Source organism: Triturus cristatus, chromosome 4_1 (genome assembly GCF_964204655.1).
Source record: "Triturus cristatus chromosome 4_1, aTriCri1.1, whole genome shotgun sequence".
NCBI lineage: Eukaryota > Metazoa > Chordata > Amphibia > Caudata > Salamandridae > Triturus > Triturus cristatus.
This window is the reverse complement of record NC_140585.1, coordinates 1,189,547,812-1,189,661,330: the sequence shown is the minus strand read 5'-3', so window position 1 is coordinate 1,189,661,330 and position 113,519 is coordinate 1,189,547,812. Positions and strand designations below refer to the sequence as shown.

The 113,519-nt window shown below is 45.8% G+C and overlaps 1 long non-coding RNA gene across 1 annotated transcript; it reads left to right on the top strand.

Annotated features, from left to right (window-relative positions):
* Positions 1-19,346: 19,346 nt before the first annotated feature.
* Positions 19,347-92,375, top strand: LOC146856336 (uncharacterized). The gene is made up of 3 exons (XR_014981467.1): positions 19,347-19,445; positions 90,121-91,127; positions 91,729-92,375. It is a non-coding gene; the product is annotated as an uncharacterized LOC146856336 (long non-coding RNA).
* Positions 92,376-113,519: the final 21,144 nt, after the last annotated feature.

Genomic DNA, 113,519 nt, shown 5'->3' with positions numbered 1-113,519 from the left:
AAATATGACGCATCCATCATGTTGCAAGGAGGGCGCGCTAAGAAGTGACGCATCCCTGTTTTCACACAGCGATGCATCACTTCTCATAAATAAGGCCCTAAATGTGTTTACATCTAATACTCAGGGATAGTTATGTGTGTTTTCAATATTGTTACACAGCAGCAGCTCACCAATATTACTGCAAATAATCTCTGTGACGCCCTCCCATTTCTTATATGTTAGGCCTTGTTTTGATCTTAATGAAAATTCTTTTATGTATATTGCATGAAACATAAACACAACATTTCTCTGCAAAATGGCTGTACTAGACTCTCACACATAAGGTACACAAAATAAATTAAAGGGAAACAGTATTTAAAACAATCTGTTTGAGAAATACTCAAGGTCATTAGGGCAAAACTCTGGAGAACAGAGCTGACTCTGTCAGGGGGCCCCCTGAAAGGGTGGGGCCCTGGGCCAGAGCCCACTTTGCCCATGCATTAAAACGTCTCTGTCTCTGCCCCTCACTGCTCCTCTCTGCCCCCTATACCATCATATCTGCTCTTCTGTACCGCTCTCTGCCCTCTCTGCTCCTCTCCTGAGCTGCTTCACCTTTCATCTCCTTTGGACCCTGCACCGGTCTGTCCTCCTCACACCCTGAACAGCTCTCGAGTCGACTCCACTCCAGACCCCAGTTCACACACTGAATGTGGCAGTGAATTAGCCTTTGTATAGTGATGAGATATTTACTAGGCTTCACTAACGGATAATTCTGGCATTGAATGGGCAGCATCACTGGTGCTGCATTATAAGAACAACAAAAGCATCCATTACTATACCCATGTGCTGCTGTTATAAGCTGGCAATATCAAAAAGCCTAAACTATTGGCATCACAATGCGAATTAATATAGTACTTATGAGGCTAGCCAGTTTCTAGCACTCCGAGCTTTGTTAGATTTCAGATCAGAGATGCAGTGACACAGCCGACCAGGGCAGGAAACAGAGTTTGATAAAGTTGGATCAAGAGCTAGCATTAGTTCCCAGGTTCATAGATTTCAAAGTTGCGACTCGGTTAAAACAAACCCATCATAATACAATACAATAATAACAAATATTTAGAGGTGAGTCACACACTGGCACTACGTTTTCTTTTACATAGAAAATCACATTTATCAATCCTAGAAGCATGAAAGGTTGTGCTACCACAACGAGATTCAAACATGCAACCTTTCAGCTGTCCTCAGCAAGCAGTACAATGTGGTACATAAATGCATCTGTAGAAAACTAACTCACAGGGTTAAAGTGCCCATTGCAGCAACTGGTTTGTATGAAGTAGGTCTCTGCTCTTCTGTGAAGATAGCTAGGGTGGCTAATGCCCTTGCTGCAGATGCCTATGTGAAACCTGCCGATCACAGGTTTACATCACCATAAAAGAGCCCTGGTGTGTTCACATGCCTGCTGCTGAACAGTGTGAAAAAAAACGCAATGCGCCATCATCCAAGTATCATAGCGTAGCAGGTTCATGTGCTTGCTGCTGTGATTCATGCATAGCTTTCATACCACACAAGACATACAGTTTAATCTTTGAGGTGCTACTTCAAGTTTTCTTTGATTTCAATGTGAGTACTAGTGAGTTGGAAACCAAACACCACCAAAAGTGTAAACAATAGTGTGGCCTGAACATCTACTTCTCCACATGCAGAAATGTCTTCTACAACCACCCTACTGACCGCGACTGATAATTAACGTAAAAAAAGACAGAGAGCCCATGTTATATGAAGTTTTTCGTAAGAATCCCGCCAGGCCTTTGCAGAATGTTAAAACATGAAGAGATGATCAGTACATTTCTCTGGGAAGGTTGGCAACGCTAAGCAGAGTCAAGAAACATGAAATTTAAAATATGAGGCCAGCAAGACGGAGTTGTCGCTTCTTCGATTTACCTGATTTAAAAGCAGAAAGGGGAGCACAGGCTCTTGCAGCACCTCGGAGTGCAGTGCGGATGGAAACAGCCTCTGAAGGTCAAGTCATGTGCCTTACTAGCACAGCATAGCTCTTTAGTTGGAGTGGAGACTGGTACACAGAGCTGTATGTGAAAATAAGTTGTAGCTTCAGTTGATCCACAGACTAGGGAGGCCAGGCCACATCCACTCCTGAAAGGAAAAGCCCGGGCCTCCTGCCTCACGAAATAGACACATTTTGGCTCCTGAAATAACAACCCAAGCAGGGTCCAGCGAATTGTTTTCATAATCATTTTGAAATACACAATCCAGGCTGAGAGGGTCTAGGTGACCATCCCGCTTATACTGTTCTTGGAAATCTCCTCACCGTAGCCGGTTCCTTAATAATTTCCTTGCCGATAGAGGCATTAGGATCAAGCGGCCTGGCACATCTTTTACTGCCATCGGGCCCAGAAGTGAAGCATCCCCTCACAGCTCGATGCAATTATCTCACTCATGGCTATTCTTTGACTAAGGTATTCTCATATATTACCACCCCCCACACCCGCACTGCGGGGCCTTATTTTACACCTCTGCATCCCAAAAAATGCTGACAAACCGGACCAATGTTTTCTTCTCTCCCTCAGTGAGCTCGGCCCGAATATGCACAGTACCCGGCCGAGCAGCAGAACTTCTCTTTCCCTCTCAATCTCACTGCAAGAAACCAATCAGCTTCTGCTTCCGTTCCGAGGCGGAGACAATACAGTGGAATGCAAGAGATTGAAAACGGACAATGAAAACATTTAGGTGCCGATCACGATCCGGTAAAAAATGTCCCCGTACGACTCGTATCGGGTCTTTTTACCGTACGAATCGTACAAGTGCCGTACGAACTGGCAATCACGATTCGCATGGTAAAAAGTCCATACGAACCGCACTGGGAATATTTCCCCACACGTCCTCGGGTCGGAAAATGTGTCCGACACGTCCTCGTACGATTCACCGTACAAACGTGAAAGGTGAACTCCGACCGGGGAATCACGATCCATCCCGGGCGTCCGAATGTACAACCGTATGGTGAAAAGACCGTCCGCACCGAACTCCCATAACAACCATGGAGACGTCCAAACAGGTGCCCGGTACGCGCCGACCCCCCCCCCAGCCCCCGTAGGTACGCGCCGACCCCCCCCCCAGCCCCCGTAGGTACGCGCCGACCCCCCCCAGCCCCCGTAGGTACGCGCCGACCCCCCCTGTGTGTACACCCGTGTACGGTGCGTACCCCCCCGTGTACGCTCGAGTCGAACCCCCCCGTGTACGCTCGAGTCGAACCCCCCCGTGTACGCTCGAGTCGAACCCCCCCGTGTACGCTCGAGTCGGACCCCCCCGTGTACGTTCGAGTCATACCCCCACCCGTGTATGTACGGTGCGTACCCCCCCGTGTACGCTCGAGTCGAACCCCCCCGTGTACGCTCGAGTCGAACCCCCCCGTGTACGCTCGAGTCGAACCCCCCCGTGTACGCTCGAGTCGGACCCCCCGTGTACGTTCGAGTCATACCCCCACCCGTGTATGTACGGTGCGTACCCCCAGCGCTACGCGAGGGGGGTCCGACGCGAGCGTACACGGGGGGGTACGCACCGTACATACATGGGTGGGGGTTCGACTCGAGCGTACACGGGGGGGTACGCACCGTACATACACGGGTGGGGGTATGACTCGAACGTACACGGGGGGGTCCGACTCGAGCGTACACGGGGGGGTTCGACTCGAGCGTACACGGGGGGGTTCGACTCGAGCGTACACGGGGGGTACGCACCGTACATACACGGGTGGGGGTTCGACTCGAGCGTACACGGGGGGGTACGCACCGTACACGGGTGTACACACAGGGGGGGTCGGCGCGTACCTACGGGGGCTGGGGGGGGGGGTCGGCGCGTACCTACGGGGGCTGGGGGGGGGGTCGGCGCGTACCGGGCCACCTACTCTGGTCGATTCACGCCGTACTTCGCTTTTGCGGCACTTTTTGGGTGCCGTGAAAATATTGCCGTCCGGACTGCTGTCGGTTCGAATCGTAATTCCTGGTTCGTGAAACGCTGCCTGAAAGCGTCCCGACGTCACGTCGCAGCATTCCCGGATCACATTCGTATGTATATTTTCGTCGGTCGGTGTTTTTTACGATTCGTACGGAAATGGTGTTTCCGTGCGAATCGTAATTCCATGTTTGTAAAGTTTTACAACCGGGTACGAGTCGGACGGGGAATTCGCTCCGACCGACGGTTCGTACGCGGTTTTTAACGGATCGTAATCGGCACCCAAGTGTACCTTAGCGGCCATCAAGCATTGGCAGTCACAACATGTCCTGAGATTCAATAGACCTGGCCCTGTGAAATAGGTGCTGGTGCTGAGCACTGGAAAGCACCGACAGAAATTAAGCACTGCTCTCTCTGCAAAAAAGTAACCCTGTTCCAAAATATCAGCCCAGCGACTTGACCACACTCTGTGATCTTTTACAAATCGCGCTGGTTCCCTGTTCTGTCAAAGACCAGAGGAGCTTAGAAATGGGCTTTAAAGCACTACATAAATGACACTGCATCCTTTAAAGAAACAGTCTACCTTTTCTTCCGGTGCGTTTCTGGCAAATAAGGCACATATGGAATGTGCATTGTATTTAAAAGTCTCGGCGCGGCGTATATTTTGTGTTTCTTTGTGTCCTTGCCCTGGTCGCTGTCAGTCATGCTCTGTTGTGCGTTTAGATGGCATCGTCGCTTTGGTTGATCTATTGTTAAGTTATCACTCAGTCTACAGTAGTCGTTGTCAAACTGCAGGGTTGTTCATTTATGGAAAATTAATTTTTTCTAAGTGCTCCCATTGTTTCCATATCTTGATACTAGGCCACAGAGAACTGGCCCAGGGTCACAAACTTGTCAACGTGAGCATCGAGGACACAATCAAGACCATGGGCACAATCCACTCCGGATCCCCGTCCGACCCTCTCCCACACCACATCTTCAATAAAGCCAGCAATTCCATCGCACCCCACCTGCACAAAATCATCAACCTCTCCTTCGAGACCGCCACCTTCCCTGAGAACTGGAAGCACGCAGAGATCAACGCCCTACTGGAGAAACCCAAGGCGGATCCGAGCGACCTCAAGAACTTCCGACCCATCTCCCTGCTTCCGTTCCCAGCAAAGGTCATCGAGAAGATAGTTAACACCCAGCTCACCCGTCATCTCGAAGACAACAACTTCCTGGACCCCTCCCAATCAGGATTCCGCAGCAACCACAGCACCGAGACCGCCCTCATCCCCGCCACAGACGACATCAGGATCCTTCTAGACAACGGCGAAACGGCGGCCCTCATCCTCCTGGATCTCTCCGCCGCCTTCGACACCGTCTGCCACCGCACACTACGCACGCGACTCCAAGACGCAGGGATCCGGGAGAAGGCCTTGGACTGGACCACCTCCTTCCTCTCCGGTAGAACTCAGAGAGTCCACCTCCCCCATTCTGGTCCGAGGCATTCGAGATCCTCTGCGGCGTCCCACAAGGATCTTCCCTCAGCCCGACGCTGTTCAACGTCTACATGGCACCACTAGCACGCATCGCCCAACAGCACGACCTCAACATAATCTCCTACGCCAACGACATGCAGCTGATCATCTCCCTCACCAAGGACCCTCTCACCGCCGAATCCAACCTCCACCAGGGAATGAAGGCAGTCGCCGACTGGATAAAGGAAAGCCGACTTAAGCTGAACTCGGACAAGATGGAGATCCTCATCCTCGGGTCCAACTCCTCAGCATGGGACGACTCATGGTGGCCCTCATCACTGGGGACCCCCCCCGGCCCCCTCCGACCACGCACGCAACCTGGGAGTCATCCTCGACTCAAAACTCACCATGACCAAACAAGTCAACGCAGTCTCCTCCACCTGCTTCAACACCCTCCGCATGCTCCGCAAGATCTACAGATGGAACCCGACAAACACGAGGAAAACAGTCACCCAGGCCCTAGTCAGCAGCAGACTCGAATACGGAAACGGCCTCTATGCCGGAGCCTCATCCAAGCTCATCAACAGACTGCAGAGAATCCAGAACGCCTCTGCACGCCTGATCCTCGACGTCCTGTGCCGCGACCACATCACCCCCCACCTGAGGAACCTGCACTGGCTCCCCGTCGACAGGAGAATCTCCTTCAAGCTCCTGATTGTACTGCTCGATTTCTCCGGCCTTATTGTGTTGTAGAGCGATTGATGTGACTTTAGTCTCTTTCCATTCAAGTCTAGGGGTTAGAGTAGTGTATAGAGCCTATTTATTAGGCACTTCGACATGATCCTGTGTTATGTATAATAGACTGAAGTCAAGGGTGAAATGTACTGCTATTGATGTGACTTCAGTCTCTTTCCATTCAAGTCTAGGGGTTAGAGTAGTGTATAGAGCCTAGTTATTAGGCACTTCGACATGATCCTGTGTTCTTCCCCATAGATCAGGGTTTGCATACATATCTTAGGGGATAGATTCGTTAGCATTAGGGGTAATCTGTTCTGTAGTGAGGGTATTTCATGGAGCCGTGCTGAATTCAGGCCTGGTAGGCCTTAAACGGGAGAGATATTATTCTTCCACCGATGTTAGTTCTATTTAATGAATGTATAATAGACTGAAGTCAAGGGTGAAATGTATTGCTCGATTTCCCCGGCCTTTCTGTGTTAAAAGGGGCCTAATGTGACTTCAGTCTCTTTCCATTCAAGTCTAAGGGTTAGAGTAGTGTATAGAGCCTATGTATTAGGCACTTCGACATGATCCTGTGTTCTTCCCCATAGATCAGGGTTTGCATACATATCCTAGGGGATAGATTCGTTAGCATTAGGGGTAATCTGTTCTGTAGTGAGGGTATTTCATGGAGCCGTGCTGAATTCAGGCCTGGTAGGCCTTAAACGGGAGAGACTCCATCTTTCCTCCTGCTCTGGCAGCTTGGGAAGCTTCTAGGTCATAGGCAGTGTTTTAGTTAGGAGGTGTTATTCGCTTGGAGAGAACCGGTTCAGGCCGGCCCTTATCGAAGGATTGTATTCTTCTTCATGCCGAAGACACTACATCAGGCCGGCCGGCTGGGAACGTGTCCTTGGCACGGGGAGGTACAGGAATTTGGTGGGCGGCAGGTTACGTGCTGGAATTTTCCATGAGAAAATGCACATCTATATTAGTGAAAGTCTGAGGCAGACACTGGCACTTGCTTTTAGTCCGTAGGCGGCACCTGGCCGTTAGCAGTAAAGCTACCATTTATTCCAGGGAAGACAGAGTACAAACTTGAAGGTGGAGGAAAACCGAGAGACAGATATTCTTCTAACACAGCAGCCAAAGAGAAGAGAGTAGCCAATGAGGAAGAGGTCCCAGTGACTCGGAGAAAAGAGAAGGGAGTAGATCTGTGACTGCAGAGGTGTGACTTCCAGGCGAAGCCGAGGCGCAGACGGGAAGGAAACCTAGATGACCATTGAGTGCAGGCTACATACGACCAAGGTGATGTCAACCCCTTTTTTATTAGAGTGTACAACTTAATCTTTCACTTTCCTTTGTAGGTGGTATATGATATGTATTCTGTGAGCGTGTATGTAGTGACTAAATAAAGTATTCAGTTTGTAGTCAACATGTGCTGCGTGTTCTTGTATAAGAGGGTAGCCTATTCTTCTAGTCAGATGTTACTTGACATGAACAGATGTTAATCCTGATCAGGTAAGTGGTAATTGAGTGAGGGAGAAAGGAGCCCCTCGAACTGGAGAACAGGTTGTGCTCAACTAGCAGTCTTTGTGTGATCTGATGTTATAGTGAACCAACATGTGCTCTTGCATGAGAGGGTAGCCTATTCTTCTAGTCAGATGTTACTTAACATGAACAGATGTTAATCCTGATCAGGTAAGTGGTAACTGAATAAGGGAGAAAGGAGCCCCTCGAACCAGAGAACAGGTTGTGCTCAAACTGGCAGTTCTTGTGTGATCTGATACACTGATTCCCTTGATGCATAGTAATACTGATTCATAGGATGAACTCGTGCTGAGGCTGCCGTCTGGGCAGGAAGTTCTGGGTCCGTCTGGGACCGCGAGACTGTGGCTGCCGTTTGGGCAGGAAGTTCTGGGTCCGTTTGGGACCGCGAGACTGTGGCTGCCGTCTGGGCAGGAAGTTCTGGGTCCGTTTGGGACCGCGAGACTGTGGCTGCCGTCTGGGCAGGAAGTTCTGGGTCCGTTTGGGACCGCGAGACTGTGGCTGCCGTCTGGGCAGGAAGTTCTGGGTCCGTTTGGGACCGCGAGACTGTGGCTGCCGTCTGGGTAGGAAGTTCTGGGTCCGTTTGGGACCGCGAGACTGTGGCTGCCGTCTGGGCAGGAAGTTCTGGGTCCGTTTGGGACCGCGAGACTGAGGCTGCCGTCTGGGCAGGAAGTTCTGGGTCCGTTTGGGACCGCGAGACTGTGGCTGCCGTCTGGGTAGGAAGTTCTGGGTCCGTTTGGGACCGCGAGACTGTGGCTGTCGTCTGGGCAGGAAGTTCTGGGTCCGTTTGGGACCGCGAGACTGCTATATATATATATATATATATATATATATCCATATAATAGGAATTCCCTGTCCTTAGGTGGTACATGTATATATGTGTGTTCTTGTAAATAGGCCCTAGGGAGGGGGGTAACGTTCTGATTTGGGTTAGAGAGGCTCTGTTGAGCGGGTTCTATCTGATCCGACAACCCAAGCAGAACACTGATCCACGCACACAAGGCACTCCACAAGACCGGACCAGCCTATCTCAACAGTCGACTCTCCTTCTATGTACCCTACAGGAAACTCCGCTCTGCGGACCACGCCCTGGCCACGGTCCCGCGCATCCGTAAAACCCCTTCCGGAGGCAGGTCCTCTCCTACCGCGCCACCAAGACCTGGAACACCCTCCCCCTCTACCTACGACAGACCAAAGACCTGCTGACTTTCAGGAGACAACTCAAGACCTGGCTCTTCGACCAGTAGCAGCAGTCTCCCCCCCCCCCCCCCCCCCCAGCGCCTTGAAACCCTTACGGGTAAGTAGTGCGCTTTACAAATTAAATGATTGATTGATTGATTGATTGATTGATTGGACTGCATCTCTTTCACATGCAAAAGTGCCCCCCAACATGCATCTGTGCAACATACCCAGTTTCTCCTTTGCCCTGTGCTCATGAACATGCCAGTGTAATTGCAACCAACACTGTCCTCAATTTGCTTTCCCATCTGTTGACCTCATCCATTTGTGTATTGTCAATGTGGCCTATCTTCCCTAATGGCAATGTGGTCCTCCTCCTCACTGAAGCACTCCTCTCATCCACATGTCCCATGACATGTTATTCCCAATGGACTCTGTATGGACATTCACTGGCCTAAAACATCTTTTGGGGTTGTTGTCATATGAACTGTACCAGTGAATTTCCTACGTTTTTGGACATGTAAATACATGCACTTAGTACAACATGTGCTTTGTATTTCTGTTGGAGTCTGGACTAGGTAGAGCATGGTGCATTTTGTGAGGCAAAGACAGCAACTACTTGCCAAAGGGACACGTGTTGATTGGAGCCAGGACAAAGCTACACAGCCAGAGTGAAGTATATTTGGTGCACACAGTCATAGAAACACTACCTGCTTTAGCATACCATGTTCATTGTGGTGCCAACGGAGAACTATTTGGTAAAGGTTGTTGCCATGCACACTATTTTGTTAAGTCCTGTTTGTTACACATAGCTACATACATTTTTGTGTGCCAATTACTAGCAGGTGTGATGTGTATTTCGATGTTGATAGTGACTATGAAGTAAAATTGCTGTCACACTGGTCATATATTTATTTTCATAGATTACACAGTTTTCCTTTTGTAATAATTGTTGTTATTCCTCAAATTCAATCATACATTGTCAAAGAAATTCTGTACAAGGTGGTCTCTCCGCTGCGCCGCTGTGAGTGACTGCACATTTGGCTGTTGGCCCTCATCTTACTCATCCTTCAGCACTTGACGATCCTCATTGCCATCGTCCCATGGGACATTGGCAGCACGCAGATATTGTGCAAAATGCAGCACACTAGTATTATTTTGCAGACAATTGGTGGTGAGTAAAGCATTCGGTCCCCAGACATGTCCAGACTCAAAGCAGGACTTCAGGAAACTGAAATCTGCTCAACAATGATCTGGCCCTGCTTAGGGCCTGGTTGTAGCTCTGCTGGGGGTGTTTATATGGAGTCATCACCCATGGCAGCAGACAATATCTTTGGTCATCTGCAAAGACAGGAGGGGTAAAAACAGTCAATGGCCATGGCACGTGATGTGCACACATTCATATACATTCTGTTGTGTGCCCTGAATGATTCATACACTTTGCCACCAGTATGAGACGTGGTCTAACATTGTTTGGCATACACACGATTTCATGTTTGATATGACTGACACTCTACTACAGATACAAGTGTACTGCCTCTGTCATACACTTACTATTTGGAATCAACAAGAAAAAGTCTGCTGTACCTATATAATTTGACAAGACGCAATTAAGTCAATTTCTAAAGGAAACCACTCTTGCTGGACCATGCATATAAATTGTAACACGAAACAGGTTACCACATTTTTTTTTTTTTTTTTTTTTAATATTTTCAAGTTAATTAGAAACAAATCATAAATGTGTGAATCATGTGTTAACAAAAACTCAACTGGCGAAGGACATTGAGATCCTATAGGCCATAATTCCCATGGACCATCTGAGACACAAATCATTCAGACATTCTCACTCTCACTAAAACCATACAAACCATGAAAACACACTAAACATACATCCTAAAATCTGGAAAGTAGTGATTCAGAGGCCTAAAGCAGCTGGCATATTTAGTTTTTATCCCTGTCAGGGATGAGAATTGATATCCTATTGATAATAATTGGTAGCCAAAGAATTCAAAAAAGGAAGGACAAAAAATTATCCTTTGATTATATATATATAAATAAAGCACAAAATTTCAATAAATCTATAAAGTTAACATCAATGTGATCTGAAACTAAAGAACAAATCAATTCAAAACGCCGACGCGCGTTTCGGTGTGACACCCCCTTTCCTGGGGTAACACCTTCTTCAGGGCGTGAACTTATCTGTGTCTGATGTCCAGGGGACCGTTGGGATAAGGACTTTTAAATAGCCGTGTTAGCAGATTGAGACAGTCTTTAAACGGCGAGCAGGGCGATGCAATAACATCAACTGTAGCTGTAATTCATTCACACATATTTGGTGGTGACAGTAGTAGTCACTGTTTTTCATTAGCTACTGTCATGGGGAGATATGGTGATATACATGGCAGTTCACTGTGTCCACTCTGTTGACAGTACACAAGGGATTGGAGATATGTGGGTGCCTTGCTCTGTATATTGCAACTGGTAAACTAACCAAACTATATTCCCACACTGATTGAGGACAGTGTAGGGCATCTTTTTCCACGTGATTCAGTATCCAGAGTTTGATGCCTGCACTGCCAGACAATGTGCAGCATTACTCCAAGACAGACACAATATGTAAAAGATTACAGTGTGGCTTCCTGTCCTGTGAGATGTCCTTTGTGCATCAGGGTGTACCTTGCTGCACAGTCGAAACCCTTGGAGGACTGATGGAGCAGGTTTGCGTGGCACGACATGGTGGACACATAACAAAACACGTGTATTTGTAAAGCGCATGTATCACCCAAGGGTATCAATGCGATGAATAACAGATGAAAGGTGTGTATATGATGACTAATGTAGTTTTGCATGGTACACATGACCTTGTAAGGTAAAACTAGGACAATATTTCCCAGTTTCACAGGTTTTGGATACATCACATGCCTCATGACCATGGGAGGGACCTGTGGACACACAGACAACAGAAAGGAAGTCCCTTTCTTCAGCATTTTACATAGTGTAGCTTTAACGAGGATCTTCATAACAAATTTTTGGATACACACACAGGGCCTCATTTACCAGTTGTTGCCACAGGGCAGTTAGGATGTCAGTTGGCTGCGCTACCCTGCGTCTGAATGGAAGGACAGGAATGTGCCATATTAGTAACATACGGCACACCAGTGGTCCCTCCGCAAGCTCACCATCACATATTGGTGACTGACATCTACACACACACCCTTGCACCATGGTGCACATGTCGGTGTTGTGGGCTTAATTAGTTTTATGCTGTAATAGACACCTTCCTGCACAAACAAAATACCAATGGATGCGTTTTCCTCCTTCAGTGTGCTGCAGATTGAAGCTCATATTGAAAGAGGAAATGATGAGGAGAAATTTCGTTATTTCTCCTTGTTACCCCTCCCCTTGGGAGGCACTGAGGAGCATAATTACAGGGCCCGGTGGCGCACAATGCTGAGCCATATTTACAAGGCCACTCAAAGCCACCCTGCATGGCTTTTCATGGCCTTGTAAATATGGCCCCTTTCATTGATTTTTCTGGGTGAAAGGGGCATTCCATTAGTTTTTCTGTGGGTGTTCCCCACGTAACACCCGTGGATTCTGACGCATTCACAGACTTACAAGGTTTTGTAAACCCGGGAATGCGTCAGATTCTGATGTCTCCCCAGGAGAGGCGTTAAAGTGACGCAGTGAGGAGAAGCACCTTTATTTCTCCTAGTTTTTTCCTCTTTCTATGTGCTGCAGAATGCAGCACACATACAAGGAGGAAAACACAATAAATTATTGGTTTTGTGCAGGAAGGTCTCCCTAAAAAAATGTTGGATCTGTGACATCTATTATGTCAATCTCCATGATGTTGGGACGTGTTTCAAACTGACTGTTCTACTTTCGAAACTCAAGACTCCGTCACCTGCCATTACAATGAATCCTTGGTTGGCATCCTTAGTAATTTTCCCTTATTAAATGAAAGATGATTCGAGTTTAAGAATTCATCCCATTGGTAACCCGAAGAACTCAACGCTGAGAGAAAATCCATAGGGACAATTTGGCACCTTCATCCATTCCTAATCCGAGGGCCTGATTTAGTTTGGTGGATGGATACACCATGACAAATGCAGCGGATAGTCCATCATCCTTATTACAAGTACTATCGGTGGTACTGCATTTGTAGTAAGGTGGGCAGGATATCTGTCATGTTTGTGACGTATAACCCATTCTCCAAACTCTAAATCAGGCAATGAGTGGTTTAAACATAACCAAACAAATGTATAAAAAGCACACTTAAGTGCCAAAGCCTCCTTGTTAAAAATCCAACCAGATGCTGCCAAAAGCAGAGCTAAAAGACTATTTAATATTCTCAAAGTTGGACACTCCTCTATCCACATCAGTGGTCCCAACAACAAGCCCCTCGTTAGGAATTGGCCTGTAATTTGGAAGGGACTGGTAGTGGGGATCAGAATTAGAAGATCTGCAATATCTCTGAAGATCTGCAGTATTCCACCTTGGGTCTTTGCCTTCTGAAACTAGGGATATAAGGAATTACTCAAAGAATCGGGTATCAAATCTAAGAAGCTGGTATTGAATTACCGATTTTCCAGTAATTTCTCATTTCTGAGGTTACCCTCAGTGTATACCTCTTATTTCCCCATTATTCCACGAGCAGTGTTGGGAACTCCGAGGGGAATGCCGAGATATATATTGAGGAAATAGGGGGCATATTATCAAGCCAGGCGATAAAATTGTCGCCGCTTTAGCGGCAGAAAACTGCCGCTAAAACAGCGATATTGGGCTTGATAATATGCTCTATGGAATTCCAATTGAAACCTATGTTAGATGTCCTTCACATCTAACATGGGCTTCAATTGGAATTCCATAGAGCATATTTCAAGCCCATTATCGCCGTTTTAGCGGCAGTTTTCTGCTGCTAAAGCGTCGATAATTGTATCGCTTGGCTTGATAATATGCCCCATAGTGATGAACTCATTAGTGTGGCAAGTTTGCTCTTGAATGCCAAAACCAGCAGTATTGAACACCGTTTTAGCCAACTCTCAAACTACCAGACAACCCCGCTCTCTGCAGAGAATCCACCGATACTTGACCCACCTCCAAAGAGATCTCTTGGCTGATGCTCTTAAAATCCACCATCGACACCAGAGCACAGCATAGCCCAGCTGTCTCAACTGGTAAAATGGAATTAGCACTGGGGCAGCGTTTCTCAAACTGCGAGTCGCGACCCAATGGTGGGTTATGTAACTTAGAACCATGGCAGGGTTACACCCTCGCGCATATACAAAATCCTGTCAATTGTATGATACTAAATTAGAGAAGTGCTCTAGGGAAACATCAGGAGGGACAGCCACCTATGCCCCAATATTTCTCCGTCACACAGGTGAAGGGGAAAAACAAGAAAAACAAAATAGACGTTCCCTAGCAAGAACAAGGCAGTTAAGCCACTTAAGCAGTAATTCTCAATGAGAGTGACAAGAATAATTCAAAGTCCAGTGAATCAAAGATAAGTGTTATCTTCTTTATTTTCCTTAGTCTTCTTTGTTCGCATTAACAGCACCAAGATAAGAACAGTAGCCAAAACGTGTTTCGTCTCGGGTAAGTTGCCCGGCGACTTCCTCAGGGCATAGAAATAATCACATTAAAAAAATATGTTCGTTAATCCACCACATCTATAATGTGTTTTAAAGTGGGTCCATGCAGTTTTGATCGTCTGTGTACAGTGAATATATATCTTTAAACACTTTCTCAATCCCGATCACAAAATCAGATGAAAGGGGTAGGTCAATGTATCCAAGGACCGAAAAGAAGGGGAAGGGAGAGTGCTCCGATCGCCACCAATATTCAAAGTAAGTATCGTGTTATTAGCTGATTTCTGGTGGGTCGTAAAATAGCAATAAATAAAGATGACCTTACATTTTGTATTTATCTTGTCACATTTTCTGTTCTTCAAAGAAAGAGATCAAATGCCAAACTTTGGATTTTGTAAAATTGTTGCTTATTCTTTTAACATGGGGATTGATATTCACTTTTCTTTCTCAGCATCGTAGAGACGTTTTTAAAATAAACTATGTGACAATCTTGCTGGTGTAAGGAAAGGCTGTAGAATGTCATGTATTTGTACACTACCACAAAAGTTAAATACCTGTAAATGTACTGTACACATATTTCAGAAAATATTAATATATCAGCAGTTAGTAAAACAAAAATGAAGCACATTTTATTTGTAATTCTGAAGTGTGATGGAAACAAATCGTTAAAAGTATTCCCAAGTCAGACTCCTGGTGGATCTTACAGTATTTTTTGCTGCTTTTTTTTTACTTCACAAAGCCTTTTCAACAGAGAATATGCTCACTATACGTGATCATACACAATCATCCCTCTTGTGTATGACTTCCACACATAAATTAGGAAATATGGATGTGGCCTAACAGCCAAAGTTGCTGACATTGGAGCCAGGGAACCAAGTTCAAGTCCCAACGTTGGCTCTGGGCAAATCATTTAATCTCTCGTGGTACATAAAATTAATCTGATCCTAATGTAAACTACTGCATATGTAAAGCGCTCAAATGCCAGTAACCTGGGTTTGTGCTATATAAAATTGCAAAATATATATTCCAAAATGGGTCTCTTTTCAAGAACATAAATGTACATGAGGCCTTAGCCCATGCTCTGTTTCAGAAGGCCTCTTTCAGTTTTGCTAAAATCACTGATCTCAACACTTCAGGACCCATGCAAATGTCACAGCTTTGCCAAATCATGCAAGGGACTTTTACCCACCGGCAGTATACGATTTGTGTTTTGTTTTTGTGTTACTTTGCTTCACTTGCTGCTGTAATGGACTCAACCAGAAAACAGAAACAGAAATGCATGTGATTTTCTCTCAAAGTCCTTAAAATGGTTTGCTTTAATGAAGCCCTGTGAACAACACACTGGAGTTCTGATCAATTCTTGTTTGTGCTTTTTTTCACTCAAGGCATCTTGTCTCAACAGGACTAATCCTCCCTAGTCCTTACATAATGAAGCTGACAGATTTCCCTGTGAGCTGTAATGCTTTGCCTTCCATCCCCTTCCCAATATTTACCTTTTTGAGATTTTAAGGTAACGTTGGCATCTACCATGCCCGTGCGTCATGTGCCAAAGACTTGCATCTTTTGTCTTGGAAAACCCCTTTCTGGGCATGTACCTTGAGCCAGCAGTAAAGTAAATGATGTTCAGCATCCATCAGCCAGTGAACCTTACATTACCTCCCACAGAGGTCACGTTCCATTACATGCTGTTCTTTCATTGTGTCCAGAGGTGGAAACAGATTTCCACTTCAACTGAAATGTTTTGTTTTTCACACACATCGTTTATTCTGTTTGATAAAACTGCACTACCTGGTTGTTTAAGGGGATCAGGTTATATCTTAAAATGACAAAGGAAAACTTACTCTATTCAAGTCAACACCTGAGGTAAGGTTAGTCTCCTGCATCTCAGCCAGCTGATAGGTTTGTGGGATTACATTTATGTGCAACTAGAGCAAGTGAAGCCTTAGCCATCATTTGCAGGGAACTCACACCCACCACAAGCCCCCCCAATGGTATGAGGAATTTTGAAAAACAAAAACTGGGAGACACCAAAGATATAAGGGTTGGATTGGAAAAGGGGCAGCTGGGCTCTGGGTGATGGTCAGAGCCCAAGTGCTAGCAGGTTCAATATATACATTATACAGACAACAAACCCAGCTATATCGATGTACAAATAGCCGGATATCGTTCCAAATCCTCATTGCATAGATGAAGAAGTCCTTTTGCCTTGCAGTGCGCTGGTGCTCACTTCATGAGGTCAGGACTCTGGTGGTGCCAGGCTGGCTTAGACCAGTCAGTGACAACACTACAGGTTGGTATGTTTCAAGAGGCCCTTCTAAGGGATCCTCTGTGTCCAGTTATTAATAAATCTGACACTGGAATCATTGCAGGTTTATTGCGACGAGATGTTTGGTACCCAACATTCCATAGTACAGTGAAGTCATCATGGAGTTGGGGAACTCGTAATAATGAGTGTCCACCTTTTTACTCTTCATGGTTTTCCTGTTCACTTACAATATCCAAGAATCGACATGGATATTGCAGTGACATATCTGCTCATGCAGATATATCCTCACAGGCAATATAGCGCACCCTGCCTTAGGGCTATAAGGCATGCAAGAGTGGAATCTTACCTATATCCCATACAGTGTTGTTGGCCATGGCACACAGGTATGTGCCATGTCGACTCTTCGGTCTTCTCTGGACCAAAGCACGCAGTCTGAATTGGCAGTGTGCACGGGCTTGGTGAGGGCACCCTAGGATGGCCCACTTTCTGCTGCTACCCTTGGCATCCCTCTTCAGTGCCAATGCTCTAGGCACCAGGGGTTCCATCTACTATGGGCTTACAAGCTGTTGGAGTCTTGGCATTCAACTTGGCTGGCACTGCAATGCGTTTCTGAAACTCTGCCTGTTTTGTGGCTTATTGCGGCGACGGTTGCCCTGGGGCCCTGTTGTTCATTCTAGAAGAGGCAGTGGAAGCTTGCTGCTCCTGGGCGTGGACCAGAGCACCTGGTGGCATCGGGCGGTGACAGAGGTGCTGATTGAGGTGAGACCTGGCTGCGGAGGTGATGGGGTTTACACTTTACATTAACGACTTGGACAAGTCTCTAGTGGAGGCGTCCCCGGATATTCCGCGTGTAGGAGACTGTCCTATTCCGGTTCTCCTATACGCGGACGACGCTGTTCTTTTAGCACGTACTGCGGTAGGCCTCCAGCGGCTTCTAGACGCTTATGGGGCCTATATGCAGTCTCTGGATTTGGTAGTAAATAATGGAAAGTCCCACATTATGCTAGCTAAAATAGGGCGGCCTGAATTATTTGAAGCTCTCAAAATGATCCGTAAGGAGGATGTGCCGTGGGTAAAAATTAATTTTAGGAATCTATTGATGCTGGAACGGGAAGAACAGGAGTTGCGTAAACCCTTAGTTAGGGCCCATTTTTTAATAAAAACTAATATTCTTACTGAACTTTATCTGGTATTAGTGAATAAGCCTTTCCATCGCTGGCTGCTAACTAGGTTCCATTTCAACTTGATCCCTTTTTTATTAGGTGATTTCCAGGGGTGGTGTAAACCTAAGGACGCAGAACCATGTCAATGTGACAATTATTCACCCCAGGACACTTTACATTTTATGATGTTTTGTCACTTTTATACTGATATTCGTATGAAGTATTTAATTCCTATCCTGAGATGAAGGTTTTTTTTGCAGATCCGACCAGCGTTACTTTATCTGCAGATGCTGAGCAATCCCTGGGACACTTTTAATATTGCGTGTTTCCTTGTTGCTGCTGTGAGGTTCAAGAAAAACAGAAGATTGGTGATGAATACTGTCGAAGTCCTATTGTTATCATATATGTAAATCAAAAGGCTTGAGAATCTTGGATATAATGAATTTCACAAGAGTGATTGTTTTATGTACTTTGTTTAAATGCTTTTATCATTGTTCGTGTATGTTTTGTATTGTACTTTTATGATTTTAATTAATCGAATAAAGTGGATTGACTTGACTTGACTTGACAACAGTGCCAATGCCCTAGGCACCAGGGGTTCCATCTACTATGGGCTTACAAGCTGTTGGAGTCTCGGCGTTCAGCTTGGCTGGCGCTGCAACGTGTTTCTGAAACTCTGCCTCTTTTGTGGCTTATTGCGGCGACGGTTGCCCTGGGGCCCTGTTGTTCATTCCAGAAGAGGCGGTGGAAGCTTGCTGCTCCTGGGCGTGGACCAGAGCACCTGGTGGCATCGGGCGGTGACCGAGGTGCCGGTTGAGGTGAGAACTGGCCGCAGGTGGCTGGAGCTGTTGCCTGTTGCTCTCTTTTCGCACACAGCCCCCCCCCCCTCCCCGCGGGCAGTGCGCAACTGGAGCACCGGAGCCGCGAATGAGAGGGCTGCAGAGGCCAGGAGGCCGAAGGTGGAGTGATCATTCTGCTGTGTCCTCGTTGGAGGCAGCAGGTGTGCCTGCCATAAGCAGATAGCTGACAGGCGCCCCCAGAGGTGTGGGACTGCACCTGTAGCGGCTGCAGGCAGCATCCAGGTGACTGGTAACAGGCTGCAGTTATTATAGCGGTGGAGGGGGCTTATTCTCTAGGACCTAGGTTTGGAGAGGCGGCGAGAGGCCAGCGGATATGAAATAGCTGACTCCCTGAGTCCGCTTGACACAAGTTATAAGCTGTGGGGCTTTTGAATACTGATAGTCATGTAGGAGAGGCCTGAGCATAGTGTCACCCATGGGCCCAGTGGCTGTTCACTCTATTGGCGCGGTACATGAATGCAGAAGACCCTGTACAGCAATACTGGTGGAGAGCTGAGGAGAAGCCGTGCAGGCTAGAAGCACCGCTGGGGAAAACCACAATTCCCGACTCCCTCTGCACAGCGTGTCACCTGACGCATGACGTGCTCTTAAACGTGATGCACTCCCGCCCGTAGGAGGCTGGGCTGGTCCCCCCTCTAACTTCCACGATACGAAGAGCGTTAGACTGAACCAGCTGAGCTAGGGGGAAACGGAAAAGGCAGTTGCTGAGCAAGGTGAGGATTCCATTAATACCCTGGACTCATTTCTGTCCAAAGCAGCAAATGCATTAGCGAAGGAGATGGAAAATGCAGAGCGCAGACTTTTGTTTGGAGAGGTAGGAAAAGTTGCCTGTGGGAAAGCAAAAACTACGACCAATTTACACCCAAATATTACTCCAAATGTATTATCTGACTGTGACTTCCTATGCACTAGAATGGAACAATCATTCAGGCAAAACGTGGAGCCTCTTATCGAGAGACTAAGCATAATTGAAGAAAAATAGCTTCAATCTTGGCCATATTATCACTACAAGGGGGCATAATTCGAAGGACAGAGTTAATAGTACAGGCACCTACTTTGCATACGATAACTGAACCCTCCCCACACTCGGGCCCTGCTTTACAGAATCCGTCAGAAATAAAGATCGCGCAAGAACCACTCTCCACGCTGTTACTTGAAGCGTAAAAGGCCATTTTATTAGGACATGGTTGCAATCATTTAGACTTTATTCGACAGTACATAAATGCAATAAATATCCTTTCCCCAACCCATACCGACTCATTCTCCTTTCATCCACTCTCAAAACCATCTCACCTGTTAGACTCTTCCCCCATTCACTCGGTGACCTCCTTCCTCTCCCCATCACTTGCCCTCCAAGCATCCTCAGTGTAATTTCCTTCATTGGTCATTGCTTCCCGCGCCCGCTATCAGTCACCTGTGTACCGTTCTCCCCTCCCGAGGGTTGGATCCGCCCGTATGTGACTACCCACCCCTCCAAAGTACCGCCAACCAGGGAAACCCCCGGAGGGCGGTTCCCTGCCCCACCCCCAGCTCTAGTGCGCCTTTCGCCTCCATCCCGTCTACCGTGCGGCACCCCGTGGATGACCCCCAATCCCCTAAAACCTACATCCTGTCCAACATTCTCTCTCGCCAGGACACCCCAGACTGCGAAAGGCGCACCTAGTTGAAGTAGGACCCCCGGTCCCCCCAGGTTGCCCAACTTAACGCTCCAGACAGCAGGTGGATGCCCATCCATCCCTGAAACTATGTCCTGCGGCCTCCAGCAGCCTTTCCACACGAAACCCCGCCCGTGCAACTCGTACCATCGCAAACAACCACCTCGCTGTTTTCCCTCCGGCTCCCTAACCGTGGACCGTCCCCCTATAATCCTGGTCCAACGCCCCCTAACTCCCTTCTTGGCAAGGCCCCGTCGGTGGATGACCATCCACCCGTACAGCCAATATCCGTTGTAATCCAGTAACCTTCCTGCCAAGCCCCCCAACCCTGAAGAGCGTCCCAGCCCCCAACAAGACCGCCTGTGCCTCGTCCAATAGTCCCATTACCTGCGGGCCGTACCCCCGTAAGCAATTTCGACAGCCCTCAAAATCCGTCCTCTGCCAGGCACCCTCGGTGGCCTACCATGCACCCATACAGCCAGCGCAACTTTCTGACAAGGTACATTTCCATGGCAATCCAGCCCTAACAAATGCTCCATCCCAAAACCAACCGTCCCCTCAAACAGTCCCCCTGACCAGTGGGCTAGTAGCCGTAAAGCATGTTTAAACCGCCCCCACAAAAGTTGCTCCTCTGCAATGCACCATCGGTGGATGCCCATCCACCCTTACTCCAGTGTCCCTCGTAAACCCCAGAAACATGTCCAGGAGCCTCCCCATCCATGAAAGGGGCCCCCCCCCCTCCCCACCAGGCCACCAGCGTCCCCCAGACAGCCTCATCCATTGCAGCCTGACTCCTTGGAATCATGCTCGACGTCCCTTCATTGCACTGCGCCGTGCTGCTTCCTAACCCGCTTCCCAAGTTCCTTGTCATCTAACCATTTCCCATGCCAAGTCTCTTGGATTAAATCAGACCTGCCCTGTTCCGCAGAACCGTCTCCCCAATGTGTTTCGCTTGTAGTGGAGTCACTCCCCATATCGTATGGCACAGTCACCCACTGGCCGCCACGCTCACCCCGAGTCAATCCCCCCGTTCCCCCACAATCAACATACATCCCAAATGACTACATGTCCCCTGCCAGATGACATCCGTACACCCGCCATGTCGCCTCTGTTGCTGCCCAACGTTCGGGAGAGTGTCCGCCTGTCCATGCGACCACACTGGCTCCCCGGCCACTCCCCCCACCTGCAGTAGAAAAAGAATAATTAGTCCCGCAGTATCCTGTTCCTGTCCTTTCCATCCCAAACTCTCCAAAATCCTCGCCCAAACCCTTCTATTCCCTACCCCGGCACCACACACCCTCCTAGGCCGCCATCTCCCCAATCTCCGACTTCGCCCCCGGCCCCCCCCCCCGAACAGCCCTCCTGCTGACACCTCCGTGCCCGCCCAACAGGCGTAGGATTCGTGCCACTCCGCAAAGGAGCCACTTCCCCTCGGCCCCAGGCCCCGTACTGTGAAAATATCAGGTACAAATCCTGACGAAGTCCATCTGAATTGACATTGGAACTTCTACATGTAATTGATAACAAATTTTTCAATTGTCTTTATTCACCTGAGGTCCTGAAGAAAGCTCCCTGACCCTCCTCTGGGCTTTACAAGAGCTGAAACATGTCGACCGATCACTACGTTTAATATCGCAGAGGATTCATTACACATCCTGTCTGCAATTTGACCTTTTTAACGCTTCCCCAGCACCTATCAGAATAAAAACTTTTTTATAGGTAGCCTGAGGAACACTTCTTTGTAATCACTCACCTGAGCACTCCTCACTTTTCTATTTTATCATTTTCTTCCCTGATCACTACTGGAGAATTCAGTGGTGCCCTCCGGGTTGGAGGATGCATGGAATAAACCCAATGATGATGCCATCCCGTATTTACAGGCGGAGAACCAAGATATACCGCCCATACATATCTTGACGTGATTGAGGGTTTTCTACCTATATCAGATACAAACACCTGAACCCTGGTGCCAGCAACAAGTGATCCATTCTCCCTTGATTATTTATGACTAGCTGGAAGCCGTTTGGATCACAGCTTCTTTTTCCCTACTTTGATTGTATCATCACCACAACTACCTCCACCAGTCCCCTTGCAAGTCCCCATCAGCAGAACACTGCCCTCGTCACGCCTCGTGACCCTCGCGCGCCAGATACTGAGGCCCCTGTCTAACCCCGCATGTATCACCTCCGAACTCCCCTGCCGCCTCCGCTGCGCGTCAGTCGGGCCCCGAGTTCACCAGGCCCCCAGCATCGTCCCCACCTTACTGAAGGACCACCCTACGCAGACCCTGAGGAATGAGCACCCGGTGCCAACCAGGGCGTGAAACCTAAGCTTCCCAGTGCAACTCCAAGACCTTCAACCACCCAATTCATTTACCTGAGCATCCGTCCAGGACCTCCTTCGCCAAAACGGAGATGCCGTTGGACCTCCTTGCCCCCCGCTCCGACTGCGGCCGCACTCTCCTGAACCAAACAACAAAATGGACTGGTTACCTGCCCACACCCCCTCCCCCCCTTTCAGGGCAATCCCCCACTCCACGGTCCATTGGCGACATACCAACCCTTGCATGGATCACCCCCGACCATCCCTGCGGACCAGCTATGAGTCACGTGGGCCCTGGGTTCCCCAGGCCTCCAGCATTGTCCATACCTCATTGTAGGAAATACCATTGCATAACCTGAAAAATGGAGCCCCCCGGTGCCAACCAGGGCGTGGACACGGTATCGGCCAAGTACGACACCAAGGCTGAAAAAACCCCCCCCAGTCATTTACCTGAGCGTCCGTCCAGGACCTCCACCTCCAGCCCGGGGCTCCTTGCCCCCGCCCCCTCCGAGGCCGCATTCGCCTGAAACAAACAACAGAATGGACTGGTTACCTGCACATCCCCCCCCCCCCTCCAGGGCAATCCCCCGCTCCCAGGCCCCCTTGGCGCCGTACCAATCCTTGTATGCATCACCCCCGAACTCCCCCGCTGACCAGCTGTGCGTCACGTGGGCCCTGGGTTCCCCAGGCCTCCAGCATTGTCCTTACCTCATTGTAGGAAATACCATTGCATAAGCTGAGAAAGGGAGCACCCGGAGCCAACCAGGGCGTAGACACGGTATCGGCCAAGTACGACACCAAGGCTGAAAACCCCCCCCAGTCATTTACCTGAGCGTCCATCCAGGACCTCCCCTCCCAGACCGGAGCTCCTTGCCCCTGCGCCGTCGAAAGGCCACACTCGCTTGAAACAAATAAATGGACTGGTTACCTTGCTCCCCCCTCCCTCCAGAGCAATTCCCCACTCCAAGGCCCCATTGGCGACGTACCAATCCTTGCAGGTATCACCACCGCTTGCATAACTCAGAAATTGAGCACCCGGTGACAACCAGGGCATGGACCGGTATCGGCAAAGTACGACACCAAGATCTAAAAACCCCCCCCACAGTCATGTACCTGAGCGTCCGTCCAGGACCTCCTCTTCCAGACCGGATCTCCTTGTCCCTGCGCCGTCTGAGGCCGCAAGCGCCTGAAACAAATAACACAATGGACCGGTTACCTGCACTCCCCCCCCCGCCCCCCCCGCCCCTGGCAATCCCCCTCTCCAAAGCCCCATTGGAGACGCCAGTCGCTCCTTGCACCGACCTAAACATTAGCACCCGGTGCCCACCAGGGCGTGAACACTTAAACCTCACAATATAACGCCACGCCAGCGTACATCCTGCCCATCGCACTGCATCCGGCACACCAAAACCTCTACCGTCGCACACCGTCACAGGCTTCCATCCGCACCCCCAACCCCAGTCATACCACCCATCACACCGCACATAATCGGAACTCGGTAGTATTCACAAAATTGCGATGCTCAATGCGCGAATCCCTCGAAGGAGGGCAGGCCGCCGCGGACCCCCCTACTGCTTCTGGCCAGCGTCTCAGAGCCGTCGTGCGCCCCGCTGGCAACACCCCTCATCTGCCGGCCTTCTCCGCCGGTCCTGGATCCCCCACCCCACTCGGTTGCTAAACTGAGTGGGTCCCCAGCACCACCGGGTCTCATGCCGTCCTGGCAGTCCCTCATCTGGACTCCGATGACCCCCGCCCCCACTGCCTGCTGCTCCCTGACTCCCCGTGCACCGCCTACCCCCGCTGCAGCACCTACGCAACACCCTGCCTCACTGCGCCTCCACTGCCCCTGCCCCCCCCTCCCCCCCCCGGAACCTGTGCCGAACCCTGCCTGGCTGTGGGTGTGAATTGCAGCGCCCCACTCAGGCAATGTAATTAACAGAATACTCTTCCAATGGCCAGCAAGTAGCAGCGCCGCAACCGCCCACGAGGAGGAAAAGAATTGGAGCAAGTAAAGGAGCCACTTGAAATGACCGGTTTTTCGCGCCGCTCACATTTAAAAGCGGCGGCGCGAACGGCCTCAAGGCGCTTTGTGTGGGATGTGCGCGCTAAAATTGGGCCCCCGCTTGCATGTGGGGACATTGGGGCCCGCGCGCCGTATTGGGAACAGTGCCTGGGACGCGTAATCCAGGACCCGCTCCCGACAGAGTACCGGGGGCAGTGACGGCAACGTCCTGATGAGCTTCAATCGATGCATTACATGCCCTATGCTGACCCCGGTTATGGATAGACAGCTTCAGCCTAATGGGACCTACGTCAAAGCGCTCTATGTGAAGTCGGCAAGTGCTAACCAGGGGGGGGGGGGGGCGCGACCGCGGGGGTCGAACCCAGGGAGACTGCACGCGGGTCGACACACGCAAACCCCGCCGTCCCGCGCCTCAGTCCCGCCATGCGCCGCCTGACCAGGTCGCGCTGCCGAGCGAGCCGTCCCAGCCCCCAAACCCCCTCCCGCATGGACCGCAAAGCACGCACGCGCAGATGACAAGCGCGCCCGCAAGCAGGGCCCTCCCCCGCCACCTCGCATCCCGGACACCGCAATCGGGCAGCCCCCCCCTCCCCCCCTACCTGTAGCGAACGGTCACCTCCGCCAGCCACGCCGCCCCAGGACGTATAGTATCCGCCCGGCCGGCCCAGCCAAGCCTCCATGCCGCTCCAACGTCCGCCGCACCGAAATCACCATGCCGTCAAGACAGTCGTGGAAAACTTCACGGTCCCCCCAGTGTCAGCCCCCCCGCCGATCGACAAAGTGGCAGATGGCCTAACCCTATAATAATCTCCACAAACTTTTCCCTCCCCGGTGGTGCTCAGGTGTCAGGAAGAGGCCGGATACTCCTCTCCTGACACCTATATACCCTCCCAACTCCCGCCCCTCTCCTTCCTATGATCCCACCCCCACCATGTCCTTCCGGTCGTTGCACGAATTCCCCGGGGGAAGACTGGTCTGCGACCTTCACTTCCCCCGGGGCCCGCCTTCAGACATAGGGTGGGGAAGACCGAGGACCAGGTATAGACATTACAGGAGGTAACAATCCTAATTCTCAATTACAACTAGGTACCCGACTATACCGAGGGTCCCAATTACAACAAACAAGCCCCCCATGCTCGTCAATTCAATATCCTCTCCCGTACCATGATACTCCTCCTACGCATACTAGTACAGCTGCTTTACGGGGATCCATATTGAATTTAGAATGGCGGCCCAGTAATAAAGCAAGAGCAGGAGCAACTTCGAAGTACAGAGGTAACTCTTCACAAGAAGGGTGGGAGAGAGACAATCTGGCCAAGCCTTTTTTGAGATTAGCTTTACCTCCAGCAGCATGCCCCTATGTGGTGATTCTGGCTAATGTCCCTGAGCTACCCAAGTAGAATCTATTGAACAATTAATGATCAAAATCCTCCATTGGCTGCATATTAGCATGGGGAGAAGAGTGGGGTAGGTAGGTAATTCTAAGAAAACTATAGGGGGGATTTATAGTGGTCAATTATTATTTTTTTTTTTAAACCGTTTATTACAAAACTCAAAAAATATACAAAGATGGGCCTACAACCTTCCGGCCGGCCGCTAGTAAACAAAAGGAGCATATGATACACATTGTAGAGCGCGCATTGCGGCTAAGGAAGATGCACAGGAGTTAGCAGCGTTGATAGCCACACCATCCGGACCCCACTGTACGGTTTCATTTTAAACTGAAATAACAACCAGAAAAAACAAAAACCACAAGGCAATCTACAATCAGAAATAGCAGCATGTGCTCCCCTGAGAGGGGGACCCTACCAATCCATAGGAGTATCAAGAAGGGGAAGAGATCAGGATTAGGGCTGGGTAAAACTCAATGCCCGGAACAGGGAAGATGGGTCGGCTACGGGGATGGGGCAGGCGACGGATCGGGCAATAACGGTGGAGTACAGATTCCCCCGCGGTAGGCGTTCCAGGGGCCCCAGACTTTCACCCATGTCCCAGGCTTACCTCTCGCAACATACACCACCTTTTCCCGAAACATGCACCAATCCATATGTTCCTTCCAGGCCGAGACAGTCGGGGACCTCTGAGATCCCCACAGTTGAGCAATATCACGCTTGGCCACCATATATCCCAGAGTCACCCACCACGTCTGTGGCGCCGAGTAGTCGGTAGGTTCCCACACATTCAACAGGCATCTCCTCGCTTCGGGTAGCAGCACCACATGCGTAACCACACGCAGGACCTCATGCACACCACGCCAGAATCGCTCCACCTTCGGGCATTCCCACAATATATGCAGAAAGGTCCCCAAAGCGCCACACCCACGCTTACACAACCCGTCCACAGCATAGCCCATACGCAGAAGCCTCGGCCCCGTCATGTAGACTCTGTGGAGTATCTTGAGCTGGACGAAGCGAAGGCGGGCCGGTATGGCCACCTCTTTCGGGGAGGCCACCGCAAGGGTCCAGTCCTCGTCGTCCAGCTCCAGTCCATCGGCAACCCAAGCCTCACGAAGGGCAATCAGCAATCCCGTGCGGTCATTGATCAGTTTTTTGTAGATCAGTGAGATCGTGCTGTCCGGAACGTGTCCATCCAGCACTCTATCCTCAAGGGGGGAACACTCCGGGATGGATGCAACGTCCGGGAAGACGGAGCCCAGTGCATGACGGATCTGCAAATACCGAAAGTACTCCCTGCCATGCAAGTGGAACTCCGTCTGCAGCATCTCGAACGTTTTAAACCCTCCCCTCCTCCAGAGATCCCCCACCTTGCTAATGCCTATCATGTCCCACTTCTCGAAGCCCTTCGAGGTCCACAGGGAGCCCAACTGCTCGGACGCGTATAGTGGTGACGCCCGGGTCAGACGATCCTTCCACCCCATCGCCACATTAGCCGCGTGCCACACTCGCACCATGACACGCGTGGGTCCGGTCAGCCGAGCGTCGGGCGTGCTGGAGTAGAGCGCTCGATTATAGTCCCCACCCGGGAGTAGCATCTTATCCATTTCGAATGCCGGGTTTAAAGCGGGCCCATACAGGCCGTGATTAATCGCAGCCAGCTGGGAGGCCCAATAGTATCGTTTGATATCCGGGAGGGCAATCCCGCCGTCATACCATGGGAGCGTCAGCTTCGCCAGGGCAATACGCGGCCTCCCGTCCCAGAACAGGCGGCGCTGCAAACTCTCTACCTCACGGAAGTAGCGCGCTGGGACGGGGTCCATAGTATTCTGCAAAGCGTAGAGGAAGCGCGGCAGAGACATCATCTTAAACAATGCCGCCCGGCCGAGCGGCGAGAGCGGCAAGCGCCGCCAGCGCGTGACATCTTCCTTCAGGCGCTGGAGGGGGGGAAGCAAGTTCAGATCATACCGGGCCTCCGGGTCCAGAGTAATGAAGACACCCAGGTACCGAAATCCCTGCGGGGCGATCTGGATCGGACAGCCCCGCGGGAGAATGGGCGCCTCCCCAGAGAGAACATACACGCACGATTTAGCCCAGTTGATGACAAGGCCGGAGTTACGACCAAATGAATGCAAAACATCAACCAGTACTATAAGTGAGTTACGTGGGGAAGCTAGGTACAAGAGGATGTCATCAGCGTATAGGGATACGCGGTCCTCATGCTCGGGGGTCCAACGGAGACCACGGATGGAGGGCTCCCACCGCAGCCACTCTCCCAGGGACTCCAAGGCAAGTGCAAAAAGGAGCGGCGATAAGGGGCAGCCCTGCCGCGTGCCCCGGCCCAGCTCGAACGGAGCCGATACTCTACCGTTCACCACCACCTGCGCCAATGGGCCCGAATACAGCAATTTGACCCAACTGATGAACCCTGCGACAAAGCCAAACTTCGCAAGCATCGCCCAGATGTATGGCCATTCAAGCGTATCAAACGCCATGGTGGCGTCCAGGGATGCCAAAATGGCCGGCTCCCGTATGTACTGAACACGTGCAAGCACCCCATGCAAACGCCGCAAGTTAAGAGCTGTGTTACGATGGGGAATAAAGCCGGACTGATCCTGGTGAACCAGTTCGCCCACCACGCCGACCAGCCGGTTGGCCAGGACCTTGGCGAGAATTTTAGGCTCCGCGTTCAGTAGCGAAATGGGCCGATAGGATGTAACCCGGTCCCGAGGTCTCCTCTCCTTGTGGATAACCACGATTGTAGCCAGACGCTGGTCCAGCGGGAGGGAGCCCACCGAATGGGCCTCCAGGAACATCGATCGGAGATGTGGTGCCAGCGTATCCGGTCTCAATTTGTACAACTCGATGGGGAGACCATTAGGACCCATGGCCTTGCCGGAAGCGACCGAACGTATGGCGAGTGCGATTTCGTCGGAGGTTGGAGCGGCGTCCAACGACACTCTGTCCTCCTCCGAAAGGGAAGGCAGCGCGATATCCCTGAGCAGGGTACGGGAATCCTCTTCAGAGCAGGAAGACACCGGGGAATACACCCCACGGAAATAGTCCGCGAAGCAGGAGACAATTTCTTCCGGCTCAGTAACGCACACACCGTCTGTTTTCTCAATCAGCGGGACTACACGACTCGCTCTCTCCTTTTTGTCCAGCCACGCAATCAATTTACCAGCCTTATCACCCACATCATACAATCTCCCCTGTTGCTCTCTACTGAGGCCCCTGGCTGCCTCCGTGACGAGGGCCTTATAGGCCGCTTGCTTGAGTTGGAGGACATGCAATACGGCATCCATCACCCCACTTTCTAGATTACCCTCCAACTCGGCTATCTCAGCTTCCACCCGGGTCACCTCCTCCCGCTCGCGCCTCCGGGTGTGGGAAATGAGGGACAGGGCCTCTCCTCGTAGTACTGTCTCGAATGCCTCCCACAGTGAGACAGCCGAAGGCACGGACCCCACATTCTCGTCAAAGTAGCGCTGGAGGGATTTAATCAATTCAGCGCGAATAGTGGGGTCGCGCAAGTACCAGGGATTGATCGGGACCACCCTACCCTCACCCCTCAGAAAAAGGTCCAGGTGTAACAGGAGCGGGGAATGGTCCGAGATACCCCGTGCCAAATGGCGCACCTCTCCCACCCTCCCAACATAGGCCGCCGGGACCAGGACATAATCTAGTCGTGAGAGGCTACCATGGGCCCCCGAATGGAAGGTATACTGTAACTGCGTGGGATGTTTTAAACGCCAGCAATCCACCAATCCCAAAGTGTCCAATAGACCAGAGAGCCACGCTTGGGCCCGGGGGAGGTCCCTAGGGGGGTGACGATCCACAGTCCCGGAAACCACCGCATTGAAATCCCCCCCCACCACCAGAATCCCCCCCGGAAGGCCAAGGAGGAGGCGCCCCAGGTCCGCAAAGGTAGTCGACTGCAGCCCCGGTGGGACGTATACTGACACAAAAACCACCACTTTGCCCTCCATCCTTCCCACCAAGACCGCGTAACGTCCCCTGTCGTCATGGAGCACCTCATCAATCTCCAGCGGAAGCGAGTTCTTAACCATGATGCCCACACCCCTTGAGCCAGACGTAAAGCCCGAATGGGCCACTAGGCGATAGCCACGCCGATTCATGGCGCAGAAGGAGTTGCCAATGAGGTGTGTCTCCTGCAGAAAAACTACATCGGGCGAGATTCGCTTCAAGAACTGCAGGACCACCCCACGTTTAATCCTGTCCCCCAGTCCATTCACGTTCCAGGACAAAAGAGTTAGTTCCCTACCCCCCATCATAGACAAGAGCCACCATTCGTCCCCCCGAGAGCACTATAGAGCTAGCACAATGATACTTTTGCCTTGTGGTGAAAACGAACAACACCCCCCCATCCCTACCCACCCACCCCAACAAAACTCCCCCCTCCCTGCACCCCTGCATGAGCCCGAACAGCCCCCCCAACGTGCAGTGTGCCTGTCGCCCCATATATATAATAAAAACTAGCTAAGCCCCCTAGATGAGGAGGGAGAACCCCCAAGAGACCCCACACAACCTCCATAGGAGGGGAAATTATACAGACAGATGCTTAATCGAGAGTGGCAACATTTTTGTCCAGAGTGAAGCCCAACATCACCCCCTCAGTCTCGATCCAGTGTGCCGTCTACCCCCGCCGCCCCCCCCCCGCCCCCCAGATCACGATCCCCAGACAGAGTGTCCAGCCAGTCTCCGGCCGCTTCGGGCGATCAAAAAAGTGCGTGCGACCCTCTACCTCCACTCGCAGCTTGGCTGGGAAGAGCATTGCGTATTTAAGGTTCAAGTCCCGAAGACGGCGCTTGACGCCTTGGAAGCTCAGTCTCTGCTTCTGGACCGCTGGGGTGAAATCCGGATAAAAGTTCACCTCCATGTTGTCAAGCTTAACCGGCCCCAACAGTCTGGAGGCTTGCAGGATAGCGTCTCTGTCCCGAAAGTTGAAAATCCGGGCAATGAGGGGCCGCGGAGGGGCTCCGACCTTCGGCCTTCCCCCGGGAACCCTGTGGGCCCGCTCCACCGCGAAGAATTTACTCAGCCCCCGTGGCTGGAGATGGGTAGCGATCAGGTCCTCCACAAATAGGTCCGCCGCCGCTTCTTCCCGTCCCTCGGGTACTCCGATGATGCGGATGTTGTTTCTCCGGGCCCGACTCTCGGAGTCCTCCAGGCGCCGATCCATAAGCGCGCTCGCCTGACTAAGCCGGCGCACCTCTGTTTGTAGCGCCGCCACATCAGTAGTAAGGCCCGATGCGGTGTGGGCCAAAGAATCAACTCGGTCGTTGGTCTTGGAAAGATCGGCCCTCACCAGGCCAACATCCACGAGGACCGAGTCGATCTTCTGTGCCAGTGTGTCGAACCGCTGGCCTACCGAGGCCTTCATCTCGGCAATGGCGCCCATGACATCCCGCAGAGTCAGATCCGTGGGCAGGTCCTTGGCATCAGGAGGGTCCTCAGGGGATTTGTGCGGTCCGCCGGGAGATCCCTTCTGGAGGGTATAGCGGTCCATACTGTTGGCCTGATGGGTGGTGCCATGCCGGGTCGGCTTGGTCTTTGCCCGGTCTCCATCTTGTTTGGTGGCCATGGCCACTAGTCTCCCGGTCGCACCAGTCACGTCGTGAAGGGCAGGCAATCAGGGCCAGAAGCTCCGGGGGGGGCCACCCCTGATCGGCGGGGTGGGTCACAGCCGGCGGGCAGGCCAAGTCTCCCAGCGAGACCACACCAACACAAAGAGCCCCGCGACCCAACCCTGCAGTGATTGCAAGGGGGTGCGAAAGCGAAAGCGCGGGGTGCGCGACTTGCCAGGCCCGGCCCGCCGCTGTTGTTCACTTTGTCACTGGGTCACCCCTCAGCGCAAATTCAGGGTCTGGCGAGGAGAAGGCCGCAGACTTCAATCGGTGCTTACTCCGGTGTCCGAGGTCCGATTTGACAACGGGAAACGGGTGCCACCTCAGCTCAGGCTCACCAACACATTCCCCTCATCCGAGACAGGATAAATTCAGGATAGTCGTGGGAGGTTGCGGAGGTCCTCGGGAGCCTCGCACCTACGCGGCCATCTTGGTTGCGCGCTAGGCTCCTCCCCCTATAGTGGTCAATTTTAATAGTCACCTCTTGGTACAGAGATTATTGGAGCTATTACCTACCTGTCCAGCTCTGAATTCACAGATTGATGCTTTACCCCTAGGTTGTTTTCTATAGACCTATAAGCAGAAATGTAAACCAACGTTAAATCAGGAATAAACTAACTTTCTCCTGGGTTCCACCATGTCATTCTTATGAACCACAGATAAACCCCCTGATACAGGCCGTGGTTACTCCTTTCCTGAAGAAGGCTACTATTGATCCAGCCCGCCCAGAAAATTATCGACCAATCTCCCTCCTACCCTACCCTGTGAAGATCCTTGAACGCTGGGCCAGCAGATCCCTGTCTGTGTTCTTAGAAAATAACAAGTTAGCTGATGTTCAATTTGGTTTCCGTTCAGAACACAGTACAGAATCTGCTATGGTGACCGTGATGGATGATCTTCACTTGTTGGCAGACAAGGGACAGTCGGCAATATTAATATTGCTCGACTTGTCTGCCGCTTTCGACACGGTCAACCACAGTATTTTGCTGACCCGCCTTGAGGAGTTTGGAGTGGTAGGTACTGCTTTGGCCTGGTTCCGCTCTTATCTCTCTGGTAGTTGTCAGGCGGTGGCTCGTCTGCCGTTTCAATCTGCCTTTATTAATATTGGCCATGGTGTCCCTCAAGGGTCTGCCATCAGCCCGATTATGTTTAACATCTATCTTAGTCCTTTGATTAATATAATCCAGGCTCACAATGTGAAGCTGATAAACTATCCTGATGACACTCAGATTATTCTATCCTTGGATGGCATCCAACCTTCGGCGTTGGAGGATTTTCATGCCTGCATGCGTGACACAGCGCACTGGCTACGGCTGAATGTTTTACAATTTAATTCAGAGAAAACTGAAATCATGTACTGCACATTAGGGAAGGTTCCCTTACCTCTCCATCATAATTTCTGGCCATTAGGTACTTCTTCCCCCTTGGTTCCGGCCAAAACGGTCCGTAATCTAGGAGTCCAGTTTAGTGCTGATTTGTCCTTGGAGGCACAGGTGAACAAAATGGTGGGGTGCTGTTTTTGACTTATTAGAGCCTTGAGAAAGATCCTCCCATTGCTGCCTGCTTTTGCCAGAGCATTAGTAGTGCAGGGCGCTATTTTAAGTCGCCTTGACTATTGTAATGCTCTGTTGCTGGATTCCCCTAAATATCTGATCCAGCAGTTGCAACGTGTTCAAAATATGGCGTCAAGATTAGCTCTGGCTAAACCTCGAGACTCCTCTGCCTCAAAATGTTTGGCCGAACTACACTGGCTTCCAGTGTTGCAAAGAGTACATTTTAAGTCCTTGTGTATAGTGTTTAGGGCCTTGCATGGTTTTGGTCCAAAACCACTGCAAGAAAAATTACTCTGGTACATCCCCACCCGATATCTCTGCTCTTCTTCGGCGTGTTTGGCGAAAGTTCCTAGGTTTAACAGGGTCAGAATGGGTGGACGAGTGTTCAGCGTTGCTGCCGCAAGGCTGTGGAATGAATTGCCACTCGATATTAGACAATGTAATTCCCTGCTGCTGTTTAGGAAAAGGATTAAGACATGGCTGTTTCCTAGAATTTGATTTTGCCCTCTGAGCATTGTCTAATCCTTCTGTTGCCTTATTGGGTAACATTGGTTCTCTAACCACGTAATGCAGCGCCAGGGTACCCGTGGGGTGTTTGTTGCGCCTAATAAATACTATATACAATACAATACAATACAGGTCCTGGGGGGCTTGCAGGGGTCACTGGCAGTGCCCAAACATATTGTTCCCTTACAGGTGGGACACAATAGAGTAGCGAGTATACACAAGGACACCTACTGTAGCTGCGGACCATGGGGTGATTCTTGCGCCCTTCCTTGTTTTCTTCCTCCCCACTCCTTCTGGCCGGACACTCGTACTCCTGCGAGTGTACGTCATTTTTCCTTTCAGGGTACACGCCCTCTCCCTGTCCAGGGACATCTTAAGGATTTTGGGGGCCCTGGGCCAAACATATTTTGGGGGCCCCTGTTCAGAACAACTTTGAATTTATGTTCCAATTTGGGCCCCTGTTTCCCACACAGTTTCCGCTTCCTCAGCTGTGTTAGTGATCCAGTTTTCATCATAGGCATTAGCCTACATATTCCCGATGCAAACAGATGCGCGCAGCTGACAGTGATAGGATTTAGTGTTTCCTGCCATGCTACTATGTTTTTAATACTTTTAAAATTGTATATGTGTGTCTTAATTACTCTGTGCTTTTTAACAATTTCTCCTACCTACGCGCACTTGCACTTTACTTGATTCTGCTTGCTTACACCTCCTTGTCTGCTTCAATTCGCATCTCGCTTTTCCTCCAGTCCTGGTCCGCCACGGCTGATACACCGATTGTGCGGAGGGCTGGTGCTACTATCGGGCTCCACACTACTGCCCACTCAGTTTCCACTTCCTCAGCTGTGTTAGCGATCCAGTTTGCATCATTGGTATTAGCCTATATATTCCCGATGCAAAAGGACGCGCGCAGCGGGCGCGCCGATGGCGCACCAAAGGCAAGCCCGTCTGCGCCTGGAGGCGTTCCGGATGCGTCCAGCTCCGGCCATGCTGCCCAGTTCCCCTCCAGTGAGTTTCTTCCACTATGTTACAATAGGGAAAAACTGCTTAGCCTTAGGCGGCTACCATTATGTCAGTGTACAGCGGCTGATCTGAGCTTGGAGGTAGACTTTTGATGCAATAAGTGCAACTTGTCTCTCCTCCAGCCCAGGAAACTCATACCCAAGATCCTCCCACGCAACAATAAGTATAAAAACAATAAGAAAACAGAGGACTTAAAGGCCATCCTTTAAAATTGTCGCTCTATGCAAAAGCATGAACCACACATTTATGGCCTACTTTTAGACGAACAGCCTGATCTTTTATTTCTCACTGAGACCTGGCTGTCTGAAGCCTCCAACCCTACTATCACCTCGGCCATCCCTACGGGTTATAAAATCCTTAGGAGGGACCGGCCGAGTGGGAAGGGGGTGGTGTCACCAAAATTTACAATAAACAACTAGACTGCTCTCCCATCCTGATGGAAAACATCGAGGGTGCAGAGACCTTAGGCTTCTGCTGTACCTTATCCCCCCCATCATAGCTTAGCTGGTTTTCTGATTTACAGACCTCCTAGTGCCATTGGAAATTGTATTAGTACGCTTAATACAGCCACCACCTCCCTAGCCTTAAAATACAACAACTACCTTATTCTGGGAGGTTTCAATATACATATGGACAATGGAAAAGACCCTCAAAAATGTCCTTGTTGGAGACTCTGCAGGCCTGCAACATGTTTCCATCTATTTCTTCGGCCACCCATGAGAAGTGTCATACCCTAGATCAAATCTTTCACAACTTTGACATATCAGTAAGCCTACCTCTTCCCATTATCTGTTCTGACCACCTCCTCTTAAAATTTGTCATTCCCAACTCTGCCACAGCCACTCGGGCTAACGCAGGGCAGAGGGTCCCTAATTACAGGACGTTCCATAAAGTATCCATCCCGATGTTCGCAGACGCCCTCAGTCATTCCTCACCGGAGCTATCTGGCTGCCCTGACTCGGACTCCCTCTCAATGGATTCATGGCTCCGAACCAACATTGATGCAGCGGTACTGGTTGTTTCGCGCTCCTCAAAGAGTTTGGCCCCACCAGCTCCATGATTTAACGATTCCCTCAGATCTAGCAAAAGAAATTGTAGAAAAATGGAACGGAAATGGCGTAAATCCTATCTACCTGAGGACATGAAAGTGTATAAAGACAACTTAAAAGCTAATTACATTCTCGTGAAGGCAGCCAAGAAAAACTTCTTTTAAACCAAGATAAAAAATGCCCAAAATAAGAGTAAGGAAATCTTTAGCATAGTCAAATCCTTTACCTCCCCGAAAGTCGGCACAAAGGAAGGGCCATGCAAGGAAGAATGGTCTAAGCAAATAGCTCAAATCTTCCACAAAAAGATGTCCGTGATCCAACAAGCCTTCACTAACATCTCAGAGGAAGAACTGACCTTCTACCTTAGTTCTAATAGCAAATTTCACCTCTTGGATCCTTCATCTCTACTAGTTTTCCCTGAGTTTCAGCTTGAAGAGTCACTGACCCTTCTCCAAAGCATTAAGTCTGGCTCTCCTACCGTCCCATGTCCAGCGAATATCCTGAACCTATTAGCTCCCACCATAAACCCCATGGTAAACCATCTCTTTAATGCTCCCCTCTCCTCAGACAACATGCTGAAATTATGGAAGAATGCTAAGATTCTTCCACTGATAAAAAAGGCTAACGCCAACCCGAAGGACCCTGCCAACTACAGGCCAATCTCCCTGCTTACGGCCCTCTCCAAAGTATTAGAGAAGCGTGTAAACAAGGTTCTCCAAAAACGCATTGAAAATGGGAAGCTCCTTCATGAGTCCCAATCCGGTTTTAGGGCTAACTACAGTACGGAATCTTCTCTGTTGGAAGTGACTGAATTTCTCAAGGGTAAGCTGGACCAGGGAGGCAAGGACGTATTGATACTGCTCAATCCGTCGGCTGCCTTCGATACGGTCCCACATGAGAGGCTCCTGGAGAGACTTGCGAACATCGGCCTGGGGGGACTGCCTGAACATAGATGTCCTGAGATCTATTTGCCAAGAAGGAATACATCTGGCTCCCCCCTTTCTCATCCCCAGTTCCAGCCATGAATGTAGGTGTCCCTCAGGGCTCCATTCTCAGTCCTACGCTTTTTATTATACATCTATCCCCCGTGCATTTCTGGTACAGGAAGAGGGCGCCAAAATTATTTCCTATGCTGATGACACTCAGCTGATTTTTACGTGTGAAAAAGGAACCGACTTTGACGGGGCAATGATTAGGTCTTGCCTCACAAAGGTTTTAACTGGCTTAAGAAGTTGTTTTCTTTAGTAAACCAGAAACACCTGACAGGAGCACTTGGTGGCCAAAACATCTGCCGTCCCCGCCCGCGGAAAAGGAGAAAGTCAAAAACTTAGGAATTGTCATAGACAAGACACTCTCCATGCGCTTTCAAATCCAAAATCTAACTGGCGCTTGCTTTGGCATACTCTGGATGCTAAAAAAATTCCTGCCACTGTTACCGCTTGAGGGCAGAAATATTGCGGTGCAGGCTCTGATGACATCAAAGCTTGACTATGTCAACAGCTTGTACTTCGGTCTTCCCAAATCCCTTATTCAGCGCCTAAAACGCGGCAGCCAGAGCCATCCTGAGACCTAAACCCAGATCTAGTACGACACCTATTCTTAAGTCTCTACACTGGCTCCGCATAAAAGAACGGATCGACTTCAAAGCGATGACCATCTTCTTTAAAGCTTTCCACGGCTTAGAAGCCAGCTACCTAAATAAGCGAGTTAATCTCTACACAACATCTAGACCCCTAAGATCTTCCAATGCCAACCTGGCCATCGTGCCTAAAATATGCCCTGCCCGCACTTGAGGCAGATCCCTCTGCTTTCTAGGCGCAAAATTGTGGAATAGCCTCCCTGAGTCTCTGAGACTAACCACAGACCTACACTCTTTCAGGAAGGACCTTTGCACACGCTTTCCTCCCGCTGTCACGTGCCAGGACACTCTAGTCTGAGTAGCTGCGCTCTTTGATAAATACACTATTTTATTTCATTAGGTCCCTGACAGTGCAAAGGAACACTCGTTCAAATTATAAGGGCCTTTTATGCCGCTGGTGCGTCATGTTTTGTTACGCACTGGCAGCGTAAAAAAATGTGCCATGTTGCGCCCTATTTACAAAGTGACGCATCTAGGCAGATGCGTCACTTTGTAAACCCCTGCACCACATTATACCTGCACCAGGTATAATGTATGCAGGGTGGGTGTTGCCCCGCAAAAAGCCTCGTAGAAGTAGCGCATTGAAACCTATGAGAACTCAGTGCGCCACTTCTAGGACGCCATTGTGTCAATATCTTACACCTGCCTCACAGCAGGTGTAAGACTGATGCAGGGCCTTTCACATGGGGCTTGCCCCATGTGAAAGGACACATTACTGGAGCTGCGTCTATTTTCAGACACACCCCAGCAATGCATCACTTGTGCGCCTACAAATACGTCAGATATACTGCTGTATCTGTAACTCCTTGCAACATGATGCGTCATACAGTAAATATGACGCATCCATCATGTTGCAAGGAGGGCGCGCTAAGAAGTGACGCATCCCTGTTTTCACACAGCGATGCATCACTTCTCATAAATAAGGCCCTAAATGTGTTTACATCTAATACTCAGGGATAGTTATGTGTGTTTTCAATATTGTTACACAGCAGCAGCTCACCAATATTACTGCAAATAATCTCTGTGACGCCCTCCCATTTCTTATATGTTAGGCCTTGTTTTGATCTTAATGAAAATTCTTTTATGTATATTGCATGAAACATAAACACAACATTTCTCTGCAAAATGGCTGTACTAGACTCTCACACATAAGGTACATAAAATAAATTAAAGGGAAACAGTATTTAAAACAATCTGTTTGAGAAATACTCAAGGTCATTAGGGCAAAACTCTGGAGAACAGAGCTGACTCTGTCAGGGGGCCCCCTGAAAGGGTGGGGCCCTGGGCCAGAGCCCACTTTGCCCATGCATTAAAACGTCTCTGTCCCTGTCACGTGGGAGAGGTGCACTTATAATAACGCGCATCTCCCATCACCTCACCAGCCGCTTGGCTTACTTGATTTTCCTTCCCGGTCTTGGAGAGAGACCCAAACAGTTTCCAGTCTTCAGGGGTGACCTGAAATCCACCGTGTGCACCCTGCTTCTTGCCAAAAAAACACTGGAGTGGTTTTCTTTGGATTGAACTGCAGTGTCTTATTTTGCTTGTGCCATATTCTCATGAGAGGACAGCAAGTGCGGTGCCTCTTGGATTCACAGCAGGTGAGCCGGTAATCTGCCATGCTCACCGTCCTGCCTCACAGGTATCACAGGAGCGGTTACTTGTGGCTCTTCTTGTGCTTGTGGCGTTCCGCGGGGCACACTGGGTTTGCTTTTAGGTGAGGACCGCAGGAACGGCGCCTCAGGGAAAACTCCTATCGAGAGCACAGCAGTTCCGCTGAGCTCGCTTCTGGACATTGAGGAGAATAGAAGGAGTGGTTCCCTCGTGGATTTCTGTTTCTTCCTCTTCAGGAACTACTGGTGTAGTTCTAACCGGATACCTTCTGTTAGCTGGACGCCCATCGGCTCACCACCCTTCGCGGAGCCTGATTGGATGCCCTAACAAGTTTGTTTCCATGCACTAGTATTGGAGATCTATTTATTTTGTTCCTTCATGACACTCAATGGTCTTTCACAAAGCAGTAGTAGCCTTTATTTATTTATAGGTTTATTTGGTGTCAGTGCACTGTCCTTAGGACTTTTAGAGCTACGTATTATTTTTTCTTGTGAGAGCTACCCAAGACCAGCCACAGGAGCATTGTTGGTCATTCTCTAGACCTCTCGCTGCATCTACTTCTTGCCTGCTTTAGACACCTGCCCCCCTATGACGAGCAATAGGGGAAGTTCCCTACTTACCCCCTTTAACTTTCCTGGATGATTTTCAGGTGAGTAGTCGCTCTTACCAAAACAAAGAGAAGGGCCGGAACAGAGGGGGTATAATAAGAAACTATACTGTTTTCTTTCTTCTAAGTGTTTTAGTTTTTCCTTGTTACTCACCTGTGTTCAGGTGTATTGTGTTTTCTAGGAAAAAGTGACACCCTTAGTCTCAAAGAAGTTAGACCAACCCCCATCCGTGTCCTTTTCTGTGTGTGTGCCTGTAGCCCTCCAGAGTTGACAACTTCTCCCAAGTTTGTGGCATCTCTCCCGCTTCCTTTTCCCCTCGGGACCAACCGGTCATGTGAAGTAATTAGCGTGGAGGGTTGGTCTGGAGGTGAGAGGGGGGACTATCTGTGTTTCCACGGTCCCTTGGCTTGCAGGTTAATGGAACCAGGGCAGTGTGACAGTGAGTGAAGACAGACGATACTGTGTCTAAATTTAAGTATTTGAGTACTCTTCGTGCCATATGTTGGTGTTTTCTATGTTGGTGAGCACTGTCAACTCAGTCAGTCAGTACCCCTTGTTGGATACAAAATTGTACTTATATGTTCTTTGTTATCATCTTGTTATGATAGAAGGCCCGAGACATGAGCTAGGGTGATGAGAATTAGGAACCCATCATCCTGGGTATTCCTCAAACGCAGAAGTGGTACTACAATTTTACCACAATTTAATTACAATTCTCCATCCCTAGAGTGGGGCATAATTACTAAGGAATTACTTAATAAACTGCTTTAAACAACATTGAAACCTCTGGTGGTAGAGACCGGCTAGGGAGTACCTATCTAGAATACATGAAAACAAGCTTACCGCTCTGAAAAGTGGCACCTGTGCCAAATGTAATGACTGTTCTAGGGCAGATGCTGAAAACCCATGACTGTCATGTCAAATCCAGAATGTCTGGTCGCCTTATGAAGAAATCTGGTAGGTGAAAAATAATTAGTGTAAAATCTCACTATTTTCTTCTAATACGGTAATTATCTCTCTGCTTTAGTAATAATTTAGAAAAAAATTAAACACCACTCAAATGCTTCAACAATAATTTCTTTCACATGTTTGCTATTTTAGGTTTAAATTTAAAAAAGAAAAAAATACAGGGTTTCCCTGCTTTTACCAGGTTTTTTTTGTTTTTGCTTGAGTAAGCATACAAATAAAGACAAATGCAAAAAGAACTATTGATGGACAGAATGCAGAACAATGTCATACATTCACCCCAGTACAGAGATATGGGCCTAAATCCATCGTTTTTTTGCTCACCATGCCATTCCAGTTTGGACCCAGCCATATGCAAATCAGTCTTGACCCTGTGCCCAATGGAAACAGTCCAGCCCGAACTGCCAGGCCAGGTCCTCCCTGGACTGGAAACAAGCATCCTAGGACCGGTTTCGGGGTTTCACCCCTCTTCAGCCAGGATAGCTTGATTCCAGTGGCATGGAGAGCACGTGACTCACGTCTGAGCATACCTGTCCCACTCGGGGTGACAAATGCAAAAAGAACTATTGATGGACAGAATGCAGGACAAGGTCATACATTCACCCCAGTACAGAGATCTGGGCCTAAATACATCGTTTTTTTGCTCACCATGCCATTCCAGTTTGGACCCAGCCATATGCAAATCAGTCTTGACCCTGTGCCCAATGGAAACAGTCCAGCCCGAACTGCCAGGCCAGGTCCTCCCTGGACTGGAAACAACAATACTAGGACCGGTTTCGGGGTGTCACCCCTCTTCAGCCAGGATAGCTTAATTTCAGTGGCATGGAGAGCACAGGACTCACGTCTGAGCATACCCGTCCCACTCAGGGTGACAAATGCAAAAAGAACTATTGATAGACAGAATTCAGGACAAGGTCATACATTCACCCCAGTACAGAGATCTGGGCCTAAATCCATCGGTTTTTTGCTCACCGTGCCATTCCAGTTTGGACCCAGCCATATGCAAATCAGTCTTGACCCTGTGTCCAATGGAAACAGTCCAGCCTGAACTGCCAGGCCAGGTCCTCCCTGGACTGGAAACAAGCATCCTAGGACTGGTTTCGGGGTTTCACCCCTCTTCAGCCAGGATAGCTTGATTCCAGTGGCATGGAGAGCACGGGACTCACATCTGAGCATCCCCGTCCCACTCGGGGTGACAAATGCAAACAGAACTATTGATGGACAGAATGCAGAACAATGTCATACATTCACCCCAGTACAGAGATCTAGGCCTAAATCCATCGTTTTTTTGCTCACCATGCCATTCCAGTTTGGACCTAGCCATATGCAAATCAGTCTTGACCCTGTGCCCAATGGAAACAGTCCAGCCCGAACTGCCAGGCCAGGTCCTCCCTGGACGGGAAACAAGCATCCTAGGACCGGTTTCGGGGTATCACAAATAAAGAGCCAGAGAGTTGCCTTAATTTTGTAAAGAATATTTGAGTACATTGCAAAACTTTAGTCTTTAAATTGTGTTCTTATTTTTAAGCGACTGCCTCCTTAGTCTGTAATTGAGAACTTGTTTTGTGGTTGTTTGTCGTTTTCCCTTCCCTTCGCTCCCCAGCAGAAAGAGACATTCAAACTTACATCCCTAAATCCATATGGTCATACCAACTCAACTTTACAATGCAGAACGCGACTACCGTTACGATGCATAACCTTTACCACGCAGGATTTTACAACACATATGCCTTTACCACGCATGCCTTTACTACAAAAAGGCAAAGTTGGGAAAGGCATATGCATCGTAAAAGTACATTTAAGTACTTAAGGTAAGTATTAAGTGTTTTATCTATATCTATATATCTATATATATATATCTATATATATTATCTACTGGTGGTCGCCAGTAGATAGTGATAGTTAGAACCTAGTTTCCATAGGAAAAGCATTTTTTGATGTGCTTATAACTTTGGCGTCGTTTGACAAATCTTTACGAAATTTTCCAAAACATTCCTCTTTTCAGATCAGCTCCTATCTTGGAAGTTTGGGGGTGATTCGTCAAGGGGGGGCTGAGAAAAAAGGGGGGTCTAAAAACGTGTTTTCTCCATGCAATTTCCATAGGAAGCTTTAGACAAGGCTACAGGTCAAACTGCTGAACGGAATGACACCAAATTTGGCAGAGAGAAAGATCCTGGTCCAGAAAGCACGCTTTTGTTGAAATGGTGTAAATCCGTTCAGTAGTTTTTGAGATATTACAGGAAAAAGATATATATATATATATATATATCTGGGCGGAGCCTAACTCCCGAGCACAAGCTTGCCTCTGATTGGCTGCTAACACTTCAAACCAGGAAGTGTTAGCAGCCATCTTGTGCCTCGCATTGAGTGAAATTAAAACAAAGGTCCCGGGGGCAATTTAATATACCGGAGCTCTGTCTGTGCGAGATACCCCTTTCACGCTCCCTCTCACCACATCACCAGCTCGCAGCTATGCCTTTAGAAGCCAGTCCGTCGGCTCGCAGCTCTCTACCTCTGCGACCCAGTACGCTGCTGCGTCGGCTCGCAACTCTCTTCCTCTGCGAGCCTGTACGCTGCTGTGCCTTTGCGGGCGGACGGCCCGTAGCTCTCTCTCTACGAGCCAGCCAGATTTAAAAATTGGAAATAGTATTGAATGTGTTATTTGTGTTGATTTCATATAGTGGTTGCAAGAATTAGTCATTTGTTTTTTTTAACAATCTAGTTGATTGTTTTCTTTCCCCAGCTGTTTATGATGATGCTGTGATGATACTACATTGACATCACTGTGAATAGTGAAGTTAGTAGGCCCGTTGGCCCGTTGCTCTCTCTCTGCGAGTTAGACCACAGCTTTCTGAAGCATAGCCCCCAACAACCTTCTCGGGCCCGCATCTATCCCTCTGTGAACCACCGGTCGGCTCACAGCTCTTCGTGTGCGAGTCCTCAGGCCCACAGTTGTACCCTTGCAAGCCAAGACTGGAAATATATCACAGCTCTCTCTCTGCGAGATACCCCCTTCACGCTCTCTTTCCCCACTTCACCGTCCCGCAGCTATCCCTTTGCAAGCGGACGGCTCGCACCTTTCCCTATACCAGTCGGCCCACAGCTGTTCCTCTGTGAGCCGGCCCACAGCTCTCCCTCTGCGAGGCAACGGGCCACAGCTTTCTCTCTGCGAGCCAGCCAGATTTCAAAATTGGAAATAGTATTGAATGTGTTATTTGTGTTGATTTCGTATTGTGGTTGCAAGAATTAGTCATTTGTTTTTTTTTAACAATCTAGTTGATTGTTTTTTTTCCCCAGCTGTTTATGATGATACTACACTGACTGTGAATAGTGAAGTTCAGTAGAATCTGAAAGCAGCAGAAAAAGGGAGAAAAATATGTATTTAAAATGTTAAATTATGTTATATTATTTGATAAGTAACACTGAAATATATTACATTACACAACAGTTTTACAGTTTATTTTCTTTTCTTTACTGGAAAAGTTAGAAAAAACAGTACTAATGACAAATAGCAGAATAGTTAGAAATTAGCATTTAAAAAATCTTTGAAATTCACTGAAAAAACCATAGGTTTCAGGGACGTTATAGTTAAAAATTAGCATTTAAAAACCTTTGAAATTCACTGAAAAAAACATAGGTTTTACAGACGTTATAGTTATAAATTAGCATTTCAAAAACCATTGAAATTCACTGAAAAAAACATAGGTTTCAGGGACGTTATAGTTAGTTGGACATTTCACTCATACAAAACCAGAGAAATTCCACCGTTATAGTTAGTTCAGCGAACTATAACTCACGCCCCCGCAATGCACTGCTGATGACATCACATATTACATCATTCATGACATGGTCATTGACATCACTGATGACATCACTGATGACATCTCAAATACAGCAGGAAATAAAAAGTGCATCGATCCACGAAGGAATAAGAGGACTTCCTCTCCCATAAGGCATCTCATGTGGATGCAAGCATATTTATGAGGGAGTGTCTACAATTGCACGCTATCCATGCCCAAGCCTTTGATGAAGAGACATTCGAAATGCGTAAGGCGAAGTGCTGGAACTGCTTTTATTCACTTGAATGCCGAACTTGCCTGTACTAAAGATTAAAGGTTATGAGGTAAACCTACTTGCTGTTCGAGTGCTTTTCTGCTGTGTGGGAACCTCGGGAGCGTAGATATCTATCTATCTATCTATCTATCTATCTATCTATCTATCTATCTATCTATCTATCTATCTATCTATCTATCTATCTATCTATCTATCTATCTATCTATCTATCTATCTATCTATCTATCTATCTATCTATCTATCTATCTATCTATCTATCTATCTATCTATCTATCTATCTATCTATCCTGGCGGTCACCAGTAGGTAGTTATAGTTAGAACCTAGTTTCCATAGGAAAAGATTTTTTGATTTGCTAATCACTTTGTCGTCGTTTGATGAATCTTCGCGAAATTCTCCCCAAAAAAAGTCTATCCAGGTCAGCTCCTATCCTGAAAGTTTGGTGGTGATTCATCAAGCGGGGGCTGAGAAAAAGGTGGGGTCCCACGTTTTCCCCATGTTAATTTCCATAGGAAATTTTGAGACGGGCTACAGCCCGAACTGCTGAACGGAATTATCCCAAATTTGGCAATAAGGTAGAGTTTGGTTCAGAAAGTGACCTTTTTTTTAAATGGTGTAAATCCGTTCAGTAGTTTTTGAGAAATTCAAAAAATAAGAGAAAAAAATAAATTTCCCATAGGAAACTTTGGGCAAGGCTACAGCCGAAATTGCTGAACGGAATTGCACCAACTTTACCAAAAAGGTAGTGTTTGGATCAGAAAGCAACCTTTTTTTAAATGGTGTAAATCCGTTCAGTAGTTGCTGAGAAAATCAAAAAATAAAAATATCGATGTCTAGAGGCGCGGTGGATCCGCGCACCCTCCCGACCACGAGCTTTATTCTAATTGGCTGTCAACACTCCAAGCCAGGAAGTGTTTGGCAGCCATCTTGTGACTCAGTAGAAACACCCTGACCCCCTAGGCCTGATCAGGGGGTCCCACAAGGACCCCCAGGGCCCAAAAAAGCATAAAAAAAAAATCGGGCAAATTCGCATTGGGTGCACGAATCCGGCCAATAAAATAAAAAAAAAATGAAGCATGGCCTCCCGCGCTACGTTGTATTGAAGCCCCCGGGTAGGCCAGGTCCTAGGGCAATAAAAAATGTGTGGGGGGCCCCAATCCCCCCCACACTGCCCCGGGGACCGCCACCTCCCCGGGGCTTGATTTAAGAGTTGCGGGGGGGGCCACGCAGCCCCCCCGCAACCCCGGGGACCGCCACACCCGGGGCTAATTTTTAAATGTGTGGGGGGCCTTCAAGGCCCCCCAGGCCCCAGGGACCGCCACAACAGGGCTTTTATTAATTATTTGCGGGGAGCACACGGCCTCCCCGCTGCCCCAGGGACGGCCACCCCGGGGCTTTTTTAATAAATAATTAAACCTGTGGGGGGCTCAAGCCCCCCACACACCCCGGGGACTACCTATGGACCCCTGAGCCCCGGGGACCACCACCCCTCGGGGCTTTGCAAACGTTAGGAGGGAGGCCGCGCGGCCCCCCCTCCTGGAGCCCTCCATCGCCAAATGTACCCCTCCCCCCAAAACATCAAAAAGAATGGCCAGGCCCCGGGGGATGGGGTCCCCGCGGTCGGAATTGGCCACGGGAGGGGGGCCCACACAGCCCCCATCCTGTTTACATTTTTTTTTTTAAAAAGGGGGCCAGGCCCTGGGGGATGGGGTCCCCAGGGCCCAAAAAAAGGCAAGAGAAGGGGGGCCACACAGCCCCCTTCTTAAAAATCTTTTTAAAAAGCCCGCATCGCGGCTAGGCCCGCCCCCTCCCTGCAGCACTCAGCAAACGCACCCCCTGGAGCGTTGTAAGTTGGGGAATTAATTCCCCTTGAATACTGAAGGTCCCTGGGCTCCAACTAGCCCGCCAGGAACCTCCAGTATGTGCCAGGGAGCTGCGTTGCAGAGAGGTGTTCAGAAGCCACGCCTCTTTTTAATTAATCCCCAAGGTTACAACGTGCCGGGGGTGCGTTTGCATAGTGGTGCAGGGAGGGGGCGGGGCCAGACATAGCAAGTGTGCAAACGCACTCCCTGGCACATTGTAAATTGGAGGATTGAGTCCCCTTCAATCCTGAGGGTCCCTGGGTAGCCCACCAGGTACCTCCAGTATGCGCCAGGGAGCTGCATTGCAGAGAGGTGTTCAAACGCCATGCCCCTCTTTACACCTCTCTGCAACACAAGCTCTGTGGCGCTTACAGGAGGTACCTGGTTGGCTAATTGGCCCCCAGGGATCCTCAGGACTGTTCCTTTGGGAGCGGACGGCTCATAGTTCTGCCTCTGTGAGTCGAGCAGACGGGCCGCAGTTGTCCCTCTACGAGCCTGGGTACAAACTGTTCATAAGTCACACTATATGAGCATTGAAAAGACATTTTATGATTCAGTCCGTCAGCTGGCATCTGTCCGAGGCATTACTGAAAACATATTGGAGCTCTTTCTACTAGAGATACCCCTTTCACGCTGCATCTCCCCACATTAGCAGGTAACACACCCCTTCCCACATCACCAGCATACCCCAACAACCTTCTTGGGCCCGGAAGTGTCCCTCTACGAACTATTAATAAAAAGATGCTTGTGAGGTTGGAGAAATAAGAATCTTAGTCATGTATAGATTTACATATAAAACATTTTATTAAAACAAAACAACAACAAATAAAACTTTGTACAGCCGTGGCGTGTCATCGCTGGTCCATTTGTGTTTCACAGCCTGCAAGACAAAAAGAAAGATAAGATGGTGCGTTGTGCGTCCAGCAAAGGAAATAGAGAGAGAGAGAGAAAGAGTGAGAGAGAGGAAGAGAGAAAGAGTGAGAGAGAGAGGAAGACAGAGAAAGAGAGAAAGTGAGAGAGAAAGACAGAGAAAGAGATAGAGTAAGAGAGAGAAAAAGAGAAAGAGTAAGGTACAAGGAAGAGAGAAAGAGAAACTGTGAGAGAGAGGAAGACAGAGAGAGAAAGAGTGAGAGAGAGGAAGAGAGGAAGAGAGAGAGAGAAATAGTGAGGGAGAGGAAGAGAGAAAGAGTGAGCTACAAGGAAGAGAGAAACAGTGTGAGAGAGAGGAAGACAGAGAAAGAGAGAAAGAGTGAGATACGAGGAAGAGAGAAAGAGAGAATCAGTGTGAGAGAGAGGAAGAGAGAGAGAAAGAGTGAGAGAGAGGAAGAGAGAGAGAGAAAGAGTGAGAGAGAGGAAGCCGGACAAAGAGAGAAAGAGTGAGACATAGAGGAAGACAATGAGAGAAACAGTGTGAGAGAGAGGAAGAGAGAGACATAAAGAGAGAAACAGTGTGAGAGAGAGGAAGAGAGAGAGATAAAGAGAGAGAGAGGAAGAGAGAGAGAGAGAGAGAGAGAGAGGAAGAGAGAGAGAGAGAGAGAGAGAGAGAGAGGGGGAGAGAGAGAGAGAGTGAGAGAGGGAGAGAGAGAAAGAGAGAGGAAGAGAGAAAGAAAGAATGAGAGAGAGAAGAAGAGACTGAGAAAGAGAAAGTGTGAGAGAGAGAAAGGAAGAGATGGAGAGGGAGTGTTGACACTGGAGAAAGTCTTCGTAGCTCACCTTTGTGTCACCGGTGTGTCTCCAACCACGTGCCGGGACATAGTGCACCCTCAAGTTTAGTGATCTGAAAGATAGTATAGATTTATTTATTGCAGAGTACATACAACTGCACAGGCGTAATTCTATGTTTCAAGGAAGAGAGAAAGAGAGAAACAGTGTGAGAGAGAGGAAGAGAGAGAGAGAGAAAGTGAGAGAGGAGGAGAAAGAGTGAGAGAAAAAGAGAGAAAGTAAGATACAAGGAAGATAGAAAGAGAGAAACTGTGAGAGAGAGGAAGAGAGAAATAAAGAGTGAGAGAGAGGAAGAGAGAAAGAAAGAATGGGAGAAGCCACTCCCACCGCCCAGAGGTGACTGCCCGCTGCTTCGGAAAGAAGTCTCTGCTCACCTTCCACCACCGGCGTGTGTCTAAGAGGGTCCACCATGTGCCGAAGCAACTTGGTCTTGTGTTCAGGATGGCCACGCATCATCGCAGATTTTTCATGCGTTCAGCTTTGGTGGTGTTGGGGAGAGGTGGTGAACATTGATTCGTGATTTACAGCCTGTTAGATAAAAAGCAAGATAATATTGTGTGTCATGCGTCCATCAAAGGAGAGAGGAAGAGAGAGAAAAAGAAAGAAAGTGAGAAAAAGACAGAGAGAAGGAGTGAGAAAGACGAAGAGAGAGAGAGAAACAGTGAGAGAGAGGAAGAGAGAGAGAGAGAAAGAGACAAACAGAGTAAGAGGAAGAGGGATATAGAAAGAGTGTGAGGGAGAGATAGGAAGAGATGAGGAGGGACGCTGAGTGCCCACACTGTGTACAAAACCATCCAGTGGCGGCTGGTATTAAGGGGCATAGGGGGCGTTGCCCTACCTACCAGCATCAGGGAAAACTAAAGGGGGGAAGAGAATGAACACCGATGTGGCACTGGAGCAGTTTTAAAAGAAATGCTCACTTGGTGCTCCTCCGTGAACTGAAACGATGTAAAATGACAAATGAAATCCTTTTTTGCGCTCGTCTGGAAGTGTCTTCCTGGCCCTGCCCATGTGCAAATCTGGGCGAGGATTTTTCCTCGCCCTCGAGGCACAAGCGAGGAGGCGGGTGACATCCTTGTGGGAGCGGCTGCATAAAGCGGCAGAGCATGGTTTTAAAATGGGCGCTAAGGAATTGGCCCAGGGCGCGGACAGTGGAGCGCCATTCAGGATAATGGGAAGGGGCAGGGCTGGTGCACAGTACAGGCGACCTTAGGGGAGTGGCTATACCTTAGATTAGCTGTTTGGCAGCTCCTCCTATTCCAGGGACACAATCCGTTGCTGGAAAGAGAAAGGCGCCTGAACTGCAGCCGTGGTTTCAAACGAGCGCGCAGCAGCAGGTTGGTTTACTTTTAAATATCAAGTTAAGTTACCGCGAGCTGAATGGGGGCTTGGGGGGGGGGGGCTGCCATTCATTTTTATAACAAATCAGTTTAGTACGAGTGTTCCTGCTTCTTGATTATTTGAGATGATCATCATCTTTAGCACAGCCGATGTTTATCACAAGTCGGGCTAGTTTGCAAGACCCGAGAAGCTGAAGGAATACAAAAAAAAGGTTGTTTGGTATGCGTGTCACTCTGGGTGCCGGTGGCAGAGGGCGGGGCCTGCTCTCTGCCAGGGGACAGTCCTGCGACAAAAGGCGCGCTGTGGTGGCATCAACAGGGGGCCGGCGAATGCCCTGCAGGGGGGGGGAGGGGGGGTGTCTACGTAACAGAGTTCGTTAAGGCATCACTCACGCAGAGCGAAGGTGAGCGAAAGTTTAAATCCTCGCACAATCCCTCCCGGACTATTGACACCTTTCCTCAAAGACCCATGTGCCCACTGCCAACGCAGAAGAAAAGGCCAGTTATAATTTCTTTTGTATAGCATCAGGGCCCATCGGGGAGAATAATTATCATATGCAATTCACAAATGACGCTACAAACAGTGACGTGATTCCATGCCCTTATAATAATCTGTACTTAAAAGGTATGGGGCCTATTTTACAGAAACAACAATATAACATAATCACAAAGAAATATGAAAACACATATTTGGTTTTACTTCAATGATCAGAATAATGCGTGACTCGCTAATGTGATGGAGGATCAGGGGTGCTGTGCAGTGCCCCAACGTCACTCATCCAGAGAGGTCATAAGGTCATCCAAGCCTCTGTGACGCAGACAAACCATCGGGCATCTTTCTTGGGCTGGTCTGCGAGGGCACGGGTCACACCTCGTCTTCAGGATATCCACGGAGGGTACATGATATAGAATTCATCTATAGATGGTTGACTGTTTGGAACAGATGGTGGTTATCGACAAAAACTGTCATTGCTGAAGTCCTCACGGAACAACGCTGGACAACCATGACTCTGAGAGCTGGGCCTGGGAGCTGGGCTTCCCCTTCCCACTCCCATACATAAGCATGACTCGGCCACGAAGGCATCCGCTCTAACCAGGCCAGGTTCACTTTCTCTCAGGGAGGAACATTGTGGGAGGGGAGCAGTGTGATTTCCGAATGATTGTTACTTCATACATAGAAAGTAAACCTCCCGACTGCCACGCAGAATGTTATTGTTTTAGGAGTACAGTTTCATAGGCGAGAGTGATCAGGTCACCTTTATGTGAAGTGTCCTGCAATACAGACAGTCTGAGCTCAGAGAGCACTCAGAGCAGTAAAGGGCACAGGGCAGAGGCCCCATTCACCCTAACTTCTTGTGATTTCACTTCTTAATTACGTATTTTTGTTTGTTTCATGCTTTATTACAAACTGTACATGGAAACGAAAGGGACCTTTATAAAGCCTAAAGTGATTAGTTTCCTGTTGGTTTATGTGACGAATCACAGTTTACATGTGCCTTTTTTTCAATCCATAAATAAGAACAGATTAGAGAAATAACCCTCAGATGTTTGCTGTGCTTTTGCAACTGATAGCGGCGTTTGGGGGCACAAAAGCTGAACATCAAAGCCAAAATAGAGCTAAGTGAATAAACAAACACTCAACCTACCAGGTTCCTAAATTTCTCCTTTGCTTTCTTTCTACGCCGTACATTTTGACCAGGATTATTAATTACTGCTCACCGTGGTAGTGGTGGAGTCTGGAAAAGTAAAGGCCAAGTGACTCACAGAGACTGGTGAAGTATGTATAATAGAACTAAATAAAAAGAGTCTAAAAAAGAACTGGCTAATTGTGTGTTACATATTTGATCAATAGGACCTCTGGACACGTTTTAATAGTGTCTCAGGGAAATGGTTACTAGAAACTGCTGCTTAGTGATTCTGAAGGAACTGTTTAATAGTGGGCTAGGGAACTAGCTAATAGCGCTCCATGTAGTTGGTAAATAGTGCCTCAAGAAATTGGTTAATAGATACTAATCGATCTGGTGGTTAAAAGTATCTCAAGAAACTGGGTGATAGTGTCTGAGAAAACTTGCTAAAGTGTCTCGTGGAATATGCAAAACATGTGCTGCAGAACTGGTTATACGAGTATCATGCAATTAGTTAATAGTCTCCCAGGGAATAGTTTAGTAGTGTGTAATGGTGACATTACACTTATACCCAACTTTTACGCCCCACTACTTTCAAATGTCACCAGCCGCCACTGAAACCATCACAGCTTACCTTTACGCCACCGCTCTGTCTCCAACCATGCGCCGCAACCTAGTGGAACTCTCAAGCTCCCACATCTGAAAGATAGTACAGAATTAGTAATGGCAGAGCAGCGTTGGATTAGGATTCAAAATCGGCCCGGGCACTCTAAAAAAATAAGAGTCCCACATTTGCATATTACCTTTCCTCAAAACACTGCTTCGGCGAAATTTTATTTAAAAAAGGGGGGGTGGGGGAGATACAAAAAAATGCGCTGGTTCGTTTACACTGGTGACTTAAAAACAAGTGAGGCCACTTCTGCTCAGGCCCCCTGCCCTGCTAGGTATGCATACATTAATGCGCGGCCCTGCGAGAGAAAGAAAGTGACACCTCTGCCTGTTGCTAAATGTGAGGTAATGATGTCCATCTGCCTCCAGAAAGGCCATTCAGAAACCCACTGGGCCGCTGGCTGTATCCAAACAACAGCGACACCGCCCAAATCTGCCCCTAAATTGCTCCAAAAAGCAGCCCACAGTTGGAACTCGGCACCGGCTCCTTGGACATTGCACCAGTGCCCGCGTTACCAATCTGACGCTGTGGCAGAGTATATACGAGTGCGTACACCTAAATCGCTCTGCATTCAGGCTGCTGTACCCCATCCACTCCCGCCGCCCAGAGGTATCTGCCCGACGCTGCGCACCAAGGCCTCACTGCTCACCTTCTCGCGGTCATGGCACCTTCCACATCATGCAGCTCCATTGTGCAAGATAATAGGTCTCACATTTGGAATTGAGTCTTGATATCGCCATGGCAGAGGACATACTAGTGCACCTATCATCATCGCAGGTTGTACACCCGCTCAGTGCTGGCGGTGCTACTAACTCAGTGAGAAGTGAGACCACGCACGTGGTGGTGGGCCTTCACTGTTGGGCTCAGGCCTACACTGCGGTGCAGCAGAGCACATAAAACATCAACTGTCCGGACCACCGGTACGGGCCATCACCGTGGCAGTGTGACTGTACCGGCCGCAGTGCATGCATTGCAAGCAACTCTAAAATGGCGTAGAGCACGTGTGGCCAGTCTTTTTTATTAGTAGGGTCACGTGTCCTGTGACACCTGTGCTGGATGGGTGTGGTGTGGGTGTATACCAGCCATGAGGGAGTGACTGTGGCAATGCGGGTGTCCATGTTGGAGTGCTACCGTCACCCGGGTTGCAAAACCCAAAGTGTCACTCTGTGAGCCAAGTTCAACAATATGGCCAACATGGAAGGTACAGGGAATTACTGACCCTATAGTCAACTATAGTTATGAATGCTGATTGCACATTCAGTTGAGTGTTGCAGCTGTAGCAATACAGGGCCATGGAAAGGTGAAGTTTCAGTTTTTGGCACATGGAGGGCAGCCAATTAGAGAGAAGCTCATTGTCAGAGTTAGGCTGCGCCAACATATGTACTTATACAATCACTGCGATTATCCTCACGCACTTATAAATTCACTATACACTCTGCTTGCTGTACTCTAATGATGCAGTCTCTACGTACGTACTTGTACAATGACCAAGACACAGTGACATAACTAAAGTTTTCCCCCACTGTCAAAGGTAAGATGGTTGCATACGCTGTCGAGGTCACTATGTAATGTGGCAGCATGTTGCATATATAATGAACACACGCACACAGATAGATAGTGGAACTGGGTACGGGTACGTGCGCTCAACTCCATTTTATTACCAGGGTGACATGTCCAGTGACGTCTGTGGGGGATGCGTGTGGGGTGATTGGAATGGTTGGTGCTGGCAACAAGTACAACAGTAATCATTGGATCAGACACAAAGATTCAATCATAAAGGGTCAATGATTTGTGCTGCAGTAAGGTACGGTTACCAGATATGAAATCATACAGAAAGGATTCTACCGTAAAGGGTTCATGACTTGTGATACACTGAGGTAGGACAGCAGATGTGAAATGATACACAAAATGTTGTATCAGAAAGGGTGCATGAGTTGTGCTGCAGTGAGATATGGGCATCAGAAGCATTTAGCGTCTGCGCAGCCAGCAATGATACGTGGTCCGGGCGGGCCGCACTGGGAGCAATGTCTCTTGCCTACTGGACTGCGTTATCTGCAATTGCGACTCGATGTGAATTGTGAGCCCTGCTATCCGCAATGTAGATGGAAGGCAGTAGTCAGCACAGACATCGAGGAATATTTTTTGTCACTTCCTCTTGACAAAATCCAAGGACATAGAGTACAATTCTGTCTGCAATTAAGAAATCATGTCTCAATGTAAATTGTGAGCTCTGCTGCCCACAGTGTAGGTAACAAAAGATGAAATATGTATGGAATAGATTGTCAAAATGTGTAGATTTCGGGGACGTTATAGTTAGTTGCCTTCTGGACTCGGAAATTCATGAATCAAGACTGAATTTGAACTGTGAGCTCTGCTGAATACAGTGTAGACTGCCATTCAGTGTTCCTTTGGACTTGCAAGATGAATTTCTAATTGTACTAAAGCTATAATTAATATCAAAAAAGTTCTTGAAGCAAGGATGCTAAAAGGATATTATTTAGGTTTCGAAGACGTTGTAGTTAGTTGCCTACTGGACTCTGTAATAAATGAATAAACAGTCAATTTTAATTGTGAGCCGTGCTGACCGCAGTGTAGGCCAGAGGCAGTGGTCAGCAAGGGCCCACAGCCACGTGGCATTCAGTAGAGCTGCACAGTTATTGGCAATTCAGAGTGTGTGCAGCCAGCAATGATAAGTGGTGCACTGGGTTAGTGGCACCTGAAGCAACCAGCGTGTGCACACCCTGCGATGATGCGTTGTCCGAGCGAGCTACACTGGGAGACATGTCTTTTGCCTACTGAATTCTGCCTTAATAAGTCCACGTGGTGATGACTTGTGGTGCAGTGAGTTAGTGGCACCTGAAGCACTCAGCGTGTGTGCACCCTGCGATGATGCGTGGTCCGGGCGGGCCACACTTGTAGTAATGTCTTTACATGCATTGAAAGAATCTTCATAGCAGTCAAAATCTCCAAGTAATTCCATTTCAGTCGGCCAAGGTTTGAAGAGTTGCAGAAGAGCTAAATAGAAAAACTCTCTCTCATCTGGAGTATCACAACTTAATTTCCTGTGATTAATCAAAATTCCTTTGGCATGCTTTACCAAACATCCATCAGATCCAATTACAGCATATTTTCCTTCATTTATTTTTTCTGTAAAACATTTTTAAAACTATAATGTTGCAGTATTTCATATAGACATATGTTTTCAAGGTATGGACTTCTATTTGCATAGTATGCGAGGAACAGCAATTGAGTTATCTGCAACATATTGTATGTCCATATTTGTATTCCACATCTTCAAAATCACCAGTTTGTAATCATTAATGTACTTTGATTCTTCTGTTCTTTTTATATTATAAGTATTTTTGGGTGATTTTCGAGTGATAGTAGGCCTCACTGCTGACATAAAACTGTTCACGCTTCCTTGCAATGACTTATGGTGCACTGAGTTAGTAGTACCTTTGGCGCTCAGCGTGTACGTACCCTGCGATGATGCGTGGTCCGGGAGGGCCGCACTCGGACCAATGTCTTTTGTCTATTGAATTCTGCCTCAATCAAGCCACGTGGCAATGACTTATGGTGCACTGAGTTAGCAGTACCTGTGGCGCTCAGCCTATATGTACCCTGCGATGAAGCGTGGTCCGGGAGGGCCGCACTCGGACCAATGTCTTTTGTCTAACGAATTCTGCCTCAATAAGGCCACGTGGCGATGACTTACAGTGCACTGAGTTAGTAGTACCTTTGGCGCTCAGTGTGTACGTACCCTGCGATGATGCGTGGTCTGGGGGGGGGGCGCTCTCAGAGCAATGTCTTTTGTCTATTGAATTCTGCCTCAATAAGGCCACGTGGCAATGACTTGTGGTGCACTGAGTTAGTTGTACCTTTGGCGCTCAGCGTGTACGTACCCTGCGATGATGCGTGGTCTGGGGGGCCGCACTCAGAGCAATGTATCTTGCGTACTGGACTGCGTCATCTGCAATCGCTACTCCATCTGAATTGTGATGCCTGCTGTCCACAGTGTAGATCGAAGGCGGTAGTCTGTACAGACATAAGTCTGAGGTGCTGTGCCGCTGGGTTCACAGGGGGCCTGTGTCATGGAGACCCGCTGTCATGGCGGCAGCCTCGTGGCAGGGTGAGGCACGCCACTCTGGCACACTCGTTGGTCTTCACAGTTCACAAGTGAACCACGCCCAAAGCCCCGGCTTATTTACTCATACTCCTATGCTGGAGTGGCGAACGTTGGACCAGCCCACTGCACTTCCGCTTACAGGGGACGATGACACAGGTACATGACCAAGATCTTCCCCACTGTCTGAGGTAACATGGTTGTGTCCACTGTCCACAACACTACAAGCACCAGCAGTATATGTACATATGGAGAGGTTTATGATCTGTATAGACAGGTCTGTCCAGCACATCACCGCTACACTTGTTATTGTGTGCATTATTATTATTGATGGATGAGTTGCTTCCTTCACACATATTTGCTTGACATATCTGCCAACATTCAGGTATTGTGTTGCTGAGGGACCATGCCGTTTTCGGAAGGTCTGCTGTTCTGTTCTGCGCTGCCTCGGTGGTAGTAGGGAGAGGGGTGGTCCAGGGGGGATGTCCTAATGCTGGTGGCAGTGAGTGTTGTGGCCTTCATGGGTGTTTGAGCTGCGTGATCAGTAACTCTATGACATATGTTGTGCTTCAGATGTGATTCTGGGCTGCGATTCCTTTCACATTGTTGGTAGTCGTCCTGGTTTACACCAGTAAAATGCAGATGTTAGATACCTACTGCAAACGTTGCTTATTCCCTGTTTTTGGATCGCACCCCAGATTTGGCTGCTCGTTGAAAATATCGGGAACTGGTGCTTTTGCGTTAATTTCTGCATGGGGACGTCTACTCTGTATATTATAACCGCTAGTTGTTCTCATTTGTGACCCAAACATTTTTTGGGGAAGCTATTGCTGGAAAACTGGGGATATTGGCTGTTTTCACTAAGTTGACAATGAAGTGATAATTTAAAATCACTGAAAAAACTATAGGTTTAAAGAAGAAAATAATTAGAAATTAGCATTTAAAAAACCTTTGAAATTCACTGAAAAAACCATAGGTTTCAGGGACGGTATAGTTACAAATTAGCATTTAAAAAACTTTTGAAATTCACTGAAAAAACCATAGGTTTCAGGGACGTTATAGTTCCAAATTAGCATTTAAAATACCTTTGAAATTCACTACAAAAAACATAGGTTTAAGGGACGTTATAGTTAGTTGGATGTTTCACTCATACAAAACCATAGAAATTCCGCCGTTATAGTTAGTTGAGCTACCTATAACTCGCGTACCTGCAATGCACTGCTGATGACGTCACATATTACATCACTCATGACATGGTCAGTGACATCCCTGATGACATCTCAAATGACATCACTGATGACATCATCCACGTGACAATCTGACGCACCTCCTCACACCCTAATATAACCTTTGATACACCCCCTGTACACTACAGACTACCATTTTCAAAACCATCGACACACCAATACGAGTTACTACAAACGCACTAACTAATTCCTAGGTCTACAGACACATGCACTCATTCATCCATACAACCATTCATACATGTAGTCACTGATCAATACAACACTATCATATGCACTCATACACCTATACAGACACTCACACACCACCACTCATCCTAGTCAGTCATGCACTTATCCTAGTCATGCAAAGAATCAATCACAGTTCCATTCACTCACCTACACAGATATACACACACCACCTCATTTATTCATACAGATACTAACACATACTTACTCTCTAATATAATCACTAATACTAGTATACACTGATCCATACAGCCACTCCCACAATCACTGACTCTCACATATAGTCATTTATATACTCCCAACTCTCACATACACTGCCTTTTACTTTTGTACTTACTTGGACATCTACCACTGAGACATCCATTCACTCACCAACACATCCATACACATACTCACTCACTCATAGAACTGTTTCCACATGCACTCTTAAAGTCATACACCCAGTCAATCAACCGCTCACACATCTATGCACAGTCACACCCCCCACCCAACCACACCCACACACTCAGTCTCCCATACAATTACTCAGGTAACTAATCAATAACCTATATAGACACCAGTGGAGCTACTGACCAACTGATGCAGCAGGTTATACAACAACAGACAGACTGATACAGACATTCACATAGTTTAATCGCTAACCCATGTATTCAGTAAGACACATTTAATCACTTACTTAAACAGTGAGTCAAACGTCACACACCTACTAAATCCTCCATCCATAAACCTTATACATCCACTCATTCTTCAATACAGCTTGGAATTTATATAACACATATTTGGATTTTATAGAAAAACACATTCACTGGGTGATGTCATTTGAGATGTCATCAGTGATGTCATCAGTGATGTCACTGACCGTGTCATGAATGATGTAATATGTGACGTCATCAGCAGTGCATTGCGGGGGCGCGAGTTATAGTTAGCTCAACTAACTATAACAGAGGAATTTCTATGGTTTTGTATGAGTGAAATGTCCAACTAACTATAACGTCCCTGAAACCTATGTTTTTTTCAGTGAATTTCAAAGGTTTTTTAAATGCTAATTTGTAACTATTACGTCCCTGAAACCTATGGTTTTTTCACTGAATATATATATATATATATATTCACTGAAAAAACCATAGGTTTTACAGAAGCGCACAGAGAAATGAAAATATGTCTGTTTAACGTCTGCTTTTCAGCAGCATAAAATTTTTGCGCAAAACCCTTTCTACTGATGTTTGAAAATAGGGTTTAGTGTTAGTAAGCATGAATGGTAACATGGGTGCGACTATGTACACCCCATGTAACACCCCTTGATGCAAAGTAGTGCAAATTACCATTTCGTGCTGCTTTGCCTTACTTTTCCATACAAACTAACGCAATTACCAATTTGCGTATGTTTGTGAATCCCAAAAAAGGTTAGACTTAGAAAAGTAATGCAAACCCGATGCTAAACCTCTGAGAATCTGAGCTGGGATGTCTTATAAGTTCATGACGCTTATTCTCTCTTTTCAGCTATGACCATATGAAGGACAGGGTCCTAAGTATTGTCTGTATTTCTGCGTGCATGCTTCTCTTGTTATGAATATTTTGAAATAAGTTGGAAAGCTCAACCATACCCCGCAGAGATTTAAGATAGCAAAATCTTGGTCCCGAAGAAAACCTATTGACCCCTAGGGGCAGTTACATGGCTAAAGCATGTCAACCTTTTGTTGTCAAGGACCATTAAATCCTCATGACATCTCACTGTTTTTAATTTTGCCCAAGACCTTACTCATTAAATCATAGTTTTGGGATCTATGAGGCAAATTTACGCACTCATAAAATCCCTTGCCTTTCACTTTTTAAGTGTTCCCACTAGGTGATGTGGATGTGGGTCCAATGATGAAGAAGGTCACATGTGGTACCTGTGGGTGAGGCCCCAACAAATATATCCAAGAAATGTGACGAGAGTACTAATTTACCTGGGTGCTGATCGCTCACTCATTTGAGATATTTGTGAGGCCACTCATTTATTGAATCTTTAAAAGTGCCATTGTTTTACCTGTGACTGTTGAAATTTAATCTCTGGTCCTATGTGCAATTGGTACTGTTAAAAATTGTGCTTTCTGTGCTCATGACTTTTTGAATTAAACTCTTGGTTTCTGTGAATTGGGTACTGTTTAAACTGTTGCTTTTCTACCCGTGACTGTTTGTAAATCTGTCCTAGTTTTTCGGCGTGCAGGGCCAACCACCCAGCCCCCCCCCCTTTTTTTAAGGTTAAAAAGGAAGACTACACCCTCAGAGGCTAAGTAGTGTGTGTTTCGGAGACTGCTGAATCTGCTTTAAGGTTTAAAACTGTGTTTGAAAGTAAATGTAACCATTTGTTTTGGCTAGAAAAAGGGATTTGTTCAAGTGCGTGAAAAGCAGTATTTAAGTGGCTTAGATTTTTGCCTAAGTGCAGGGTGAACCAGGACCAACAAAGTGTGGATTGAGCCTGTATGTATCCAAGGAGATTCTGTTCTTCAGGAGCAGTTCTCTGCCCCCTGACCATCAACCTATTCCAGAGGTCACGCTCCTTATATAAGTTTGCCATTGGATTTTACATCTGTGCTCTGATTGGCTGCTGTATCTGGTGTTTCTATTGACCTTAGGGTTAGTTTCTTATTGGCTGATAGGTCTTGGGTTCTAATTGGTCCCTGGGGTAGTGATTCTATTGGACTTAGGGCTAGGGTTGCGATTGGAGGATAGGTGTAGATTTTTTATTAGTTCCTGGGGCTTGGGTTTCTATTGGGCCTAGGGCTTATGGTTTGGTCTCTGATTGGGTGCTAGGACTAGGGCTGGGATCGGCTTTAATGGTCCTGGTCTCCTATTGGTCCTACGGCTTAGGGCTAGTGATGTGACTGGTTAGGGTTAGAGTTTTTAATATGTTTATTAATTTTATGCATAACAAACAGGAGAGAATGACATAGTTCACAGCTTATCCGCAGCAGTTGACAGCCAGAAACAATCATTTGTGGGTCATGGACCACTCGACAACTTCTCCCTTGACATCGTCACAGCAGCATATTCTGAGTGCGAAACATAACAGCTTATTCAGTCCATATTACTCAGGCTCAGCTCTGCAAGGAGATCTGAGGCTCAGGTTGGGCAGACACATGTACAACCGGGCCAGCGTCCGTGTCAGGAGTAATCATGCTCCTCATACAATTCTTATACATAGCCCAGAAGTTCTTTGGTCTATTGCGAGGCGGCAACATATCACTGTAGATTTCAGTCTGGGTACAACAAAACATCATATTGTTTGACCATTGAGCTAGTGTAGGTGTAGGGCCGTGGAGCCGGCAGATTGCCACACATCTCTTTGCTAAACGTAAACCCATATCTATCAGTCGCCGTTTTGCCTTAGGGATAGGTTTAGAGTACCCAAGCAGTGCAAGTAGCGGTTCAGGGACATACGCCAAACTCTGCAATACGGGTTAAGTCATCAAACACCAGACTCCAGAAACGGGCTATTCCCGGGCATGTCCAGGCTAAGTGGAAGAAATCAACGGACTACTTATCGCATCTTTCACATGTATACTCCTCTCGTAGACCATACCGGTACAGACGTTCTGGGGTGTAATAAACTCTATTTATGAATTTAAAATGCACCAACCTATGCCGGCCGTTTACTGAGATACACTTCGTGCTCATGCAGAAGTAGGACCATTTATCGTCAGTGAGGTCACTCTGTAAGTCGCGCTGCCAGGCCAGTCGTGATTTAGTGTATTTACTTCCCCTAGTGGCCATTCTAGTGTGATAGATCCTAGACACCATCCTAGCAGGTGATTGTGCTTTAATGAGGGCAGTCAAGGCCTGCACCTCGGGAGGTTCCGCCATATCGTCTCTCAATACGTCACTAAGAGCGTGTCGAATTCTGTGAAATTGGAATTGAGCAAGGAGTGTCGGTGTGTCTCCCTCCCCAGTCACATCGCCCCATGTGCGCGCAACACCGTCTGTGAAGAGATCACCCATGTGTTGGACATCAAGCGTCTGCAAAGCAGCTATAACCCCCCTGTCTTTACATGGTGCAAGCCAGTGTCACCACTCAAGGCGGGCTCCTGGGGAGTACAAACTGTTACCCGCCTGAATAGCCAACAAATAGTGCCAGGTGTGAGCCACCATATTAAGGGAATCTAGTATACCCGTATGCCTATCAGCAGGTGCAAACAACAATGCCGGTAGCGACCTAGGGGCAGCGACTATCGTTTCCATCCGGAAATATCCAATGATATGCCTGTGAACATTGAGCAGCTCTATAATATAGGTCAAAATCCGGCGCACCCAGTTCCCCCATTGAGTATGGCAGTGTGAGTATTTGCCAGGCAACGCGCGCTTGTTTGCCCGCCCAAGCGAGGCGTACCATAATGGGACTGGAGGCGTTGGGAAAAAACTCAGGGTAATACCATGGGTATATTTGTGAAGAGAAAAAGAAAGCGCGGCAATACTATCATTTTCATAAGGGACACCCTGCCCATCAGCGACAAAGGGAGGTTCACCCAGCGGTCAACATCTTCTTCCAATTTGCTAATTGCCTTTCCATAATTCTCCTTGAGGACTACCTCAGAGTCTGTTTACAATCATCCGGGGGCTTACCAGGCTTGAGAATAGCCACTATGATCGCCTCTCTCATTGATGGGGGCATCTCGCCTGTGGTGCACATGTCCTCAAACAGCGTGAGAAAGTGCGGCAATAAAAGGTCAATGAACGCCTTATAAAAAGCAAAAGTGAGGCCAACCACTCCCGGTGCGCCCCACACCCTCATGTCAGAGAGGGCCAGTAATATTTCATCCCTTTCAATCGGTCGCATCAAACATTCTCGATGCCAATTGGACAGCCATGGTAGCTTAATGTGCGTTAAATATTCTATTATTTGGTCATCTGAGCTGCAGCCCCTCGAGGCATACAAGTCCGAATAGTATTGTCGGAACCGCTCTGCAACCTGATCATCTGTCATCAAAGAATCACCGGTTTGTGTTCTGAGTTCTGGGATCGTCGTGGTGTCTCTACGCTGCCTGAGGAGCTGAGCAAGGACCGCCCCTGGTTGCTCGCCCTCACCATAAGTGCGAGCAGTGGCATATTTACCTAGGTGTTTGATTTCCGCATCTGCCTCTTCATGGTTGACCTGCAGGGTCTCGATAGCTGTGGTCATGTCCTCCTTAAAAACGGCATCCAATAGGGAATAGGGTGGAAATCGCCATGTAAAGGGGGGAATACGCATCTTGGGAGAATCAAGTATCAATAAAAGGGGAGAATGATCAGAGTAGGTGCGAGGTAGAATCGCGCAAGACTTAGTGCGTGATAATATTTGCCGAGTAGTAAACCAGTAGTCTATTCTTGTGTGGACGTTGTAATACGCAGAGTAATGTGTGTACCCTCCTTGTCCCGCATGTCTAGAGCGCCAGACATCGCACAAGTCCAACCGTACCAGTGAGGTCTCCACAGTTTTAGCCGAAGCAGATATGCGCCTCTCAGGGTCTCCAGACCTATCCAAGGCAGGGTCCCTGACAAAGTTGAAATCGCCCCCCACAAGAGATGCCCAGTTGTGTGTAGGAGAATGAGGTCCGTCAATTTGCTATAAAAGTCCGGGTTATCATAATTAGGGCCATAAACATTCACCAGAAGCAAGTCCATTCCCTTACCGCAACATCTAGTGAGCACATATCGACCCTCCCTATCCGTCTCCAAGGGCGACAGTCGAAACGTCTTCCTAGGGTTCACCCACGTCAGGACCCCTCTAGCAGAGGTGAATCGAGCCGCATGCACGTTGCCCTGCAGCCCTCTAGAGCATAAAATAGGGCTGTCTAGCGGGAGGTGCGTCTCCTGCAATAAGGCTATATCAATGTCATGCCTGTGTAAGTAACTTCAAATTTTTCTAACCTTCCTATAGTTGTTTAGGCCTCGTACATTCCACGTGAGTACTGTAATAGAGTCAGGGCAGTCATCCATGCGTGACCCAGCCCTATCCGTCATGAGTGGGTGTCCAGTATGATTGCCATATTACCAATGACTCCGGTTTGATACAACCATGGTACAGCACATCGCAAATTGCCACAAAAGAAAGGATAACATATGTCAGTCTCATTACATTCCAGCCCCCACCCACGTCAGACCTTCCCCAACTGTGCCGGAGCGACCCAACCCCACATCTTGTGCATTCTGGCAGAAAGCTTCAACCTGAAATGACATCAATGCACGACTCAATGCCCCCCCCCGACCCCCTCCCACATCAGTCCATCCCCAACTTGACTGCGGAACATCCCCTTAAACTGATAGAACACCCCCGTCCTCCCCTCAAAAACAAAAGAAACACTCCCAAGTGTGATTCATGCGTGAGCGGATGTTGCTCGTCAGACAAGTAGAGCTATGTGGCCCATATGAGGCCGCGCTCCAAACACCGTCAAATTTACTTTTATGCATCTACAATTCCTGATGTATCGCCAGATCTCTATAACATCCCCAAGCACAATTCAATAAATGTGCCCACAGTTCCAGAAGATACAATTTCAAAAATTCTACCAGGTCTGTTACAGCAGATCAAGAACAACCCCAAAGTGATGAAATCATTACGCTGGAATAGAGAACAATCTCCGCACCGCCCCACAGTTGTTCCCCTCCTGAAGGAGTCCCATTATGTCTCATTGGGGGAGCGGTAATGACCAGGGCGGTGACTCAGCCATTGTGAGGTGCAAGAGGAAAGTCCAGGGAGCCAAATCCCATCTCATAGGACCCATCTAGCAGCTCGCCTGCCCGTCCCGCAAATCCCAGACCATACTTATCACACAGTGGCTCCAGTCAGCGATCAGTCCTGTTCTTCCATCGGCCCTCCCGCCGCTTCATCGAGCAGTTGCCTCTCCGGACTACGACGCAGCTCCTTCGACCAGTCCTTCAATGCTCTCTGTAGGGCCTTCGGATCCGTGAAGATTTGGGATCGACCCTGTCTGTTAACACGCAGTTTCGCTGGATATAGCATGGCATAGTCCACCCTCAGATCGCGAAGCTGCTTTTTCAGTGGGGCGATCTGTCGGCGTGCTTCTTGTACTCGGATCGTGAAGTCCGGGAACAGAGAAATCGTGGAGCCTTCAAACCACAATGGCTGTTTCTCACGGGCCAGTTTCAGCGCAACATTCTGATCACGGTAGTTGAGTAGTTTTGCAATGATCGGTCTAGGAGCTACTCCCGGGGGCGGCCTCGGGCCCAGAGAGCGGTGCGCCCTCTCCCCCACGAACATAGCAGAGAATGAGTCCTCACCAAGCAGGGTCTTCAGAAGCCTCTCTGTGAAGTGCTCCATATCGCCAGTCTGAGTAGTTTCCGGAAGACCCGTGATTCTGAGTTTACAGCACCGGGAACACGCTTCCAAGTCCTCCGTTTTTTCCTGTAGGACCTGCAGAACGCTGCCCAGCTGTTTGTGTTCAGTGTCCAGGGCAGTCTGAACTTCTTACGCTTCCGTCAGCCGGCGCTCAGCATGTTTGTCAAGCCTTTTGGCCATACGATACATTTTGTAGGACAGCGCATCCATCTTAGTGCCCAGGGCCGAGATGCCCCCGTAGGTTCTTTTCCATTGCCAGTAACAGGCCTCGAATGTCCTGGTGCGACTCCGCGTCAAGCCGTTCCTGCATTCTGGCATAGTCATCAGTGGAAGCGTCACTGGACTTCGACCTCTTCTGATCAAATGATATGTTTGGTTGCGCTCTACCCACCCAGCCCATCCTGACCTCCAGTGGAGCTCAGCCTGCTCACGGTCCAGGACCTCCGTCTAGGGGAGTCAGCACCACAATAGCTGCGTCGTCTCAGTGAATATAATGGTTGTCTTCGAGAGGTGGCGCAAGTTCCTCTCCTGGCTAGGGGTGGTCGCAACCAGGACAACGCTATATCTTCTTCTCCCAGAGCAAGTACTGGCTCCCGCAGCATTGATTGCAGATAGTAGTGGCCTCGTTCGCCCAGTGTCGATTGGAAATGTTTTTACCCACTCGCCGCCTGGACTGACGATATGGGAACACCACCTAAAAGAAGTAAGAAACTTCACAATTACCATGGACTCCAAGCTACCGATGAATGCCCAAGTAGACAAACTAGCAAGATCAACCTTCATTAATATAAAAACTCTGCAAAGCATTTTCCCTCACCTGGGATTTCCAAACAAGGTCCAGGCTACTATCTCTCTTGTTCTGCCTAAATTCAATTACGCTGATAGCCTCTACCACAGATCATCTTTAACAACTACAACGGATTCAGAACTCTGCTGCCAAACTTTTCTTAGTTAAAAAGCTACAAGCCCACATCTCCCCCTGCCTTGAAGGCCTTGCAATGGTTACCGGTTTCCAGAAGATCCACACTCAAGCTGCTTTGTTTCACCCACAAAGCAATACATGGAACAGGACCGCTCTTCATCAGGAATAAAATCACCAAATACATTCAACAAAGGAACCTCCGCTCTAGATTGACACCTCGCCTCAAAATCCCACCATACAAGAAAAAACCCATAGGTGGCACATCCTTCTCTGTTCAAGCAGCCAAACTATGGAATTATTTACCCCCAAACATAAGATCCATGGATAACTATCTTATCTTAAAAAGACTACTCAAGAGTTGGCTCTTTCCCACATAACCACAATACTCAAACGTAAATATACTGCATATCCCCGTGTATAAAACCATTTATTTGGATTATATATCTATATATATATCTATCTATATATATATTCACTGAAAAAACCATAGGTTTCACACATGTTATAGTTAGCGGAAATTTTACTGATAAAAAACCAATGAAATTGCCCCGTTATAGTTAGTGCTGGCAACTATAACTCACGCGACCGCAATCCTCTGCCGATGCTAATACTGTATTTAGACACTTATTTGCCCATGTCTTCTTCCATACATTTTTAGCTATACATATATTACAAATATTTTTTTTTCATAAAGACACATATGTCATCAGCAGAAGATTGCGGTCGCGTGAGTTATAGTTGCCAGCACTAACTATAACGGGGCAATTTCATTGGTTTTTTATCAGTAAAATTTCCGCTAACTATAACGTGTGAAACCTATGGTTTTTTCAGTGAATTTGCAAGGTTTTTTAAATGCTAATTCCTAACTATAACGTGTGTGAAACCTATGGTTTTTTCAGTGAATTTGTACGGTTTTTTAAATGCTAAGTGACTTTACGCCATTCGTGGCGTGCGCGCCCACTTAACGCAGTTCGTTCCGTGCGCGCACGGTGCGCTTCGCGCACCGTGCGCGCACAGTGAGCACGCGGTGCGCTTCGCGCACCGCGCACCCACTTTACGCAGTTAGTGCCGTGCCCACGTTACGCTAGATGGGCCATGTACGCACGATGCGCTTCGCGCACCGTGCGCACATGGAGGACATATTATGCGCTTCCTTGTGATAGGTAATCTGTTGAAATTTTTTGGGAAATTTCTGTGCTCTGATAAGCCATGCACAAATGGTGGCCTTCGGCCACCATTTGCACAAGGGGTGGAGAAAGTGTGGATAGTGTTTTTTTTATTTTTATTTTTTTACCGTACGCTTACGGTAAGCGTACGGTAAGCGTACCCCGCGAAATTGCCGAAAAAAAAATAATGCCGTTTTTGCTCTTGGGGGATGTTTGGGGACTCCCTCAACATGACTATGTGAGAGGGAGTTGTCAAAACATCCCCGTAACATGTTTTTGGCCATCATGTTTGATACATAACACTCAGTGCGAGAGACAAAATGGCGGACGCCGCTTCCTGGTTTCTGCCGATTCGAATGTTTACTAAGATCTAAGAGCCAATCAGAATCGCGCTCGCGCACGCCACCGTACGCTTACCGTAAGCGTACGGTAAGCGTACCGTAAGCGGGCTCAGATATATATATTGATTTAAAGGCTATTTTCTCAGAATCTACTGAACAGATTTACACCAAACCTACAAAAGGCACTTCCTTGACCTAGGGACTACCTCTCTGCCAAATTTCTAGTAATTCTGTTCAGCCGTTCGGGCTGTAGCTCGTTCTAAAGGTCCTATGGAAAAATGCATGGGAAAAACGCGTTTTGGGACCCCCCTTTTATCTCAGCCCCCGCTTGACGAATCCCCCCGAGACTTTCAGGGTAGGAGCGGAGCGTAGCGCCCCACCTATTTTGAGAAATTCGCGAGGATTCGTCGACCGGCGCCAAAGTTATTCAAAATAGAATGTTGAGGTTTTCCTATGGAAACGTGGTCCTAACTATAACTACCTACTGGCGACCGCCAGTAGGTAATATATATATATATATATATATATATATATATATATATCCTTTCAAGATTCCCCCAGCTTTAGAGGCGCACTCCACAAGTAACAGTTCATCCGAACTTTATTTCACAGCAACAGAATTACCAGCCTGATAACTTAATGTCCTCGACGCGTTTCGATGCTTCCAGCATCTTAATCATGAGGTGGGTGATATGGAATTTCAGAGACGGATTGCCGCTTATTTTCCCAGCATGCCTTCTCCAGTGAAATGCATGTTGGTAGTGGCAGTCCCAATTGCTCCCCTTCGGTGGGGTCCGTTATTCCAAACACAGTTGTTGTCCCAATTTTCCGTTCCAATGTTTTTCTACCCTCCAGTGGGTCTCAGGATGGTAATTTTGCCTTTAATCCTTTATGTTCCTCGCGCTGGATACAGGATGCACGTTATACATCCACACAGACCTTCAAACAGTGTAGGCGGCGGTGCGAACCTCCCACGGTCGGAGCTACCGTGTAGAAACATCCTTTCAAGATTCCCCCAGCTTTAGAGGCGCACTCCACAAGGAACAGTTCATCAGAACTTTATTTCATATCACCCACCTCATGATTAAGATGCTGGAAGCATCGAAACGCGTCGAGGACATTAAGTTATCAGGCTGGTAATTCTGTTGCTGTTCCTTGTGGAATACCTTGTATATATAATTGCTCCCGTTTTTGCCCATAGATTGAGTCGCACTCAGACACATGCTTGCGGTGGCAAACCTTTATTTAAGGGGTGCAGACGGGCCTCTCTCCGTAGCTTCAATCAAGCAGTCCCAATGCGATAAGCCTGACGCGTTTCAAGAGTTCATCTCCCTTCCTCAGAGGCACTCGCAATGATGAATGCGTGCTCCAGTCTCCTTTTCTCAATGCAAGATCACGCCCCCAGATGGGCCGGTCAGATGACCGCACAGCATTGTGGATAGTGAAGTCCTGGTCATAAGTTCACAGATGGTGCACTAATTTCTGCCAACATTTCAAACCCCTGGATGGGTCACCACAAAGAGCGCACGTCTCAAATCCCCAGCACGTGTTCCGTGAAAAGGCCAAACCAATTTGAGCCATACGGCCCCCTCACTTCGCGGGGTGGTGCAGACTCGACGGCTGGACAGCCGTCTCAAATGATTGCTCCCGTTTTGCCCATAGATTGAGTCGCACTCAGACACATGCTTGCGGTGGCAAACCTTTATTTAAGGGGTGCAGACTGGCCTCTCTCCGTAGCTTCAATCAAGCAGTCCCAATGCGATAAGCCTGACGCGTTTCAAGAGTTCATCTCCCTTCCTCAGAGGCACTCGCAATGATGAATGCGTGCTCCAGTCTCCTTTTCTCAATGCAAGATCACGCCCCCAGATGGGCCGGTCAGATGACCGCACAGCATTGTGGATAGTGAAGTCCTGGTCATAAGTCCACAGATGGTGCACTAATTTCTGCCAACATTTCAAACCCCTGGATGGGTCACCACAAAGAGCGCACGTCTCAAATCCCCAGCACGTGTTCCGTGAAAAGGCCCAACCAATTTGAGCCATACGGCCCCCTCACTTCGCGGGGTGGTGCAGACTCGACGGCTGGACAGCCGTCTCAAATGATTGCTCCCGTTTTGCCCATAGATTGAGTCGCACTCAGACACATGCTTGCGGTGGCAAACCTTTATTTAAGGGGTGCAGACGGGCCTCTCTCCGTAGCTTCAATCAAGCAGTCCCAATGCGATAAGCCTGACGCGTTTCAAGAGTTCATCTCCCTTCCTCAGTGGCACTTGCAATGATGAATGCGTGCTCCAGTCTCCTTTTCTCAATGCAAGATCACGCCCCCAGATGGGCCGGTCAGATGACCGCACAGCATTGTGGATAGTGAAGTCCTGGTCATAAGTCCACAGATGGTGCACTAATTTCTGCCAACATTTCAAACCCCTGGATGGGTCACCACAAAGAGCGCACGTCTCAAATCCCCAGCACGTGTTCCGTGAAAAGGCCCAACCAATTTGAGCCATACGGCCCCCTCACTTCGCGGGGTGGTGCAGACTCGACGGCTGGACAGCCGTCTCAAATGATTGCTCCCGTTTTGCCCATAGATTGAGTCGCACTCAGACACATGCTTGCGGTGGCAAACCTTTATTTAAGGGGTGCAGACGGGCCTCTCTCCGTAGCTTCAATCAAGCAGTCCCAATGCGATAAGCCTGACGCGTTTCAAGAGTTCATCTCCCTTCCTCAGAGGCACTCGCAATGATGAATGCGTGCTCCAGTCTCCTTTTCTCAATGCAAGATCACGCCCCAGATGGGCCGGTCAGATGACCGCACAGCATTGTGGATAGTGAAGTCCTGGTCATAAGTCCACAGATGGTGCACTAATTTCTGCCAACATTTCAAACCCCTGGATGGGTCACCACAAAGAGCGCACGTCTCAAATCACCAGCACGTGTTCCGTGAAAAGGCCCAACCAATTTGAGCCATACGGCCCCCTCACTTTGCGGGGTGGTGCAGACTCGACGGCTGGACAGCCGTCTCAAATGATTGCTCCCGTTTTGCCCATAGATTGAGTCGCACTCAGACACATGCTTGCGGTGGCAAACCTTTATTTAAGGGGTGCAGACGGGCCTCTCTCCGTAGCTTCAATCAAGCAGTCCCAATTCGATAAGCCTGACGCGTTTCAAGAGTTCATCTCCCTTCCTCAGAGGCACTCGCAATGATGAATGCGTGCTCCAGTCTCCTTTTCTCAATGCAAGATCACGCCCCCAGATGGGCCGGTCAGATGACCGCACAGCATTGTGGATAGTGAAGTCCTGGTCATAAGTCCACAGATGGTGCACTAATTTCTGCCAACATTTCAAACCCCTGGATGGGTCACCACAAAGAGCGCACGTCTCAAATCCCCAGCACGTGTTCCGTGAAAAGGCCCAACCAATTTGAGCCATACGGCCCCCTCACTTCGCGGGGTGGTGCAGACTCGACGGCTGGACAGCCGTCTCAAATGATTGCTCCCGTTTTGCCCATAGATTGAGTCGCACTCACACACATGCTTGCGGTGGCAAACCTTTATTTAAGGGGTGCAGACGGGCCTCTCTCCGTAGCTTCAATCAAGCAGTCCCAATGCGATAAGCCTGACACGTTTCAAGAGTTCATCTCCCTTCCTCAGAGGCACTCGCAATGATGAATGCGTGCTCCAGTCTCCTTTTCTCAATGCAAGATCACGCCCCCAGATGGGCCGGTCAGATGACCGCACAGCATTGTGGATAGTGAAGTCCTGGTCATAAGTTCACAGATGGTGCACTAATTTCTGCCAACATTTCAAACCCCTGGATGGGTCACCACAAAGAGCGCACGTCTCAAATCCCCAGCACGTGTTCCGTGAAAAGGCCAAACCAATTTGAGCCATACGGCCCCCTCACTTCGCGGGGTGGTGCAGACTCGACGGCTGGACAGCCGTCTCAAATGATTGCTCCCGTTTTGCCCATAGATTGAGTCGCACTCAGACACATGCTTGCGGTGGCAAACCTTTATTTAAGGGGTGCAGACGGGCCTCTCTCCGTAGCTTCAATCAAGCAGTCCCAATGCGATAAGCCTGACGCGTTTCAAGAGTTCATCTCCCTTCCTCAGTGGCACTTGCAATGATGAATGCGTGCTCCAGTCTCCTTTTCTCAATGCAAGATCACGCCCCCAGATGGGCCGGTCAGATGACCGCACAGCATTGTGGATAGTGAAGTCCTGGTCATAAGTCCACAGATGGTGCACTAATTTCTGCCAACATTTCAAACCCCTGGATGGGTCACCACAAAGAGCGCACGTCTCAAATCCCCAGCACGTGTTCCGTGAAAAGGCCCAACCAATTTGAGCCATACGGCCCCCTCACTTCGCGGGGTGGTGCAGACTCGACGGCTGGACAGCCGTCTCAAATGATTGCTCCCGTTTTGCCCATAGATTGAGTCGCACTCAGACACATGCTTGCGGTGGCAAACCTTTATTTAAGGGGTGCAGACGGGCCTCTCTCCGTAGCTTCAATCAAGCAGTCCCAATGCGATAAGCCTGACGCGTTTCAAGAGTTCATCTCCCTTCCTCAGAGGCACTCGCAATGATGAATGCGTGCTCCAGTCTCCTTTTCTCAATGCAAGATCACGCCCCCAGATGGGCCGGTCAGATGACCGCACAGCATTGTGGATAGTGAAGTCCTGGTCATAAGTCCACAGATGGTGCACTAATTTCTGCCAACATTTCAAACCCCTGGATGGGTCACCACAAAGAGCGCACGTCTCAAATCCCCAGCACGTGTTCCGTGAAAAGGCCCAACCAATTTGAGCCATACGGCCCCCTCACTTCGCGGGGTGGTGCAGACTCGACGGCTGGACAGCCGTCTCAAATGATTGCTCCCGTTTTGCCCATAGATTGAGTCGCACTCACACACATGCTTGCGGTGGCAAACCTTTATTTAAGGGGTGCAGACGGGCCTCTCTCCGTAGCTTCAATCAAGCAGTCCCAATGCGATAAGCCTGACGCGTTTCAAGAGTTCATCTCCCTTCCTCAGAGGCACTCGCAATGATGAATGCGTGCTCCAGTCTCCTTTTCTCAATGCAAGATCACGCCCCCAGATGGGCCGGTCAGATGACCGCACAGCATTGTGGATAGTGAAGTCCTGGTCATAATTCCACAGATGGTGCACTAATTTCTGCCAACATTTCAAACCCCTGGATGGGTCACCACAAAGAGCGCACGTCTCAAATCCCCAGCACGTTTTCCGTGAAAAGGCCCAACCAATTTGAGCCATACGGCCCCCTCATTTCGCGGGGTGGTGCAGACTCGACGGCTGGACAGCCGTCTCAAATGATTGCTCCCGTTTTGCCCATAGATTGAGTCGCACTCAGACACATGCTTGTGGTGGCAAACCTTTATTTAAGGGGTGCAGACGGGCCTCTCTCCGTAGCTTCAATCAAGCAGTCCCAATGCGATAAGCCTCAATCTATGGGCAAAACGGGAGCAATCATATATATATATATATATATATATATATATATATATATATATATATACACATGACGCGTTTCGGCCTGCTTTTCGGCCTGCTAGAGGCCTTGATATATATATATCTATATATATATTCAATGAAAAAACCAAAGGTTTCACACATGTTATAGTTAGCTGGACATTTCACTCGTAAAAAACCAATGAAATTTCCTCGTTATAGTTAGTTCAGCTAACTATAACTCGCGCGCCCGCAATGCACTGCTGATGACGTCACATATTACATCACTGATGACATGGTCACTGACATCACTCATGACATCACTGATGACATCTCAAATGACATTACTGATGACATCACTGATGCCATCATCCAGTGAATGTGTGTTTTTCTGAAAATTAAATATGTTTTATATTTATGTATATCTCAAGGTTAATGGAAGAATAAATGGGTATATAATTGTTTAAATGGATGCTTTTTTTTGAAAAAAAATTTGTGTAACTGACTGATTAAGGGTATTATAGTGAATACATGACTTACTGAGTAATGTTTAAATATGAAAATATCTGTATCAGTCTCTCACTTTGTGTATAAGTGGCTGCATGGGTTGGTGAGTAGCTTCATGGGTATCTATATAGGTAAATAGTTCTTTTTTTAAGTATCAGTCTGAGTGTCTGTATGGTTCGGTGCGGGGTATTATGTAGTGCATTGGTGCATGAATGAGTGATTCACTCTTTGTATGTGTTGAAGACAACATGTGTGCAGGACTGTATGGGTGGATGAGTGTGTGTATGGGTGTGTTAGTGAGTGAATGACTGTCTCAATAGTGTCTTTATGAGTAACTACATGTCTATTAAACTAGTATATGTGAATATTGGTGTATATAAGTGAGTATATGTGACAGTGAGAGATTGAAAGAGTTCATGTATGAATAAGTATGTGTTTCTATAAGTGTTTGTTTTTTAGACTAACTATGTGTAAGTTTCCGTAGAAGTAAGTGTGGTGTGTGTGTATAACTGTATAAGCTAATAAATGTATGTTTGTTTCTTTATTAGCATGAGTGACTATGTGTGAGTAACTCTATGGATGAGTGGCATTGTGTCACAGGATGTATAGGTGTATGAGTACATATGAAGAGTGAGTGCATGTATGAATGACTGTATAGGACTGTTGGTGAATGAGTGGATGTGTATGTGGTTCTAAGAATTACTGAATAGGTTGTTGTAACTGATATTGGTATGTCCATTTTTTTGAAAATTTTAGTTTCTATTTTTGTATGTGTGTATCAAAGGTTATATTAGGGTGAGAGGAGGTCTGCCACTCTATCACAAGGATGATGTCATCAGTGATGTCATCAGTGATGTCATTTGAGATGTCATCAGTAATGTCATGAGTGATGTCAGTGACCATGTCATGAGTGATGTAATATGTGACGTCATCAGCAGTGCATTGCGGGCGCGCGAGTTATAGTTAGCTGAACTAACTATAACGGGGAAATTTCATTGGTTTTTTACGAGTGAAATGTCCAGCTAACTATAACATGTGTGAAACCTTTGGTTTTTTCATTGAATTTCTAAGGTTTTTTAAATGCTAATTCCTAACTATAACGTGTGTGAAACCCATGGTTTTTTCAGTGAATTTGCAAGGTTTTTTAAATGCTAATTTTTTTTTTTCATTTTTTTTTTACATATTTTTATTATAATTTTCTATCCTTTTTTAAAGACTATGGTTAAATTTTATAAATTCTACAATATGTTTTTTTTTTACCATTTTTATAAAATAAACAGGTAAGATTTATTAGTATAACATATTGGTTTATTTATTTATTTATTTATTTTTTTTAACGTGCGCGTACGGTAAGCGCACGTCTTGCTTTCATTACGTTAGATTTCTACGCTGTTTGCGTTCATTTACGCAATTTGCGTAGACGTACGATGCGCGCGCGCAGCGCGTAACGCGTACGCTGCACGCGCATGTTACGTGGAAGTGAAGGGGCGTGCCTGTTTTGCGCATGCGTGGGTGCGCGTGTCTTTTTTACGCGCATGCGTACTTTTACCGTAAGCGCACCGTAAGCGTAACGTACGCGCACGGTGGGTCATGTGATCATGAAACACAACTTTTGATTGGTTGAAACTACTTTCAGTTCTAGAACACTCCTACACCACACCCATTCCCCTCATTTCTGCTTGTGATCCCTTAGGAGAAGGAGCTGAGTTGTCTTTGTGATACGATGGCAGAACAGCAGAACTCTTCTGAGAGTGAGGCTAGCAGCACTACCTTGAGGCAGAGAAGGAGGAAACAAAAGAGCTCTTTCATATGGGAGTATTTTTCTTTTCCAGAGGACAAGAAAAAGGTAAATGCACCCTTAGTGACTTGTAAGCTTTGTGGCCGTGTACTTTCAAGAGGGAATCCCAACAAGAAGTATTCCTTCGGGAATCACACCATGTTGAGACACCTTCAAGATGTACACGGTAGGACATTTGCTCGACATACTGAAGGTAACCCTTCAGTAAGTCAACCAAGCACATCCACAGCAGCTCAGCCTGGTCCATCATCTGCAGTGCCGAGTCCATCTTCGGCAGGTCAGCTGAGCCCTTCATCTGTGTGGGGAGCATCTCCTTTTTCTCGTCCTCTGGAAATCAACCATCGGTTTTCTAGGGTTTTAGTTCGGTGCGCCACTTGTCATGATCTAATTGCTCATAGGGAGACCAGTGTTGCCCTAGTGAACAATTTAATAGATCAGCACATTTGTCGTAGAGACTAATATTCCCACTCTTTCTTTCCTCTGTCCCTGCATGAACACAACGGCTCTTTTAAGAGCCAACCTTACCTTTTAACTTTTTTTAATATATTTTTTAAAACTTTTTTTGATTTTTTTTTACCGTACGCGTACGGTACGCGTAATTGTTTTTTTTTTTTAAAAAACACTAAAAATCAATTATCACATACAAGGTCCTTGAGAGACTACAATGATAAACTGAAAATGTGATTGTGGAGAAGTGGAAAAAAGGGAACATGAAATTGTTGACTTACCATACCCACTCAAAAAATTATTTATTAATTAAAATTTAATTTTTATTGCTTTAAAAATGGTTCAAGTTTTTGAAAATTTTCTATCTCAATCTGAAAAAAAAGAAAAAAGTATTAATATTTAATAAAACATTTTATAATACAGTACACATATTTACATATTTTCCCCCAAAAATGTTTTGCCTTTTTTTTGCTGTTTTCAGAATATATTGCATTTCACTATAAATTGTGAAAGCAATTGCATTCATCATTTAACAGCGGGCAAAAAAAAAATAACAATCTCAAAGATTGTTTTAAAAAAGCCCAGAATCTCTTCTCACTTAAACATAACATTATAGAAATCCATAATATTCTTAAAAAATATCATCTAATATCAATACTTATTTCTTTAAAATACCGTCTGACATTTTTGTTTCAGAAGTATTATCACAAAAATATATCTCACATAACTCCACAATACATCTGGTTCCATTTCCTTTAGGCCAAATAGTAATTTTAAAATTCTTTTTTGATTAAATTTCCAATGGTAATCCAATAAAAATCTAAAGTTTAAATTGTACAGATCTCACCGATTGTTTGTAACATTTTGGTTTCCGAAAGATAAATTAATAATTAAATAAGTCCACAATACAATTGTTTACCTTTCCTCATGGCCAAATAGTAATTTTAAAAATCTTTTTTGAATAAATTTCCAATGGCAATCCAATAACATTCCAAAATTTTAAATTGTACAGATGTTACCGATTTTGTCTAAATTTTTGGTTTTCCAAAGTTTCATAAAAAATTTAAAAAGTCCACATTACAATTGGTTACCTTTCCATTAGGCCAAATGATAATTTGTAAAATCATTTTTTAAGAAAATTCCAATGGTAATCCAATAAAATGGTAAAATTGTTTTGTACACATCTTGCCAATTCTCTCTAAAATTTTGGTTTCAGGAAGATTAGATAGGAATTTGCTAAATCAAAAGGCAAACGTTGCTTGAAAATCAATTGGGAATCATTACACAGTGTCCAGCCTTTTTCACATTTAAGATAAACTGTGTAATGTCCAGAAGTAACAGTAGGTCCTTCATGGAAAATTATTGCAACTGTTACAAAAGTTTTTCCTGAAATTGATAATTGCTGTCCTGTAAACTTCTTTATTAAAGTATCTAATTTTGAACCATCAGCTTTACATCGTTGCATCATTAAAATTACATATTGTCCGTATTCCTTTAAAATTAACGTTGAAAACATTTCAGATTTACACTCACTGCATTCCATGCTATGATTAGCATCTTTAACTAATTTAGCAAAAGTGACTGTTTTACTTTCTGGCAATGTTAAATAAATAAACCTTTCAGAATCAACATTAGAGCCACATATATTGTAACAGTTTTCACAACTATGTTCCCATTTATAAGAGAGACCAAAAAAATTATCAATGGGAACCCCTTCTTCTTCCAGTACCTGAAGAAAAAACATCAAGAATTCCTGTGCGTCTTGCTGTACATTTTGAGAAAACTGTGTTCGTCCTGAACATACATCTAAAAGTTTTCTAATTTCAGTAGCACTTTCTATTTGAGTTTTATCATTACTCAGCTTTTGAAAAAGGAGACTCAACTCAGAACAGAATATTTTTCCCTGATTTACTATTATCTGCTCTTGCACACTTTCCAGATAAAAAGCAACATTCAGCACTACATTAGCGTAGCAGTTGACACCAGAGCTATTTTCAAAATGACATCCTACAACCTGTTCTTAATTTTCCTTTTTCTTTTTGCTTGCAATTACATCACTCCTCTTTTTTTTCCTCCTCTCTACATCTTCATTACAGATATTCTCATTTCTCCTTTTACGAGAAACTACACGTTTCTCCAACACAGGATACTGACCTAAATGAGGAGCATAGCTTCTTCTTAATCTATTATACTCCTTTACACAATTTGTATCAGCACTAACTTTAGAGTCATCAAAGTCTATCATGAATAAACCAGATAATGTTTTCACTCGTGACAAAGCTACATAAGCCATACCTTCTTTGAACACAGTTGAACCAATGTTCACAAAAGCACAATCTACAGTCAATCCTTGAGACTTGTGAATAGTTACAGCATATGCTAGAGAAAACGGAAACTGCTTCCTACGTACATATAAGTCTTTCACAAGCATGAAACGAACTGAACAACGACAAATATCTTTAACTTCTTCTATCTGATCAAATTTTATTTTTAAACATTTAATTCCTTCTTTTTTCTGATAATTAATAAAACCTACAACTCTTCCCATAGCTCCATTAACTAAACCCTTTTCAACATCCAAATTTCTCCTTAAAAATACTCTACAGTTCATGCAAACATATAGATTTTTTTCTAATCCAGCTGTTTTGGAAATGTTCTTCTCTAGTGAATCCAATTTATTTTTATTTATTTGTGATAGTAATTCTTCCATCTTCAATTTTGTCCACTGCTTCCAATTTCCTGATATCTTCCTTTTCCAATTTTAAAAGCTCCTCATTGAATATTGAGCATTCACGTAGAGTTGGCATTAAGCAGATGACACTTTTCTTTTCTGCAATGTTCTTGTATATCTTCTCTGCAACTATTTCTTCTTTTGGAAATAAATTATGTAGCAGCCGACTCTGTAATGCTTTTTTGCCAACTTCTGTGAGTAGTCCAATCCTGATATCTTTCAGAATACTTCCATATTCTTCATCGTTTGCTTGCCTCATATTAGTAGTAAGTTCCTTGTACTCAAAGAAGGACCAAATATTTGCTTTCCCAATGCTTCCCAATGACTTCTTTGTGTCTTCAAGTGTCACAGTATTAAACACTGGTTGTCCTTTAACTGGAGTAAGCTGTAGAAGATCCCCAAATACAATGACATGTTTTCCACCAAATAACACGTCATAGTCTGTCCTTAGAATTTGCTGCATTCTTAAATGCACAAAGGCAAGCATTAAGTTTGATACCATGCTCACCTCATCAATAATGAGAACTTGCATCTTCTTCAATACTCTTGAAACTTCCAAGCATGCTTCTCCAGTTAGCTTGTTGTATTGTATTTTGTTCTCATGCTCCACTGGTAACATTAGCAAATGATGTAAGGTGATTCCTTTTATGTTATATGCTGCTAACCCAGTTGGAGCAGTAACCACACAAGACAAAGTAGAATCCGTTTTTTGCTGTAGGTAGCTTCTGATGACTTTTATTAGGAAACTTTTTCCAGTTCCAGCTTGTCCGCTTACATACATCCTGATTGGATGAAATGATGTGCATGAGCACTCTTTTTTTTCATGTAGAAATCCGTGATCAATTTTGTTTCTGATCTCTTCATAAATTTGTTGCTGCTCTTCGTTCAGTTGTCTTTCCAAATTTTGTAAGTCTATAAATTCTTCTTGAGCTTGATTCATAGCCGTTTCCACTTCATTCATGGCTATTGATGCTTCATTTTCAACGATTGGTTGTCCTAGGGGATCTTGACTGAGTGTTCCTGAACTTTGGCTGTCCTGAGAACTGTCTCTAGCTACTTCTGCTGCAATTGTAGTTTCCTGTTCAATTTCTTCATTTAACATTTGCAGATAAGTTGTGAATGTATTGCATTGTATGCTGTCTTTGCAAGCTTTAAATGAATCTTCATAGCTTTGAAATTCTCCCAGTAGTTCATCCTCTGTACGCCATGGTTTAAACAGCTGTAAAAGAGCCAAGTAGTAAAATTCCTTTTTGTCAGTAGTGTCGCAACTCAGCTTCCGGTGATTTATCAAACTTCCTTTTGTTTGCTTCACCAAACATCCTTCCTCACCAATGACTTTATATTTTCCATTTTTGATGTCTTCTGCGGCTTTCCGTGAATAAATGTAGTTCTGCAGCACTTCATAGAGACACATGTTCTCCAGATGTTGACTTCTCTTGGGATAATATGTGTCCACCATGTTTGATTTCAAAATATCTGTACTTTCTGGGTCATTCTCGGCCAAATATTCAATTTCTCCAACAGATTTCAGTACCCGATTTCTCATTGCTGCAAGGCCTAAACTTGCCCAAATTATTCTTTTTGATTTCGAGTACAGACTTGCAGAAGATAACCTATCTGAACATTCGTAGGATCCAATTTCTCGATGCGATAACATCTTTAAACTGAAACTGTACAGCTTCTTACTGACAGTCTTCTCGTGAGAAATCTCTTCCCACATTTCCTTCAATTCCGTTTTCTCAGATTTAGTAATGTAAGACGTTACATATCGAGCAACAGCAATGGAATTGTCAGCTACATACTGTATATCCATGTTAGCATTCCACATGGATAAAATGACTGGGTTGTAGTCATTTATATTTTTTGATTCTTCTTTTCTTTTTAGGTTGTAGGTATTCTTAGGTGATTTTCTTGTAATAGTATGTCTCACAGATGACATAAAACTGTTTACTCTTCCATTTGAAAGAACAGGTCTAGGAAATCCAAATCGACATTTAGGGTAGTATTTTTCTTTGCTCTTGTATTTCCGTCGACAGTATTTTCCACACCGATGACTTTGGAAACGTAAAACTTGCTCCTTTAACTTTTTCTCTTCTGTGCTTTTTGGTATAGCACATGTTGCATATTCTTCAATGTAAGATAACACTGCTTCATCAGCATCTGTTCCAAACTTTGGGGCATCCTTGATCCACAACAGCATATGAAGATGAGGAGCACCTCTTGCCTGGTACTCTTTTCTCCAAAAGAAATCCACTACTTCTCCAAGAGGTGGATTTTTTTTATTGCAGATGAAGGACATCATAGCCTCAAATCTATGATTGAAATATCTGCAAACATTAACCGGATCCAATGAGCACAGTATTCGATGTTTTTAATGTTTGAATTTGCCTCTCGTAGAAAATCCAGTAAATCATCCCAAGCGTACTCGGCACAGCTTAGGGTAAGGAACCATGTTGGTGTTCCTAAATTCCGTAACATGCATTTTAATTCACCATGGCGTCGGTACCAATATTCATTTGTCCCACGCTGACAAGCCATCAGATTGATCAGTTGTGTTTCCAAATGATCATCTCGGTGCTGCACTTTCTCCATAAAATCCTTAGCAGACACATTTTGTAAATGTACTCCACTTTTTAAAATGTGATTTACTGCATATGGTAATGCAGACAAGTCGCTTTCAAATAAAAGATGGAACAAATAAGGAATACTTTGTCGAAATCTGGGATCTTCTGCATATAGTCTTGTAGTCCGATACTCAGAAGCTGGAATCTGTTCTGGACGTTCATCGTATCGTCCTCCTTTTCCTTGAGGAAACAGCTGGGGAAAACATCGAGCTTCCAAGCTCTCCTCCCATACACTCACGGGAGTTCCTTTTGCTTTCTTCATCTGAAACAGATCAATATTGTCTCCCATAGCTTCTTTTGAATGTAGAGGATGTATGCTAAAATGTTCATAAATTTCTTCTTCCTTTGACTTTTTCAATTTGTCCAGTTGGTGTTTCTGTGTCTTCTTGTAAATCTTCTTCTTCTTCTTCTATATAAATTGATTCATACCATTTGTTATTCCTTTTCAAATACAAATTTGCTCTTTGTACTTTCCGTACATCTACCAGCTCCTGCCAAATCTTCTTATTCTTTGTAGGTACACCATTAACCAGAATAACTAATGGTTCAGTTTCCAAAGTATCTGCATCAATAGTTTCCATATTTTTTTTCAAATCCAAGGGCAAATACACCACTCTACCTTTTAAACCTCTCAGTAAATCTGAAGGAGGTAATTTACCAGTTTTGGGCTCCATACGTACTATGGTCTGGAACGGATGAACACATTGAATAAGTATAGACTCATATGTATTTAATTCAGAAAGTTCGGCAGGAATAACATCCAATTCTAAATTATTATGTACAGCTCTGGTCGGCATTCTATTTTCCTCTAACTTGTTGTAACAGTATTTACAAATACGCTGATCTTCACCCAATTCAAAACAATTTTCTAGAAATATATATGTGACAAAATCTTTCCACTTATAATTATCTTCATTTTCACTCTTTCTGTAGAGATCAACATTCCTAGTTTGCGTCACCGCTATATGCGTCTGAGAGGTTGGGCTCCCTGTGGACATCGAAGGGCTTTGAGAAGTGGGACACGATCGGAATCAGCACTGTGGGAGATCTCTGGACGAGGGGGGGATTCAAGACTTTTGCGACGCTGCAGACGGAGTTTCAGCTGCAGGGCAGTGAGTACTTTCGGTACCTACAAGTCCGCCATGCGCTGGGCTCCGTCTTCCCGGATGTCGCGTCCATTCCGGAGTCTTCCCCCCTGGAGGACAGAGTGCTGGATGGCCATGTCCCAGACAGCACGATCTCCCTCATATATAAAAAACTGATCAACGACAGATCGTGCCTGCTGACTAGTCTCCGCGAGGCCTGGGTTGCCGACGGGCTAGAGCTGGACGACGAGGATTGGATTTCCGCGGTGGCCTCTCCAAAAGAAGTGGCCATCCCGGCTCGCCTTCGTTTCGTCCAGCTTAAGATCCTTCACCGGGTTTACGTGACGGGGCCAAGGCTTCTACGTATGGGCTTTGCTGGTGACGGAATGTGTAAGCGTGGCTGTGGCGCGTTGGCAACTTTCATGCATATACTGTGGGAGTGCCCAAAGGTGGAGCGATTCTGGCGTGGTGTGCATGAGGTCCTGCGTGTGGTTACGCGTGTCGCGCTGTTGCCTGAAGCGAGGAGATGCTTGCTGAATGTGTGGGAACCAAATGACTATTCGGTCCCGCAGACGCGGTGGGTGACTCTGGGATACATGATAGCTAAGCGTGACATTGCTCAATTGTGGGGATCCCAGAGGCCCCCTGCGGTGTTGGCCTGGAAAGAACATATGGATTGGTGTATGTTTCGTGAAAAGGTGGTGTATGTGGCGAGGGGTAAGCCTGGGGCGTGGGTGAAAATCTGGGGCCCCTGGAACGCCTACCGCGGGGGTATTTGTGAGCCGCCACAGCTACCGGCTGCCTCGCCTGCTCCGTCTCCCTAGATGGCCCCCCTCCCTCGGCCTTGGGCACGCGGTCCCCCAGTCCCTGATCTATTCCCATTCCCCTCTCCAGAGTTCTGCTGCTGGTTGGGATCCCCCACTTATGGAGCACGTGCTGTCACTTTGGATCGCGGGTTGCCTTGCGGGTGTGGTTTTTCTGTGTTGTTTTGTTTTGATAAAAGGGAACCGTACTGTGGGCATGGAGCTATGCGGCCTGCAACATTGATTTCTCCTGTTTTGCTAATCTGCACTGCCAAGAGACTCTTACTGTATGTATGCAATATGCTTTTGTCACTCTAGCGGCCGGCCGAGTGGTTGTAGGCCCATACCTGTAACTTTTTCAAACTGCAATAAACGGTTTCAAAAAAAAAAAAAAAAAAAAAAACATTCCTAGTTTGTTTTATATAATGAGTTCTGCGGCAACAAATACAAGTAATATTTGGTCTTTCATTAGAGATTTTTTCAAATTTTGTTATGTGATCATTAAATGTCTTACTTACAGAGGGATCTACATTCTCTTCCACTTCTTCCTCATTTACTGTGTCCTTTTCTGCACTGTTTTGTTCAGGACCAAAGTAACAAAACTGAATTTCATCAACAACCTTCTCTACATCTGATACCGATCCACGGAACAGAGCCCTATTCAATTCATCTAACTTTATTGCTGGACTTTTAGCAAAATACAACCGTCTCACAAACTTTCTGATTTCAGTATGATGAACAGCCAGCATCCTAAAATGATGGAAAACACTATTACACACTTTTCTAGATAGACAAGCCAGAGAATGACCCTGCAAACCAGTCTTCTCTCTCACTCTGCATGGATCTAGACTTTGAAGCACCTTAATCTTCTGTTTTACACTTTTTTTTACTATATTCTCTTAGAAACTCACGAAATTTATCAATAGATTCCTGACGCACAGTGCAAATACTACTACAATTCCAAGTGTACACTGGGGCTTTAGGACGTCTCCCCATAGCCTCATCCGCCATCACTTGTACCTCATCTCTTGGAACCATTATCTCCTTCTCCATTATGCAACCATTTTTCACTTCATAAGCACGACCTCTGGTGTCAACTGCATGCAGCAAACTATTACTTTGAAAATAACTCTCTTCATTAAAAAAAGGTTCACTACTTGAACTATGCATCCATTTTCCTAAAAACACTTTACAAAAGTTTGTTCTGTTCACTACTCTTTTCCTTTTGCTTTGTGATTTCAGTACATTAACCATTTTATCTAATGTACGCATCCTATTCAAAATTAAAATGAATAGTTTCCTTTTTAATTCTAATGCCTTTGCTGCAATGGCTTCAATTTCTTTTTTTCTCTTGTAATATTTTGCCTTTTGCTTATATTTCTTCACATCCTTTATCAAATTGGACATAACTCTTCTCTGAAACATTTTTCTACGTATCTCTTTAAACGCTGTTTTTCTGTTTAAGTTAATCTTTGTTGTTGCAGAAGGTATATTTGCATTAACTAAATTCTCAATTTTTTCCTGTTTTTTTCTATTGAAAACATTCTTTCCAGTACAGACATTTCGTACATTTTTCCTATTTTGAAGATGTTCTTTAAAAAATCTTTTGTCTGCTTACCAGAAGACTTGTTCTTTTTCCCAACATGAGCATCTCCAACTAACTTAGGTCCTCCAGTTGCCTTCAAATATAGGTTTTTTTTGTGGTCTTTCTTTAGTCTGGATTTTGTAGGCATCTTAAATTTTGTTCACTGCTCTTCAGCAATACCTGAAAAAAACTAAAAAAAAATTCCTTTATTTTATTTAAATATATTACTACATTTTTTATGATCTTTTCAATTCTTAAAATACTATGTACCCCTTTCCTACAAGTGAAAATCACAATAACACCATCACAGATTAAATACCTAAAAACAATTCCTGTGTGCACACAGAGTCATGGTTTGAAATTAGGCAGAAAACGAAATTTCTTTGCCAATTGCAAAGCATACTTTCTACAACTTTTTTGGCAAGTGATAAGTACTTTTACAGTCTGACACATTTTAAATCCACTTTTCAGATTCTGAAAACATCACATGTCCAAACTGCTTTTTCAGACCAGCACCATGTGTAACCTGGGTGACTGACTACACTCCAGCAAGGGCAACCAGCCTTAGTGTTGCTGAATGTATTTGCATTACTGACTGAAACCTCAAACCCCACTCGGTTGTGAATACTGTGCATGATTCCACAGGATAAGCAGCTGGGTGTGTGCTAAGAGTCTGCTTCTGCATACTAAAAAATGGCTCCCCCTTTCCATCTAATGCAAATGTAAAATCACCAGAGCAATACGCAATAAATCTCTGCCTGTAATTCCTATTTGCACACAGAGTCATGTTTTCACATTAGTCACAAAACGAAATTTCTTTGCCAATTTGAAAGCACACTTACTACTCTTTTTTTTGGCAAGTGATAAACACTTTTACAGACTGACACATTATGAATCCACTTTTCAGATTCTGATAAAAGCACATGTCCAAACTGCTTTTTTCAGACCAGCACCATGTGTAACCTGGGTGACTGACTACACTCCAGTAAGGGCAACCAGCCTTAGTGATGCTGAATGTATTTGCATTACTGACTGAAACCTCAAACCCCACTCGGTTGTGAATACTGTGCATGATTCCACAGGATAAGCAGCTGGGTGTGTGCTAAGAGTCTGCTTCTGCATACAAAACAATGGCTCCCCCTTTCCATCTAATGCAAATGTAAAATCACCAGAGCAATACGCAATACATCTCTGCCTGTAATTCCTATTTGCACACAGAGTCATGTTTTCACATTAGTCACAAAACGAAATTTCTTTGCCAATTTGAAAGCACACTTACAACTCTTTTTTTTGGCAAGTGATAAACACTTTTACAGACTGACACATTATGAATCCACTTTTCAGATTCTGATAAAAGCACATGTCCAAACTGCTTTTTTCAGACCAGCACCATGTGTAACCTGGGTGACTGACTACACTCCAGCAAGGGCAACCAGCCTTAGTGATGCTGAATGTATTTGCATTACTGACTGAAACCTCAAACCCCACTCGGTTGTAAATACTATGCATGATTCCACAGGATAAGCAGCTGGCTGTGTGCTAAGAGTCTGCTTCTGCATGGCTCCCCCTTTCCATCTAATGCAAATGTAAAATCACCAGAGCAATACGCAATAAATCTATGCCTGTAATTCCTATTTGCACACAGAGTCATGTTTTCACATTAGTCACAAAACGAAATTTCTTTGCCAATTTGAAAGCACACTTACTACTCTTTTTTTTGGCAAGTGATAAACACTTTTACAGACTGACACATTATGAATCCACTTTTCAGATTCTGATAAAAGCACATGTCCAAACTGCTTTTTTCAGACCAGCACCATGTGTAACCTGGGTGACTGACTACACTCCAGCAAGGGCAACCAGCCTTAGTGATGCTGAATGTATTTGCATTACTGACTGAAACCTCAAACCCCACTCGGTTGTGAATACTGTGCATGATTCCACAAGATAAGCAGCTGGCTGTGTGCTAAGAGTCTGCTTCTGCATACAAAAAAATGGCTCCCCCTTTACATCTAATGCAAATGTAAAATCACCAGAGCAATACGCAATAAATCTCTGCCTGTAATTCCTATTTGCACACAGAGTCATGTTTTCACAATAGTCACAAAACGAAATTTCTTTGCCAATTTGAAAGCACACTTACTACTCTTTTTTTTGGCAAGTGATAAACACTTTTACAGACTGACACATTATGAATCCACTTTTCAGATTCTGATAAAAGCACATGTCCAAACTGCTTTTTCAGACCAGCACCATGTGTAACCTGGGTGACTGACTACACTCCAGCAAGGGCAACCAGCCTTAGTGATGCTGAATGTATTTGCATTACTGACTGAAACCTCAAACCCCACTCGGTTGTGAATACTGTGCATGATTCCACAGGATAAGCAGCTGGCTGTGTGCTAAGAGTCTGCTTATGCATAAAAAAAAACCTCCCCCTTTCCATCTAATGCAAATGTAAAATCACCAGAGCAATACCAAACAGTTTTCTGAGACCAGCAACATGTGTAACCTGGGTGACTCACTACACTCCAGCAAGGGCAACCAGCCTCACTGATGCTGAATGTATTTGCATTACTGAGTGCAACCTCAAACCCTTAAAGTATTCCTTATTTTTACCAGTACACCTTAAATTTTCGTGAAAACTTAGTCCATAATATTTTACATGTTCCTCACATTTAAATTTCTCCCAAAACAGAAAATAATAAACACAACTTCAACAAAAGGAATTCCAATTCTATTATTCATTTCTTAATTTACCATATACATCCCCTCTCAAACTCTAAACTCACCTTTAAAATTAGTTAGTTGTGAAATAAATGTGGCACTCAAACAGCAGATTATCAGAGCCAGGATCTCTCTTCTGTACACCTCTCTCCTCTAAGCAGAACCAGATAATGGCAAACTTTCCCTCTCTTTTTCCACACATATACATGTTAATTTCAAATCTCAGTGCTTCCCCCTTTTTTCAAATGTAATCACACATTTCTATTGGTTGAAAACCAACCCTTTTCCAAAAGTACCCTTCCCCAAGTTCACCAAACAATGTTTCAATTCCAAAGAGCAGGAGTGCTTGACTTTTCAAACCTAACAGCAAATCCATAGTACTGTTCTTTAGTAACACATTTTTCTGTACCAATACAAAACATGCTTCTATAAATTTACACATACAGCCTAGTTTTTATTCTAGAATGGTATGAAACAGCCAATCAGTTCTTTTTTTTATAAAAAAAAATATGTATGCCTCCATTTCCAAACTGTCTTTCATTTCTTTTTACCATTCTACTGAATTACACCTCCTGAGTGCATCCAGTTCTCCTTTGAAGATGTTCACAGTGTGGATTGTAGGGCACAGCTATGTCTTCTGGAGTGAAAAGTATGCAGAGAAAACAGATATGGTGAGAGACCTTGCTTTGCCAAATGTAGACATTAAATGGATTGGTCAGAGAGGGTTAAAGTGGCACCAATTGATGCCATTGGTGAAATCCTTCATGCAAATCCAACACCCTGACCTCATAATAGTGCACTGTGGTGGCAATGACCTAGGCACTTTGACTGGGATAGGTCTGGAAATGCTTATGAAGGACACCTTTGCACAACTGTTTTCACTTTTCCCTAAAACTGCCTTTGTGTTTTCTAACATATGCCAAAGGCAAAAATGGAACTGGTCCAATCATTTTTGTCCGCAGATTGACAAAGCAAGAAAGCACGTCAACAAATCTGTTTCTGCTTTCCTCCGTGACTATGGTATGGGTTTCATTTACCACAACAACTTGCGTTACAACATGCAAGACATTTATAGAGGAGATGGTGTACACTTCACTGATGAAGGGAACAGAGTCTTCCTCTTGAACCTTAGACTCTGCATCGGTACTTACTTGTAGGTACCAATAAAAAATCACTTCATAAACACAACGGCTCTTTTTAGAGACCCCTAATATCTAAACACTAAAATCTGCATTTCATTTATTTTTTTTAATTTTTTTTACCGTACGCGTATGGTGAGCTTACCGTACGCGTACCCCGCGTTTTTTTTTTAAATCAATAAATGTTTTCTTTGTACTTTTCTGTCCTTCTTTGACCCCCTTACAAATGTTAGGGGGTCTGTAACTCTCTTCCTTGCCCCCTTTTCAAGATATCACCCTTTTTTACCGGAGTGAAATACACAAAATGGCGGCCGCCGCTTCCTGGTTTCGACCGATTCGAATGTTTACTAAGATCTAAGAGCCAATCAGAATCGCGCTCGCGCACGTCACCGTACGCGTACGGTAAGCGCACCGTAAGCGCACCGTAAGCTGGCTCAGATATATATATTGATTTAAAGGCTATTTTCTCAGAATCTACTGAACAGATTTACACCTAACCTACAAAAGGCACTTCCTTGACCTGAGGACTACCTCTCTGCCAAATTTCATTAAATTCTGTTCAGCCGTTCGGGCTGTAGCTGTGTCTAAAGGTCCTATGGAAAAATGCATGGGAAAAACGCGTTTTGGGACCCCCCTTTTATCTCAGCCCCCGCTTGACGAATCCCCCCGAGACTTTCAGGGTAGGAGCGGAGCGTAGCGCCCCACCTATTTTGAAAAATTCGCGAGGATTCGTCAACCGGCGCCAAAGTTATTCAAAATAGAATGTTGCGGATTTCCTATGGAAACGTGGTCCTAACTATAACTACCTACTGGCGACCGCCAGTAGGTAATATATTTATATATATATATATATATATATATATATATATATATATATATATATATATATATATATATACCTAGATATGTGTATTCCTTTGTATATTATTAGAGAATTGGGGGTCGGGGACGGGGTCCTGCTTCAGAATGTACATACTACTTATGGTAATATTATTCTATGTTTACCATGTAAAGAGGTCACTGCATACATAAGTACATTTTTATCATAACTACTCATCTACAATTGCTTAACTATTGAATATTTTTTTTAAATAAATTATTAAAACAAATACATTAGCTTAAAGTACAGCAACACTTGAAAGTTAGCAACACTTGAAAGTCCTAGTTTATTAAATACAACTTAAATCTAGATATATTAACTTCCTTATACATATACACTCATCCCAAACCCCGTTCTTCTACTATTATTGGCAAAATAACCCTTTCTAGACTCTACCCTCTTCTAACCCTTCCCTCTGACTCTTCCCCTTCCACCTCCCCTTTACTCATCCTAAATATCCTCCTACTGCTATGATCTCCAAACAAAACACTTTCAAGACCCTTCCCTCTACTATCCTTTTCAATCACACTAGCAGACTCAAATGTTCCCAGTTCAAATTAATTTCATATTTCCTTGTACTAATTCACTGCTAATCCAGTTTTTTGGGTTCTAGAGTAGTGTGCTACTCGCCAAAAAGCAATTCGAAACCTCGTCAGGGGTAGTAAGCGCTACATAAATGCACTTACCATTACAATTATAACCGAGTACAAGACGGGATTTGAGAGAGTTGGATAAACCCTCTTTTGTGTTTATTTTGCATTATTTTAGGGCCTAGGCTACCTAAAGTTCTTACTTTGTGTATTACTTTTAATAAAATATAATCTTGTTTTGAATATAATAGCAGATTATGTTTAGGAAGTAATCAAGCTACACAAGAACTCGGAGGAAATGTATCGGCTAGTAGCCTTCCTCTGGTTCGGTTGTTCTGGTTAAGCCTGAAATAATGATGAATTATGTTTTATTTGTCTAAGGAAAGAAATGGAACAAATGAAATGAAGAGGGGGCACTGAAAAATTGCGAGAGAAGAGAAAACGGCTTAAAGAAGAAGTAATATAAAACAATAACATCTTCGATGTGTTCTCAATGCAGATCAAAAGGCTGTACAAAATGCTTTATTGCTGCAGTGGGCACTCTATCTACAGTTGGAATGTAACGGCCATTACTTTAACAAAAGACTTCACTTGCAAGCAAATGACAGAACAAAGTAACTATGAGGTAGCAGCAGTAATGTCTACTGAATCAATTAAATATGCCCCAACAGAGGATGCATCAGAAATCAGTTTGTCTTTCCCACTTGTAGCAAGCTTGGAGGACCAACAGAATCCAGTGTGAAGACAGTACTCTACAGGAAGTAACTAAATACATTGTGCCCAATAGATCTGCCAACTTTACCTGACCCTGGGATATAAGACATGAAGGAAACACTGGAATGGACAAAGCACAGATAGTTGACAATTCTTTTCAACAGCCAAAATATGTTTTTTGTTTTAGTTTTTTCAATATCACCTGATCCAATCTTACAAAAGACCACAGTTTAAAGGGCAGCTGGCATTCATGATAAAAGAGGGAAGTATACAACAGTGGTTACGCTTTTTTGCACTGCTGGCTTGGCATTCATGACTCATAAGGAAAAGGGTCCTTTTATCTCTGGGCTGCAAATTTTAGGCCCATTACAGAGCATTTGTCAACCCAATTCCACAAAAGATGCACTGATTCCTGCATGCAGTGATTAATTGGAACCAGTGATTGCAAGTGGAGCTCACTGGCACTCATCTATGTGAGCCGGATGTTGCACTGAGTTCTGTCCCTGCAGTATGCTCAGATTTATTGCTTTTCTGATCATCTGTTTTCTGGACATTTTTACTGTGGGTGAACTTGATACCGATGTCGCACCCACGGTAATCACATGGTAAATGGACTGCACTTCCGTACCACCAGTGTCTGCCTTTTAAGATAATGCCTCAGTGATGCAGCAAGGGTAAGAGGCACTTGGCTTGTTACACATGAACATCTGTGCACACATGTGAGGGCTGCGCGTGGTAGACTGCTGTAATGCACAGCCCAGTAACAGCGCACAGGAGATTGCCCAGACAACCGCAACCAACCACTGGGGGGCACCCTTTGAAATTCTAGTGTATAAGTCCTGGGTAGTGATGTCACCGAATGGTGGGCCTGAGACCGCAGGAGCTGAAGTGACATTGATGGAGCAGGGTTTTTACTTTGAAACCGAATACCTGTTTCATTTTCGCATGTTATAACTAAAAGTACTACTGATTAATTATTAATTATTAAAAGTTTGTCAAATGTTGTTTAACCAACCTTATTAACAGAAGAATTACACGTGGGAATGCTATTGCATGGCTAAAATAATAAGTGAACTAAATTGGTGAACAAACTGACAGAAATCGATATTGCTTATGTGATGTTATTGTGTTTGCGCTTATAATTAATATGCATTAATGGCTTTTTTATGTCGCAAATGGCTAGATAAATACACACACATAAGGGTATTAGCAGGGGAATAACACTGTATAATCATTTCCGTGCAGTAATTTTGTTTATGTTTATCTCCACTTAAGTTGTCCAATGTGGCCTACCCGAAAATGGCTACCATCTGCAGCCTGCACTCGAGTAGATGGAAATTTACAAAAAGGCTTCGCTCTGCCTGTGACCTTGCACCTCCGATGAACTGAAAAGCTATAAACATGATGACAAGTCCAGGAACGCAGCCAAGTGCCCCTGGAAGATGGAGATGTTGCACATGAATTTATAATGAACCCACTATTGAAACAAATTTACCTAGTAGAGACATCCGTAGATGTATCGAATTAGTCATGGACGCTCAATTCTGCTATTCATTATTTGGGACAATCTAGGTGTGAGAAAATCTCGCACAATATCGAAAATGTACCAAGATGACATTATTTCCGCCATTCATCCATTCTGAACAACGAATTGTTACTTTATAGAATGTAAATTTTAGTATAAATAATAGTAGGCTAGAGAGGTCTAGCGCCACTTCTTCCCGAGCTGATGATCCGAGGTCCCTATGCTGACGGAGAGGACGGTGACTCTACATGACTGCAGAAGACTCTGTTTCTTCTACTGAGGACCGGTTCTGACTTAGGATCTGACATTTAGACAGAATAGGTAAATATGAGAGAAATGAATTTTGCATTTAATTGGCTTTTCCTACAATTTTAGATAAATGAACAATCTGTTTGAATTTCTGTCTCGGGTGGTTATTTCTTGTCATGTTTATTGAATTTATTTGTGTAATCTATGAAATGTTCTCGCTAGATTTACAAGCAACTAGCTGGTCGCATTGACCTCAAGGTATATGCAGATTGGTTAGGATATTGAAAAGTGTTTCCCCTATGCCAGGCACGGATAAGGTGGTTTATGTTTGAATGTTGGTGTAATGGGCCCCACCAGCGTGTGATGTGTGTGTGCGTGTGTGACTGTGAAATCATTCCGTCCGTGGAAGTAGAGGGGATTCAGACGCTCCAATCTGCACCAGTTTCTTGGTAGCAGAATGATGGTTAGCTATTGTCTTGATCTGGCGAAATTGCGTGTATATAGGCTTGTTGATTATTGATTGATATTTGTACTAACACTATATGTTGAAGTCGTGTTGAGTTCTATGTATTGTGAACGGCTTCTGGGATGTAGGGAGTCGGTGACAGTTCCGTAGTAGAGCAGAGGGAGTGTTGCTCTCGGAAAAAGGCGGGATTGTTGGCCCTGTATGCAGACAGGGGAAAACGTGTGACAATTGAAGTTGCGCGTCGCATTGTCTGGGTTCGATGAGGTAGCATCGCCGTGAGTTGCCATTAGAAACATATTTTCTGTGTGAGAGAAGTCTATATGGTAGCGAAGGGATTCTGTGAAGTTCTGGTCTTAAGTCTCAGGGATCCGTAGGGTATTCCGTTATCACTCATCACTGGAGAGGTAATAGGTATTCTCTGAGCTTGTTAGAAGGACAGAGCAGAGGTAAGCGCTGCTTTGTTAACGTATGATATAATTCTGTAGTAGGACAGACTGTTTGCTGTTCTCGGGAAAGACAGAATTCTGTGTGAATGTACTACATTTTCTGGTGTGAAAGTGCGTGAATGAGAAGGCATTCTGGTTAATTGTGAAACTCTTAGGAGCATTCCGGAGGGAAACAGTTAATTGGTGCTTGTTAGAAGGGTAAAGTAGAGGGATGTGCTACTTTATCAACGGAAGTAACGATTCTGTAGTAGGGCAGAGGTAAGCGCTGCTCTCGGGAAAGGCAGAATTCTCGTGGGAAAGGTCTTTTTCTGTTCTATGGCTAGCGAAGCAGACAATGGAGATGTTTGTATGTTGTAACTAACAGACTCGTAGAAGTTGAAACAAAGTCTACCAAGTAGTTTTGTAAAGGAGGGGTAGACGCGAGAGACAGGAGACAGGAGCAGAAGCGGCTGCAGCTACTGCTGACGTCAGGGAGACCGCGCTGTGATTGGACAGTGGGTTGGAACGGTGGAAAGTACGGTGATTGGTGCACTAGTGTACGCCGCGCTAGGATTGGGAGACATACAGGGTGACGTAGACGCTCCAGGATTGGTGCGTTAGTGTGAGTCGCGCTGGGATTCGCGGACTGAGTCAGTGACGTAGACGCTCCAGGATTGGTGCGTTAGTGTGAGTCGCGCTGCAATTGGACAAGAGATCGTACAGTTGTAGAAAGAGCAAACAGCTTGTGGAAAATAAGAAAGATGTATTACCACGCTGAGGAAAAGAAGAAAAAATCCTTGCTTAGTAAAGTAAAGAACTGGTTCAACAAGGACAAAGATATAGTGACTAGAGAAGGACAGTTATTGCCCCCGATAAGAACCCCAGCATCCTTCAGGGTTGCAAAGTATGGGTATCATACTTGTATTTGGTTAGATAACTGGGTGAAGTATACAAAGGACGATGGAATGTTAGCGTTCCCGGAACATGGTTCATTTAATCTGGCCATACTGAGGAACTTACGGGAGCAGATGATGAATCTAGAGCCTCGGCCTAGGCCAACGCAGTTTGAGGCATTGACTGAATGGGAAGACGAAATGCATGAACGAGAAAAGCAGAGAGGTGGAGGTAGCTATAGGTACATGTTTGGGCGGAAGTATGATCGCGAAACCCATCATGACCGAATGAGAAGGTGGCGTGATGCCAGTATGACCGAGGGATTATATCCTGTGAGAACGGCAGAGGAATCAGGAGGGAGAAAGTGTACAGAGAAAGAACATAATATAGAACCCAGAAGATATGGGGCAAATTAGTCTGATGATGATGTCTTAGAGGACATGCTCTATAAAAGACCACCCCCATATAGACGAGAACCAGAGGTAGGAACAGCAGTGACCCCGATGAGAGACACTCTGCGGATTATTAAGACAGAGGGTACCACCCTTGGGTTGAAAAGCAGTTGTTCTCTGGTGGAAAGAGAAAGAGAGAGAGATAGAGAGAGAGAGAAAGATAGAGAGAGAGAAAGAGAGAGAGAGAGAGAGAGAGAGAGAGAGAGAGAGAGAGAAAGAGAGAGAGAGAGAAAGAGAGAGAAAGAGAGAGAGAGAGAGAGAGAGAGAGGAAGAGAGATAGAAAGAGAGAATGAACTTGAGGATGAAAAGACCAGAGAACTAGCAAGAACTACTTTTGAACTGACAGAGAAAATCAGAGAACTGACTAAAAATCTTGAGGCTGTTACAGTGCCTGTGACAATAGGCCCGGTTATGCCGATTTTTGACAAGCAGAGGATGGGCGAGAGTGGTTTGACGGTACCATATGTGGGCAATAGATTGATTGTTCCTCCGGAGCAGGCAGAATTGAGAGCGGGAGAAACACAGTGGAGAACAGGGGAAAATCAGTGGAGACATACCATATGTGGAGGAGAATTGAGTGTGCAGACTAACTCAAGTTTGAATTCTGGATGTGTGGAAGGGAACAGAGGATCAATTTTAGAACCACAAAGAGTGACAGAACCAGGGGGTGCAGAAAAATCTGTGATAACTGCTGAAGATTTGAATGATTGGCTGAAGACTTTGCAGAAGAAAGAACGAGAATCACAGGGAATTGATGTAGCTAGGCTACGTATGGAAATGGAGGAGATGATTGTAGGTACACTCCCTACAGAAACGCTGAAGAATTATCAGGAAGGGGAGATCCTCTTCCTTTGCAAGAGTGTCACATGGAGAGCAAAGAACACACATGACAGGTTGAAAGGAATAGCCAGTGAATTGGGAATTGACATGGACAAGGTAAAAGCTTTACAAAAGCCTTACCGAGTGGATTTTACAGATAAGGATATTGAGAATCTAAACAATGCAGGCCGAACAGGACAGATTAAGGAAATGATTGCTTTGCTGAAGAAATGGGGAGATGTAGAGAAATGGAAAGACAGATGGTATCGGAAGCGAGAGGATGGGGCAGATAGAACTTACTCGGCATTCCCCCTGAAAGAAAAAGAGAAGGCAGTGACAGCTTACCCCATGAGAGAGACTCCAGGAGGTGGGTACGTACATGTCCCATGGACCAGACAGGATATTTTATCATTTACGAATGATTTCCCTCGACTAAGGGAAAAGCCCGTTGAGTGGTACAGACAGGTTGACAGATTTGTAAAGCTGTCAAAAGTACTGTGGATTGACCTGAATAGTCTGTTTGATATAATTGTACCAGCAGACCTGTGGGCAGAATGTAAAATAGTCATAGACTGGCCCACTAAGGAATACCCAAGAGATCCAAAAACAGGAGCTCCAGACCCGGAGGTAATGAAGAAGTATGAACAGGTTATGGCCTTCTTGAAAAATAAGGTACCTCCCAAGAAAACCGACTGGGTTAAAATAGATCGAACACACCAGGAATTGAAAGAATCAGTACATGCTTACTATGAAAGACTGATACTAGCTTTTAAGCAGTTCAGTGGGGATGAACACTTGGGTGACAAGGATCTGAGTCATTTTGTATATAGATTTGTGTACAGTTTGCGGCCGGAAATCAGTGACATGATAAGGCAGCACACCCTAGACTGGCAGAGTAAGAAAATTGATGAGATTCTGAGACATGCACAATACTTCAGTGATGAGATTGAGGCAAACCAGAGGAAGTTAAAAGAAAAGGCAATGTGGGCACAGAAAGTCGCAGAAAGACAGGAAGCTCAATTGATTGAACAAGCAAATAACCCAGGAAATAAACCTAAGTTTGGTCCAGGAAAAGGGAAAGGGAACATAGAAGAGGCTAAAAAAAAGTTCCTGTGTCACAACTGTGGAAAATTAGGGCACTGGAAATCCGAGTGTAAGAATCCTCCGTCTACTAATGATGATAATCCATCATTGAATTCACAGGTGCAGAGTGAGGGTGTGGTCAGCATCGGCAACAGCAGAAGGCTGATAAGCAGCAGAATCAGGTGCCAAAACCACCCTTGCCGCAGAGAAAAGGATCCCAGAAGTACAGCCAAGAATCGGGGTTCTACGATGAAGAGCAGGTAATCAAACCAAAACGCGCAAAGCGCAGTTTCTCAGTACTGGCTGAAAAATGAGGGAAGTGACTCCGAGGGAGACTTCTGACGGTGCCGAAGAGAGGAGGAGGAGTGCGTACTTGGCGCAACCCTAGAAATAGATCAGGCAGGGCCTTTTGTAGATGGGAAAATTAATGGTGAAAGTGTCACTTTTCTAGTTGACACAGGGGCCACGAGATCAACTGTCAGGTCAGCTGATATAAAGAATCTTCCTCTCTCGGATGAAGCTATCCAAGTAGTTGGTGTGTCCAACACACAGATTAAAACTCTGCTTACTGAACCAGTAAGGGTTAGAATAGGGAAATTTTCAGACATGCACCGATTCGTGGTGTGTGACACAAGTCCTGTGAACTTGCTAGGCAGGGATCTGCTGTGCAAGATGAATTGCACTATTTTCTGTACTCCAGATGGAATAACCTTTGAGACACCTGATGAGGATGTTCTATACAGGATGACCATGGATAACAGGGAATGTGAGGCTTTGGGAACATATGCAATATTTAATCCAGATGCATTACCCCCAGAGTTGAAACAGACAGTGAAAGCAGCAGTTTGGGATTTTACTGGAGAAGATGTGGGTCTGATGAGAAATGTAGATCCAGTAAAGATTACTGTAAAAGAGGGAGTGGTTTACCCAAACATACCACAATACAGATTGACACCTGAAATAATTGAAGGAATAACACCCTTAATTGAAAAAATGATCCAGCAAGGGGTGTTAAGAGAAATATTGAGCAGCCCATGTAATTCACCAATAATGGGACTGAAGAAACCTAATGGAAAGTTCAGAATAGTACAGGATTTGAGAAATATTAACAAGATTGTTGTGTCATGTTGTCCCATTGTGCCAAATCCATCAGTGATTTTGTATCAGATTCCCCATGATGCAGAATGGTATACGGTAATTGATTTGTGTCATGCTTTCTTCTCAATCCCATTGCATCATGACAGCCAGCCAATATTTTCTTTTAGATTTGGAGAACGGATTTTGGCATGGTGCCGAATTCCACAGGGGTATACAGAGAGCCCTTCAATATTTAATCAATTGCTAAAGAAATCTCTGGAAAGTCTGACAATGCCTGAAAACTCAGTCTTGGTCCAGTATATTGATGACCTACTTGTGGCATCAAAAACACGTGAAGCTTGTGAAGTAGACACAATTGCATTACTGAATCACTTGGCAGATGGAGGGTTAAAAGTATCTCCAGCTAAATTGCAGTTCTGTAAGAAAGAAGTCCAGTATCTGGGACACAATATTGAGAAAGGCCTGAGAAAAGTGACTATTGACAGAATCAAAATCATTAGAGGAATGAGAGCCCCAATGACACAAAGAGAGGTGAGAATGTTCCTGGGAATGGTGGGTTACTGTCGTCAGTGGATAAGTAACTTTTCCCTGATTGCAAAACCATTGATCAAATTGACCAAAAGTGAGGTGAAAGACCCATTAGAACTAAACCCAGAAGAAATGGCTGCATTCAGAGAGTTAAAAGACAGACTATGTGAAGCTCCTGCCCTAGGAATGCCTGATTATGAAAAGGAATTCGAGCTGTATTGTAGTGAGAGAAATGGATGTGCACTTTCAGTGTTAATCCAGAAACATGGACGTCTGAGGAGGCCAATTGCCTATTTCTCAGCAACTCTTGACCCAGTAGCTGTGGGTTTGCCAGGTTGCCTGAAAGCAGTAGCTGCTACCTGCAAAAGTCTGGAACAAAGTGAAGGAATCATAATGGGATATCCTGTAAGGGTATTCGTACCTCATGATGTGGCTATCCTTTTAACAAGGAGCCGGACACAGTTCATGTCTCATAGTCGGCTGACTAAATATGAGAAAGTCATTCTTGGTGCAACCAATGTAAGCCTGGAGAGATGTGTGAATGTGAATCCAGCGACACTGTTGCCTGATGCTGAATGTGTAGGAGTGAGGAATGATGTTGATCATGATTGCCTGGATGTACTTGATTACTGTACAAAGCCAAGGCCAGACATAAGAGATCTACCACTGCCTGAAAGTGATCATGTGTTGTTTGTGGATGGATCTTGTCTGAGAACAGAGGAAGGAGTGTTGTGTGCTGCATATGCTGTGTGCAAAGTCTCGGAAGTTGTGGAAGCATCACCCTTGAAAGGAGTTAAATCCGCTCAGGTGGCAGAATTGGTGGCACTGACAAAAGCATGCATGATTGGGAGAAGTGTGAGAGTGACTGTGATGACTGACAGCCAGTATGGCTTCGGAGTTGTCCATGATTTTGGCCAGCTATGGTTACAGAGAGGTTTCCTGACCTCAAGTGGAACTCCCATAAAGAATGCTGAAGTGGTTGGAAAACTGCTAGAGGCGATACAGCTGCCTAAAGAACTAGCAGTTGTAAAATGTGCTGCTCATGGTCATGGTGATGATTTTGTAACAGTGGGTAACAAGTTCGCCGATGACATAGCACAATACTGTGCAAGAAACAATCATTCAATTAACAGGAGTAAAGAGCGAGAAATGTCTTCTTGTTCCTTAATGTTTACTAATGAGGTGGGAACATGGGAGGAAGTAAAACAGCTGCAGGATGCGGCAGGAGACGAGGAAATGAAAGATTGGGTGAAAGCAGGTTGTGCACCAAGGGAAAAAGATCATGTGTGGGTCTATAGGGATGGAAGACCAGTCATGCCAAATAGCCTGTTGTCAACAATGGCAAGGATGTATCATGGCCAAGGACACCTGGGGAGGGATGCTATGATAAGAGCCTTTAAGCAAACCTGGTACAGTCCAAAGTTCAGGCTGATAGCAGAAAGTCTCTGTCAGAGATGTCTGATATGTCAGCAATTCAATCCTGGAAAGAAAACAGTTGTGAGCCTAGGAACAATAGGCAGAGAGGGGGGACCCTTCACAAGAATGCAGATTGACTTCATTGAAATGCCCCCAGTCAACAGATTGAGGTATGTCCTGGTGGTGGTCTGTTTGTTCTCCAGGTGGGTGGAGGCTTATCCAACAAGAAGAAATGATGGGATAACAGTGGCCAAATTACTGTTGAGCGAGTTCGTCCCAAGGTATGGGTTCCCAGTAACCATTGAATCAGACAGAGGAGGACATTTTTATAATGAAATCATGGGTCTAATTTGTGAAGCATTGAGTGTACAGCAGAAGCTGCATTGTGCTTACCGACCAGAGGCTTCTGGTGTAGTTGAGCAAATGAATGGTACCATCAAAAACAGAATTGGCAAAATGTGCTTAGCCACAGGAATGAAATGGCCCGATGTCTTGCCTCTAGTCCTGATGACCATTAGGTCTACTCCAGACAGAACAACAGGTTTGAGTCCACATGAAATTATCATGGGACGTGCTATGAGGCATGCATATGTACCAGTGAACAAGCTGATGACTATAACTGATGACATGATTTTGGATTACTGCAAAGGCCTGGCTGACGCAGTTCATTCTGTGTTTCACCAGGTTGGAGAAGACGCCACCACACTTGAAAAGAAACCAGCCCATGATCTGAGCCCAGGGGACTGGGTAAGGATAAAAGTCCACAGAAGAAGGAATTGCCTGGTTCCAAGGTGGGGAAGGCCAAGACAAGTCATCTTGACCACAACGACTGCTGTGAAATGTGCTGGTGTGAAAAATTGGATACATGCAAGTCACACACTGAGAGTTCCAAATCCAAGAGATGGTACTGGAAAAGAATACTTTGAAGAATCAGATTCCAGTGATGATGCAGACAGTGAGGCAGTAAGAAGAAAAAAGAATCCTTAAAGTGGGGAAAGTGAGTCAAGGGAAATTTTCATCCCACCAGAAGAGGTTCTGAAGAGAACAGTGCAAACTGCAGAAGCAAGTTCAGACTCAGAGGAATTGCCTGAGGTTCCAATTGACAGTGACCAACCAAAAAAGAAAGAAAGAAAAGAAAAGAACATTCCAACAGAAGAGACACCTGAATCACATGAGGAAATTGGACAAGTTCCACCTGAGATAAATATTGAAGAAAAAGGGACAGACAAAGACAGAGAGGGACAGATTGCGGAAAAACCCCGAGGAGGTGTAGGGAACATCAACAACAAGCTAGGTGAAGGGACAAGTAGACAGCAAGAAGATTGCGTGTCGGAGACCCGAGGAGGGACAGAAGTAGGGAAATCTCAATTGGTGGAAAAAGAGACTGTTGGAGAAAAGGAAGTTGTTGGAGAAAAGAAAGCTGTTGATGAACAAGAGATAACTGAAACAGAGTCTGATGAAAGTGACAATGAGATACATGGAGGACGAGTTCTGAGAAAGAGAACTTGGCTTGGAGAAAGAAACAATAAAGAAGGAAAACAAAAGAGAAATGCTAAAGGAGATCTTTGGCCAAATAAGATAAAGAGACTAAGGTACAGACTGACACGAGTTAACTCTTCAAAAGCTGAACAAGTGAACGAGGTGTCAAGTCAAAACCCAACCAAAGAAGAGGAAACAAAGATACCTGAGAGAACTAAAAGAATAAGGAAACCAAACCAGAGGTACAAGTCACCGGAATAGACGTATGTGGCACTGCCTGAACAAGGAGAAGAGGCGGACAGCCAAGGAAGTCCAGAGGAGGCTTTACTGAAGGAGGTTGCTGAAGAAGAAGCTGTGGGAATCCTGAGAGTTATCTTGTCCGACATTGGAGAAGAGACGGATGTTCAGGACCTGATACAGTTTGATGATGATGATGAGGAGACAGTGAAAAGTGATGAAAATCCAAATTGAGTAAATCCAAGGAAAATCACTTGGAGAAGAGAAGAAAAAAGAAATACTAAAAATTAGTAGATTGTAATAATCTGTTGGGTACTTGCTGCCCTTAAAAGTTCAGTAGAGGAGTAGAAGAGGCTAAGTCAAAAGACACGGTCAAATTAACAAAATGGCTAACACTGAGAATAAAAGTAGATGTACCTTTCTGAAAAGATGGTGCAAAATGTGCTGCTGCTGTACAGGTTTATTAATGCTGCTTTGGAGCGTGCTTGCTCTACTGATTTCATTTAGAGTCACTATAGACACTTTAGAAGGTCATACTGAGAACAAAACTAATATAGGGAAAAGTCCACAGAAAATAGTACCGACTAGAACTAGCAATATACATATACATAAGGATAGGTCAATTAACGATTTTTCTAGCAATGTTTTTTCTAAATTGTTGTATGAGTACGTAAAGACAATGGAAGTAAGGGATTGCTACGTCTGCATGCAATTACCTGCCTCTGTTTCGGAAGGAGTGACTTATCATCATCTTCCGGCTACGTATGGAATTTCCTGTAGTGTGTTGATTAGTATATTTTATCAGTTAGGGAAATTAGATTATAATATGTCTAATGTAGATAACATTCTTGGGCAATTGCCTATGAATAAAGCACTGAATCCTGCAAAGGATGCTAACACTTTAGGTGAGATTTTTCTAGAAACCAAAGAATTAACATTAGAATATGTTTTTAGAAATAATTTAACTTGTAGTTTGAAAGGAGAAGAGAAGAATTTTCTAGACATGGTTGAGAGAAGAAGATTGAATATGCACAAGAAAGCAGAAGGGCATAAAATGAGTGACACAATGTGGGATATTGAGAAAGAAAAGGAGTTGAAAAATGGAGCCAGTCCAACTATGGCTATAGATGCCCCACAGAAAGGAAAACTGTGCATTACCAGGAAGAGATCCCAATATGATTATCATTTCATAGGGACTAGTGAGTGCCATAATACATACTTTATTGCAACCGGATGGGGATTTAGAGGAGGAGAAGATCCAGTTTTCCCAGGAGTGTATTATATTTGTGGGAACAAGGCTTATTACCGTTTGCCTGACCATTGGTTTGGTACATGTTATGTTGGCCTGGTCTTTCCAAAGATTTTTCACATGGATAGAGTAGATGATGCTGAACATTCTAACACATTAACACGATATAGAAGAGAAACATGGACAGAAATTGTAGGAGATATTTTTGGAGCTTTAATTCCAGCAGTGGGAATTTTTTTAAATGCATTTGGCATTCGGAAGCTGTCAACAGTGGTGGATCGCTTGTCAACAAGAACCGCTGGAGGCTTTCTTTTGGGTAATACAGAAATGGTTGCTTTGCGTGCTATGGCGATGCAAAATCGACTTGCCCTTGACATTCTTTTGGCAAAAGAGGGTGGAGTCTGTGGAATGCTGAAAGTTCAACATTGTTGCACTTACATTCCTGACGAAAGTAAAGATCTAAAAGTCTATATCAAAAATATTACTGATTTGCATGAAGAATTAGTACCACTGGAAGCTGAAAGTATCTGGACTAGAATGGCTAATAAGATGATTGCTATTAAGAATTTTATAGCTAAAATAGGTAGTACCATTTTTGGTAAGATATTATTTCCCTTAACCTGTGTAATTGTTGCATTATTCATCCTTAGATTAGGGTGTATGTGTTGTAGATATAGAAGAAATAAAAAGAAAATCACAAAAGAAAATGTTAAAAGGAGACAAAAGAAACCAGAAAGAGATCCACAAGAAAAAGAATTAGAAGAGCTAAGAGAAAGCATGTATATAGAAACTAAAAAGGAAGATGAGATGGAAACAAGGGTTTAAAACATGAACAAGAAGATATTTTGAATTCTTCCAAAAGGGGAAACCAAATTGATTTTTGGGGTTTTGATCTTTGTGGTGATTATATATCACCAAAGGGGGGATTGATGGAGCAGGGTTTTTACTTTGAAACCGAATACCTGTTTCATTTTCGCATGTTATAACTAAAAGTACTACTGATTAATTATTAATTATTAAAATGTTGTCGAATGTTGTTTAACCAACCTTATTAACAGAAGAATTACACGTGGGAATGCTATTGCATGGCTAAAATAATAAGTGAACTAAATTGGTGAACAAACTGACAGAAATCGATATTGCTTATGTGATGTTATTGTGTTTGCGCTTATAATTAATATGCATTAATGGCTTTTTTATGTCGCAAATGGCTAGATAAATACACACACATAAGGGTATTAGCAGGGGAATAACACTGTATAATCATTTCCGTGCAGTAATTTTGTTTATGTTTATTTCCACTTAAGTTGTCCAATGTGGCCTACCCGAAAATGGCTACCATCTGCAGCCTGCACTCGAGTAGATGGAAATTTACAAAAAGGCTTCGCTCTGCCTGTGACCTTGCACCTCCGATGAACTGAAAAGCAATAAACATGATGATAAGTCCAGGAACGCAGTCAAGTGCCCCTGGAAGATGGAGATGTTGCACATGAACTTATAATGAACCCACTATTGAAACAAATTTACCTAGTAGAGACATCCGTAGATGTATCGAATTAGTCATGGACGCTCAATTCTGCTATTCATTATTTGGGACAATCTAGGTGTGAGAAAATCTCGCACAATATCGAAAATGTACCAAGATGACATTATTTCCGCCATTCATCCGTTCTGAACAACGAATTGTTACTTTATAGAATGTAAATTTTAGTATAAATAATAGTAGGCTAGAGAGGTTTAGCGCCACTTCTTCCCGAGCTGATGATCCGAGGTCCCTATGCTGACGGAGAGGACGGTGACTCTACATGACTGCAGAAGACTCTGTTTCTTCTACTGAGGACCGGTTCTGACTTAGGATCTGACATTTAGACAGAATAGGTAAATATGAGAGAAATGAATTTTGCATTTAATTGGCTTTTCCTACAATTTTAGATAAATGAACAATCTGTTTGAATTTCTGTCTCGGGTGGTTATTTCTTGTCATGTTTATTGAATCTATTTGTGTAATCTATGAAATGTTCTCGCTAGATTTACAAGCAACTAGCTGGTCGCATTGACCTCAAGGTATATGCAGATTGGTTAGGATATTGAAAAGTGTTTCCCCTATGCCAGGCACGGATAAGGTGGTTTAGGTTTGAATGTTGGTGTAATGGGCCCCACCAGCGTGTGATGTGTGTGTGCGTGTGTGACTGTGAAATCACTCCGTCCGTGGAAGTAGAGGGGATTCAGACGCTCCAATCTGCACCAACGTCATGGATGACGTCATTTTGGATTGTCCTAACATGTTGTGTAGGAGGGTTTCTTGCCCGCGGATTTTCTACCTACTTCGCTGCTGGATCCTGGGGCTGCCATGGAGAAATGTAAGAAGGAATCCCTTGACCCCCATTTAGGACCCAGGAGTCTGTCCAGTTGACACCAGGACTAGTGGGTATCCCCAAGGGCCAGTGACACTGGCCCCCTTACCCCCCCTGAGGACCAGTTAGAGGAAGCTCTGGACTTTTCTACGCCCACCAACAAAGCCACAAAGTAGAACTGGCACAGGGAGCCGGGAGGACCAGCTTTTGCAGAACTGCATGGCTTTGGAAGTGAGGAAGGTTGTTGTGTCTGCCCTTGGTGGCTAGAGGTAATGACCAGGAGTAGAATGAGCCCAGAAGCATCCAAATTAGCCCAACAGGGGCAGAGTTATGGTATTCCAAAGTTTGGCAACCTTTGACCTATTCTTCCTCCCTCAGAGCACGTGGGGCTACGGTGCCGTGCGATCAATTTCCCCCAGGGCGGACCAGGGCCCAGGGAATCGTGCAAGAAAGCTGTATCCATAACATTGGGGGGAGTGCATGTGTGGGACCCCCTCCTTGTGTTTTTATCTCAGCTGGGGACCCCATCCCCAGGCAGATTTATTCTGGAGAAGCCTTTCAACAATGGGGAAGCACTGTGGCGCTTCCCCCGAGATTCTGTGGAGGGGGCCCAGGACCCCATCCCTGGCTCCTGTAGCTGGCTTTGAGTATGGGTGGAGTGCCACCGCACCCCACCCCCATGTGGTCCTCTCTCCCTGCTCCTGATGCCCATGTCTTTGGGGAACCAGGAGGCAGCTACAACAACCCACATCTGTCAGCTGGAGTGGGCAGACACACAAAAGGACTGCCAGCTCCCACAGTAGCATGCAGACTTGCTACCAGCCCGGGTAGCCTGGGAGGACAGCCGGGGATGGCCTTCCCGAGATGCCCTCCATTGGTGGCAATCTCTGGGGTGCCCGAGTGGGACGCGGCACCCCCATCAAAAGGAATAAAAATGTGGTGCGAGGATGCATTTTATCAAAAACACCAAGAAAAACCTCACCATGGCTCTCTCTGGCACAGCATGAGAGCTTCTGTTATAATAGTCATCCCTTCCCGGTGATTTGCAGCATTATGCTTTGCAGGGCCCTGTGTTTCACTTACTTTTATGACCATACCCTGTGGTGGTCCTGGGACAATGGGACGCAGTAAATTGGCCAGCACAATGTAGGGTGACCAGATTGTCAAAACAAAAAACCGGGACAGGTTATAGACATGGAAGTAGGACTGATAGAAGTACCCAGGGCTTTAAGTGGAATATAAAAACGGGTGGAGGAGGGTCTCTCATGGGGTGGTCGACGTAATTAAGGACGTGGCTTAAAACACATAAGCTAAAAAAATCTGTGCTTAGCATAGCGTCCCGCCCAAAAAATGTGCTGCTTTTGTCATTGTATCCAGATATATAATACAACAAGTAACATTACAACTACAACAAGCCAGGACTATTGGCTTTGTCAATTGTTGTTAGCTGCATAAGCTAAATAAGCAACAACGTTGGCTTCGTTGTACATAACATTGAAAATGCTTCAGTTCTGAAGCGATGAGACTGAAAGAACTGAAACAAGTCTCTTTGATGGCAGTGAAGGGTGGCACTGCTGCAGCAGGAAGATCGTGTTTTTCATTTTTAAGGAATTCTGATGTTCTGTTCCAAATTAATAAGGGAGTTTTAACAGCTGATGCTCTGCCTCTGAGAGTACTTACACCCCTTGCATGTGGACCAGTCTCGTGTAGTCTATGCAGATGGCAGCATTGGGCCTGGATTGCATCACTGCACGGATTGGCTACCATGCACTGATGAGAAATTTCTGTTACAAACCAGGTACTTTTTATGTTCAGAATTACATCTGCTTACTACAAATTGGTCATTAAAGAATTCAAGGACATAGTCTTTGCTGGGTTTTGACAGAAATTTAAACTGAGGCATTCTGAGAGGTAACCACATTAAAAAGCTCCTTTTGGGCTTGTAAGACTGCAATGTGATACTCGAGTTCTGTAATGTTGCAATTCGTTTCTACGGGTTTAGAGCAGACACCAGAAGAGATAGCAACTACACTTCCAGGAAACAGTGAGGGCAAAAATGGAGAGCCCTATAGAGACCCGTCTCAACACTTGTGAGAAGTAAAGCAGGCGCACCAAGACACTATTTAAAAACCGGGACATTTATCTGTTCAACCCGGGCACTGCGCAAAAACCGGGACATTTCTTTAATTTGGAGCGAAGTGTCAGGACACCGGGACACTGCTCCGGAAACCGGGACCATCCAGGGAACACCGGGACGTCTGGTCACCCTAGCACAATGTGCTCTTGCTCCCCAGAGTCCTTATCCTAGGTTGAGGGGACCCCAAAATCATCACCTTAGCTTCTATGTAATACATTTCCAAGCTCTCTCATGGTTGGAGCTTTTGCTCTACAGCTGGGAATAATTTTGCTCTGTAGGGGCCTTGTGTATGGTTTCATTTTAGAAGGCCTGAAAGTCCTAAAGATATGCAATGAACTGTTCATGTGGTCCAGGGGCTGATTGAATGGTTACACTGCAATGCTTTTTCACCATGCAGTTTCACTTTGATGCTATTTATGGGTTGTTCTGACCATTACAGTTTACTACCCAATATATGAAAGGATGCACAGACAGAAGTGTTGCTGATAAATGTTTATTAGGATTTCATGGTGATTGCATATGGTTTATTGGTTCATCATTATTGCAATTATGACAATGATTAATGCCATAGTGATATAGTTATTGGGTTACTTGGGTTGACTGTTGAAACTCACCTGATATGTTTGGGTGACTCCTCTAGAGGGTCACCAGTGATTACACAATGTCTGCCAAAGTATATATTTGTAAAACATTGTATAGTATTTAGTTGTGTGTGTAGTAAATGTACTTCTCCTTTTTCTGAAGAAAAAGTACTGACTGGACCATCATTTATTGAGTGTTATAATTGCGTGCCAGTCATTGATGATAACTAGCCCACACCACCTCCATCGAGCAGGCCTTAGACTGCGCCTCCTCGCTACCCTGTGAAAGTCAAGTGCCACAATGGGGTGTTTGGTTGCCACTGAGGACATATGAGGAACTATTACTTGTGCTGGCCACACTACTAATAACCCAATTTCCAACACCGCACATTTTTTCCTCAATAGACTTTGACCCAGAGCAAGAGAGAAACAAAAATGCAGAAAGAGGAATGAAGGAGAAAGATGGAAAAATTGTAACAAAGGCAGTAATAGGGATTAAAAAGAACCTGCAAGAGTGACATAAAGGGGGAGAGAGTATATGATTGTGGAAGAAAGAGGCATGAGAATGGTTATAGCGGACCAGCATTACTTGAATAGACTTACATGTACTGCCTTGTGTCTTCTCCCTTTTTTAAATTTATTTTGATTCTAATTTTGACATTTAATTGTTATAAATACTGTTGCACTTAATTGTGGGGAGGAGTTTATACAGGTATATTTGAATTTTTGTAATGTGAAGCCTCCGTTTTATTTAAACAAAGTTTTATATACATAAGGACCACAGGGCTACTGAAAAGAACTTTGGGAACTGACACTACATTTACAAAGCAAGTGCTGCCTACATGATGTCCACTTCTGGTGTTGACATAACCATTCTCTTCTTCGCTCAGTAGACATTATCTTGTGCAATACAAGTCAGAAGAAGGAGAAAAATGTTGGAACCCAGGATTGATATTATCAAACTGATTTGGAAAAGGGAATTCAGTTTCTGTGGAAAATCAGAATAAATGTTTGGCTTGGATAATGATCTTCTTGATCATTTTAACTTTTATTTGAAATACCAGTTTTTTTCTTTCTAAGTATGACCAGCCTCCAGACGGCCCTTATTGGCTCGAGGGGCCTAAATTAATAATCCCAAATGCTCTCTTTTGTGGTAGTGTGGAAGAGCAGTTTAGGCTTATCAGAGGATAGTGTTAAGCACTTAATATACACACAGATGCACAGAGTCAATAAATGAGACAGAATGAGAAGAAACTCTAGACCAATTTTAGAAAAATAACAGATATTTTATATATATTTTAACACCAAGAACTTTGTAATTGGCTGAGTACTTTTCTAGATATCAATTTTTACAGGTAAATACAAATGTAACACAAATGTGTTTTATGTGGTAATGTTTTCATATAGAGAAAGGAACATAAACTGCATGCAGGTACTTTCAATCATATTATGGGGTTCTCCTTTAAGACTTAAGGTGCTAGGGGGCCAAGGTCCAAAGTACCACCAGCAGTTCGAGTTCGCCTGCCCTGGAGTGTCCGGGTGCAGAGGTGCAGGATGGGCTGGCAGCCTTAAGCTCTACACCATAGGCAAAGAGGGTAGCCACCTAGAAGCAGGCTGAAGAAGGGGGCTTGGGGACAAGTCCGGGAGCTCCCGACAGGAGACTTTGTTTGTGAGGGTCCCATGAGAAGGGGAGCACAGTCAGTTGTTGTGGACCCGGTCCGGAGAGCTCAGTTGCACAGGGTTTTATTTGTTTGGGCCTGTGCGTTAAAGGCACTCATGATTCTTGGTTAGACCTGCAGAGGGAGGTAAAACAAGGACAGCTGGGCCACTCTCGGTGCTGGCCACTGCAATGATGATGTCCTTCATTGGCTGGTCAGTTGTTTCGGTGTTAGAGTCCGGATTGGACTTTAAACAAGCTTTGGTTGATTCAAGGGTTCGGATAGCCTGGGTATTGGGGCATGGCAGCTCTGGTTGATCCCCGTGTATAAGCACTTCATGGGGAAACATATCTGATCTCCTGGAGCATGATGACTTCTTCCTGGGTGGCTGATGCATTGGTGGACCAGGTGGTCATCAGAACGGTGAACTAGGTGTGGTTGGTTCCTGCAGGTTGCAGGAAAGTGACTCCTCCACTTCAAGGGAGATGCTTAAAGCTTGGTGAAGTGCTGGAGTCCCTCTGAGGATTTTTGAGGATGCACAGCTGCAGGACAAGTCGGGTTGTGGTGATTGTTGGGACAGCAGCAGGCAGGCAGGGTTTGATGCCAAAGTCCACCAGTAGTCTGCAGTTCTCGCTTCTTCGCCTCTTCTTGGTCTATCTTCTTCTTAGGTCATGGGAATCTGAGTTCCTGGTGTCAGGGGGCCACCTAAATACTGAATGTAAGGGTTTTAAGGGGAGTGAAGGGCAGTAGCCAATGGACTACTTACCCGTGGGGTCACTACACTCCCTACATGACCACTTCCCATGGGGAGTGGGAATAACCCTGTGCCAGAGTTCCTAATTCCACCAAAAACAAGATGGTGGAATCCGTCTTTAGTGGGGCCCACCAGGCAGCCCACATTAGGGGTGTGACTGACCTGGTAGTGCATCACGTTCCTTGCATAGCTAATTTCCAGACTGTCCTGGTGCACGATGGGCCTCAGAGCAGGGGGTGACCTCTTTCGGTCTGAAGGGAAGCTCGGGTTGCATATCAAAGGCGTCAGAGGCTTTAAAGCCTCTGGCCTTGGTATGTTTGTTCACTAGCCATCCTGCTGGAGAAGGTTTAAAAACCTCCTGCCAGAGCAGGCAGTATCTCTGACCTCTGAGATTGCAGGCTCTCCCTTCCAGGGGGTCAGAAACTCATGTGTGGTGGCAGGCTGGAAGATGCCAGTCAGGCAGCACAGGTTTTCAGGGGGCTGATAGGTTTTTAGGAGGTACCTCTAAGATGCATATTTGAATAAATCCAATAATGACATTGGTATGGATGTATTAAGGTGTTTAACACCAAACACTATAGGTTTCAGTGAAACAATCATTTAGCTGGGGAACTCCTAATAACCATTGCCCAGTACATATATATATAAGATAGCTTCCCTGTTCACTTGTACGATCTAGCATTTGAACTAGACATATCTGCTCATTCAGCTGTTTCCTCACATGTAATATAAAGTACCCTGCCTTACGGCTAAAAACCCTGCAGTACGGGTGACTTACATATATTGCATGCAGTGTCTATGGGCATGGCACACAGGGTGTGTGCCACGTCGTGTTTTCACATTTGTCTGCACCATTAAACACACCCTGCAATGGCAGTCTGCATGAGTTTTGTGGTGGGTCCCTTACGGTGGCACAATACATTCTGCAGCCCTTAAGGACCCTCTTTAGTACCCATGTACTAGATACGAGAGGTACCATTCATTAGGGACTTACAGAGGTGCTAAAGGTCTTGCCATTTGGAGAACAATTGAGCATCTACCTTGTTTCAGGGAATGAGCACTGGCACTAGGGACCTGGTTAGCAGGATCCCAGTGCACTTCAGGCACAATTAAGTCAAATACCTGGCAAAAGGTGGGGGTGACTATGTCAAAAAATGGCATTTTCCTACACATACTGAATCTCTAACTTCCAAAGTGAAAGAGAAAGGTGGATGTGGTGCGTCTATCACCTTAATTTCAAGGGACACTATTGGCCATATAATAGAAGCAATTTCTAAACTGATAGAGATACTCATTATTAAAGAAATACAGATAGACTCAGCTTGAGATGTGAATATTACAGACCAGTGTTCAGTTATCATCCTCTATGTCGCAAACACTGTATGTGAATGACTATCATCAGTCAAAAATTGCACTTTGCCATCAAGAAAATAATTGTTTGATTTGATGTAAACTGCTTTCCAGCAAACTGGTCTTGAGATATCTAGGTGAGAGTTGACTTATGGTACTTCTAATATCTAAGACTAGAACTGTGACCAAGAAGTAACAAGCATTTGCAATGCAATAGGTCTCGCTTTTGCGAGAGTTTAAGCTGTTGGCATTGTAAATGACAATGCCTTTTATTTATGTTTTAAAAGTCGACACATAAATAAAAGGAATTGTCATTTACAATGCCAATTGCTCAAACTCTCGTAAATGCGAGACCTATTGAATTGCAAATGCTTGTTTTTTTGTTAGGCACGAGGAGATTAAGTGATTTGGCCAGAATCACGGGAGGTTCAGTGTCATTACCGAGACTCAAACCCAGTTCCCCAGGTCCGAGGTCGAGCGCCCTAGCCGTTAGGCCAACAGTTTCAGTGTGCCATTGTGTCTGCTGGTAATCCGGTATCTAGAGAGACGTCATCGGATAGAAGATGAGTATCGGCAACTGACGGTGTCATTGGGCAGTCTGCCGTACTCACCGAGATATCCTGTCCTGTGAGAGTGTCAGCACGGAGTAGAGGAGGATCACCTTCATGCTGCTGATGGTGGTTCGGCGATGCCTGCAGGGCAAGTCAGCGTGAAGTGAGGAGTGTTTTCTAGCCTTCTGGCACACAACCGCGCGAATCGAGGAGAGGTTTTTAGGCTGCCGGCACCACACTCTCCGGTCTGTAGGCTCCCCCAGGGTATTAAAGCCTGTGGCGCTGATGGATGCAGTTTGGCCGCTGGAGACAGTGCTGGCAACTTATAAGTGTGGTCTGCCGGTATGCCATTATCTCACTGACTGGTACAGCGTTATTGCCGGTCCCAGTACGTCTCGCTGAGCTGCACAGCTTTATTTTAATAGAAGTACAAAGTGTGGGTCTGTGCAGCAATATTGCCGGTTTCCGAGGATTCGCTGATCAGCACAGCTGATTCTACTATGAGCCAATCTCTTCAACTGTTATAAAAAGGGAATTTTTACCTGAAGTATATTTCAGTATTGTGGGCGAGTTCTTCGGCTGCAGTCTTACAGCAACTCCACCATTTCCTCTGTGGGAAGGTTACTCCTGGGAGGGGTTTCCTGTGCTTTGGCGACTTCCTGTCATAACAACAACAAGCATTGCCACACGCGCGCGTTGCGCTTAAAGTAAAAAAACACAAGCATTGGCCGCGCGGGCGTGAAAGTAACGGCCACGCGGCCGTGAAAGCGAAAGTAATAGCGATCGTGATCAAAGCGAAAGTGATCGCGATCGCTAGGACGGGACGCGCTGTGTGGCAAGCACGCGAGTGGTGGGCGCGCAGCAGTGATTGGCGGCTGCGCGCGTGCACGCTCGCGTGCACTCAAGCTTTAGGCCACAGGCAGCACTTTAAAAATCCCAAATACAAAATGTCTCTCCGAGCCAGCGCAAGCACTGGAGCTCAGCGAGACCTAAAAATGGCACTTTCCGAAGGGAGACTCTCCCATAAACAATTCCTTGGATGAGCACAAGGGCCAAGCCTACCCCTTGGCCAAAGATTGTTTACTTTGGGGGTGCTTAATGCAGTAATGGACATGGTAATATAAAGCAGCCATTTCAAGGCCCCCTTAACTCTGACTTGCGGATACAGTATGCCTGAATCCAAAGAATGTCAGTCTCCAATCGAATACTCTTCTGAATATTTGTTCTTTGCTGCAAAACATAGCTCCATAACTGAGCAGACCTTCCAAAAATAAGTTAAAGATTTTGTTGCCAAATGGGTACAATTAAAAAGGACTCTAGCTGAAGAGTATGACAGAGAAGACCAGAGAAAAAAAGACCCAGTACTGCAAGTACAAGAATTCAACCAAGAACCTGATGCTGGACTTGCAAAGTGCAATATCCATTGTAACAGTGCTGTCTGTTTTTAAGCTAGACTGAAAAAGTGTCCTCTTCACACCAGTGCATACCAGCATTAGTATTTAACTTTTCAAAAGAACGGGACACCCAGTATTCCAAGCAATAAGCATAATAAGGTCATAAAGAACAATGTTACCCTAGGGATCATTTAATATTTTACTTAGTGCATGATCAAAAAGGCCTCAAACGTTAAACACATTTATACAAGTGGCCAGTGTTCTGTATTAATGACAGTCACAATTATACAAAGAAATCCAAATAATATAGGTGCTCCAAGTGACGGCACAGTCAGTGTAAGTGGAAATATGTGAGCCAAACATAAAT